Source organism: Meles meles, chromosome 3 (genome assembly GCF_922984935.1).
Source record: "Meles meles chromosome 3, mMelMel3.1 paternal haplotype, whole genome shotgun sequence".
Taxonomy (NCBI): domain Eukaryota; kingdom Metazoa; phylum Chordata; class Mammalia; order Carnivora; family Mustelidae; genus Meles; species Meles meles.
The window spans coordinates 45,865,962-46,010,140 of record NC_060068.1 but is presented as its reverse complement, the minus strand read 5'-3'; positions in this window follow the sequence as shown (position 1 = coordinate 46,010,140).

Below are 144,179 nucleotides of genomic sequence, written 5' to 3'. Positions count from 1 at the left end.
ATGGATTGTCACCAAAGAATGCTGCAGGAGAGGTATCTAAACTTATTCCTTCAGGGGGGTACAGATTTGTCTCTCGGGAGGCAGGTGAACCCAGATGGATTAGGATTTGGGGGAGGAAGATTCAAAGTGCATGTACTTACTAGCTTTGGCCCTGGAATCATCTCAGCATATCCCAGTGAGAATAGATGGCACCTTCCCGCCCCTCACCCCTCAGAGACTGTGTATCTCATTTAAAACCAGTATGGACCCTGGAGAGTGATGATGGAAGGGACGTCTTTTTGCTGGTAAGATGCTCTTGGAAGTTCCTCCGGTAACATCCTCTTGGAGAGAAAAGATAAAGCAGAGAGAGAGGAGTGACTGGGAGAAATTCTTGGATTTTTCTATTTGCCTCCCTCCCAACCCCCCGCCAAAAAAAAAAAAAAAAAAAAAAAAACAAACCAAAAAACCCAGACACTAACCAAGATTACCTTCAATTGGTAATAATGTCCTTTGCTGTTTGGCTGAGTAAAAGAGAAGGAGTAAGAGAAGTTGAATTGTAGATAATCAATAAAGTCAACACTTTTGCCCATTAGAGTTTATGGTAACGAAATTTGTTTCTGCTGCATTGATAATGAACTGAATGTTCTTCAGCAACCTCATTGTTCCAAAGTATTTCATTTGTGCCTTGTTTGTGGTCATTGGACTACAAAGTTAATTTTTGTTAAATTACTTGCCTGTTCCTAGGCAAGATTCACCAGTAGAAGACAATCCATCTAAAGTAGTTGACTTCCCTTGCCCTACCGAGAAAGGAAAGCTTGAGGTACACCAACCGACAGAAGTCTTGGGGGATGGATCCTCCTTGTCTGCCACAGTCATCTTGTAACTATCCCATTCTGTTGCCTCTGTACACTTGGCCTTCCAACGATCCCTCCACTCATGTTGTGTATTCAGATGTATATAGCATTTCATGAATATAGGCTATCCTCTCTTGTCATGTCTCTTAGGTTGGTTTAAACACCTTGGCACTGTTCCATCATTATTATTTCTCATGGGTCCCTGGTTTTTAAAGTATTTACTTTTGATTACTCAATTTTATGTGGTCAGAGAGTACCCTTGATCTTCTATAAGTCAAAGAATACCCATGACCTGGGAACTCTATAATTTACCTTGAATTTTTGTTAGGGGCACATTACACTCTGATCAGTTTCTCTTCAACTTCTTCCTTAGTACCTTTTCTGGTAAAACAAAGTGCTTTTATTATTGTATGCATTTATTCACAGTAATTGTGTTTCTTTGTTTTGGGGTTGAATGACTGCAGTCACTGAATTTTTCTTTCTAGGTTGCTTCTGATGATTTTCTTGGTCAAACTCTCTTTTTGCTGCCCCACAGGATTTTCCTTTTGAGATGCACAAAACTCGGTCTATGGGCAAATTAGTTCTGGTAGCCAAAAAGCAAAGCTGGGAGATGTTTGGGACATGTTTGGGAGATGTTTGTCCCCCAGTGAAAATTTAAGTTACAGATTTAGTACCACGCACACATTTGGTTTCTCATAGTAGTATCTTAAAACTCACCTGCTTTGGGAGAGAGGTTTCGACTACAACGGTCAAAATTACTCTTTTAACAGCATAAAATATGTATCTAATAAATATCAACAGGTTCTAAAATAATCATAGAGTTTCTTTTTTTTCCACTCGCACTGAAACCAATGATCTGTTTTAGTCATGGAATTTTATTCCATCTGGATTAGTTAATGGTATTTATGAGGTACTTACCATGCATTGGGTAATTGTCTAGGTGCTTTACTTGTGTTAGTTTAATCTGCCCAGCCCTAGGAGGGAAGAGAAGTGATTGGCCCCATTCTACCAATAAGGCTAAGAGAGAGTAGACCAGTTATCCAGATTCTTGGTGTAGGAGAGAGAGAGAGACAGGATTTGAACCCACGCAGTCTGAATCCAGTATAGAGCTGTAAGCTCTGCCGCAAACACTAAACTGTGTGTCTGCTCTTAAGAGCTATGCATTGATTCTGAGGCATTTCATCAGATTTTCTCCCTTTCAAGCTTAGTTACTTTCTAAAGGCACATTTTGCTTAGCATTGATTTCAGATACATTCCATTTAGCTCCATGAAACTTTCCAATTGAATTGATTTAGAATTAAGTACTGCATCTTTCAGCAAAGTTTAGGTAATGAACTTTCTTTGGGCGTGCTTCTCAGCATTTGGTCTAAGTTTTTGCCATAGACTTGCATTCCAACGCCACCTAATATCAATTATTATTTTTTCTATCTAAAAGTTGGCTCTGTTTTTTGACAGACAGTGGATGGGCTGCTCCACTTTTTTTTTTTTTTTTTTTTGAGTAGATTCCGTGTGGAGCCCAATGCAGGGCTTGGATTCATGACCCTGAGATCAAGACCTGAGCTGAGATTAAGTGTCAGTTACTTGGTCACTCAGTCAGACACATTTTATCTTTCTTCACTGTCAGTATTAAGTGTAGTAGCAAACAGAAGTGCATCAGGTTTCTTGGTAATTGAGATGGGACAGGACAAAAGAAACCTCCTCATGGCCAAAAATGAGTTCTATACTAGCAAAATACTAAATTTCAACAAAGATATATCTACAGAAAAGTTTGTTGCCCAAAATGGTGACCCGTTTTCTAGCATTTTTCAGTGCTAAAAATGGTATGTTACCAGTGCAGAAAAGATGGAGGCATGTCTTTTTCGGTTTCTCCCGTAATTTTAGTTCAAAGAGGACCCAGCTTTAAGTTACAAGATTAAGAGGTAGAGAACAAGTAGCTACAGAAAGAAGAGTCATAAATCTGTACGCTCTTACAGTTATGTCTAACCAGTAACCCTTTATGAAAAATATACAACGAAGTAAGTGGTACAGGGGGAAAAGAAAAAGACAATTAACTAAAGAATAGTGATCTGATGTCCTACCAAATTCAGAGTCATTCGTTTCCATTGCTCGGTCTGGAGCTGACGTGAAGAGAGTTCTGTGCCATTAGATCCAAGAAAAAGTTATGTAAATGGCAGCATATCCTTGAGACCAAGTCGGGTCTCACCCTTCCAAGATCTGTTTGGAGGTCATGAGTGAATCTCTAAAAAGTTAAAGTAAATGGGCTGAAAACAGAGTGAGCTTTCACTGCCTGGAGGTGACCAACAGAAACCAAAAGTCAGGATTGGATTCTGTGGTTTTATCTTACAGGCTAAAGGCATAGCTCTAATTCCTGCAAAGGAATTCACAGCCAGGTAGCCACATGTGTACAACAAAAGGTAGAAAGCAAACCAATACAGTTCACATAGTTCAGCATTATCTTGAAAAATTATTTTTCTATCTGTCCTTTTCATCTTTGGCATCTACACAGACAGAGAACACATGCGTCCACAGGCACACACACACGCACACACTACCGAATCAGACAAAAATGCTCTTGAAAATTTATTAAGCAATTCCTACAGAATCAAAGGATAATGAAGATTTTCAGTTTAACCCAGCGTGACTATGCATACAAGTGTGTATGTTTGTCTAGTGGTGGAGCTAGTCATATACAGACTGAATTGTCTACAAAATCCAAGAGAAATCTGGTGTTTTAAGAAGGGTGCTATCGACCAGAATGCTGCTTCTCAAAAATTCTTAGTGCCTTACTGAACCACAGCAGCAAGTCACTTGAGAGTGCACTGGGGCAAATCACACTCTGTCATCGTGTCACGGATCATAATGAAGCACAGAGGCTGACTGAACCAACAGCCCTCACCGCTAATCTCCATGCCAGACTGGAGGCTTGAGAAGTTTTCTGATGGGGATAGAGGGGAAGAGATTGAAAGCTGAAGTGAATGATTAAAGCCAAATGAACCCCATAGGTGAAATTATTTCAATAGCCACATGTCTTATAGCCAGAGTTTTGATGATTAAGAAAATGAATAGAACAAGTCAGAAATTCCCTCGCTGCCTCAGGTCAGTGAATAGTAGGGTCAGTCATTGCGCAGCGGATTGACTTCTGCCTGGGAGCCAGGCCAGAGCCCACCATCCAGAGCCATATGGTGAAGAGGGAAATACGGGTCATTGCGAGGGAAATGGACCCTTTTGAGCCCTTACCACTGGAAAAAGTAGAAATGTGTACCTCTTTTGTTCATGTACTATTTCTTTTTACAAATTTAAGGACTCCCTCAAAGAGCAGGTTATTTATTTATTTATTTATTTATTTATTTATTTAAATTCAGAGAAGGGTTTTTTTTTTTTTTTTTAGTTTATTGATTTATTTGACAGAGAGCATGCACACTAGTAGGGGCAGGAGCAGTGGGAGAGGGAGAAGCAGGCTTCCTCCCCAAGGAGCAGAGAGCCTGACTTGGGGCTCAATCCCAGGACTCTGGGACCATGACCTGAGCTGTAAGAAGACACTTGAGGACTGAATCCCCCAGGCACCCCCTTGGTGATTTTTTAAAAAATTTTCTTATTTATTTATTTTTTAAAGATTTTATTTATTTATTTGACAGACAGAGATCACAAGTAGGCAGAGAAGCAGTCAGAGAAAGAGGAGGAAGCAGGCTCCCTGCTGAGCAGAGAGCCTGATGTGGGGCTTGATCCCAGAACCCTGGGATCATGACCTAAGCCAAAGGCAGAGGCTTTAACCCCCTGAGCCACCCAGGCGCCCCGTTGGCGATTTTTTAAAAGAAGGGTAAATAACAACGTGCAAGTTTATTTATAAGAATCCACCAACCAATCATAATAGATCACTGTAAATGATTTTATTTTAGTTCTGTTCATTCTTTTCCCCCTGAATATAGACGTAACTAATTTCCATTGGAGAAAAAAATGGGGAAAAAATTTTATGGAGGAAAAGAAGGAAGGACTGATCTTTCTGCTACCAGTAATAACTGTACATCATACTTAGATGTATTTTGTGTCCACTGTTTTTCCACACATACACATTTCTTCCATAGTTAGAGCTCTAATGTACATAGAATTTTACATCCTGACTTACTTAATTTAGTGATAGGCGTTTTTGTCAGTAAAATCAAAATCACTTCTAATGACACCATTATATTTCACCATACTCCTAGATCTATAATGTACTTTTTCATTCCAGTGTTATGGGACAATTATTTTGTTTTTGTCATTAATCTGTGATGGAGATCTTTGAACTAAGAACATTGTTCACATTCCTGACTATTTTTTAATGATTATCCAGAAGTCCTTTTTTTAAAAAAAATATGTCGCTCTTTGGGGTAAAACAAGACCATCAAATATATACAGTATATTCTAAACGTGGGGCCCTTCGTGGACCAATTCTTGACATTATTTCTCGCTTTAGCTGTATAATTCACCAGCGAATGTATTAAATGCATATTACATAATTTACAAAACTCATCCTTCCTTCGACTTCATCAACCACACGTGCGAGGTGCAGAGCCAATCTTTGGGGCCACGTGAAGCGTTGTGAGTTGTGGTTACCGTGATTAGAGATTCATTGCTTTAGGCATTGTAGAAATGCAACGCTTTAAGGGTGAGTAAATCTTTCCATGGATATCACCACAGCTAGATAAATGATACCTTGGGAAAGTTATAAATTTCTATCACTTGATTTCAACTGGAGAATGTAATACCACAATGCTGACTCCTCCGTCCTCATCAGATCACAAACAATGATAGACTTTCCATCTGATTCGACATGGCAGCTGAGTCTGCCGTATCCATTTCTGACTCCGCAAGACTGTCAATCTCACCACTGAATAATCTAAAACCTGCATTTGCCAAGTCCCTTGCTTCAATGCCAGATGGAGGAAGACTGCCACCATATCCAATTTGTAAGCTTGAGTATCTGATCAGAGGGAGAAAAAAAAAAATCATGCTTCTTGTGACCAAGAATGGAAAGAACCACATGACTATCCACGAATGATGAACTGATGGGAGGAAAAAAAAAAATGCAGGACGTGGAAGCTGACAACACAATCCACCTCTTGCCAGACAGGGTTAATGTGTATTCATATAAACATATAAAAGCTGTATTTTAACAAAACTGGGTGTGCTCTAGAAAGTACTTCTCAACTGTGCAAAATGGCTCCCCTAAACCATTGGAAAAATGAGCTTTTCAATGCTCTGCTGAAAGAGTGGGTCAGAGGAAGGTGAAATAGACTACGGGTGAGGTAATTACTGGGATCAAAGCGTAAATATTTTAGAATGGAAATCTGCACAGGGTAAGACTCTGCTCATTTCTATCTGTTTAGATCTGGCATAGAATCATACATATTTAGGCACTGTTTTTACTGTGTGATGATAATATGATTGGGGTAGCAATAATAACATTTTGAATTTTTATAGTACCTTATAGCCAATGGAGCTGAAGTGTAGCACAATATGCCAACCCAAAATATGCCATTTTAGCATGATTATTTTGAGCTGAAGTCAATCGAGGAGAAACAGATGAAAGTAAAGCTCTCTGCCTTCCCTCTGTTTGGCTAACAACAGAATATGCATTTGTAAAGGGTTCCTTTCTACTGGGAAGGACAGAAGTTAATCACAGGGACAGCTCTAGACCCTTGTCAGCCCAGAACAGAATCCCAGTTGCCTACTTAATAACACTTGCTAAAACCAGCCTGCACCTACCATCAGTGTTCCCCTATACATTTGCCTTCCCAACGATCTGCTCACTCCAAAAGCTCAAAGCCTTTTTCCTTTGTCTTGCTCATTCACTAAAAATATATTGTTCTTTTGTTACGAGGCTGTATCAACCCACGTTCTGGCTCCCACTTTGATCTACATGTCTCTGGGGAGTCCCATGCGTGTGCCCAGTGCATCGGTCAATACGCTTGTGTTCGTCTCTTTATTGTTCATCAGTCTTTCCTCAGTTTAACTTAGGAGGGCCCCAGCCAGTGAACCTCACATGGGTACAGGAAAACTCCCCCCACCCCCTTACAAAGTGCTCATGCCTATTATTATTATTATTTTGATGAATGTATACACACATTGCATGACTCAAAGATGGGGAGACATGGTATTATTTATAGAGGTGGGAACACAGATAAGATTCATGCACAGTATTTCCCAGCCAGAGACAAATGGGTCTGGGTTTGCTACCAAGTCTTCTCATTTCATGTCTTTCTACCCGACTTTTTACACAGACACAATCCTAAACTTAGCATCAAGGAACTCATACAAGGGCTTTGAAGGTGGAGCTTCCCTGCCACTGACTTACAGAGGTAGCTGGCAGAGAGTGTCCATTCACCAAAGATGGCTTGAGCGGGCCTTTCAGTGGCTACTTACCAGGAAAGTACATGTGCCTAAAATGGTTCCAAGAGGCGTTTTGTGGTTTGGGCTTTGGACCATTGTGGTACTTTTTGTTCTAGAGTCACTTTGCCTATCCCTTAACTTTTATTTCCTACTTAATTTGCTTTTTGGTTCAGGTTAGCGAGGGAGTGTTACCAATATCAGAGCAGACTTTAGGGTCAGAAAGCCCACATGGACTTTGGGGCTGGAGGCAGCATGTTAGCTCTGTCACTAATACTGAGGACATCAACCAAGAGGGAAGTTGGTAAAGATTATTGGCAAAAATGTGTGTGAAACCGTATTGAAATTCAAGGAGATCATATATTTTTTTTAATGTTATGACCCTGATATTATTTTTAAATGGTATTCTATGTAGGTATATTTGTGTTTGCTTCTTCATGTATTTCCACATGTCTCTGAGTATAATGTCTCTGTGTACCTGTCTGTGTGTTTGACATGCATACCTTGTGCAGGTGTATATAGTGTACATATGAGTATGTGTGCATAGTGTCTGTTCTATGAGAGAATGTTCTCAGAATTGGTTAGAGCTGGGAACTGATGGTCTGAACTGTTCTCCCGATATTTTTATTTTCTGCATATGAAACATCTAATATTGGACTTTGTGAGCAATATTATCATTTGCACATGACTGTAAGTAAATAATTAATAACTTCCTGAGGTTTATGGTCTCCAATGAAGTCCTTACCAAAGAGGAGTGGTGGGATCTTTGGTAAGTTGCTTGCATTAGAGGATACCTAGCTCCGGCCTGATAACTGACTTGAGGAGTGTCGGCTGGCAGAGCTCGAGTCAAGGGTTTAGCCCTGTGTCTTCAGTTCTTCTGAGTTGGTGCATCACTACTCCTGTAATGTTGAGTCTCTGGGGTTTTTTTGTTTGTTCATTTTTATTGGTTGGTTTGGTGTTCACCTGTTTTAAGTAGACCGCCAGAGAAATTGGATTGGAGATGCTCTGGATTTTCCCACCTCCCTTGATTTACCCAAGTTGCATGGTAAAAAGACTTTTGCTCCAGTATCTTGCTTCCAGTCTGACAGTCCCAGGGTACTCGCCAAATACCTCTTTTCTCCTGTTCGCCACAATTAGTTTGACTGTTGTAATGGTTTTCCTACTAGACTTTGGGTCCCGTAAGAACTGAGGCTGTCGTATTTGTACTTGGTGCGTGGTACATGGCTACCCACTAAATACTGGCCTGAAGGCACAAATGAATCAACAGCAGGTAACTGGCGAAAGCTCCCAGGCTCTCATGCAAATGCCAAGTATAAAGAATTAGTCCTGGACATGGAATCCTTCTCCTCTGCTGGTTAGGCAAACAAAGCCAATGTTTTAAATAAGTACATTGTAAAGAACGTTAGTGGCAGAATTTAGTGGAGAAGCAAGACCACCCATGTGAAAAATAACCTCTTTTTTTTTTGTTTTTCTATGTGAAGTTTCAGCTTATTTTGCTGAGTGTAAAATTCTTTTATATACTTTAATGTGAAGGAAGGAGCCTGGCTTTATTATATAGGCATAAATGTGGAATGAGGAACTTTGAAAAAGAAAAGCAGTTGAAATTCTGTATAGGAATCTTTTAAAAGGCTAATGTCTGCACACTGTTGTATATTTGGGAATCAAGTGACCGTGAAAAGGAAAGAAAACAGACAGAGAAACTCCTTCCTATTTGTACCAATAAAATGTAAATGTATGTTATTTCCCTATGAATATAATCATATTGGATTTGTAGAGCACTGTGTCCTAGAATTTAAAATGCAACAATCCATAGAAAGAAACTGGTCCTCTGGCAGCCAAACCTTGAAGAAAAAAAAAATTGGGATTAAAAGCAAATACATGTGCCGAAAAAAATTTCTTCCTCAACTCACATACTAGAAGTCAAACCAATTTTATTTCAAACTATTAGCAAGCAATGCCCTGCCTATTTACCACCTGCATTTTCCCAATAATTTATAATTAGAACTCAGCAGTAAGTATTGATTTCCAATTGATGGATATCATCTGTGCGCTAATAAACTGACAGACCTTCAGAAATCTCTCCAGGGAGACCTTTAGAATCCATGACATGAGTTAAACATATTTTATTTAACACCAGAGGAAATTTGCATTTCATCTCTCAGGCTTTTACCAAGCTGCTGTAAATGATTTAGCTTAGCTTTTAGATTTCAGAGTCATTTCATTTCAATTTGGGCACACTCTTGTATAATTCTTAGCCTTTGTTCAACCAAATGGAGACGACCGACATTTAGCATGTGGAATAACATGTCAAAAATATGGGATGCTTCAATTCACGGCTTGTGGATTTAGTAAAGATGTGGAATAAAGCCTTTGATGCGTGTAGAAATCACAGTAAAATGTAAGTGAAACCTAATTGTAAAATGGAAATGAGGTCTAATTGTTTACCATGCACCCCCTAGGAAGTGGCTTAACGCCATGTTCGCTGAGGTCCGCGGAGGTTTAGCTCCGACAAATGCTCTCATTGTTGATGAGCAGATGGGTGGGGCACCTCTTTGAGGAGTGAGATCTTGGGTTTGATGGGGCTGGCAGCTCTGATTCAAGGCGTGGGCACCATGGGCAGATGACACATACACGCAGAAAAGACTAGGTTTTCACATTGCAAGAGAGGGGAGGGAGGGCAGATTCGTGTCCTTAAAAGGTAGCTCTGAACCAATTGAGGTTCCTAGGTGAATGCGTTGTTCTCTTATTTTTCTAATCTTAGGAAAGAAAAATAAGGTCGAGGAGTCCTCATCGTTAAATACTTGGCATTACTAATGTGTCAATGTACCGTAACTTCATTTAGATTTTTCTAGCAGAACCAGGTTTTTTGGGTTTTCTTTCTTTCCTTTTTTTTTTTTTTTTTTGGTCTTGTTTTGTTTTCAAGGAAAGATGGCAACAAACAGGTTTAATATAAAGTGGGTGCCCTTGAGCATTTCTGTGCGGATTTTGTTTGTTTTCTGGAAAAAAGGATCCTATTAGCAGGTTCATTTGTATAATAATCATTCATTAAAATAGGCTCCGTGGCAATGAAATACTGCACTTGAATTCCAGCACAAAGCCTTTAAAAAGCTAAAATGTCAAAACAATAAAACTAATTAAGGCAACAAAATAGCTTTTTCCAGCTTAATGACAAGCTGGTCCAAAAACACACTTCAGTGATTTTTCTTTCCTCCAGAGACACTTTAAGTAAAGCAAGGATAGAATTTTCCACCATCATTATCGAGTCCAGTATCAGCTAGGAACCTAGCCCAACTGAACTGTCTGGCAGAGAAGGTAACATGTCTACTTTTGGCTTCCCTCCCTTGCTCTCCCTCCCCGTCTGTCTTCCACCAACAGTGATGAAATTTTCCCATGCTCCAGGCACTGTGGAAGGCTCGCAGACTGAGCCAGCTGTGGACCTTGACGTCCTGCAGCTGATGAACCGACCAGAAGACAACACATAAATGAACTCTAATCCGGGAGAGAAATGGAACACTTTTTCAAATGACAGGAAAATTGCAAGAACGGTAGATAGAACTTCTGCAGACCCTGTGCCCAGAGATCAGATTCAAATTCCGCCATCTTGCTCCAGCAATGTCTTAGTAGTGGCAAAGGCTCCACTTCGGGATCATGGATTGGTCCTATTCGTCAACCGCCCCCCGGAATCTCTTTGATGTAGAAGAGTTCTTCATGATGTCTTTGAATTTTTTTTTTTTTTTTTTTTTGAGGTTAATCCTTTTTGAAGATTCTAGGTCGTTCGTTTTATAGGCTCTCTCTTGCTTGGGGATTGTTCTGTGTTTCCTGTTGATGATATCGTGGTAATATATCCTTAGTTGAGGTTTTACAGAGACTGTGCTCTTTTTATTACATTTTACTGGGTGGCCCACGATGTCCCTTCTTCCCACTGGTGGTGATGGTGGTGATGTTGGCATTTGATTTATGTATCATCCGCCAGGATTTTCCGCTCTGAGTTACTTTTTTAAAGAAAAGGTGGGGTACTTGGAGACCGGGGAAAATTCTCTTTCTCACTCCGCATTTCCTCACTAGTTTTTAACGTCCTTGGATGTTTCTTGCCTCTGTTAATTTTTACCCTCTTGGTTGCCCAAAGATGGTTTTCCCTTTATATTTAGAACGTATTCTTATTAGGTGGCTTTGTGTTATAAGGAAGAGTTCTGTCTTCTTATTTAAGTATCTTTTCATTTACTTATTTATATCATTGTTGACACATAGTTTCTTACATTTCTTATTTCTACTATTCAGTGGATTTGAATCCATTCCTGTTATTATTTATCTGGATGCCTCTCTTTGGCCAGTGGAAGCTCCTTCAAGCTTGCTTCTGTGTCTTCTTGGTATGACTTCATTATTCTTGGAGCGTTTCCTTATGTTTCAGTAACGTGATATTCCAGGCTCCTTTGTAGGACAAGCATCTGTGCTACAGCCATCATCTTTTTTTCCAGCGGGCTCTGGCACATTTAGGGTGGTCTTTGGAAACCAAGGTTTGGGCCACTGGACGGTCAGAGCTCCCTTTCTCTTTCAGTGGAAAGTGTTGGTGTCTTCATACAGGTATGCAGACATATATACGTATATGTGTATGTTTGCAAGTCTGTTTTATATTTATCCATCTTTTTACATAGAAAATCTTGAATCGAAATTCCAAGCCGACACCACAAGATTCACTGTAGCCTCCTTGTTTCCATGCTTGTATCTTTCCTTCCCAACAGGGAGAATCCTGGCCCTCGTTGTTTTAATATTCCAATGTTTAGTTGGTCAGTCTGCCCTTCTCTGAGGCCATTTCCTGCTCTTCCCTCCTCCTCTCCACCCAAGTCCAGGTTCAGGCCTGCTCACCCTGGTGACCTCGTTGTTCAAGCTTGCCTAATGCCTTCTTGAGGAAGGAAGGGAGAGAAGGAGGGACGAAGACAGGAAAGGGGGAAGGGGGGAAAGAAGGGAGGCAATACTTTTTTAAAGAAACAAAGAGAATAGGAAGATGAATGGTGGGTATTTGTGGTTGATACTTGATTTCTTGGTGTGTTGGCATGCTTTCCTTTTCAATACAGTTGACTTTGATCTAAGGGCTGTTGTGGTTGCTGTGTGTGCAACATCAGTCAGTATTGATGCATGGAGCAGTCCCTAGACTCGACTGTGTCGTTCTCACTGTATATTCTAGTAACCACCAGACACTCATTCAAGGGCTCATGGAACACTCAGACCTTTCTGATTGTTCTCTTCATGTTCTGGTCTAGAGTATCCATAATCCTTTATTAGGCAGCAAGAAAAGTACTTTGTTTTCCTAATATTAGTCAAGACTTAAATTTGAAATAAAAACTACAGCTGCCCCTGGGAAGACATCCCTGTGACTCATTGGTCTGTCTCACATCCCCTGCCTCATAAGGCAATGAAGGAACACCCCACTGGGGAGGTACCTGAGCTGGGTCTCGATGGAAAGGTTGGAGTAGAACTGTTTCTTCAGAGATTTCTTAGAGCATTAGTCCTAGGATACTGGCGTCAAAAAGTGCTTCGTGATCAAATTAATGTGGTGAATGTGTTATACTATAAACTTACCTTTAAAAAATACCAAAAGGCCCTGAGAAGTCCTTTAGTAAAGAAATTTGCTAGAAATCACTTTACTTGGCTTTGCCCATACTTGTTTAATGACAACTCTTTGGTGATAATTGACATAAAAAATGGCTTACACACGAGGAAGAGGTCATTTAAAATGAAAATTGCAGGGAGGGAGGACTTGAGTGTTCCAGGTTGGCAGAAAAATCTGTTGGGTGGTAGCAGAGGCAAGGTAAAAGTCTTGAATTCAAGATCAACATTTTGATATTTATCCAGACTAATATATAATAGTCGGCAATTTTTAAGTTGTCTGCTCTGACTGTTGACAGATTTGGGGAGAAGAGAAAACATTTGTTGAGTGTCCCCTGCATCTCAGCTACACAAACACACACACACACACACACACACACACACACACACACACAGAGAGACGCGTGCGTGCGACTCAAACTACCTAACCCCACAGAGCTTATATTAACAGGACTTTATTCTCTATTGTCTTTAGTAGCATAACTACTTTTCCAGGAGAATCTTGCACAGGCAGATAACTTGATTGTTCATTGTAGGAACTTTCCAGAAAGACTCATTAACTCTTCACTGGAGAGGATCAACAGTTTACAAAGCCCCCAGATTCTTTGAATTCCTTGCCTTTCTGTTTCCACTTGAAGGAGATCAAAATATGCCACCCAAACATGCCGTTTTGGCATAAGAATGATTCTGAGCGAAAATAATTGAGACTCAGCAGAAGCAGAGAGAAGCCATCTTAGAGCTTCCCTTATCTAACTAAAAGCAGCAACTTCTGAAAAATAAGGAGGCCATAAATTCCTTCTTTTGAGCAGATTTACTCCCAGAAAGGAGAATGTGAATAAAACTAATCCGAATTCCTTCTGTGGGGGAATTTTATGGCCCTGCAGGAGAAAGACAGACCTCTCCTACCATATAGATAACCATTATCACAAACTTTCTTATCTCCCTATTGTTTTCCCGAAACCCCCTGAGTCTTTCTTAAAGAAACAAATCTGTTGTTCCCACAAGAAGACTTTTCTCCCTTTTCCCTTTCCCCTACGAAGTTAGGTACAGAAGCTTTTAACTAATTATTTAGTGACTCAGTTATTCTGCCACCAGCTTCCGTGTGCAAACAAATGAACATTTTTCTCCTGTTGCTCTGTCTTTTGTTAGTTTAATTCACAGGCCCTGTCACTCCGCTTAAGAGAATAGAAGAAAAATATTTCCTTCTTACACCCTAGTCCTAAACTGTTACATGGCGATTCTCACTCAGTCCTACTGAGGCTGCCTACTGCCTGGCTGTGGTAAGCAAGAACCTCAGCTTTGTTTTCCCAGCAGGGGTTCTGGGTGGTAACTGGAGAGCCAATGCTCACCATTGTCTATATCCATCTGTCATCTGTCTGTGTATCCATCTATTGTTCTGTCTATCCATCTATCATATTATCAGTTAAGCCATTTTTTTAAAAAACTGAAAACTCCCAACACATTTATTTATTTACTTATTTTAAGATTTTATTTATTTATTTGTTAGAGAGAGAGAGCGTGCGTGGGAGCACAGGCAGACAGAATGGCAGGCAGAGGCAGAGGGAGAAGCAGGCTCCCTGCCGAGCAAGGAGCCCGATGCGGGGCTCGATCCCAGGACCCTGGGATCATGACCTGAGCTGAAGGCAGCTGTTTAACCAACTGAGCTACCCAGGTGTCCCATTCTCCCAACATATTTAAAGTGTTAAATAAGGAGATGGTTATTGGAGAGGATCCTTTCGCCATGCTACTCAGCAATGCTTCCTGACCTCTTTGTCAGTATCTCGAGGTAGAATACTGGTCTCAGTTTGCCTAGTGTCATTTTGTAGTTAGGAGAAAAATATATAGTATGAATTGATGAGACTGGATAGGTCTGAAAGACTCAGAAGGGGTTTCTCCTCTACACCATAGAAATCTAAGGCCTGGAATGGACCTGGAAGGAGTGTGAGGTCGGTAAGCTTCATGGAGAAGGCTGGCTTGCCTTGCCAGCTATCTAAGAAAGCCTGTTGAGTAGAAAAATCCATGGCAGGGGGCACCTGGGTGGCTCAGTGGGTTAAAGCCTCTGCCTTCAGCTCAGGTCATGATCCCAGGGTCCTGGGATCGAGCCCCACATCGAGCTCTCTGCTCAGAGGGAAGTCTGCTTCCCTTCTTCTCTCTCTGCCTGCCTCTCTGCCTATTTGTGATCTCTGTCTGTCAAATAAATAAATAAAAATCTTAAAAAAAAAAAATCCATGGCAGGCAAGTCTAAAACTTTTTAAGGAAAAAGAAATATAAGCAAATTGCTTATATATCCAACAAAACAGAGCAACAGTTAAACAAACAACAATTAGAAACCAAAGTTATCAACTTTATTTAAACTTAATTCAGTGGATGCATTTTTTTCCCCTTGTAGCTTCAGTGAGATGTTTGCAAAGATATTTTCTTTTTTGCAGGCACATGTATTATGTGAGGACTTCTTCCTCCCCCTTTCCCCCACCCAGATGCGTTTTTCATGAACATGTTCAGTACCGTTCTAATTTTATGATTTATAAATCTTGATTCTTGTCTTCTGGGAGCCGTGAGGCCCTCCTAGTCCAGAAAGATTTGCAGATGAAGACAGCATTGATGATTGTTATGTACCTCATAGGGATTTTTCAGGCAGACCATCCCCTGCCGTCACTGTTCCTTGCCCCTAAGTCCATGTGTTTGATCTCTTTCCCTGCAGATGTGTCATTTTGAGATCTGACTTCACTTCCCTCCGCCTGCTCTGTCTCTTCATGCAGAAAGCTTCAACCTTCAATACTTTATTTTCCTAAATATTTGGAAAAACCAGATTACATGGTTAATGGCCACATGGAACAAGTGTTTGAGGTTCTTAAAGACATGTAAGAAGCTAGCATGCACATGCTGTGTATTTGCAATCATTGGGGAGTGATTATTTTAGCAAGAATGTTGTCCTGATTATATAAAACCAAGACTGGAGCCCTTGGCAGTTGGTATGTTGTTTGATTATTTCTTGGAACATAAAAAAAATTTGGTCCCTCATATTTGTTAGATAACAATCCTGTCTTATTAATACGCATTACATTCTTTGGAAAAGGCTCTCTAAGAAAATAGAATTACTACCAAGCTTCAACTATTTAGTGTTTATCCACTCTTCACTTTTTCTTTCTTATGTGATTTTTTCATATCCTGCTTTTATTTGCCTCTTAGGTTATTTATTTTATGTATTAGCTTGTGAGAACATTTTATGTAGTAAGGAAAACAGCCCTTATATCTTGTGCAGGTCCACACATCTTTTGCCAGTGTCGAAGTGCAGAATTTCTATATTTTTAATATTTTTATATTTTTTTATATTCAGGTCTCTGATCATTTATTCTAGATTCTTCTTATGGCTTATTGATTCATTTTTTTACAGTGACACTTGCATACCCCCAAATTAGAAAGTGATAAACATTTTGTTTTGGCCGGGTTAGGTTTGGTTTCAGTTCTGTTGAAACTCTGATATTTTAGGGAAAACTGAAAAGCTATTTAAGCTCAGAGAGGTTGTATAGCAAAATGGGAGTCACTAGAAAAGATAATAAGAATGGAAAATGTTATTGTGAGAAACTTTGAGCTCACTGAGTTTGGTTTGACCAACATTAATTTACTGTTGGCTACACAGATGTTCTTCTGATGGCTCTTCGAAGCCAGTGGTTCTCAGCTTTGGCTAGACATTTGAGTCTCTTGGGGAGCAGTCCATTTTTCTGTTGGCTGGGCCCTCCTTCCAAGGATTTTGATTTAATTGGTCTGGGTGAAATGTATGCATCAGTGTTTTTAAAAAATATATTCTCAGGTCCTTTTATTATGCAACCACGGTTGAAACCCAGTATAACCCAATTTTTTTTTCTTCCAATTCTAGAAGTAGAAGCTAAGGCTGGGCGAGGACCCAGGACGTAAGAGCTTGGGTAAATGCTCCGGCATCCTGATAGTTGGTCCAGCTTTCTTTCTCCAACACTACAGTTTTTCTTAACATTGTTAGGTTGTGGACAGGAACACCCGATGACAGTTTGCCTAGGTTTGAAGGCTTTTCTTTTCCTCTCACATTGATGGGCAGTTGGTTTCATGATGACATTCATTCTTTTCCTAGTTCCTTTTCCTGCTGTAACTGTCCTGTCCCTGCTTTGCGTTGATATTCCCCTCCCCTTCCTCCTCCCAACACACAAAGATAAGAAGACAGACCTAGAAAGCTAAATATTTATTGTGCATTTTCATTGATTCCTGAAGCTTTGGGCTCCCTTTCCTTCTCAGAGATTGGCAGTGGGTTGAAACGAGACGTGGGATGGGAAACAGATGGGTAAGGGAAGAAATGGAACAAGACATGGGGATAAGGCAGCAGCAGAGCCAAAACACATACCAGAAGGATCCACTTCCTTCTGCCTTAGAGTTTCTTGCTCATTGCCAACATGGAAAAGGCCACTTAAACCAGGAGATGTGGGAGAAGGGCGATGTGGGTCAGGAGCACAGGGAGGCAGGGGCATGGGTTTATGAAGCTCAGGTGTCCGGGAAAGCTGATAGCTCTGCATTTTCCGAGGCCCCGTGACCGCTGATAACGGTGTCTTGAATCATCTACGTTCTGTACATTAGAAAATGAAGGTAGCCCTAGAAGAGTTGTATCTGATGACTTGGGACTTCCAAGTAAGAGGAGTGTTCCAAGTAGATGATCCAACTAGATGTCGCTGCCACAGCAATTTTTTCTATTTCATTTACTGTCCTCATCCCAGGTACTTAGAACAGCACTTGATACACACAGGCGGAGCTCAGCATCCTATCCAAGTCCTAAAGTCAGGTTCCCCTAGCAGGGGGTCAAGCAGGATGGAGGACTGCAGAGTAGCAAGGCACCATGGACATTAAGAAGGCTATGCCTAGGTGTTTTTTTATTTCTTGTCTTTTCTTTTTAACTAAAATGCTGTCTTAGGCAAAGTGCTGAACACCAGACGGGTGGTCTTCCCAGCGGCCCATCTGTGATCTCGGTACCCGGTCACTGTTGTGTTTTTTGTAAGCCGGGAGTTGAGATGAAAATGAAGCCAAGCTCCTTGGAGACTTGTTTCTCCACGTTGCGAGGATTTCGATGGGTTGTTTGGATCCCAGAGTTCAGCGTTTCAAAGCTGGATGAGGCCTGAGAGATGACAGGCACAACCATTTCGTGTTTTAATGATGAAGCTGCCGCCCAGAGAGGTTGAGTGAGGTATCCGAAATTAAACAACCTGGTGAAAGCGAAACCGTTCTGGATCTGGGGGCCTGGGGTCCCAGCTTGGCATTATGGCTCCCACGCCGTGCTGACTAGGCACTTTACGGGAAAAGCTTTATTGCATTAATTCTCTAAATGATCATTGCTTAACTGGAACCATGCCTGTTTTTATTTTAATTGAGATTTTATTTTCGCCTGCCTGGAGCAAGGAGAGCATTATGGTGTTTTAAATGAGAACCAAGGAATTACCTGCACTTCAAATATTAGCAGTTACATTCTGCGAAAGACGCATGTGTACTATCTATTAGAAACACGTCGTGGGTAAACTAGAAACATTTCATACTAATTGTTGTAAGCGTATTATCCATCAAAATGTAAATTTCCCAAAGAGGGCTTTATGTGGCTCATAATTTCCTTTATTACCAAATGGACTTGAAAACTCTGACTGGCTCCTTGTCCTTATGTAAAACCTTCATTTCCTGTGGTGCCTCCAATTTATTTTTCCACGGCTCTAACAGCTTTCACACTGTGATTTTCTATATCTGTTGCAAATGTTCAACAATTTACGGAGAAAATTTTAGTCCGTGGCTTTCTCCTTTTAGCTTTTCATGTATAAAGATTAAAGAATGAATGTGCAATCAGCAGATATATAGAAAACATCTCCTGCTAGAATAAAATAGATGGTTCAACTTCTGAAACCCCAATGGAATTTATAATATCTACCTACAGCACTTCCTCTCTTTTGTATTGTGCCTTCTGATAAATAGGCTCCCAGAAGAGACAATTTGGGAAGCTGGAAAGTACTTTATTTTCCTTGATAGCATGACACAGCATTGTCCAGACCTTGCAGGTGGGGGAAACCTTGCAAGCGGAAAGGCAGGAGGAGACCTAGGGGTGAGAGTGACTGACAAATCAAAAGAAACTTGACGCCGCCTAACGCATACCTTCAAGGCTGACTCTGTTTTGGAGAAGAGCACAGAATTTGAGATGACTCCAGAATGTTGATTACCAGCGTTTGATATCTCAGGACTTAAAAACATGGTAATGCAGTCAGGCGCCTGCTGGTACGCTCCTTAGAGGCAAAGGGCTGTTGGTTCCTGATAGTGTATGCAGTTGCGGTGTGTGTGTGTGTGTGTGTGTGTGCCTGAGAGACGGAGAGGCAGGAAGGTGGTTGGGGGGGTGGGCGGGGAGTAAGAGAGAGAGAGAGAGTTTTTGCATTTCTTCAGTAAAAATACCAGCATGCGTAAGAATGGCTTCCGTTGAGGTTGTATCTATAAAAACCCAGTGAAGACAGAGGGAAGGAAGTCTTCAGCCTGTCCCTTTGGCTCTGCCATATCTGCATGGGGGTCCTGCTACCTCTCGGGCTGCAGGGGAGCCCCGAGTGGTTAGATCTCAAGTTTAGCCCGCATGCGCCTACTCTGCCTGACCCAAGGCTCTCTTGGAGAGACAAGAGCTGTTCTTCCAGAAATGTGTGAACATGAAAGCTTTTCTTCACATCTTGATGTTGCCCCTGTTTTGTTTGGGGGACCTAAGGGAATCCATGTGCTGCTCCAGGGGTTCTAACCCAGCTGCTCCAAGCCAGCATATGCCTTTTGAAAGCACAGTTCCATGGTGTGTTGAGTGTGGAACCAGTGGGGACTAAACAGTCGTTTTACAGGCTCGGTTGTGTTCCCTCAAAATTCATGTGTTGAAGTGCTAACTCCCAGTGCTTCAGAATGGGACCATATTTGGAGATAAGGCCTTTACAAAGTGATTAAGATAGAATGAGGTCGTAGGGGGTGGGCCTTAGTCCAAACTGACTGAGGTCCTTATAAGAGAGGAAATGAGGATACAGATAGGCCTAGGGGAGGGGCCCCCTGGAGAAGACAGTCACCTACAAGCCAAGGAGAGAAGTCTCAGAAGAAACCAGTGTTGCTGAGACCATGATGGTTGACTTCTGGCTTCCAGAACTCTGAGAAAATACATTTCTTTTGTGTGGTCCACCTAGTCTGTGGTACATTATCACGGCAGCCCTTGCCAACTGTTACAATGAGTTTCAAGAACATTATTAGCTTAATTTAAAATTATTTTATGATGTTTGACCTGTTGTGCTTCTTGTGTCCAGGCCTTCCCTTATGGGTCTACTGCTTTTACACTTGTAAAGACCACCTTCATTTTTTTGGTGGGGGCCCAGAATACAATTGGGCAACAGTGAGAAGGTATTAGTTTGGGGTTGGGGGGGAGCCTTATGCTCAGTGTGATACCAGTGATTGCTAGGAAAGGGAAAGGTCTGGGAGAAAATTCTCACTGTCTTAGGAGCCACATCTCTCTCTACCCTTCCCATCTACCACCTGGTGGTTAGGAGTCTGGATTATGGGAGAAACTCGTGGATTATTGATATTATAACCATATCACAATGTACAATTATAACCATATCACATATCATCATAATTACTTATGTGAGAGAAGAAGATATATTCACTCTTCTAAACCCATTAAGAAGATGGAGGGATCACTTAGCTAGCACTGATCTGAGACTGAGGTTTAAGTTGGACGTTGACATGGTGCCTGTAAGGCAGTGATGTGTGCATACTCTCGACAGTCATCTGATGGCCCATAGGTGAGCAGCATCAGCATCCCTTTGAAATTCTTTTGAAATGCAGAATCTTGGGCCCCACCTCAGAACTACTGAACCAGAATTTGCATCTTAATGGCCCCTCCAAATAATACAGATTAAAATGTGATCATTATTAATGTATGGTATCAAGGAAGAAACATCTGTCAAGGGAAGGATCCCATTTGTATGGAGACGATGGGTATGATGGTCTCACGAGGCAGCTGGCACTGCTAAACCCCCTCGAAGGTACTGGGTTCGAGAGCTGGTGCCCATAGTGTAGGCTTCTTTTTGCCACTACCAGGTTTCTCCAAGGTGGAGCAGGTCAACAGAAGCTTTCTTCCAGGAGTTTCTGGAGTGTTCTAGTGATCCACCCATCTCCGCATGAGCTCAGAGCCACAAGGATTAAAATTTGCCTGTTCTCATCTATTCATTATACACACGGTTGACCCTTGAACGACATAGCTATGAATGGCATGGGTCCACTTACAAGTGATTGTTTTTTCAATAAATACAGTACTGTATGTGTATTTTCCTTACATTTTTTCTTCACAACATCCTCTTTTCCCTAGCTTACTTTACTGTACGAGTACAATATGTAATAATACAACATACAAAATAGGTGTTCATCGACTCTTTGTTGTTGGTAAGGCTTCTGGGCAACAGTAGGCTATTACTAGTTAAGCTTTTGGGGTGTGTCAAAAGTGATACATGGATTTTTCACTGTGTCAGAGGGTGTAACCCTAGCCCTTGCATCGTTCAAGGGTCTCCGGTCTATATCTCGTCCTCCAGCTCTGCTCTCTGGATCTAATAGTGGTGTGTGAGAGTGTGATGGGTGATGGAAGAGAAGCTTGGAGCCTCAGGGGATGCTTTTCTTACGATATTTTATTCTTGACTGACCTCATTGTAAAAATAAATTCCTCAAAGGGAAATGAAGAACATATGATTCATGAAGTTTTTGGTTTTGTTGTTGTTTTTCAAAACTCCAAATGCTGAGGCCTGGAAAACATGGTGGCAGGCACCGTCCTTGGGAGTCACCATTTTCCGGTACACTGTCTTTAAATCCTAATCTCTTTGGTGTCCAGGGCTTGGCTTGTATGACTTTGTGCTCTTACAACAACCCTGTAGTTGTTGCCATTTTTGCATGTCCAGTGAGGGAAATTGAAGTTCAAGGGCTGCTGTGTCCAGGGCCAGAGTTGGGATTCTAATAGAGCGTGAATTGCAGAGACTGTAGTGCAGTTTCTCATCCTTACCTGTTGGAAAGGCTCTTTGAGGATCCTTGGGGCAACCCTTGGGGTGCCTGGGTGACTCGTTCAGCTAAGTGTCCAATTCTTGGATTTGGCTCAGGGTCGTGAGTTCAAGCTCAGCATGGAGCCTGCTGTAAAATTTTTTTCTCTCTCTCTCCTTCTGTCCCTCCACCTTGTTCTCTCTCTGCTTCTCTTAAATAAATAAATAAATAAATAAATAATAAAGGACAGCCCCACACAAGCCACATTCAGCCATTTAAGTCTTACCACTGGTTCGAACAGCACATCTTTAAATGGAAAGAAAGAAAATAACCATGATGGGTACCTAGGTACACACAGAACAGAGACTGATAGGATCCCCCATGTGCCGTGTCTCCCTTTTCTTGTCCTCCTTTGTCCCTGCTGGATGGGCTAAGACTTGAATGATGACAGGAGAAGGGCTTTCGGGCATGAGTGAATGTGGGAAGGGAGGAGGTGGCAAAGGAGAAGGAGCTTTAGAGAGGAAGGTGCAGAGCGAAAACAGAGGAGCTGAGTACCTTTCTTAGTCCTCTAGTGACTTCCAAAGTTGAACACAAGATTATATCAAAAAAGTTATCAGTATAGTGTCTTTTGAAAATGGAAGACAAAGGAACAGTTGATGAGAGCAGGATGTGGGAAGTGGAGGTGTGTCCTAACTGGACCTTTCCTGTAGGACAGTTTCATTTCCCAACCAGGAGGAAGGGCATTTCTCCTTCCGTGGCATCGCGTGAAAAAAAATCCAGCACAACTCTTGCAGGAGATTGACACTCTTCTGGAGCAAAGACTGTGCCTCACACTGGAAAGAGCAAGCAACTTTGAATACCCTGCTTTACAGTACTTTAACACTTAACGCCTTGAATTGAGAAAGGAGACATCAGTGTTGTCCAAGCAGAGATAAGGCTGAATTTGGATATTGTAAGTAACAAGAAACAGATAATGCTAAGAATATATAATGGTGTCTATCACCACCTTGGAATAAGGCATTGTCCCTAGGAGACTTTGATCCTCCCTACCAAACACTGGGAATTCCTTGGCCCAATAGATCATGTTAGTAGAAATGCAAAATGAAGCCTAGATTGGATCAGATAAGAGTTGTTGCCTCCCTTTCTAATGAGAAGCCAGAGCACAATTAATGAAAGCTATGTAAATGTGCTCCCTGGCTGTTAAGATTACAAAGAGAGTTCAGGGCTGAGTATAGAGAATCCCGAGAAGAGGATCCACAATCAATTACAGAGAAGGTCCTCCTATCTCGGACAGGCACACACATTGTGATAGCCCATCAGGGAACCAATTGCATCCAGGCGCCTTTTGGAAGAAAGATGTAGGAACATGCTCCCTCCTATTTGGGGAGTGCTACAAGGGGGCTATTTTTGAATGATTAATTAAAGGGAATCAATCTTCATTGCTTTGCTACTGACGTGAAAAGCGCCAGGCCTGTACAGTAATCGCTTGCAATTATTCAACTACCCCTTTGGCAAGGACAACGTAATTAGTCTTGGTGGTGTCGAGAGATTCTTTTTATTCCCAACAAATTGGCAGTTTTAATCAAGTGTTGCTGGAAATTTATCATAACACAGGGAAAACAATAGGTGAAGGTATAGGGCCCTAAGCTGTGTGACTCCTATCTACAATGGGACAAATTTACAATGCTAACAACATGATAAATACTACCAATCCGTGAATGCGTTGATTATAATTTCATATCAGCACCAAGCCCTGGCAGTTCTTATTTGTTCAGAAACGCCGGCTGTAACCCTTTCGCTGCCGCTTTGCCTTGGGTCGCTGGGGAAGTGGAGGGGTACAGCCCTGGGTGCCCATGACCAGCAGCTTAGAAAGTTTCAAAGCACAGTAACCAGGGCAGGCTTCCAGAAATGCCAACCTTCTCCCGCCGCAGGAGCCCAGGAGCTGCTGCTGAGAAGGGCTCGGGTAAGATGACAAGCAGATCACCCCGTCCCCTTTTGTGTTTTATTCTGAAGAGCCTCCTGCAGATGCCCCCTCCGGGCATCCAAAGACACGCCTTCTTCCCTGCTCTCTCTTTTCCCTCCTTCCAGGTGTTTTCATGACTCGTAAGACCTTGGCTTAAAAATAATAGCTATTCTTGGAGCACGGAAAGCCTGTAGCGATTTATCCGTGTCTGTGTAACACTTTGTACAGGGGACTACTCTCATTTTTACCATCTCTGATTTTTCATGGGTGAGGAACTCGAGGCTTGGAACATGGAGGGCGTTAGAGCCAGGATCCCAGACCAGGTGGCTCACTTCCAGGGCCTTGTCTAACCACCGTCCTGTATCACCTCCTACGCTCACAGGTGATGGCCTCCTTATCCTTAGAGGTCTGGCACTATATGCCTCGCCCTTTTTTTTTTTCTTTTTAAAGATTATTTATTTATTTGACAAAGAGAGACACAGAGAAAGGGAGCACACGCAGGGGGAGTGGGAGAGGGAGAAGCAGGCTCCCCCCCTGAGCAGGGAGCCTGATGCGGGGCTCCATCCCAGGACCCTGGGATCATGACCTGAGCCAAGCGCAGATGCTTAACAACTGAGCCACCCAGGCATCCCTATAGGCCTCAACTGGAGCTGCAATGACACTTCCTACATTATCTTGCCTTTGTATTCTGCCTACTCAGATCCCTGAGGAAGGGCGAGGAAAACTTGTTAAGAAAGTCCACCAAGTATGTCTTATGATCATGCTCCAAAACAGAGTATCTCGGAGTGGGTTCCCCTGAGAGTTAGCCTCACAAGATAGTCATCATTATAGGAGAGATCAATTTAGGGATATATGGATTAAAAGACACTGAGCACATTTCTTCTAAGAGACTTCCAATTTGATACCCAGAGAGAATTTCAAGGAGAAACTGGTAGTCACCTGCTTGCCTCAGTCCTTTGACTATGGAGCTCTCTTCCGGGAGCAGCATCTCCCGGGACTAGGGATTTGGTGAGTGTTCTCTGGGAGATCCAGGTCCCAAGGATGCTTAATGAAATAAAGGAATCACCAAGAAAACTTCAGCTGCCAGCTTGAACAGTTACAGAATCATTCAGAGCTGTAATCACCAGCATCTCTCCCCTCAAGGTATTTTAAGGCAGTTTCTGGAAAACATTTATAAGGAAACAGTGATACATATATCCAGAAATTAGAGAGTGTGCTGAATTTGCTCATTTCAGGTGAGCTTGAGAAATGTATTAAATATTTATCCGACGTAGGATTTTAACAACGTGTCCTTAGAGTCATGCTGGAATGGTCCTCAAGAAATAAACGGTGATCCAATTTTTCTTTTTCTATTTCAGCTGTCATAGTAGCAGCACAGGCTGAGGGAATACAAGTGGTTATTTAAAGGCTGTTTTGGCATTCAGAAGGAGTCTGGAATCCTAGGTTGAAAGGGTTTGAAACATATCTCATAAATCAAAGGATGTTAGCCCAAATCCCATTGCTTAAAGGTGAGCCCTCTTCCAAACAAAATCTAACAGCTCTGAGAAGTCACGATCAGCACAGTTAACACCAGAGTCGCTGATTTCTGGCCTTTGTAAAATGCAGCGTACTTAAAGGGGGGTTTCAGGAAGGAGCACATCAAGAACTAACTCCCAAACCCAGCAGAGCTCATTTGTGGGCAAGGCCTTGTCAGTTGCTGCCTGATCTCACTTTCACTTCTTTGTTCTACTTGCTGCAAGAAGGAACATCTGGCTCAGAGCCTGGAAAGCAGACTGGATCCTGTCATTGCACCTGCCCCAGGAGGAGAAGGAGAAATACTTTACTGACAAAAGATAGGATTTTCAGAGCCGCATTCCCACCCATTAAAGCAGCTTGTTTGATCCCTTCAAAGCTCAAGATCAAAGGGAGGCTTTTCCGGAGCTGCCAACCCATAAAGCTCCAGGCAAAGAGAAGGACCTCTTTGTTTTCACACGGCCAGGTGGACTCGCCATTCCACTTTCCAGCCGCAGGAGAGGCTGTAGACAGGTTGAAGGGTTGTCTCTGTCTGACTCGTGCCATTTGCATCTCGGACCTTCTCGGGGAAAGCGGGAGTTACTCTAAGAAGAACTAGGCAGGTCACAGCTGCTATTCGACAAAGGACCTCCTAAAGCTCCCCCTTTCCCTTCCTCCACCTGGCAGACAGGTTACCAGCATTCATCTTACTCCCTAATCGCAAAGGCTTGACCACATCTCTGTGTGCAAGGAAAGCTCCCAGGACCCGGCCTCCCCAGTCGTTTACTGAACCCAGTTGTGAGAACACATGCCTATAGCTTTCATGTCTTTACAAATCTCCATTTTATCTGGCATTTGCTGGCATGGACTGTAATGGAATGTATGAACCAGGGAAATGAACTTGGACCAGGTTCCCTGAAAAAGTGTGATGAGAGGATTCTGAGCGCCCTCAGCCTGTCGCCGCCTCCCTGCCAGTAGCAGAGCCCTCCTGGCCTTAGGCCACTGCCACATGCTGACTCTGGCCACGGCTCAAGGAATGGCGGCGGTGTAGAGCCTTTTTCTAGAAGGGAGGCAGCCAGACTGTGACTTCCTCTGGCAAGGGTTACACAGTGCGTGGAAGAGTGTTGCTTTTTAAAGTAATAACAACCTCCTCCCACACACAAACAAACATTTCTAAGCATTTCCAGAAAAACCCTCCCAGCCCCTGGAAGAAACAAAGGACCATGTAGGAAGTAACCATGAGTCTCCCTCTAACATCTTCCCCCTTTTCAGCACAGAACCTGCAGGAAGACGTAGCCGTGGAGGTTCAAAGCAGTTGTGAGGGGAGAGGAAAGAACAAAAATTACGGCTGGATACCTAATAGGAACCGAAGCCAGATGAGAAAAAAGGTCAAAGGAATGAAATAAAACACCACCTTCTGGAACTCCGGTAGATGGGGGTGCAACGGAGACCACGCCTGCTCATGGTCCAGGGATGCGTTGTACCCTGGGGGCAAATTTTTCCCATAGAAAAGAACCTTCCTGGAAACAAAGTTGGGTGACATTATAGGATTCTGTATACAGACATTGACAGACATGTGATTCATTCATTCATTTATTTATTTATTAAAATTATATATATGTGTGTGTATGTGTGTGTGTGTATATATATGTATGTATATATATATATATATATAGGTTTGTTTTTTGTTTGTTTTTTTTGTTTTTTTTAGCTCAGACTCTTTTCTAGGTCCTGAGTCTGAGGAGCAGCTGGAGAGCAGATGAGCAGAGAAAAGCTATACTGGTTGAGAGACAGTTAGCTGGGGGTGAGCTCCCGCCTTAGGGGAAATCATTTGTGACTCTGGAGGGGAAGGTAGGGGCCTGAGTGACAGAGAGGTCACAGCTGTGAGAAGGAGAGCAGTGAGAGACATGGACAGCGGGGAGTGAAGCTGGAGGTGGAGAAAGCCATTCTGTTCCCATGCATCTCCTTGGGTAGAGTCCTCATCTGGGAGGGGAGGTCGCTCTGGTTTTGGAAGTCACTGAGTCACTGTCTTCCCCTGGGCTCCCCTGTGCCATCATTCTGCTCAGGTTTCCCCAGCTGGACAGCTGTGGTAGTGAAGGGGAATGAGTGTCTAGACAGTGCTACGTATCACCCCAAGTCTGTATAGCTTGATGCCCTGGGCAAAAAGAAGGAGAAGTGCTAAATGTCAAGACTTTGAGGTAGAAACAGGACCTTTCACCAGCCTGGAGAGAGCAAGCTGGGACACGGAGAGGTTGAATTCAGAGTTGGGCCATATCGCTGGTTCTCCAAGCATCATTAGGAGAACAGCAGAGCTAGGCGTCCTTTCTCGTTGCTCTCCTTGGCCCTGGAAGGAGGCAGGCGGGGGTTTCTCCAAAGCTAGATCTCTCTTGGATCTCGTTTTTCTGTCTGTTGGAGGTAGCGTGTTAGCAGGAGCCTGATCACAGTTCAGGGTCTGTGACACGTGTGTTGGCAGTCTCATGCTTTGAGAGAAGGACCCCAATGTCGGGGAGCTTTACTCATAGCTCCTGGTCCCAATATTTCAAGTTTTGGGAGAGAGCCGGTGTTCTCCCCTTCAAAATGCAATCCTTTCTCGTAGACGAAAATGGAAGAGACCCCTCTCCTCTTTTTTTTTGATGCACCCACTCTGAGCGTACTGAGGCTAAAGCACTGTTTAGTTGTTTACTTGATTAATCCCCTATGAGGAAATTGAGCCCCAGTGAATACTTGACATGCTCAGACCCAGCGTGAATGTGGTCAGAGGGAAACGATGAGACTCGGGAGGCCATTTGGATTGGTATGGCGACTTATAAGCATCTTATAAGCCACTTATAAGCACCATTGTGAGGAGGTGGCTCCTCGAGAAGATGAGAGCCCTGTCTGTCTACAGACGTGTGTCATCGCGTCCCCATCACTTAACCAAGGTCTTGGCACATAGTGGGGACGCAACAAAAATATTCGTCTCACGACCTACATTTTTTATTAACATAGAATGTATTTGTTTCGGGGGTACAGGTCTGTGATTCATCAGTCTTACACAATTCACAGCACTCCCCATAGCACATACCCTCCCCAGTGTCCATCACCCAGCTATCCTATCCCTCCCATCCCCCTCTCCCAGCAATCCTCAGTTTGTTTCTTGAGACTAAGAGTCTCTTATGGTTTATCTCCCTCTATGGTTTCGTCTTGTTTCATGTTTTCCCTCCCTTCCCCTACGATCCTCTGTCTTGATTCTCAAATTCCTCATATCAGTGAGATCATATGATAATTGTCTTTTTTGGGTTGGCTTATTTCACTTAGCATAATGCCTACTAGTCCATCCACGTTGTAGCAAATGGCAAGATTTCAGTTTTTTGATGGCTGCATACTATTCTATTGTGTATATATACCACATCTTTATCCATTCATCTGTTGGACATCTGGGCTCTTTCCATGGTTTGGCTATTACTGGACATTGCTGCTATAAACATTTTGGTGCACATGCCCCTTCGGATCCCTACATTTGTATCTCTAGGGTAAATTTGTATCTTTAGTGCGATTGCTGGATCGTAGGGTAGCTCTATTTTCAACTTTTTGAGGAACTGCCGTACTGTTTTCCAGAGTGGCTGCATCATCTTGCATCCCCACCAACAGTGTCGGAGGGTTCCCCTTTCTCTCCACATCCTCGCCAACATCTGTTATCTCCTGACTGGTTAATTTTAGCCATTCTGACTGGTGTGAGGTGGTATCTCACTGTGGTTTTGATTTGTGTTTCCCTGATGCCAAGTGATGTTAAACACTTTTTCATGTGTCTATCGGCCATTTGGGTGTCTTCTTTGCAGAAATGTCTGTTCATGTCTTCTGGCCATTTCGTGATTGGATTCTTTGTTCTTTGGGTGTTGAGTTGATGAGTTCTTTGTAGATGTTGGATACTAGCCCTTTACTGATATGTCATTTGCAAATATCTCACAACTTATATTTAATCCTTTGGCAAGTTCTTCTGGCCCCACTTTCAAAATATGTTCTCAATACAACCACTTCTCACGTCCTCTGCTACCACCGCGGACTTAGCTGATGTCGTCTCTTGCCTGGATTTTTGCAACCATCTCCTTATGAGTCATGCTATGTCTGTCATTACCACCTTTTCCACATCATCTGTTTTTTCCCTAGCAGACAGAATAGTCTTTTTAACAGGTAAAACAGATGATGTTATTCTTCTGCTCCAAAAGCCTCCAGTGGCTTCCTTAGCCCCAACACACACATCACTGACACCCCCTGCATCTTCGTGCAGTCTTCCCTCCCCCCTGCCCCAGCCATGCAGAACCTCTTGTGATTCTCCACTAAGCCAGACATTATACCACATCAGGGCTTTGGCAGTTGCTGTCTACCTGCCCGGAATTGCCCTCCAAGAGAGCCCCGGCTCCCTGCATTACCTTCCATAGACCTTTGCTCAAATTCCGTTGTCTTGGCAATCCCTTTCACGATCGTTGTTAAAAACTCACCCTTCCTTCCATCTTCCTTCCTTGCTTTATTAGTCCCCATGATACTTGTTATCATCTGACAGTCTGTGTAGTTTACTCGATTATTATCTTTCTCCTGCTAGAAGGTAAACAACATGAAGTCAGGGATTTTTGTTTTGGTTACGGCCCCAGTGACTAGAAAATAGCTGGTATGTAGTAGGCTCTGGGTTCATATTTGTTCGGAAAAGGGATGAAAGAACAAACGCAGATCTTTTACACAAGAAATTAGCTGACGGCAAACTGATTGCCCCTTTTCTATCTGAATAATAAAATTATAATACATTTTTACATTGTTGGAAAGCACACGGTGACAAAAATATGAGCCTCGAAGTCTTCATTTCTAACCTAGTCTGTTAGCTGTATGACCTCTCCAGGCCTCACTTTTCATAAAAGTTACGTAAAAATGATAATGCCAATCTCACCTAACTCAGAGAGCCACTGTGAGAGTAAAGCATTATATATATAAAAACATTTTGAAAATGATAATGCTCTTAGATGTGCATTATTATTATTTCCTATGAACACTTCTTCCCTAAGGAAGTGCTTTGCACTTCAGGTGAGGTAATAAAGCGTCACTCAAGCAAGACAAGTCTTCTTAACAAATTGGATGCCTTGTTAATTTCATAGGCCAGAAATACGGGAGGCGATGGGCCCCTTTGAACATTGTTTCACCACAAATTCTAAACAGCAATTATCAGCGCCTACAAGTATTCTTGATCTCCCTGACTTGGTGAAAACCCTGGTCATATATTTGGCAGCAAGGAGCAGAAACTGTCAGGAAGGTTTACTTAATGGTCCTCAAGCCACAAGTATTTATTGAATATCTAGATGCTGAGAGGGAAAGCAAGTTGCTTAAGATTGTCAGCCCTCGGCCGCAAGCATAGTCCAATAAAATACAGAATCTTAGCGCACATAATGCAAAGTGCTTTCTAGATCTCGGTAGTCATGATTGTAACACCAGCATTTCTGGCACTTGCCCCTTTTCCTGGTCTCAGATATTTCCTCTCCTCCCTCTCATTTTAGGCTCCAGCAACTCCCAACCCCTTATGGCTTCCCCCCAAACACCACGAAAATTGCATGTCTTTATGCATGTTTCTTCCATCTCAACTGTCTTTTCTCTCTTTGCTATTTTTCTTTGTCTTTGCAATCTTTTCCCCTCCTCTTCTTTTTCCTGCCAGAACTTGTTAATTCAGCGTTTAAGACTCAGCTTAGCCATAAACTTTGCAGTGTGTTCGAGTTGCTTCGCCCCACCAGTCTTGTTAAGATGCTGTTCTTCTTAGCTTTCCAGCAGCACATACCATAAGCTCTCCATTGCACTCAGAATGAAATCTGGTCTTTCCCTGGTCTTAGTCTGATCCTGGTCTCCTGTGGTCCTCACCTCCCACTGTCTTTCCAACAAATATTGGCCCACTTTATGGTCTTCGTATTCCTGCAACATGCCTAACTTGTCTTAAAAACTTAAAAAACTTAATGGCAAGTCTTTAGTAACCTTACCACATCCCTGACAATTGGGGATAATGTCATAGAAGTAAACAGGAGACACCTACTTAATGTGGGTTGTGGGTTTTGAATTCAGAGAGCCTCAGAGCCGTTGGTACCAGGTCAGTCAGTATCCATGGCGACTCCATTGTGGTGATGCTCTCTGTGGAAATAAAACCAGCAGGGGGCTTCTCTGTGTTAGAAGGATTCGGTGATTGTCGATGGGCTTGGACTTCAGACACCAGGCACATACTCAGATTCCTTCTGTGGTTACCTTGGGCTGTGGAAGTGTGGAGGTGTTCAGGTATAGCTGGGGATGTTCTAACTAGGGATTCAGAGCTCTACCAAGAATCTTGTTATGGTCCATTGTATGCAGTGATCTACAACTAACAACTACAGTGGGCTTGATAAAAATTTAATCAGATTCCAATAATCAAAGAATCGTGGTTTCTCACAGTCTTCTGGTTTAACACCATGTCCACAGGAACGAGTCCAAAAGTATGACAGAGGCACAATCTGCCCTATTTGCCAAATGCAAACTGGATTCAACCCAAAAACTAGTTTCCATATTTTTCAAATTCTAATGAGCACACTTACATAGAAGGAGAAAGCTCTGAACAACTGAGTAGGAACATTGAAGTTCTTGGTTTTCTTTTGAGTCTTGCTTACCAAATGATACCATAATTAGGTGGCTACATTTTTCTACCTCTGTTCGCCCTAAATATGGCTTTCAGAAGCATAGTCATTTGCTTAAAAATATTTGAAAACCCTAAAAATCACCAGTCGATAAGTGTTACTGATATTGAGGCTTATTTCTATCCTGCATTTTAGATCTTATTATAACCCCTTGAATTCGTGCGTTGCAAAAGTTGTGTTTCATAGTTAGGGTTACTGTAATTACATTGTGCCATTGCGCCCATATTCTGGATTCATGATCAGGTAGGATATCAAGAAGGACAGAGACAGAGGTACAGTGGAAAGGACTAGGTTCTAGGTCTGGCTCTGGTATTGGCTCTTGATTTTTGATAAATCTTGATAAACCTTCTCTGAACCTTGGAGCTCTTCTCAGAAAAATTACTGGACTAGGCTCAAGCAGAGATAATCAAACAGTTTGCAGTCTGGATCGAATGTTTCTGTAAACTGATGTACTAGATCTAACGGGGCTTTAATAACTTGACTTCAAATGGTACTCCTAGCCTAGATATTCAAAGAGAGCCAGACATAGATATTCATATATAAAGTCCTCGCCGTTTCTAGTTCACAAGGAATACATACTAAAAAATTGTGTTTTATGAGCTTGATAGAATATGTGTGAGGTTATGTTGGACTTGGGACCTGACTTTTTGTGACCTTCGGATAAATAGCGTCTATTTATTTTTAAGATTTCATTTATTTATCTGAGAGAGAGAGCATGAGAGAGTGAGCACATAAGCAGGAGGAAAGGCAGAGGGAGAGGAAGAAGCAGACTCCCTGCTGAGCAGGGAAGCCAATAAGGGGCTCAGTCCTTGGACCCTGAGGCCTGTGACCTGAGCCGAAGGCAGATGCTTACTCATCTGAGCCACCTAGGTGCCCCAGATAAAGAGCATTTAAAATGCTCCCAAGGTGTAAAATGTCACAAAAGAAAAGCAGTTATGCCATCTTTCAGGTGCTGTAAGGCCTCCTCTCCTTGGGGAAAATGGCCACATGAACTAACCAGAAGAGCCTTTAACCATGCACGAGGAACACCCTGACTTTTGCCTGGATGGGTCCTTTGCTTCCTCCTCCTGGTCACGGTTGGCCCCCTGCCCAGATCTGTAACATTCGTCCTCAGCATAAGGTCACCTCAGCAGGTGTTCTTACTGACACAGGAACAGCATGTCCTCCAGGAAAACTTCCCTTAGCTTCCCGCATCCTGAATCTTTTTCTTCGTAGGAGAATGAAGACAGTTTTTGACACGTTTGTGTGCTCAAGAGACTGTACCATAAAATGGATGAGTCATGAACAAAGGAGGTATTTTCTCAAACCTGGATTACTTTTCCAGTCTAACAAACAAAATTGAGAGTGCAAAGTTGTGCAGTCAGCATTGGCAGGATCATCAACACCAGGTTTAATGCAAATTGCCTCTAATTATGTGTGGAGTTGAATTAATAAATTATATATGGAGAAGCAGCTCTGAACAGCTGGGCAGAAACTTGGAAGCTTCTGGCTCCCCTTTGTGTTCTCCTTCCTCAATAATAGCATAATTTGGCTGATGCACTTTTCTCCTGACTCAGATGGCTCCTTAAACTTCACTGCCCAGAAACCCCACGTGATAAACTATGTTGATGATTCTGCGTTCACGCTGACAGTGGGTTTTGAGGTCATCAACTGGTAAACTGAAGTCTGAACATATGTCTTTGGCTAGCATGAAAATTCTGTAGCCACGAAATATTGTCTAAATAAGCACATATGTGCTTTTAGAGGATGTCATTCATGTGTTCATCTTGGGCAAACACATACCGTACCCAGTCTTAACCCTTCCATTACTGCTGTCCTCCGAACGTCCAGAAAGACGTGCTCTGTGATAGGCTCTGTCTCTACCATCACAACTGAACTTCGAATGAGTTTTTCTCCTCAGATTACCTTTCCACGTTCAGTGTTCTATAATACTGCAAGTGAAACAGATTTGCACACCACCAGAAACCTACAAACCTACGTTACTTGTGGCAAAGTGGTGATTTGTTACACTGAATGACATTTAGTTAAAGATACCTATATCTATATCTATACCTATATCTACATCTATACGTATCTGTCTTGTCAAAGCTTTTTAAAAGCTTTTGCCGGGGTCCCTGGGTGGCTCAGTGGGTTAAAGCCTCTGCCTTCGGCTCAGGTCATGATCCTGGGATGCTGGGATCGAGCCCCACATGGGGCTCTCTGTTCAGCAGGGAGCCTGCTTCTCCCCAGCCCCCCGCCTGCCTCTCTGCCTGCTTATGATCTCTGTCTGTCAAATAAATAAATGAGGTCTTTAAAAAAAAAAAAAAAAAAAAGCTTTTGCCTTACAGGAATAACTTACCAATAGAAGTGATTTGGATCTGATGAGATATAAGAAAAGTCTGTGATAAGGAGGGAGCCGAAGGAGTTGAATGTAAGAATAGAAAATTTCATAGGATCCTGGGAAAAATCCTCAAAAAGTCATCACATGTATTATTCTGATCTAAAGGAGGGCTCCCGTTAAGATTTCTATTCAGAGGAAGAGCCCAATGAAAAAGATAAAAACTCAAGGAAGGGAACCCATAATTGTTCCCATAGTGATTTAGTCTGTTACCTTTTTTCTCCCCATCCATCTGGGAAATGATGCCTATATTTTCATATGGCGTTAAGGAGTAATACTGACATTGTCCGTGTATATCCTATGATCCTCTGACTCCACTGACCACTGGGCTGTCCCCCTGGTATAAAGTATATCATCTTCACTGATCAGTGACCTCATTTTGGGGGGTCATATCATTATCCTCAAAAAATAATTCTCAGAATTTACGTGAATCTTGGAATGAGAAGAATCCTTGCCAGCCTCTTCTCAGGGACTCCCCATTCTTAAACCCATTTGAACCTCAGCTTATACTCATTTGAAACCTGAATATGGTTCCACCAGGGACCACTTACCAGGAAGGAAACAAAAACTTGGCAGGTATTTAGAAAGTTCTCCCCTTAAAAATCTGAGAATACAGGGAGAAGGAGGAAATGTAGCATTCAGGAAACCCAAGGAAGGAATGGGCACTGTTACTCTTAGAATGGCCTCACCATCCTGTGTTTGGAGGCACCCAAGTAGGTAGATATGAAACATAGGTCACCTCTGGGATTTTCATGGACTTGCATACTTTAAGAGTTAAGTCCCAAAAGCCTCATCGATACTTATCTTGACGTACGAAATCTCCATGCAGAGATCACTTTAAGTAAATAATGGGCAAGGAAAGGTTTCTGTTGGTTTTTTCAAGGTTTCAACTCAAATCTCAGATCTCGTCCAAAACAAACATTGCATGGAACGCATTAAGCTCCAGGATTAGGATCTCACTGGATCTCAGAGGCTTAGGGGTAACTAGGAAATGTGACAAGTGACAACATGGCAGGGCACACAGAGGAGGAGGGTCAGCCTGGGGAAGGTAGAGGAGGCAATGGCGTGCGTGTCAGATTGGGGCAGGTCCGACCCCCAGCAGAGCCCTGGCCCTCCAGCTGGAGGTGGGCTATCTCTTGGGGGTGCTTCATGTAAGGAGTTTCCCATGTGCAAGGTAGACAGCGATGTGAACAAACCCAATCGCAGTGTAGGGCGGGAGACCAGGGCCAGAGTGCAGGCAAGAGCAGAATGGGACATCGGGCTCTGTGGAGAGCTGGACCATCAAAGGCTGACCGTGTCCTCTTCAGCTGACACTCTGTGACTGCAGCATCCAGCCTTCCGCAGGCGCATGCGCCCGAGCACGGCTGACTCCATAGGCTGTGGGTATGTTTTGGTGTCAGTTTCCAAACCCCCGCCCGCTCGAGTCCCTTTGGTTCAAGTTCAGGTTGCAGGTCTCCAGTAGGCTGGAACTTGGAAAGTTGGAGTCAAATATTATCTTCCTATCTGTTGGAACTTCTCATAATTGAGAATCCTTTGGAATGCCAATAAATGTTTATTTGATGATATTGATCAAACGCTTTTATAGGTACTATGGGAAGAGGGCAAGGTACTATTTCCACCGACAGGGACTGTAATAGCCTACTGTTTTTATTGGCATATGAAAGTGAATTTTGTATTTTGTTTATGTCCCTTGGAATTTCTCTTTATTATTTTTTATTACTTCCAACCTTACTTATCAGCAAATCATCCCAGTGAGGGTTGTCAGATTTAGGAAATAAAAATTTGAATAATAATATTCAATATTGAATAATAAATAAAAAATAAAAATAACAGCTAGTTATACTTCAATTTCAGATAAACAATGTTTTTTAGTATTAATGTGTTCCAAATGTTGCATATCTCAAATGTATAGAAGTCTTGTTGTATTAGGAATTTTGCCTTTTTTTTTTTTTACAAAAATACCTGAGTTGCCAAATTTAGCAAATAAAAACATAGAATCCCAAGTTAAATTTGAATTTCATATAATAACAAATAAATAAATTTCATATTATTAGATATTCTTATATTAAAATTTGTTTATTTGAAATTCAAATTCAATGAGGTGTCCTGTCCTTAATGTGGCAACCTAAATCCCAATACTGAGTATATCTTCCATCTTACATTTTTTCTAATCCCCTACAAGGCATTATATACAAGGTGTTATGGACTGAATGTGTAGCCCCCAAAATTTGTAAAGTGAAGCCCTAATACCCAATGGGATGGTACTTGCAGATGGAGCTTTTGGGAGGTGCTTAGGGATAGATGAAATTATGAGAACGGGACGCCACCATGGGATGAGTACTTTTACAAGAAGAGACACCAGAGAGCCTGTGCCTTTCCTCTCTCTCCCTGCCTCCCTTCCTCTCAGCCTCCCTCCCTGCACCACAAAGGAAAGGTCACATGAGCACATAGCAACATGGTGGCCACCTATAAGCCAACAGAAGAGTCCTATAGAATAGAAACCAGCCATGCTGGCACCCAGATCTTAGACTCCCAGTTTCCAGAACTGGAACTATGAGAGTCTGACTTTCTGTCTTTTAAGCCCACAGTCTATGGCAACCCAAGCTGACCAAAACAGAAGATGTGGTTGGGAGGTCATGAAAGGGTTCAAAGTGAGTAACATGGGCTCTGCCCTCAAGGACCTCTCTAGAAAAAAGAGAAGAATGCATAATGGCACTTGGTCTGCTCTGCTGCCTGAATCTCTCCCATCTCCACTCCGTCCTGTTCCAGCCTGGGTTCTGCTCTAGGAGGGACCCTGCATGCTTGTTATCTTCATGTCATACCGAATGGTGTCATACCTACCCGCGATCTCCTTCTTCCTGAGTTCCCCGTGGTCCAGTCCATCCTCACCACTGCCAACTAAGGTAATTTCTAAAACATGGATCCAATCCAACTGCTCACCCAGAAAATCCATGCTTCTTTTTGCCCTGTGAAATGAAGTACAAACTCCACAATATCAAAGTTTGGCTCCTCCAGCCTTGTTGACCCCTCTGCCTGCTTGCTACCCATTCCTCTTTCTCTGTGAATCCTATCCTCAAGTAGTACCACCTGTTATGGATAATTGCTGGTGTCCCAACCCAACACCTCTGAATGTGACCCTATTTGAAAGCAGATCCTTTACAAGTAAAATCAGGTCTGTTAGAACGGGCCTCTGGGATGACTGATGCTCTGAGAACAAGGGAAAATTTGGACATAGAGACAGGCATGCTGTAGAAGGAAGATGGTGTGGAGAGACACAGGGAGAAAATCATCAGGTGTGGATTTGCAGTGAATAGCCTAAAAGCAAAGGAAAGGCAAAGCTTGCCACAAACCACCAGCAGCTAGGAAAAGGCCAGGAGTGGTTCCCCCATAGGTGTGAAAGGGAGTGTGGCCCTCCTTGCTGATGTCTCATTTTTGGACTTGCAGTTTCCAGTGTTGTAGGGCACTGAACCTCAGCTGCTTTAAGTCACTCAGATCGTGGTACTTTATTTCAGGCGCCTTAGGAAATAATGTACTACCACCTGACTTATTTTTTCCTTGAATGTGTCCTGCCACTTTGTGTCCTCTGATCTGCAGTGTCCTGCCACGCCCATCCCTCCAGCCCTACAACCTCCCCCCCCCCCCCACCTCCCTGTGTTGACTCTATGGCCTAGCAAAGACTCTGGGACACTTTCCCTGAGTGCCTACGCTTAGGCAGAATAAATAGGGCTTTTAGCCGCACTCACAGAGAAATTTGTTCACACCTCTCCTCTCCCGCTCTTATATGCTATTGTTTCCAGTTGTTTAACACCTAAGGAACTTCGCAAGTATTTGTTGGCCATGCGAAATGCGTAACACAGTGAAGATACCGTACACTGCCATTGGCTTTCCCATAAACTCTGTGCAAAGCAGGTTTTATTAGTGGTTCTGTTTACAGATGGGAAGCTTAATGTTCGAAGTTTAGTAAACTGCAAGATCACGTATCTCTAAGTAGCAAAGCCAGAACTCAGGTTCAGACAATCTGATTCTGCTGTCAACCACATTGGCATGTGGCCTTCTACATATGTGTCTTTCTCTCCTTTTTCAGAGATTGGATACTGTCCTTTCAGCGTCTTGCCATGCCCTCCCACCTAGAGTAGTCCTCAGTACAGGTTTGTGAAATTTCAGGGTATTCCATTGCGTTCAGTTGCAGTGATTATAATACGTAGTATGTCTTACGTGAAAAGAATAAAACAAATTGCAAAGGAGAGAGATCATATTTGCTAGAGAACTGACAAAGGTTTTAGTAAATATGTGTTGCGATATTTATCACGTAATTGTTCTTCGTGTATTGAAGAATACGGTTAAATTACCACCAAGATAATATAATGTAGCCCTTCAATATTACCATACTTTTTGCAAACTTGATTGATTCTTGCTTCATTTCAGATACTTTTTTCCAGTATCTCCACTGACTTACATTGATGTAAGGCTGGAAAAATTTGTATTTGTATGTGAGATCTAAAATTGAAAAAAAAAATTCAATATCCTTAGAATTTCAGAAGTATTTTCCACTAAGTAAGTTTTTATTGCAAGTTTATTAGGTGTGTGGAGGTGTTCTAGAAGTAGTGGCTAAGAATATGGTTGATGTAATAAATGAACACCACAAGGAACATTATATCACCTTTCTTTAAGTGTGTTAAGATTTACAAATATTTATTTGTCTCTGTTCAAGGCAATAAGGATGATCATTTTTTCTTATGTCTTCATAAAACATGCCATTTTGTTGCTAAAATTCCTGGATGTCTCATGGAAAAAAAGGATGTTCTCAACAGAGTATTTCCTAGGTGTTGAAATATTAACAAGGATTGCCAGAAAGAAGTATTCAAACATAGGAAATAAAAATGAAATCAACCACTATTATTTATTTTGTAGGATTTCTCAGAGGCTTTATTCGCTAGTGTCTTTTTTTTAATGTTTCTAATTTTTATTTAAATTGTAGTTTTTAACATATAGTGTAATATTAGTTTAAGGAATAGAATTTAGTTATTCATCACTTACATACAACACTTGGTGCTTATCACAACAAATGTCCTTACTACCCATCATCCATTTAATAAAAAAATCTCCCAATAAGCAGAAGTCTAAGGCCAGATGGCTTCCCGGAGGAATTCTACCAGACATTTCAAGAAGAGTCAATGCCTTCTTTCTCAGATTGTTCCAAAAAATAGAGAAGGAAAACTCCCAAACTCATTCTATGAGGCCAGCATAACCTTGATCCTAAAACCAGACAAAGACACCAGTAAAAAGGAAAATTACAGGCCAACATCCCTGATGAACATGCATACAAAAATTCTCACCAAGATACTAGCAAATCAAATCCAATAGCACATTAAAAGAATTTTTCACCACGATCAAGTAGACTTCTGGGTTACAAGAGTGGTTTAGTTCTTGCAAATCAATCAATGTGACACATCGCATAAGTAAAAAAAAGGGTAAGAACCATATGATCTTCTCAATCGATGCAGAAAAGAAGCATTTGACAAAGTACATCATCCATTCTTGACTTAAAAAAAAAAAAACCCTCAACAAAGTAGGGATAGAGGGGACCTACCCCAGCATAATGAAGCCCCACATGAAGTTCCCCACATCCTCAGTGGGGAACAAATGAAAGCCCTTCTCCTACGGTTAGGAACAGGACAGGGATGTCCACGATCACATTGCTATTTACCACACTCCTAGAAGTCCTAGGGTCAGCAATCAGACAATAAAATAAAAACTAAAAGGCATTCAAATTGGCAAAGAAGAGCTCAAACTTTCACTCTTTGCAGATGACATATACCCTATGTAGAACCTGAAAATCAAAAGATTGCTAAAACTGATACAATAATTCAGTAATGTTGCAGGATACAAACTCTGTTGAACTTCTGTATACTAATAATGAAGTTGCAGAAAGAGAAATGAAGGAATCGATCCCATTTGCAATTGCCCCCAAACCCATAAATGCCCAGGAATAAACCTAACAAAAGAAGTAAAAGATCTGTACCCTGAAAATTATAGAACACTTATGAAAGAGATGGAAGAGGGCACAAAGAAATGGAAAAACATTCCATACTCTAGGGTCAGAAGAACAAATATTGTTCAAATGTCTATACTACCCAAATCCATCTATACATTGAATGCAATACCTATCGAAATAGCACCAGTATTTTTCACAAAGCTAGGACTAACCATCCTAGTGTTTGTATGGAACCACAGAAGACCCCAAAGAGCCAAAGCAATCTTGAAAAAGAAAAGCAAAGCTGGTGGCATCACAATCCCAGACTTCAAGCTCTATTACAAAGCTGTGGTCCTCAAGACAGTGTGGTACTGGCACCAAAATAGACACATAGATCAGTGGAACAGAATAGAAAACCTAGAAATGGGCCCACAGCTATATGTTCAACTAATCTTCCACAAGGCAGGAAAGAATGTCCAATGGAAAAGACAGTCTCCTCCACAAGAGGTTTTGGGAAAACTGGAGAGTGACATGCAGAAGAATGAAACTGAGCCATTTTCTTACACCATACACAAAAATAAACTCAAAATGAACAAAAGACCTAAATGTGAGACAGGAAACCATCAAAATCCTGGAGGAGAACACAGACAGCAATCTCTTTGACCTTGCACACAGCCACTTCTCATAAGACATGTCTCCAAAGGCAAGGAAAACAGAAGCAAAAATGAACTACTGGGAATTCATCAAGATAGAAAGTTTCTGCACAGCAAAAGAAACACTCAACAAAACTAAAAGGCAATCTACTTGTATCTCTCTCTGTCAAATAAATAAATAAAATCTTTAAAAAAAAAAAAACAAAACTAAAAGGCAATCAATGGAATGGGAAAGATACTTGCAAATGACCTGATAGTGGTCATTTTACAGAATAAGAAATCAAAGCATATTTATTTTTCTCTTTCACCGTCTCGATGAGGTGATCCAAGAAAAAACATTTTACCAATTTTTGGTTCATTATTCATTTGCTAGAGATTAGACGGAAACTTTTTTTTGGCCATTGAAAAAATTAATTTATGTTTTGAGTAATTATTTGTCTGAATAACTTTCACTGAGTCACCAAGTTTATTAATAATTTAAGACTTAGGGGGCACCTGGGTGTCTCAGTGGGTTAAGCCTCTGCCTTCAGCTCGGGTCATGATCTCAGGGTCCAGGGATCGAGTCCCGCATCGGGCTCCCTGCTCAGCGGGGAGCCTGCTTCCCCCTTTCTCTCTACCTGCCTCTCTGCCTACTTGTGATCGCTCTCTCTCTGTCAAATGAATAAATAAAATATTTTAAAAATAATAATAATAATTTAAGACTTATATATTATGCTATCTTATTCATAAATCCTGTATCAGAGAGAGAGGTTCTAGTGTTTCTTTTCCTCAGTGAGAAAATTGCAACTGAACACAGGACTTTCTCTCTACTACTACATTTTCTTCTTGAATTTAGATCTAGAAGCGTATTTATCCGTCATATCTTTATAAATGGATCAACGAATAAGTGAACTGAACAAATAGCATACTGGCTATATCTTAGAAATTCAGGAAGGTCTTCGTGTTGAGATCTACTAGAGAGGAACGGTATGTGGATTGAATTGTTTACAGTTTTAGCATATTCATCACCACAATTATAGGTGAATGTCATCTAATCCTAGTATGTAAATCTCTTGGTGAAATACACAAAAAATAGTCCTGCTCTTGCTTTTTTTTTTCTCTCTTCTCAAACTTCAGGTTTTTCATCATTTAAATCCCAGCAAAATGAACCAACCTGAACAAGACCCATGCACCTCACTATTCTCACTATTCTCACTATTTACACCTTCTCAGCTAGTCAGTTTTTGTGATTTCATTTATTGAGGCTGAATTCAGTTACCTTGTAATGGTATGTTAGTAATATACAAAAAGCTACATGAAGGCCTTCCTAAATTTCTAAAGCAGTAGTGGTTTAAGCCAGGCAACAGCTGTTTAGAAATATTGAATAAATATTTGTTGCAGGAAGCGAAGGTTTGGAGGACAGCACATTTGACAACAGTTTGTCATGAGAATTCATAGACATTCTTCTGCCATTGTGAGCTACCATCCCCAGTATAGACTTACATCCTTTCTGCTATGAATAACCTAGAGACCGGGTATAAGAACTGGGTAGAAGTTTCTATTTTCAGCCTCTCCTCCCTTCCTTCCCTCTCTGACTTTGTACATTTTGTAGAATTTTCTGGATACCGCATCAGTATCCATTTTCTATTTTCAACTTCTAGATATTTCCCTATTGGTTGTTACGTTTTAGTTGATGCCACCTCTTGGTCCAGACATGGATCTTGATTGGCTTAGGCCCTTTTCCCAGCCGTGGCTCATAAATAGGAGGCAGTCCCTCACTCACCCCCTGGATGGTGAGATTATGCAAATAGAATGTCCGCCCCCGAGGAAGTCATTTTCCTACCAAGGAGAAAACCAACCCAAAGATAAATCTACTAGAGAGGAGGACAGACCCAAAAGAATACCACAGAAATGAGGGTGGAACTAATCAGACCCTTTGAAGTTCTTACCTTGTGAATTTTTCATTTGTATGGTCCAATACATTAATATGCAAGCCAATTTGTTATGGATTTTCAGTTACTTGCTATGAAAAGTATTCTCCATGGTATATCCTTCTTCCTCTCAGTAAGAACGTATTGAATACCTACTATATTTCAAAGCTGTATATTATTTGTATCAAGGAATACAAAGAAGTAAAATCTCTCCTAGAAAGAAGCTGTACCTTCATTTTTTGTTCTACAAAGTCCATTTATCCCACTTGTGCACCTCTTCTACTGAGGACATTTTGTTCTCTATTTGTCCTATTGCTGCTCTGGGTGATGAGATCATCAGGTTACCCTGACCTTCTCTGTTAGAACCCATACATTTGAGGAGAAGAATTATATACCATTTGGATTAAAAGATGTCTAGGACCAAATACCAGGCCACTCCTAAGGTCTCCTTTGATTTACTGATCTCTAGGAGAGCAAAAGCCTTTTATCTTGTCAGAGTAGAGAGATTTGATGTGGATTATCCTTCTTCTCTTAATAATGTCTCTTTGCATCAGTGAGGCCCAGCTGTCACAGTAGAAAGTAGAGGAAAGATGGAATAAAAAATGAAACTTGTGGGAAGTGCTGGAGTCAGAGGCCACCTTCATCCAGTAACGATAATGGTGGTGGACCCAGGAGAGCCGGGTCCGTGCTATTCCAGCCAGCAGTGTTGTCATGGTGACAGTAGAAGCCCGGGACATTAAGAACTAGATCGAACACCACGCATCCTGAATTGATTGTCCACTCATTATTTCAAGGCGTCCTTTGAGCACCTAATACATAGCGCAGACTGGGAACCCAACTGTGCATAGGACCTTCACTGTGCAAAGCTCACACTTCAGTAGAGGGAATAGATACCTAAGCAAGCAGGTGTAAATGCAGCGTGAAAGGCATTAAAACAGAAGCAAGGGAAAGCAATCCCTCTACCCAAGGGTGGAGAAAGTTTTGATGTAGGAGTTGCTGCACAGACCGAGGGACAAAAACATGGTCTTGTCCATGGTCCTGGCAGAACTGGGACCAAATCTGATCCCTTGATTGCTGGTCTGACATGCATCTTAAAAGACAAATCATGCCACCCTGTTGTGAAGAGCCCTCATGAACTGATGGGAAAGAAATATCCAGAAGAATGGAGCTGGAAATGAGGAATAGTTTTGAGAAAAAAGAAACCTGTACATCAAGACCAACAAATACCAGTACAGAGGTAATCACCCAGAAGCTTGATGAAACAGAAAACTGAGTTAAAGCTGAAAGGAAGTTGCCTCTGTGGAGAAATCACATGTTCAGTTGTCCTCCAAAAGTAATCTGTATGAGAAAACTGCCATAGACCCAGGGCAAGATTGGGAGTGGACAAATTGCTCTAAATTGATGTGCTATCAAGCTAGAGAATTGCTCTAAAGACACACTAACAGATTCTTCTGGTCTCCATCTTTTCTGTATCTTTGGTGGTTCAGGGCTCCTGAATGAACAGTCTATAAAAACACACACCCCTGATCCTTTGTAGAAATTCCTTAAGAGAAAACAGGAGATTTTAGTGACCATTCAACAAATTGATATTAAGGGCCTACTTTGTGGAAGGTACTGTACTATGTACATTATTTTTTAATCTTTCACCAATTATTTATTTCTACACCTTGTCCCTCATAAAGAAGTAGGACTGCTAGCAAATGTAAGTAAAATACAGGATGGCATAAGTTTACAACTGTTTCTCCTGCTCCTGCTTTTAACTCTGTGCAATTCTTTTTTTTTTTTTTTTTTTTTTTTTGTATTGAATGGACTCTACAATTTCCCCATCCTTTTGGTTATAAAGGCCAGTCTGGTTACAACTGCAGTCTGTAAACTCAAACTCAGACTGGCAGGTTTAATTCTCTAGTCTGCAATTTAAATATCTGCTGGACAGTTTAGATGTCAAGGTGGAAGGGGTCAGCATGAAGAAGGGAGGAGGTGAAATGGATCTGGCTCGTGGTTTCATGCTTCTCTCTTGGTTGTCCTCCAATCTCCTCCTGTGGCAGGAATGAAGAGATTAGAAGACGGAGGAGAAAAATGGCCTTCTGTTACTGGGCAGTTAAGATATCCGTGGCAAGAAGTGCTCCAGGCTTGTGCATCTCTGGTTTTATCTTGTTCCAGATGCTGCTGATGACCTCTGTTAACGTAATAGGCTTGAGTAGGTGAATATAGTTACCTTAGGGTAATGCTCAGATCCAGCCGCTCTAGTCACCAAAGACACTGAGCCATAAGGACCATTGAGCCTTCCAGAGGCTGTCTCCTCTTTTTGAAATCACCCCATTATTTCTGTTATTTCTGTAGGATTGAACAATGTGCTTCTACCTCTTGCCCTTCGGGAGGAACAAAAGGAAAATCATCACCTAATGCTATAGACTATCCCCTCTTCCAAATTGCTATATTGAAGCCTCAATCCCTAATGTGACCATATTTGGTAATAGGACCTATAAGTAGGTAATTAAGGCTCAGTGAGGTCATAAGGGCAGGGACCTGATATGATAGGATTAGTGTTCTTCTAAGAAGAGACATTGGCCAGCTCTCCCTCTTCTTTCCTCCTTACCATACAGAGAGAGGCCATGTGAAGACACAACAAGATGGAGGCCACCTGTAAGCCAAGAGAAGATACCTCACAATGAGCCGAACTTGTTGGCCTCTTAATCTTGAACTTCCAAGCCTCCCAAACTGTGAGAGAGAAATTTCTGTTGGCTAAGCCACCCAGAGTGTAGTGTTTGGCTTTGGCAGCTCAAACAGACCCATATACCTAGGAACACCTCATTCCCACAGGTTGATGATGACTATTTGAAATATCATTTCTCCATTCTCTTGCCTCCTATGCTTCTACAGACTCGGGTAATGGCAGCTATGGTGGTGTAGTCATGCCAGTGCTGGAGTGGTATGTCTTCATAAACCCCCCGGGAAATTGCTCCAAGAGGCAGTGGTTAACTGGGGGCTCTGCCTTGGACCCTTACTGTACTTTTTGGATAGATCCCACTTGGCATCCTTTGGGTTTCCTATCTGTCCACATAGAAATGGAAACAACATAACTTGCTTCATGTGGGTTATTTCTTCCTTGGTGTTTGAGTCTTACCTCTCTGTTCTCATTCTCAGTTCCTTGAAGCTGTGCCCCAAAGAGCCTGGTAGAGTGCTTGCTGCTGGGGGCAAAGAGCTTTGCTATTTGACTCATCTGGGAGATGGTATCTCATGTGCATTCCTCTGCCTTCCACGGTATTTGTTGCCTGCTGGTATCACCATCACAAATCCTGCTTCGCCCCCAGGAATATTTAAAACATAATGACACCCTGGGACAGGGAGGGAATCATTAGTCACATGGAATTTGCTTACCAGTGACTTCTAGCTTGCCCCATAAACCTGGCTGTTGGTCACATAGAAACCACGTGACGAGACGGCAGCTCATTTGAACCTGGAACTTTGCTTGTTCTTGTTTTAATCCCACAGTCTGGTCGCTCTGTTTCTTTTCCAGGCACACACTGCCTGGAAACCACAGTTGCCACAGAGAGTGGCAAGGGGTCCTCCATAGGCCACAGATTCCCGAATCAGGAACAGGTGCAGTCACACCCCCTCCACAAACAAAGATATTTTGTCTGAATGGGCACAACGCGGAAGAATGGGATGTATTAATAGCTAAATAGCGTCTTTATTAACAGTAGAACAGCTGGCAGTTCTATATGACAGCGCTCATTCCAATCCATTTTGTCCAATTGCAGAACGATAAGCACGCTCCACCAGGGAACTAAGGGGACCACACGCAAGCAATCAGCCATTCAGCAGCTCTCTAATTGCTTCACAGTTGGAAGTGTGTTCTCCTCAGCCACTGTTACTCTTTTAGGAGGAATTGTTGGTGCACTTGCCTATCTCGAATCAAGGACTGCTAAGGCAGATAAGCTGCTTGAAGAAACTCCCTTTGTTTTATAGGGCCTCATGAGCCATCCTCCATGGGGGCGCTCCCTGGTCCCGGCTGATCAGAAATCCCTGGTGCTGGGTGCCGGGAGGGAGGCTGGCACGGGGTCTCCGCACCTTTGTTATCTCCCAGCAAAGCGATTCCCCTAAAGAGGGAAAAATAAACTCCCAACTCATAAAGATCCTGTTAGCCCCTGCTTGAGAACCTTTTTTCAGGGCGTCCTACTGAGCGGAAGAATAGATTCAGGGCATCAGGTTAGATGTCTGAATGCCGTCCACGGTCCTCCCAGTCTCTGAGCGGCGGGAAGCGGCCCTGGGAGGTATCCCTGTCGGGGTATAATCAGGTCACACAGGTAAGACGGAGGAAAGACAGGAAGGAACCGCACGGGGGCCGAAATCGCAACCCACGAAGCAACTTTCAAACAAGACCCGGGCCATCGAGGCAAGCATTAAAATACCCATAATTCGTTTCCTCGGGGGTGGGGGGTGGCATGATTTAAATCATCCGCGATGTCAAAGAAAGGAGCCTGGGTTACTTTCTTGTTCTTTCCAACGACTGTTTAATTTTCTCTGTGTGTTTGTTTTACTGGCAGTTTACCCAGCCTAAGAAAATATTGTTTGCCGAGCATTGTATTTCTGCCTTTTTACAGGGTAATTCCTGTTTGGTGAGTTTTCAAAGTATCCTTTGGGGAGAATATTAAAAAGCTCTTGGCTGTATTTAGCCCAGACAAATACAGGCAGATATGAAATTATAAAATCTTCCTGATTTGCAGAGCTTTCTTTGTTCTCTCTTTTCATTTGGGGATTAAATGGCTCAGAGGAATAAGAGTTATTATTGAGCGTTTGCCAATCAGGCTACGGATCCGCCTCGGGCTCACCCAAGTTATTGTTGGGACTTCTTGTTTTGTGCTCGTTAGCATGTGGCTCCAGATAATGAAATGATAGGTGACTCCATTTGATCTACCCCCGTTTTTTTTTTTTTTTTTTAATTACCCCCGCATGGCTCTCAAGCAATTCTTCTTTTCATCCCTACCGATGGTACTTTCTGAATAAAGAGACACATCTTTGGCCGTGACAATAGATTCCGATGAGATGGAAATCATTGTCAGAAACAAAACAGACCCTCGAGAGCTCAAGCCAGTGGAAATCACCCATTCACAAAGAAAGTCGCCAGAGCTTCCATGAAAGGCAACCAAGACACGGGGGACCCAGCAACAGACTCCCAAAAGGAGGCAAAAAGGTCGTGTTCTTTATAGGAGCTCTTTCATGTAGCTTCCACGATGGGTTAAGGTTTCAGAGCAGTCTCAATTCCCCCCAAGAAGTCTTAAATTCTCGGCCCCCCTGCCAAGAAAGTGAAGACGCATATGCATCTGTTTGGAAATCTCCCAAATGCATGTGCGAAATGGGCCAAGCTGCCTTCCCTGCCAAACACAGCGAGCCAGTCCCAGCCTCATGCAGAGGACTTCATTTTCAGGGCGAAGGCACCTGCAGACAATGCCAGGAAGGCAGGAGGGGGAGGCGAGGGTATTTTTGGCAACAGGATGCCAGGGTCTGCTTGGAGTGGAATAAACAAATCAGATTCCTGTCTAGTTAGTGTGGATATTTAAAGGGACACACTGAAACACGTGCATTTTAAAAAAATAACATTATCTCCCTGCAAGACTGAATTTCTCCCCGCCCCCCCCCCCCCCCCCGCTTTACTTAACGTTACTACTTTCTTGCTGTCCAGTTGAGTTCATAGTCAGGGAAAGATGCTATCCCTGGCCCTTAGAATTCAGGTTCTTGACTCTTTAAATCAGCATCAGTAAAAGAGTTCAAAGAAATCTCCCTATTTACCTTTGCTTAGATCGGCATTTTCAAGGGAGTCTGCTGCGTAGACCTTTTTGAATTGCATACCTACACATGATCCTGGGCAAGACACCTTTTATAGACAGTCATGGCCGCCATCTTTGCCCTCCTGACTTACCTGAGTAGTATTTTCATCTCAAAGTATATCATATAGGGGCAGGAACAAACCTGCATTTTTATATCTTTTTAACCCTTTCCAAGTTGGACTTTCTCAGTGGTCTTCTGAGATAAGGTAGTTATTCTCATGTCAGACTACATATAAAGGTGCTAAGGGTTCAAAGGACATACCCATAATCAGTGGTTCCAGAAGCTTCCCCACTAAGCTGGCCTTTGCCTTCATCAGAGCGCTCATTAATTTTTAGTAGAAGTGAGAGGTGAAAGAGGCGTTGAGTAAAATTGTATTGCTCCTGGAGTGTCAAAAGCCATGTGTCTCATCAGGATTTTCTGAGAGTATAATGATCGCTGTCATCTTGGCAATTTCTTTCTTTTCTCTCAGTCCACCTGTGTACCCAGTCAGAGTCTTGCCAAATTTTAGATCTTTTCTTCACAGGCTTCTGGGGTTCTTCTCCAGCATTACTTCTAAGGCACATTCTGTGAGACTCTGTGTCCCCGTTTGCTCACCTCTGTTCCCAGTTTCTTTGTCTAAGTGACACTGATTACATGAAAACCATAAGTCCTCTGACTCTGATGCCATTCTCATTTCCATTGCCAACCACAGGATGTTCTCGCCCATGCCGGCAGAGCCGTTTCCTCCTTTGGCCATGAGAAGGGCTAGAAAGCGTCATCTGGGAAGAGCGACTGCCCTTCCCCGTGTGTCAGACTTGCCAGGGAGCAGCTGACCCTGTGTGCCTGAGGACTGGCTCCCCTGTCCTTGTGGCACCAAGTGTGGCCACCAGCCCACAGCCTGCTTGTTTAGTCCGAGCTCCTGTTCCCACCAGGGGAAGGAGGATGGGACAGGTGTTCTGACAGCAGTGAGTCTAAAGGGGGAGCTTATTCCTTGATTAATGCCTTTGTGATTCTTTTAAACTCTCCATGTGCATTTGGTTTGGTCTTTAATATGTGACTGTGGTGCCTGAAAGTTTGACTGAGTAATTTGCGGCTGCTTTTATGAAGTGACTCTAAGGCTGATGTTGACGTTGTTGGGGGTGAAGCCTGTCAGGATTACCTCAGAGACTGATGAGGCAGTGTCACACGTACCACTAGATTTATTCAGTGTGTGTGTGTGTGTGTGTGTGTGTGTTTAATATTTTATTTATTTATTTATTTATTTATTTGACAGAGAGAGAGAGAGATCACAAGCAGGCAGAGAGGCAGGCAGAGAGAGGGAGAAACAGGTTCCCTGTTGAGCAGAGAGCCTGATGCGGGACTCGATCCCAGGACTCTGAGACCAGGACCTGAGCTGAAGGCAGAGGCTTAACCCATTGAGCCACTCAGGTGCCCCTATTCAGTGTGTATTTTTAAACTGAGGTACAATTGACGTATTAGCTTGATGTTAGTTTCAGGTATACAACATGAGCCAATATTTGTATCTCCTACGAAATGGTTACCACAGTAAGTCAGTAAGTCAAGTTAACATCCATCACCATACATAGTTACAGAAAAAATTTTTTCTTGTGATGAGGACTTTTAACCTCTACTCTCTTAAGCGATTTCCAAATAGGCAGTGCAGTGTTGGTTACTGTAGTCGTATGCTGTGCGTTTTGTTCCCATGACATTGATTTTATAGCCGGACGTTTGTACCTTTTGACCCCCTTCACCCATTACACCTACCCCTCCTCTGGCTACCACCAATTTGTTCTCTGTCTCCATGAGCTTAGGTTTTTCTGAAAGTGTATTTTTAGTAACAAGAGATGAATTGGCTAAGTAAATCATAGTACTTTTATTCAGCGGAATACCAAGAGCCTGTTGGAAAGGGTGGTGCCGCACTGTATTTATTGACCTGGAAAGATACTCGTGACACAGTAACGTGTATAAAATTATTCCACTTACGTAAAATTATAGCTATTTATGTCCATATCTATTTATATGTGGAGATGGATATCCAGAAGGCTATTCATCAATTAAGCCTGGTCATCTCTGGGTGGTAGATTTTGATATGACTAAAAATTTTTTCCCTGTTGTAACTGTGTAAAGTGGCAGATATATTAGCTCACCGTTCTGTGGTAAAAATTTTGCAATATGTCCATATATCAAATATTATACTGTAAACCTTAAAATTACACATTGGTTTATGTCAATCATATTGCAATACAGCTGGAAAACCTTTTTTCCCTAATAAGGTATATGTGTGTGTGTGTGTGTGTGTGTGTGATTTTGAAATTTCTCAGAGTGAGAAAATCTCCTATTTAGTAGCAGGAGAAGGTAAAGCTCGCTTGATTTTGATAAAAGACGTCTTCTCTTGTTATTTTTCATTGAGCAGCTTTGCAATTCCCCCCGCTTTAGTAGTATCGGAAAGCGTTTACAGTGTGTGTTGGTGACTGAGGCATTTTTAGATGCCAGATGAAGAGTCATTCAGATGGACCTTAACCCCACCCTTCCACAGGAAAATAAAGCAGGACTGAGGAAGACACTGGCAAGCAAACAAGAATGAAACTCCCGCATTCAACAAACATGATCGTCAGTGTTGCTGTAATCTCTGCCGCCTATTTCATTGGAAAGTCTGTGACGGTAGCAGTCAGAATCAATTTGCATGTACAGGATCTGGGTATGAAATTTTGAGTTGCTCAGATACAATTGTCACAGGGATCTTAAAATTCCAAAAGTAGGCAAGACCTGTAAGGTCATTTAATTCGATTGCCCACCTAGTACATGGTTACCTTCCTGCACGTAGCGGTTATATTTAATGAGAAGGGAGCAAGGTTCTGATAATTTACAGTCTGCCAGAGCTCTCAAGAGGAAAGAACAGGCTTTTGAATCTCTCTGAGAATATGTTCTGAAAGCACTTAATGGCGCTTGCTGCTGGTTCTCAGGTGAATTCTCACAGTGGTGGTGTCAGGAGCACCGGGGCGGGGATGGTGGAGGGAAGCAGGGAGAAGGGGGTCTTCAGAAACTCTTAGAGCGTCGTTGGAGTCACACTGCGGTGTGACTCTTAGATAACTAATGGGGATCAATGTATCTGTTGGTGGTTAATAAAATGTGAAGGATCTGTGCACGGTTAGGGAGGAAGGAAAATCCAGGCAGGAGAGGAATTGAAGTATTTATGGAAGGAGGAAGGACACACAGAGGTCAACATTGCCTCTAGAAGTTAGAATGACAAGGGGCAGAAGAAGATGGGGTAAAGGTAACATTAGGCAGAGAAGAGAAACTCAAATGACTTTCGAAAGGCCCAGCACTGGGATGTTTAAACTGCAGCACACTGATTTTCTTTGACAGAAAAGTCTCAGGATCCATGAATCTAAAAGCACCTTACCTTCCATAGTCATACAACACATTCACCTACCACGCAGGCTGCTAGATCTTTTGCAGCTTGTCCAGCGATTTAATTTTCTAAAAGGAAAAACAGAACAAAATTAGGGATCTTGACCTGGGGGTCCTAAATAATCTGTGGAGAGAAATCAGAGGCCCATGAACTTAGATGGGGAGGGGGAAAAAAAAAGAAAAAGGCCAAACATCTTTATTTTGATTAATCTGTAACTAAAGTTGATGTTTCTTTTAATTTTGAGCGTAGGAAAACCTCACACTAACCAGTAAGACAGGCACCTGTGACTTGGTCACCAGTGGGACTCACTGATGCTTTTGTATCATACTACAATTTCTGCAGGAATATTGTTTATGCTGATTACTTACCTCGGAATCACAATAGACGTTCGACCTTCTGTCCCAGAGGGAAAGATTCCCTCTAAGTGCCAAATGGGGGGGGGGGGCTTTTACATTAGTTTTATTAATAAGCCTTGGTGGTAATACACATTGATGAGAGTCCTCTGGAAAATTAAAACATATTAATATAAAATATTATTACATCAATAATTATGTTCCCAGTGGAAACAGATGTATAGAAATGACCCTCAGGACACCTGCTCTGGGTCAGGGATGACCTAACTGTTTTCCAAGTTGATCATCACTCACGTCCTGCCTTGCGCTCTGAGTGTTGTCTCCTTTTCAGCAGGTGTGATGATCCCGGGCCCAGTGGAAATCAGGCAGACTTCAGCAGGAGAGTCCCAACCTCCGTTTGCTTTAAGCAATTGTATTTTCCCCACATCATCTGTGCCATCTTGTGCGAAGAACACTCCAGTGACAATTCGGTCCAAATGGACAGACGGCAATGAAGAGGCTGAGGTAGGGAAAGGGAAAGCTCCCATCGCTCTGGTGTTTGTGTGTTTCCAACAAAGGACGTACCTCCCCAGCTCTGCCTCTTTGAAGCAGCCCCAGTGTGGAGCTCGGAGCAGATGGTTTCTGCCACGTCAGGCCCACAGCTGTGTGTTTCTGGCCCGGGAACAATGTTTGAATTCCATACAGAAATTTTGTGAGATATGTTTCTTGTTGCCTTTTCATGAATTTTATTTGGTAATTTTTTTCAACCATAAAGAGTCTGGAGACCATATTGAGAAAAATGTTGGCAAGGGAAAGCTTTTCGTGAGCTAGCCAGATTTATTTAAAGAGGATCAATCACACAGAATTTCTGGAAGAGGGGCCCGCCCGTTGGCATGGTTGCGTGTCCTGCATTGCAGCCAGGGTCCTGCTCTCTTACTCTGAAATTCCTTACCAAGCGAGGGAGGGGAGAGCATTTCTGTAGGAAACAACTAGAAGGCTAGAACTCGTCTGTATTGAGAAAACTCACTCACTCTCTGAGCACGTCCAGCACTTAGCATTTCAAACTGAGGGGGAAGGAAGTAGAAGAGATTCACAGGTTTTGGAGCAAAACAAGATACCGTGTTGCCCGATTGTATGGACATGTGCCAGGTCATTCTGGGTGTACTGTGAAGGACTTCTGCCAGCCTTATTCTAGGAGTACTGACGATCAAATTATGGGATGCTTCCTATGTCCACTGTAGCAGCCCACCTCCACACAGGAAAGCTTTTCACCTTGTACACGGTGTGTGTGTGTGTGTGTGTGTGTGTGTGTGTGTATACGTGCGCGTGCACACATGTGCCCAGACTCCGCCCGGTTCCATTTTGGTTGGGAATTCCTGATTTTTCCTGAGATAACCCAGCAAGTCCGGGTAAACCCAGACATTGGACAGAGGCCTTTCTAATTCCAACCACATGTATAATTTAGCAGGACCTGCTGCTGGATATAAAGAATTCTGAACTAGCCACTTTGTTTCAAGCAAAGACGCGAATGCCGAGGGGGTTGTGAAACATTTTTTTGTTTTGTTTTGTTTTGAAAGAAAATGCCTACTTTCCCTCTGGAAACCCTGTCATTTCCTCTGGTTCCCTAATCCTAAATTTGGCATCTGAAATAAATTTTGGATGGTTTCCCCCATGTCGTTGAAAGGCAAGGCCCTGGGGACTGCTATTGTTATCAGAGAAAGGGGGTCAAGGGCCCTTGTGGGCATGACTCACTAGTGGGCCTGGCTTCAGCACTTGGCACCAGCGCTCACTCTGGGCCGTCTTAGGAGCCCTTCCTCTGACGGGCAGGACCCTGGAACTTAGGTCTCCGTCTCAGCACCTGCTTGTAAGAGTGGATTCCTCTGCCTCACATCTGATGGATAAACCAGAAAAATCCAGCAGGGAGATTCATGTTCATGGCTGTGGCCAGCTTTGCCTTTCATGACTTTTTTGCTTTTTCCTTTTGTGTGAGATTGGATTTGAAAGTGAACTCGGTTCCACACCAGAGCCTGTGGCAGCGGGCAAATGAGAGGACACCACACGGAGGTAGAGCCGCTTACACACACACACACACGCGCACACACACACACACACACACACACACACACACACCCCACCCCAGAGCAAGTGTAGGAAACCTGGAAATGACAAGGGCGGTTGGGGCTAACTTGTTTGCAACCCTGGGAGCTGAGCTTCTGTGAAAGAGTTTTTCGGGGAGGCTGCGGGGAGGAGAAGGGGCCAGGTGTTTTAGCCATCTTCACTTAGCGGGCTTTCCTGGAGAAAGATGAAAGCGTGCTCTCAGCTGGGTTTGCTGTGTTGCTTTGTTAGTAATCAAGAGGCTCTTTGGACTCAGCATGGGGAAAAAAAAAACAACCCAGAATAACTGGTGATGGCAACAGTGAGAGGATGCCGTCTCTGGAGAACAGAAGCTCCCCTCCCCCCGTCCTGCCCAGCTGACACCATCAGGCAGGCAACTTGGAGTGGAGGACATTTTACTTATTTGCTTATTTAAGATTTTATTTATTTGTCGGAGAGAGAAAGAGACAGAAAGAGAGAAAGCACAAGCAGGGGGAGAAGCAGGCAGAGAGAGAAGTAGGCTCCCTGACGAGTAGGGAGCCCGATGTGGGACTACATCCCAGGACCCTGGGATCATGACCTGAGCCGAAGGCAGATTCTTGACCCACTGAGCCACCCAGGCGCCCCGATTTTGTTATGTAACTCACAAAAAGTAGTCCCATTCTTCTGATAATTTCACATTCCTGCTACTTCTTTTTGCAGTATTTTCTTCCAGTCTGTGGCTTGTATTCTCATGCTTCTGACAGTGTCTTGCTCAGAGTGGAAGTTTTAGATTTTAATCAAATGAAGCTAAGCGATTGTTTATTTCGTGGATTGTGTCTTTGGTGTGATATCTAAAAAGTCACCTCCATACCCAGCATCATCTGGGCTTTCTCCTATGTTATGTTCTCAAAATTGCAAAATTGCACAATTTTGTTTTCCCTTTGGGTCAGTGATCCATGTTGAGTTAATGATTGTGATGTGTTTAGGGTCTGCGTCTAGGGCTGTGTTTTTGGTATGTGGATGCCCAGGTGTCCTATCACCATGTATTTGAAAAGATTATCTTTGCTCTATTATATTGCCTCTGCTCCTTTATCAAAGATCAGTTAACTATATTCACATGGGTTCTATCTCTGGGTTTTCTGTTCTCTTCTACTGATGTATTTGTCTATTCTTTTGCCATTTCCGCACTGTCTTGATTGCCGTAACTTTACAGTAAGACTTGAAATTGGGTAGTATCAATCCTCCAACTTTGTTCATTTCCTTCAATATTTTGTTGGCTCTTCTGGGTCTTTGGCCTTTGCATGTAAACTTTAGAATCATTTGTCAATAGCCACAAGTAACTTGCTAGGAATATCCCTGCTATTTCTTTAACTTGGAATTTCTCAGAGTAACTTATCTTAGATCATTTTTGATAAAGCTCAATGTCCAACCAACCCCCTTCTTCCGCCTTCAAGAATTCTGCCATTGTTAGCCTGGGGGCTGGGGTGTGAGGGAGAGGCTCACCAGAAGGATTCTAATATATCACTGGGATTGAAAACAAGTGCGTTCATTTTCATCACCATCTTAACAACTATAATGCCAATATATTTCCTTAAAATTGATTTGAAAAGTCATGGCTTTGGGAGAATGTTCTCAGGAATATGCCTTCTGCCTCTGTGTGCATCGCTGTGCACTTTCTAGGTGGTTCTCGTTTCTCGTGGCTCGCACTCTGCAGGGAGAAGCTTGACTTACCTCAGACAAAGTTGTATACCAGGAAAACTTTTCTTCAGATGCAAATTCTCCAGCCTTTAATCATGAACTTATTTTAGACTTGAATCAGTGATCAGATGTAAAATCGTGGTGATACCTGCTCTTGCTTGTGTCTGCATTTTCTCCACACGGACCCTGCCAAGCCCCCTTTTCCTTCATCCTCCTTCTCTCTCCTCTCCTTCCCTTGTCCTTCTCTCATCCATCTTTCCGCCCCGCGTCTTCAAGTTTCACTTTCCTGCTTTCATCCTGTCCCTTGCATTTCTTCATCTTCTCCCTCACTGTTTTTTTTCTTGGTCTCAGATCCTTTGTTCTCAGAGAGGGTTCAGGGAGGCAGTTGAACTTGTTAAGTAACTCTCCTTGCCGAGGTGGGGGAAGTGTGTGTCCACAGATTTGAATGAATAAAACTGAGTAATCAGAGACTGATTTAATCAAAGAAAGAGCCCGTGTATGGAGGGCGAACCCACCTGAAATGTGACTTTTCAGCCATTGTTCTACCACTCTGGGCTTCAGGTTTCTCTCCCTAGAACAGGGACTTGTTAACATCTGCCTCTTTAGGTTTGTTGCATGTCTCCATTCAATAAGTACATATTTAACTCTCCTGTACTTGTCTGGCAGTAACTGCTCCCGCATTGTTGCATGTGAGTATCATTGCTACTTCTAAGGTTAGAGAGTAGCCCTTCTGACAGGGGGACGGGAAAGTTTGCTTTAACAAACTTCTAATTAATGCATGTATTGTTTGGGTGGATTTGTGTAAGCCACCATTTCCTTTACGAACACTTCCTTTGCTTATAAATGCCTGTATTCACAACCCAGGTGAATTTCCATCTGAACACTGTTTTCAGAGTAAAGCTATTCTTATGGGTCCGCTGTGGAATTAAGCAGCAGAAATTTGTTATTGTGGGTGTGACTCCTCTCTGCCTTCATACACTCTGAACAATAAACACTCTGGTTCTCTCCCTCCTGTATGACAGTTCCAGGAGATTAGGTACTTGGGTGCTATTTTGGTTATTGACAAGGCAAGAAAGAGACTGGGTGGTGTTACAGCTGAATCTTTGGTTCTTTGGTCTACTTTTTTTTTTTTTTTTAAAGATTTTATTTATTTATTTGACAGACAGATATCACAAGTAGGCAGAGAGAGAGGAGGAAGCAGGCTCCCCTGCTGAGCAGAAAGCCTGATACGGGGCTCCATCCCAGGACCCTGAGATCATGACCTGAGCTGAAGGCAGAGGCTTTAGCCCACTGAGCCACCCAGGCGCCCCCTTTGGTCTACTTTTAAGTAAGACATTCTTTCATTTTTTCCAGACTTAAAAGTTTTTATTAAATACGCAAATAACACCCTCTATGGTCTCCTGAATCACAAAACAAAGCAGACAATCACTGAAGGGCAGAGGGGAAGAAAACTGATTCGGAGCATTCTCGTCTATATTCACGTAATAGTTATAGCTAAGTGCTACCGAGATTCTCCTCGAACCCTGTTTTCCCCTCCCATGGCAACTTCTCCTCTGCTAACAGCCATCAACACTGCCTACCTTCCATTTGTAGGTCCCATGACATATGAAGGGTGTGTGAACTGAGAGCCCTGATACCCTCCTTTCCCACCCATTCTTACCCGAGAGAAGGACTCAGAAGTCTCATGGTCAGAGCGAGAAGTTTGGAGTAATATGGACAGATGGGGGCTGTAGGGGTTATGTCTCCTTTCCTCTAACTACGCATATGTTCACACACAAACCTTTATGTTTTTGCCTATGGGACACCTTTGCCTATGGGACTAGCTCAGATGAGATTAGCAGTAATCATTTATTCTCTGATACAAGTGACGGACCAGTCATTTTGGCCCAGGACCGAGGGATTTCGTGGGACATGGGAATTGCACTGTGAAAACTGGGACAGTCCTGGGTCGACTGGGTGTCTGGTCATCCTAAAAATAAGAATTACACGTTGGATAGAATGATTTCACTATGAACTAAAGATCCCTATGTTAATTGATACATAGAAGTGAAATAATATATTCTGAGTTATAAAAAAAAATGTTTGCCAATTTGCGCTGTGGTCTATACCTGACCTCCTTCAAAACCCTTCCCTACTTCCTGTCTCTACCAACAGAAGTCCTCAGCTCAACATGTGAAATTTCAGCCTCTGTATTGGAGGATTTTGTGTTAGTTATCTTTCACTATGTAACAAATGCCCCCCAAACCACAATAATCATTTGTTATCTTCTGGTTTCCATTGGGTTGGGAATTCAGACAGGGCACAGCACAGAGGTCTTTTATCTGCTCCACAAGGTAGACTCCAAGCCTTGAGGACTGCTAAGAGCTAACCAGTCTTCTTCCAAGATAGCTCAGTCCCACGACCTCTCCATTAGGCTCCTCTCCAAAGGGTGACAAGTGTCCTCACAACATGGCAGCCAGCTTCTCCTCCGAGCTGGTAAGCCAAGAAAGAACATGCCAGGAATGGAAGTGGCTTTTATAAGCTGGCCTTGGGATTCATGTATCACCACTTACTGCGTTCTAATCTTTGGAAGGGAGTCATTGGTGCAGTCCACAGCCAAGGGGAGAAGTGAGTTCTACTTTTTTAAAGGTAGGAATATCACAGAATTCTTAGGCATATTTAAACACCACTTATGGTGTTGTGAACAAATTCCCCTGAGTGTAAAACACTAGGGGTGGTATGATGATGCCCAAACTTCCTTAAATGGTGGCTTTCATTCTAACAGTAATGGTAATACAATAGCTTACAATAACAGAGTACTTATCTTCCAGATACTCATGGACATTCTCTTGTGTATAATCTACGTCACACATGAGGGCTAGTCTTATCATGATCCCTGTCTAGCAGATGAAACGGAGGAACTACTCACCCTATGTACAGAGACGTTAAGTAACTTCCCCTAGGTCACACAGTAAGGGCTAGAGCCCGGGTTCAAACACAAGCAAGCCCGCTCCAGAACCACTGGGTTCTATGCAATCGCATTACAGTGATTTCTCTCTGAAATCTAGGAAAATAAGTTTGATGGTTTAATGAATTAGATTATTTTATGATTACTGTTCTCGTGGCCTATGTAAAAATCCCACCCTCCTCAGTGCGTTCACATTTTCTGTTTAATCTTACGTCAGGCGACTTTGGTCATTACAAGAGGTTCCATTTTGGAAGGGAGTGTCAAGGGGCTGCAAGCGATTGAAAGCCTTGTGGGCTGGGTGAGGAGCACCCCATCCATCCCAGGTGGCCTTCCCGAGATCAGAGGGAAGTAGTGAATGAAAGTGTTATGAAATCCATAGAAGTCTCTCAAGTTAATACATGCTTCCTCACATAAGGTGGTATATCTGCGTTCTCTCCTGTTTCTGCCTCACAACCTGAAGCAAAACAAAATGACATTAAGGCAATTTAGAGAGTCATTATTAATTTGGATTCAGCTTGTGAAGACTCTTGGGGTTTCCTCCACTGCGTGTTTTTCTAGAGTAATTTTTTTTCACCTGCTCCGCGGTGCTCTTTGAACTTCCCAGCTGAATGTCAGCGAGACTGGCACAGTCCGAATGTGCTCATTGTTTATATAAGCCGGTGAACCCCCACCGAATGGCTCACTGCTCCCCTCACCAAGACGTGTTGCACGCACTTGGCTTCAGCTGGAAGCTTCCATGGCCGATGAGGTGTGGTACAGCCATCCGAATCCTAAAGGTGGGCATGGGCTTGAGGAAGGTTAATTAGGTGCAAAAGAGAATGACAACAGAACAAACCAACCCCACAAAAGGTCTATTTTATGTAGCTTAACAAATACACGGGACTTACTACGTGCCAGCAGCTCTGCTAAGTGCTCTTAAAATATTAACTCATTTATCCCCATAACAACCTGGGCGCTTACAACCCTTGATGGGTCTCATTTGAGAGGTGAAAATTTGTTCCTCAGCCCAGCACTGTGAAGTGACTTGCCCCAGGTCACAGGGACTGGAGCTGGAGTCCAGCCTGGGGAGTTTGATTCCTGAGACTCCTGCTGTCTGTCTACTCTGAAATGTGACCTCATGCAGTTTTGCCTCCAACACAGGCTTCTCCAGAAGGACTGCATCATCCCCGATTTCAGAATAAAAGCCCATGTCTCATCTGAATGTACTGTTAGGCATTTCCCAGAGCGAGAAGCAGGGGGGAAATGCTCTTCAGCCAACCAAATGTCAGTAGCTAAAAACTCTAGCCCGAATCGATATATACAGCCGTGTGTTGTCTGATATTTCCCAGATGTGTGGATATAATATTAGAAGAGCATTTAATGTAATAGTCCTTTTGGCATTTAAATACGGGTGACAGGAACTCTTTAAGGCTGCATAAACAGAGCACACAGGTGTTAGGAAAAACAGCTGTTAATAAAGGCCAGGTCTTTTCAAACAGAGAGAGAAATGGTGCAATAAAAGGGTTATAACCTTATGTTTTTAGGCTTATGACCTTTGTTTCATTAGGTGCACCTTTAACTGTGATAAACAACCACTTAAATGAATATCATTTCCTTACAATTACAGAAGGGTCATACATAATACACTAAGTTCCCTTGGCAGCCTATGTGTTAGTCATGCATATTTCATGAGCACTTTTATTCCCCAAGTCACTTTCAAGCAATGCTCAATCCCACGGCTTTGGTGCCTAGGAGATAAAGGTCTTGTCGGGAAAGAGATCTCAGAGCAATTATTGTAGCTCTGCACTTTATCAAGGAGAGCAGCTGAATGACCCGCTCGCAACATCTGACCGGGACCATTATCAATTTTCTTAATATACGTGATTCTTCTTATTTATCACTGGATATGAGAAACATGTTCCTTGGTTTTGTTGGGCTGATTTAAATTGTTGGAATGATGCTGAACGATAGAAGGCAATCGGCCCTAAAGAGAATACTTGGAGCAATCTAATGAATGTAAAAGAAGGAAAAAAAAAAAAAAAGCAGCCATGTCCTCATGCCTACAACATGCTCAATACTTGTGGGGCAGCAAAAAATAGATCACGGTCCACGGAGCGTGGCCAGGCAATCTAAGCGAGTCGACATCTGTTTGTGCAATGTGATGTTTCTCCCAGCTGCGTCAGCTGGTGGGAAATAAAGTGTTGGAATGATAATAAGCAGAAAGGAAGTTTGCAGTAACAGTGAAATATAAGCCTCTTTATAGTCTCAATATCTTTTGTGGGCAATTTCCCTTGTTCTCTTCAAGACTATTGAGTTCATCAAGACAGCTTCATCGTTGTGAGATCTCCCTCCACACTTGGAATATGACTGAAGAGATGTGAATCCCATCTGCCAGCGTTTGCAGGTCGACTTCCTGGGTTAGATCAAACTGAAAACAATTTACTTTTTAAAAAATGACGCCTTTAGACATCTCAGCAATGCAAAAAGTAGCTTCCTTGTCTTTTTTGCTCGCGCCATCTGCCTGCCGTGGTTGCTTTACTGTAAGATCGAGGCCAGGTCGGGATCGGGGTATTGAATTCTATCTGTTGATTCAGAGTTCTACCTTCCCAACTCCATCCTGCCCCCAGACAGATGTGGGTTGGGAGCCTTTGTTCTGCATTCTCGCAGAGAGTGAGGGGAGCTTGGGGGTGAGGGGGAGAGAGAGAGAGAGAGATTTCCTTTAAACCAGCTAAATTAATATTTACGTTGTGATAATATAAGAGAACCACCAAAAATTATTAATCTCAAAAGGTTATAATTATCTTTAAAATAGTGGCAGCCATTTGAAATGTAAATCGTAATGCTCGGGGAGAGGGCTCCAGTTCCTGGTGCCTGGGGCCACTGCCTGCCTGGCTGCCACAGCTGCAATTGATCATTCCCAATCAAAGGCAGAGGGAGACATCACTGGTGGCACAGCGGCGGGCGGGGCGAGGCAAGCTAGCAGAGAAAGATGCTCTGTTCTTTGGGTCTATTATCAAAAAAAAAAAAAAAAAAAAATGAGCCCGAGCGCGTTTCAAATATCTCTTCTGTTGAATGTGCAGCCCTTCAAAGCTTCCCCACAATAAATAAAGTTTTCAAAACCCATAGACTCTCAAAGATTCATTGAAATTTCCTCTGAATTAAGTAGCCTCTCTCTTTCTTTGCTCCCCTCCCCCCAACCCCCCCTCCCTGCCATTACGGAGGCCAGCTCAGTTTGAAACAAATGTGAATTAGATGATTAAATATGAGACATATTTCAACTCTTTTAACGCCTTCATGGATGGTATGGTTACTTTTGGGCCCACACTTTGCTTAAGTGAATGTATTGGTTACATTGTTAAACATCGGCTTCTCTAAAGAAGAGAGTACAAGGGAAAAGAAGGACCCCATCCCCACCCCCTCGCCCCCCACTGCATGATAAAGCAGAGACTGGAAGTGTGAATTCCATGTGTCAGGCAGAATCCCAAGGCCAAATGCTTCAGGAGTTCGCCAGCAAATGACAGGAGACAACTGGAATCTCCCCCGGTCCCTGAATATTACTGACTGTGTAGACATTTCTCAAGGTCCATTAAATTCTATTTGACGTACATTAAAAAAGATTTAATCACAGATGCCAGTCAGCTAACCAACCCATTAATCTAGCTGTTTTTCCTAAGAAAATTGTATTTAAAAAGGTCTTTTTTCCCCAATTTAATTTAGTCATCCTTTTAAATTTCATGTATTTATCATGTAAATGTGCCTTATTTGCAAAAGAAAAGCGCAGGATTCAATGAAATAAATAGTTATTTCATTAAAATGGATACAAAAAACCCTGTGATTAGGGTAATTAATTTGCACACTAAAAGCTATCTTCCTGGTTCAGATCATTAATATTGATGGCCTTCGATTTTGTTCTCAGTAATGTTCCTTGAAATATACTCAGAACTGGCGCTGGGGTTGAAAGAGCAGCCATTGGAGCACCGGTAACAGGGAGGCATCAGTGTGCATTTGGGGCTCCCGCTCTTCCCTCTTCTCCCACCAAGAGCTAGCCCCCAGTGTGAAGACCTGTGTCTCCAAATAAACTGGCCAGGTTCTGTCTGAATGGGTTGGTGTGGTTTACCTGGAATGTCAGTTCCTGATGTGTGATGCCTGGCACTTACTGACGCCTGTCTTCTTTCGAAGGAGGAGAAAACATTTAAATTGCAAAATAACATTACAGGAGATTATGTCTGGGTACCACATACTGTTAGGCACAGCATTGCCCGATAACAAGGCAACCGCTGTCAATATACCTTTCTCATTAGATTTGCATCTGCATATTATGCAAATGGGTCCGAGCAAGTTTCCACTTTGATAGCTCTCTGCCACAAGTTGGAGTCAAGGCACATATTTTGTTTCAGTTCTGTTCGGCAGATGTATTCCACCAAAGACCTTGTAGAAAAGGTGTCATATCAACGCGGTACACTATCAAATGCAGCTGTAGGCTGCATTCACATGAAAATCAAATCCTGGAACAATTTTAGATTGCCTCACCTAGCTGTGTCAGCATGCTCAACATTCCCAGTGATGGAAAAAAAAATTAACATTCTGCACGGGGTCTGTGTGTGTGCAGACGAAATCTGAGAGCTACAACCAGAGCCCGTTGGTATCTTGACTTGCATTTTTGGGCTTGCTGAAAGGGATGTTGGTGATGCTTTTTAATTACAGACAGAAGGATGATTTGTAGGATGGGTTTTCATTTTCCCAAGTGCTTTTTTTTTTTTTTTTTTTTTTTTTGCATTTGAAGTTCCCCTTCAAGATTATCAAGTTGTCTCACGTTAGCCAGATTACCTTCTTGCTACTGGTACCTGGACACTCAAATATCAGGACTCCCGAATACAGGGCTTTTCACAAGCTCTGTTGTTATTTGGGTGTTCAGGTGCCTGTGTTAACATTTTAACACTGTTTTAAATGAAGATCATATGGCCAGGATCTGTCCCACGTCTGATCTCAATAGCACAATGTCCATTTCTGACCTTGCACAGATCAGAACTGGCGTAGTTCTGGACTTGGAACAGCAAAGAGATAATTCAGAGATGAGCAAACAAGGACATGTCTACATGTCTTCATGCATGTCTACGGTGTTTTCTATGCAAAAACATAACAGAAAGCCTAGCCAGGATGCTTTCAGACACTTCATCTCAAGAGGAAGAGGAAAAAAACAAAACAAAACAACCCCCAAAACCAAAAAAGCAAAAAACTGCCGAGGCGGAGAGAAAAAAAAGTGGACGTTTTCTAAATTGACTCCAAGGCTACTCACTGGGGTTTCTTTGCCCATCTTGTTTGGTGCATTGCTTCAAGTGGGGCTCTCTAGGAGCTCTGTAATAAGACAGGGTACTGCTGCAGAAGGCAACGTGCTAATTAAAAAGAGGAACACACCACAAATCTGCTCGTTATTATTCATGGCGAGTGTGCAGCAAATCACTTAGCTGTTTGCTTTTAAAATAAAAGCTTTTTTTTAACCCCATTTTTTCCCCTTCCCTTCCCTCCCCCCCCCCCTTTTTGTTTCTTTTCTTTTTCTTTTCTCCCCCTGGCCTGCCTTGTTTAAAAAGACACACACGGTCTCAAAGACTTTTTCTAAAGAATGACATTGAAAAGACTTTGCCCCGAGGTTTGGTAGAGCAAAAGCCTGGATCATTTGTACTGTTTAATGTCATGCCTTTTCTTCCCCCTGATTCTTTTTTTAAAAAACAGCTATTCACCCATTACAATATGCTTTCCACAGTATGCTTCCTTTAACTGACTCCAGATTAACAAGTAGGTGAGATGAGTAGGGAGTATTATTCCAGGGTTGTTGTTGGTGTGTGTGTGTGTGTGTGTGCGTGCGTGTGTGTGTGTGTGTTTTGTCTTTTTTTCCCAAGCATTAAGCAGGAACGCTAATCAGAAAAGCAGTTTTCTGTAACTCAGATCCCCCAGATGCTGACATTAGAACAGATTTGCAGCCCGATTGTTAAGCCATGCTCACGTTTATTAAGATGCCAGCCACTACACAAAGGAGAAATATCATTATTTTAGAAACAACAATCAGTCACCATCCTCCTCCCACAAAGTCTAAATTCAAACTGCATCGCCAGGGACTTCCAGATTCTTGCAGGAGCCAAACACAGCAATGGACAATGGCTTTTGTCCTCACTCACCTTCTGCGACTGCCTTTCTGAAACCTATCACCATTTAAAGGGAGCTGTTGTAACCGTTATTTCAGATTTATAGAATCCTTTTCTTCCAAGGCATCTAAGAAGTTTACAAATGAGCAGTCCACCCACACATTTCATCATGACCCTTGATGTCGGACTCCTGATCTTCCGAGTGTGGTAGCTCAAGCATATGAAGATAGTATAGCTCCTTCAAGAAGAACACAGGAAAGAGAATGTTCAAGTAACTACTTATCTCTGAAATCTGGGGGACTTGGGAAGCAATTTCAATATTGCTCTTTCTCGTTTTGTTTCGTTTCCCTTGGGCAATGCTGTTTAAATAAGATACACGAGCTCTTTCGGGTGCTAAGTCCCCTGGCTGGATGAAAGGCCCACCAGAATTTCTGATGCTCCATCTGAGAGTCACAAAATGTCTGCAACTTTTACTCAAAAGGAGACTTTTCATGTAGAAAGACAAAGCTGAACTGTTCAGTATTGGATTTGATAGCTGTTTCCGAATGGGCTGTGTTACTGCAAGTTTTAGTTCTATGTTTGCTGGGATGACTTCACTCCGGCCCCAGGGTGTCCTGCCAAACCCCTCATTTACAGCAGAGTTGTGATGTGGTGGGGAACCCTGTACTATTGGCTGACTGGTTGGATTTGTATGAATTTGCCCTGGGATCCTGTCCTGTTCCTTGAGGCTGTTGGGTAGGGTTCATAGGTTCCGCAAGGACCTGGGTATCACAGTGATACCTCCAAAGGGCTTTGCAGGTTTCCTGGCTTGTATCTGTTCATTTTGAACCCAAGTGTGCCGCTATGTTAGTGCTGTCTTGATAGGCTGAACAGCTGAGGAAATTTCTACTTGAGATGAATGGCAAATGTCTTATCTTCTCTGTGTTAGAGGTTGAACTGTGCCTCCCCTCCACCATTCATATGTTGAAGACTTAACCCCCAGGAACTCACAATGTGAGGATATTTGGAGCAGAGCCTTTAAAGAGGTAATTCAGTTAAACTGAGGCTGTTAGGGTGTCCTTATAAGACTCATCCAGTATGATGGGAGTCCTTCTAAGAAGGGGAAGTTGGGGCACACAGAAAGGTCAACGATGTGCCCACATAGAGGAAAGACCATATAAAGAGTCAACAAGAGGGTGACTACCTACAATCCTGGTGGGATATGTGTGGGGGACTCAGAGGAATCCATCTCTGTGGTCACTCTGATCTTGTACTTCTAGACTTTTGAACTGTGAGAAGATAAATTTGTATTGTTGAAGCCCCCCAGTCTGTGGTATTTTGCTGTGGCAGTCCTATCAAACGGATAGACCTCTGTTAGATGGTATTGGGCTACCTTTTGCTTGATTGTAGAAACTCTCCATTACGATCATAATCTTGATAGGATACTGATGAGTAATCCATACAGTTCACCAAGTTTTACAAATGGCTGTCAATGTTAATTTCCAGTTGACGAATGAGAAGACTGCTTCTGTGATGTTAATCTTCAAATGTATTCTTATTGGTGAGAAATCTGTTCTCATGTTCTCCTTGGCAGTCTTATATTCAAGAGGATTTATCAAGCTATTTCATTTTGAATTTTTAAAAGGAAGCATGCATGTGAATTTAATTTTTCCTTAATTGATTCTTGTTAAAAAATGTCAAAAGCACTCTTAATATGAAGATGGGGGTTATTGGATTAAAACTGAAAAGGTTATTGTCAATATTGATGTGATCATAATGCTGGTCCTATATTTATAATTTTGGTATTTTGTTTATCATGAATTTTTTGCATTAATTTTCCTTAAGTGTTTCATTAATGTATTGTTTTTCGTGGTCGCTGAGTTTTTTGTGTCCCTTTCCTTTTGTTCCTGGGTACCTTGCATGCCTCGCCCCAATCCCATTTCCAGTTGTAAAGGCAAGTCATGTTTCCAGTCGTACCTGGGTACTTTTTTTCTGCTTCCACAGCCCATGGGTTCATGCCCCCAGCATGACTTAGAGGCTGATTCTGATGGCTGGAAAGCATCACAATGGAAGTCAGTTCATTATCCAAAAAACTCCAGAAGGTCTTTAAGTCATTTTAGTTTATAGTTCCTGTAAAGAGAGAGATGATTGGCTGAGCTTCTGACAGTTTCTCAAGTTGGGGAAAAAACCTAGATCAGTGTCATAGTAAAGCTAGCATCAAGAGGAAGGGGGATGTGTGTGTGTGTCTCCAGGTATAGGGTATAGGTGGGGCAGAGAAGAGACAAAAAGAAAACCAAAAAGTACTGACAGAAAATCTGTAAATTTACAGACAGATCAGACACAGAAATCCTTTCTGTTCTATCTAAATGCTGGGAAATGCAACGTAGATTTTGAGAATAGCAATTATTTTCAAGGATGTGGAGTAACAGGAACCCTCTTATTCTGCTGGTGAGAGTGTAAATTCTCTTTGATGAGAATTTTGGCAGTATATATTAAGGTTCGAATTACTTGTCCCTGTGATTCAGAAATTCCACTCCTAGATACGTAACCCAGAGAAACTCTCACATATGTGAATGGAAAGATATTAGAAGCAACCAGAGAGGAAACATTGTAAGTATTTCCCTTAGGGGATGGATAATGAATTATTGTATATTCTAGAAGGAAATGGTAGAGAGTGGACAAAAGGAATAAATTAGTGCTATCTGTGTTGATAATGACAAATCTTAAAAACAAAACTGAAAATATTGGTGAGGATGTAGAGAAATCAGAACCCTTGAGTATTATTGGCAGAAATGTGACATGAGCCAGCTGCTGTGAAAACAGTTTGGTGCTTCTTCAAAAAAGTAAATGTGGTAGTTAATTTGATGTGTCAACTTGACTGGGCTAAGGCATGTCCAGATAGGTGGGAAAAAGTATTTCTGGGTGTATCTGGGAAGGTATTTCTGAAAGAGATGAGCATTTGAATTGGTAGACTGAGTAAAGATCACCCTCAACAATGTGGTTGGGCATTGCCCAATCTGAGGAAGGCTGAATAGAAGGAAAAAGCTTTGGAAGGGCTAATTTGCTTTCTTTGCTTGAGTTGTGGATCGCTTGTTGAATCAAAAAAATTTTATAGATATGTACAGATGTGCTCTTTTAATATGTTCTAGGTGTCTGGTGGAATTTTCCTATGGATCTGTGTGGTCATAGGAAACTTTGGACCCAGTTCTACTCCATTAGGGGTAAGTAATCAGCTTAAAAATGTTTCCATTTTTGTCCTGATTTTACTAACCGTACCATCTTTCTGTAAAGTTCTCTTGACAGGGCTTTTTTAGGCAACTAAATTATATTTCAGGGTCTAAGTTACAAACAATGTTCAAGATTTTCTAACACCAAAAACTATTGTTTAGGGGCACCTGCGTGGCTCAGTCAATTGAGTGTCTGACTCTTGGTTTCTGCTCAAGTCACAATCTCAGGGTCATGGGATCAAGCTCCACGCTGGGCATGGAGCCTGCTTAAGATTCCCTCTCTCCCTCTAATTGTGCCCTCTCTCTCTCAAAACAAACAAACAAACAAAAAACAAAACAGGCTTCCCAACCATTATTTAATAGATTTCCTTTGATTTTTCTGTAACTGACATAAAACATGAACTATGGCAGCTAGAGCATGCTGTAGCCGGCTGGTTCTCTGATTCTAGGATTATATCATTGAAAACAACGAAAGTGGCAGCAGGAGACTAGGTGTTGGGTGGTGGTAGCTGGAAGCACAGGTGAGAGAAGCAGAGACAACAGGGTTAAAGTTCAGCTTCCCCATTTGTTTTACTGCATTGATCCTCAGTTCCCTTACCTATAAAGTAAAATGCCAACTTCATAGAGCTGTAATGACATAATGCATGGATATACCTAGCATGTGGCAGTTATCCAATATTCAACATCAGTAATGTTTTTGAGGTGCCATCTCTTGCATCCTTCTCGAAAAGCTTTATTATTTTTACTTTCGGCATCCTAAAGTTGTTTGTTCTATTTCCAGTATGGGGGAAAAGCACATTGAGATGTCAAACAGAAACTTTTTTACCAGCTTAAAAATAGTGGTAGAAATGCTGTCTAAGTTCTTGAATTTAATCATTCTTTGTGACTCCAACTGTAGTGATAACCTCTTGAAAAGTCAAGTCAAACTCCACTAAGATTTTATCCTTGAATTTATGGGGCTTTTTTTTTTTTTTTTAACCCTTAGTAGAGGAAGCTGTATTTAAAAATTTATACTTGTGCATTCCAGTGAGTATGTGTGTGACCTGAAATGAGAGGCTTTTAGGGGAGAAAACAAATTATAAGAAGGGAGAAGTTCCAGATTATATTTTTGCACTATTTCTCAGATTACTGGTTGAACTTGAAAAGGCAACTCTTCCCTGGATTTCAGTTTTCCCATGAGTCAAATGGAGATGACAGTATCCATTAGCTGTTACACGTTTCTACCTTATTAAAAAAAGGGGGGGGGGGTTTGCTATCAGGATTAATGAGATGATGTTTGTAAACAGCTCTGAGCTCTTCGGGAGGCAGATGTTCTATAAATACAAATTATTAATAAAGTATTTATACTGATGATTGCTGGGCATGTTAACAGTTCTGGAGTAAAGAAGTCATCAATTATTTGGTACATTCAGTGGGAGGGAAAGTATGCCTATGGAACGGAGATGCTCAACAGGTTTCTATAGTTATTGGTAAATGTACTGTGACTTTAGGATGGCACCAACCACAATGATACCAAGAAATCATTTTAGTTAGGATCTTAACAGGTTGCATGGTTGGATATCTCAGTATTAGTGGTGTATTGCAAAGGCTATCTGGAAAGCAGGGAACATGAGACCATATTCTATAGATGAAAAGTCAGACTCCAGAAACGTGCAAGCTCATGCCACCAGAAAAGAAGAGCTCTTGTCACCTCAGAGCACATCTTTGTCATACGGTGTCTAGTCTGCTGTACTCATTACTGCATCTCTCTCTTTCTCTCCTGCTTTAACGGTCTTACAGTTTTCTTCTGTCTTTTCTGTTCTTTTTACTTAACTCCTTACTTCATGGTTTCTTGCGATTTATGACTTCTCTAACCTCATGGTTTCTGCTTGCCAGTTTCTCCATACTTGGTTCTTGTCTTTTGCTTTTCTCTGGTATTGGTGCTCGTGTCTCGCATCTGATTTTTAACCCCCTGAGAGAAAGGAATTGAGTTGACTACTCAGATCTAGTAGTCACTAATGGGTATAAGAAGCATCTACTGGGAAATGTCCTGGTGAGGAGTTACTTCGCTGGCCTATTCTTGCTCTCTCTCTCTCTCTCTCTTTTTTTTTCTTGGGTGCGGGGGCTTCTTTTGCATTATACACTCATTACACTGAGTTGTGAGGAGATTTGCAGGAGATATTAGACAAGTAATGGAGACCATTGGAAGGAAATAACCTTTGACCACTGAGCCCAGAAGTGGCTTAAGAGCAAGGTAGTCTTGGTGCTATATATAGACTGTCTACTCATAAATGAGGATGAAAGAGATGAGGAGGAAAGCTTAGGGTGCTGATACTTATTTCTCTAAATATTTTAGTTTCTTTATATGTTACTCCTTCTAAATATTCAGAAGAAGAAGAGAGTCTCTTTCAACCTGGGAATATTGCTTTATTTCATACTCTCTGTCTCTCTCTCTCTCAAATAAATAAATCTTTTTTAAAAAGGCTTTATTGACTTGAGAGAGTGATAGAGCATGAGCAAGGGGGGTAAGGCCGGAGGGAGAGAGAGAAGCAGACTCCCTGCTGAGCAGGGACCCCCCCCCCGCCCCTCCCCCCCTGCCCCTCCCCCCCCGCCTCCCCCCCCCCCCCCGCCTCCCGCCCCCCCCCCCCCCCACCTCCCCAACTCGGGGCCCAGAACCCTGGGATCATGACCTGAGTGGAAGTCAGATGCTTAACTGGCTAAACGACCGAGGCACCCATAAATAAAATCTTTTTAAAAATTACTCAAAACTATTAGTTCAATTTAAAAAGAACTTAAAAAATGTTGGCAATGTATAGCCTAGAAAGAGTGTTGATATTCTTCATATATAACAAGTTCCCACAAATTAAGAAAATGATACCGTTCTATAGGAAAACTAGACTAAAAAAATCTTTTTAAGACGGAAGTCCAGAGAAGCTATTCAGTTGGCCTATGAAACAAATGATCAACCTTGCTGCTAATCAAGGAATGAAAGGAAAAAATATTCATATTTTATATCTCTCAATTGGTAAAGATGAAAAAATGGGAAAATTGAACTCCTGTACCATGTTGATAATCATTATTGTAAGACTACAGATTTTTTGAGAAGCAACATGGTAAAATTTCTTGAGACAGTTCTGTAAAACATAGATGAGAACTGCTCAGGTGGATTTTTTTCAATAAACGGAGTGTGGTGTTTAAATATATTTTCCTTATGACTTTCTTAACATTTTCCCCTCTAGCTTAATTTATTATAAGAACACAACATAGCATACAAATAACACAAAATATGCATTAGTCAACTGTTACTGGTAGGGCTTCCGGTTGATAGCAGGCTATTAGTAGCTAACTTTTAGGGGACTCAAATGTTATATTCAGATGTTCGAATCCACAGGAAGTCAGCATTTCTAACCCCATGGTTCAAGGATCAGCTATAATTAATACTTGAAGTATTTTTAAGAAAACAGTATTAAAATAGCAAAAATATAGATTATCATATTTATTGTTCCCTGCAAGCTTTTTGTGATAATAAAAAACAGGTGACAGACTGAATGTTCTAAAATAAAGTATTGATTAAACAAATTATAATTTATCCTTATAATGAATTTCTACAGAGCCATCAAAATTATGTAGATGAGTGCTTTTTTTTTTTTTTAAAGATTTTATTTATTTATTTGACAGAGAGAGATCACAAGTGGATAGAGAGGCAGGCACAGAGAGAGAGAGGGAAGCAGGCTCCCCGCTGAGCAGAGAGCCCGATGCGGGACTCGATCCCAGGACCCCGAGATCATGACCTGAGCCGAAGACAGCGGCTTAACCCACTGAGCCACCCAGGCGCCCTAGATGAGTGCTTTTTTAATGGAATATTTTCCTAATATATTAAATAACAGAAAACAAAAGCCTGTAAGGCTAATATCTCACTTTAGTTAAACTGCAACTACTTGGAAAAAATCTGGATTGTTAGAACCAAAATACTGACAAAGAGTCCATTTGGATTAAATTATATTTGTGATAATTGATTATTTTCTAGTAACTTATTTTCTTTTCTGTCATAGTTTTATGATAAATATGCCATGTATTTGCAGTGAAATAGTGAAATGTTAACCAGGAAAAATGTTGATTCCTTATTATTTTCAACTATAGTGACATCCACAAATATTTTTCCAAATTTTTTCCCACAAAAACATTCAAACCTGTGGAGAAGTTGAACAAGGCGTACATTGACAAATCATAAACTCTGTAGATAGCTTTAGCAATCATGTTGCTATATTCTTTTCCTCTTGTCTCACATCTGTACATACGACATACACACAACACTATGTATATGTACATACAACATATACACACAATACCATATGTGTGTGTGTGTGTATAATTGCAATGAACTGTTTGTACATTACAGACATCATGACACTTAATCCCCAGATACCTCCCCCCCAGCGGCCCCCTCCCTGTACTTCCTAAGCAAAAGGAAGTTGCCCCACCTAAGCACAACGCCACGACCAGGCCCAAGGAAGTCACTGAGACTCCTCATCCTGGCTCTTAAACCACAGTTGCCTACTTTCTCCTAATTATGGCTAGTACTGCTAAAGTCCTGGGCCCAGAGAGTGATATGGTCCCTTGGAATTCCATTTTATTTAGAAATCCAACATAGATGTGATTTTTCTAAATGTCTTTCCTGATAGTTCACCGTTGAGACTGGCCCTTTCCAGCTGCTCTTTCAGATTCAGCTTTCAAAGGACATTCAGGAGTCCCTTGCAGAATGTCTCCTGGCTTATTTCCCATTACCACGTCTTGTTTTTAATACCCAAACTTCACAGAACGTATGTGTTTTTTAACAAACTATATTTTGGTCCATGTTTGTTTAAAAAAATCATATTTATGAGCCTAAAACTTAGTACAAGTTTTTAAACTAAATGCTGGAATGGTCTCTTAAATTCCGAATTCAGCCGTGAGGACATCGCCGTGTGGTGTCGGGCATTTGGAGAGCGTGCTGAATAACCAGCAATTCTTGGTTAATAGAAGTCATTGTTTGGTAACCAGGAAGCAATATTTTAATCATGTTATATCCTAACCGGGTAATTTGTTACTTACGTATGTAGGCAATTTGCTGTATTTTAGTTACCTTTTAGGAAATCACTAGGGGACTTTGTATTAAACTATGATGGATTATAATTCTTTTCCACTTAAAATAAAAGAAAATAGGCTCCTGATCAGCATTCTTAGGAAAAATGTCCTTTTGTTTCATAGGCATGAAGTACTTGCCTTAAGCAAGAGACTCTTACATTTACTTAATTTTAGTTTTCCCGCGGGCTGAATGCAGAGCCTTTAATACTCAGGGCATGTTAATTCTCTTTGCTTCATTTGTAAAATGACGATAATATCACCTTCCCAGGAAAGATCACATCAGAGTTATAAGTAAACGCCTCAGTGGAAAGATGCGGAAATGTTTTCTGGTTTTATTTTAATGGATACTGGTAGACTCCATTCATGCAGATTAGAATATCCTAGGTACAGGAATCATACAAAAAAAAAAAAAAAAGGAATAAACAGCCATAAAAATAATACCAAAGCACCACTTATTCATCAACTATCAAATGTCAAGAATATCCTTAATGAGGGTTATTATTCACTATTATGAAGTGGTTAGGGTATGAAAATCTTGACTGAGCCCATTCCTGTTCCAGAGAAGATCTGTATGGAAAAGATATGTTCTAGGAGGAATCCTGCATGTTTTTAGGATGGTGAAAACTTTTCTGTATGATGCTGATAGTCTGCACATGTCATTATACATTTGTTAAAACCCATAGAGCATACAGTAACAAGAGAGAACCCTAATGTAAACTATGAGCTCTGGGTGATAATGATGCGTCAATGTCGGCTCTTGGGTGGTAGCAAACATAGCTTGGTGTGGGACGCTCATGGTGGTGTGTTCTGCATATGAAAGGGTGGGTATATGGGAACTCTCTGCCCTTTCCATCCAATTTTGCAGTGAAGCCACAGTTGCTCTAAAAAGTAAAGTTTATATTTAACAAATGAGTCCCATTGAAGAGGCTAATTTCGGTGAGCCCTATAATAGGAAACAATTTTCTTCATTTGTTGTTTTCAACTACTTTGTCACATCTCTAGGTCATATTCCATCACTTAACAGGAAGTCTGGACCAGCCTGAAACTTTCCTTAAATCTCTTCTCTCTTCCCTTTGAATAGGCATAGGCTGGGACCCTGAGAGCTTGATGGGGTGGGATGGTGTAGGGAAAGTGGGTGATCTTGCTTGGAGATACCTTTCTGCCACTTCAAGGCATAGCCCCTTCTGTAGGTTGGGGCAGAGAGCAGAGAAAGGGGAAAGAGAAAGGGGACTGTTGTCCCCGTACTCAGGGGCTGATGGTACAGCTGTCTGTCTGCCGTGTGTGCATCTCTCCATGTTAGGCTTCCAAGAGCGGGCTCTCTCATGGGACGCATGTATGTATGAACTCCATGGAGGGCCCTATAGTGCCTATCCATTGCCTTGTTCCTTAACCTTGGAGATTCAGCTTTAGGCAACATCTTCCTTTGTCTCTAGCTCTACCCTGTAGACTACTGCTGGTGCGGAGCCTTGCTCCATGGGCACATCTTTTATGGGATACTGGCCAGAAGACAAAATGTGAGCCCCCTTTGGCAGAGTCTAGTTCATCTCCAGAAAACACATGAATTGTTGCATTTTAGCAAAAAGCAGATGTATAGGACAGTTCTTTGCCATTCTCTGTCTTTTCTTTCCAGGAGTTATCTTTTGTGGTCACACAGAACCAGGGCTGGATCAATAAGTACACTGACTAAGTAGATGTCAATCAAGAGTAGAATGCCACTTCTTCTTCTCCTCACTGTTGTCTTCATAACTCTTGGAGTCTCCCCCTCAGTGTCTTGGCTGCCAAGTGCAGTGGAAGTGGCGTATCACAATGAACATGGTACTCCACATGTGGTCCATGACTTAATGGGAGTCATGACTCATGACCCTAGAATGGTGGTATCTTCCCTCAGTTTCTTCTTAGACACACAGTAGCGTGTTCTCTATTCAAGCTTTGCTCAGAGATCTCTGGCAAACTTCTGCCTTTGAGAAATTTTCAAGTGAGAAGCAAGTGTGTATATGTCTTTAGAGGTCCTCCTTCCTCTCCATCCCCCAATGCCATAGGTATGTGTTACATATATCCATGAACCTTACCATTTGTTACTCAGGACATGGGTGAGTCTGCAAATTTTTGCCTTTCTTCAAGCATCCACCTAAGAATAAGATGCTAGTTCCCCTATCTCCCTGGCATCCCTGGTCTCTCTGAGTTTCTTGGAGGCTATCCTCCTCCCCCCAACTGTCCACCCCTCTCCCTGACATACACACAGTTCACTTTGGGAGGAAAGAGGGAAGTAAGATATAACTGCCAATCCCTCTCTCTGAAGACTCCAGTGAATCTCTTGTCATCTCATACCTCAGTTTTGAGGAAGAGGAAGGATGAGTTGAGGGGTTGCGTAGTAGCTGTTAGGACTCACAGTAGTTTCACTGCCTTCTTTGTAAGCCTCAGAAGAATCGACCTGTTGCATTTTGGGCATCCTCTCTTTAAAACATGGGGTTCTTAAAGTTCCCCTGACCTCAGCTCTGGTCTCTGCAACCTGGTACTGAGGCAACAGGAAAAAGTCTTCCCACCATCCTCTTGCTTACATTTGGGGTTAGAAACATATGATGTCTTTGATGAAGTTCTGTTTTCTTTCACCTTTTTTTTTTTTCTCATGGTTTGGTATTCAATCCTGTGAAGAATCATTTTGATGCAAAGAGGGAGGGTGGGTAAAGGTATCGTCACGCTGTCACCAACCTCCCCACCATTGCTGCAGAGTATTTCATACTCCACAGATCTTCCAAATCCCACAGGGAAGCATGTTCTAAATAGGTGAAAGAAAGTAGAGACATCATGAATGATTAAGGGAGATGTATCTGTCAACACTATGAAAATAAAACAAGTGGTATCATGACGCTTTTTGTAATTAATCTCACATAATCCTCTCAAGTGCTAGTAAGCCAAGCATCAGAAAAACTTACCTAATCCTCTTGTGGAGTCACCATTTCACTTGCTCACCCATTAATCGTCGGAATTTTGCTTGACCTCACTTAATATCCTTGTCTGAGCGTGAATTGTCCCTGAGAAGCTGCTTTGACAGCTTCCCATCTCTTTCAGTATTATGGAAGTAAAATGGTTGTAGTGTTTGACTCTGTGCCAGAGATGAACTGGAATGGCCCCATGGAAGGACCTTGCCTGGTCGAGGAAATGAAAGTCCTGACTTCCATACTAGTATCTAGCTGGGCAGCTGTGGGGACATTCAGGCCTTGTTTCTTCTTCTGTAAAATTAGGTAATAGATGACATTAAAAAGCCTTAGAGGGCGCCTGGGTGGCTCAGTGGGTTAAGCCGCTGCCTTCAGCTCAGGTCATGATCTCAGGGTCCTGGGATCGAGTCCCGCATCGAGCGCTCTGCTCAGCAGGGAGCCTGCTTCCCTCTCTCTCTCTCTCTCTCTCTCTGCCTGCCTCTCTGCCAACTTGTGATCTCTCTCTGCCAAATAAATAAATAAAATCTTTAAAAAAAAAAAAAACCTTTAAAAAAAAAGCCTTAGAAGTTCTTCCCTGCTAAACAGTGCTGTGGACATTACATCTGAAAAAAATCTAATTCTTAATAGTGTAAGACATCTAACCAGAGAATCTCCTCATAAATAAGAAAATTAATTAATTATAATATTATATAACTATGTAGTCAGCTGGAAAATATCTACTCCCATGGACTGAGTAAGGATATAAGTCAGTCACAGCACAAATTACCCTGAAATAATAGGAGAATATTCAATTCCAAATTATTCACCTTCTCAATTTTGTCCTGCTTAACATTGTATGAAATGAATTATTCTATGAAGGAACTAGAAATTAATTTTTATGACAGTCTAAACTATTGATAACGTATGTGATGATAATTGGCAGATTATTGATACTTCCTTGAAGCTTATTACATATTAGATGTTATGCTAAGTGATTTTTGTATCTTATCTATCTTAATTTGAATGGTTCAGGAATTTGCCCAAGGTCACGTGGTTATTGAAGCCCTGAAACTCCAGCTCAGGTCTGCTTTCCACAGGCTGAGTTTTAACCACCGTCTTGCATTTTCTGTCCCTTCCCTCGTGGGCTTGATGCTGGATGAGACTCTGTAGTAAGTCTGTGTATTCAAATCTGGGCAGCCTGCATGCAAATGTTAATCTCTTGGAGCAATGCTTACCAGTGCTTCTGAATCTTCAAGATGTTTAATCCTTGATTTAGTGTATTTATTAAATGTTTACTAATTTTCAAGCATTTTTTTTTAATCTGATAGAAAAAAAGTGTGGTCAGTTAAAACATACAAAACCAGAACAGTTAAAAAAATATGTCTAATCAACATTCTCACTACCTGGAAATATTTGCAGTTAGAAATTCGGTTCCTTTACCCTCCAGTCCTAACTTAGGTCTATCTAATCTGGGTTTTAAACTTTTTAAAAGTGGTACTGAAATGAATACACTATTTTAACTCATTTTTCCCCCTTTAACTTAACATTATACACACAGTTCCACAGTTTCCTAAGTGAAGTGTTTCTGGAAAATGCATGTGAAACCCAAATGTTAGGTCCAATCGTAGACTCATATCAAAGTCGGGGTGCAAGAAGGAGGTTCTTACCAGAGAACAAAGAGGTACTGCAACATTTGTGGTTAGGATTTCTGCAAGTGTGGCTTTTCATAGGTACTAGCAAGTGGAGAGAGCTTTCCCTGGCCCCCATGGGGACTGGAGGTAGTTGCTAATTTGGGTATCAACTTTGGGGCACCAGCCATTGCACAGCGACCTGAAGACCTGGCAGAGCCAGTTGAGGAATCTTCCCTTCATTGTACTCAATTTTCGACTTCTACACCTCTGTAAGGTGAGGGAAGGTAGAACTACTTCAGTATTTAAGAACTGCAGGGACAGCCAATGATCTTGTGGTTAAGAGGTTAGATTTTTCCAGGGTGCCTAGGTGGCTCACTGGGTTAAGCATCCGACTCTTCATTTCAGCTCAGGTTGTGATCTCAGGGTCATGAGATCAACCCCTGCATCAGGCTCCATGCCCAACATGGATCCTGCTTAATATTCTCTTGCTCTCCTTCTGCCCCTTCCCCCACTTGCACACTTGTTCTCCATCACTCTCTCAAAAAGCAAAAAAGACATTAGGTTTTGCCATCTTATTTTTCAGGAGCTGACTTCTTCCTCTCTTGGCTTGCAGTCACTGGACTGGGGATCATCCTAGCCCTAAATCAGTTATTAATCAAATGATTAACTATTTAAGAGAGTATGCATTGAATACCACCTTCTGTTAGTTTCCTAGGGCTGCCAGAACAAATTGCTACAAACTGGGTGTTTTATGACAACAGAAATTTATTCTCTCGCAGCTCTGGAGGCCAGAGTTGAGAAATGAGAACGCTGGCAGAGCCATGCTCTTTCCCAAGGCTGTAGGGGAGAATCTCTCTTTGCCTCTTCCAGCATCATAGCTGTTAGCACTCCAGTTTCTGCTTGTCTTTACATGGTCTTCCCTTTGTGTCTTCTCTTCCTTTGTCTCTTAAAAGGACACTTTAAGCCTCTGCCTTCGGCTCAGGTAGTGATCTCAGGGTCCTGGGATCGAGCCCTGCATTGGGCTCTCTGCTCAACAGGGAGCCTGCTTCCTCCTCTCTCTCTCTGCCTACCTCTCTGCCTACTTGTGATCTCTGCCTGTCAAATAAATAAATAAAACCTTAAAAAAAAAAAAAGGATGCATCATTTGATTTAGGGCCCACTCAAATAATGCAAGATGGTGTCATCTGGAGATCCTTACCTTAATTATATCTTCTAAGTTCCTTTTTCCAAACAAGATCACCTTCAAATATTCTGGGCGGACAGATCTTTTATGGGGAGAAGGGAAGTCATCATTCAGTCTGCTACCCTCCTATGTTCCAGACACTTTGAACATGGGCTGGTATAAGAAACATGTAAGTAAGTGGAACACAATATAATAAATACTAGAAAACGGGTATAGCAGAACTGCTTTTAGAATCCAGAAGAGGAGTGGAAAATTGGGTGGAGGGGATGTGGTTACGTAGGAAGCCTCATAGAGAATGCCATTTCTGGCCAAAATATTTCTGGGCCCCGACAAAAGACTTTTAAAAAATTATTTTAAAAATCATATTTAAAAATAAATCTGGGTTTTTTTTTTACTTTGTTTTTTCTTTAAGTATTTATTTATTCATTCATTTATTTCAGAGAGAGCGAGAGAGAATATGAGAGAGCACACAGAGGGAGAGGAAGAAGCAGACTCCCTGCTGGACAGGGAACCTGACTTGGGGCTCAATCCCAGGACCCTGGGATCATGACCTGAGCTGAGGGCAGATGCTTAATCAACTGAGCCACCCAGGTGCCCCAAATCTGGTTATTTTAAATGTGGATGACAAGAGACATGCATTGGTGTTGGACATTGGAGATTGGTGGGGTCTTTGGTGAATGAGAGAGCAAGGGTAGTATCTGGGGGTTTGATCAGGTCTAAAGGGGTCTAATGAGTCACAATTTCTCTGCCACCATTCACACTTTTTCCCCCACCATTCAAATCTGACCAGAGCTTCCCTGTGGGAATGGGAGTGAACTGACTTTTCTTTTGAACAGTGAGCTCCTGAGTGCCTGTTATTAAATGGACGAAGCCTTCTGCCCATTCATAATTCCTTATTCTAGTCTAGTTCAGACTCTTTGAACTACTTTTCTGGAGTGTTCTCCTAAATTTACCCCATCCCCCACTTCCTGCATCCAGACTCCAGCATCCATCCTGTCTTCTCTCCCCCGTCATATGACTCCAAGTTAGTTGTATGATGTCCGTCTGCCCCAAATTATATTCAGTTGTCTTCATGTCAATTTCCCCCACTAATCTGAAAGTTCTACGAGGGCATAAGCCACGTCTTACTTATCTTTCTATTCCTCCTTTCTCCCCAGTACCTCTTACCAAAGGGAGCTCAGTAAATAAATGAGCTGGGAAGAAAAGGCTCATTCACTCTTCAGTGCCATCAGAGTCCAGTTTTATGGAAGGAAGCACATAAAACCTAAGTCCAAGATTTATCTTCCACTGTCAGTGGTGAAATGTTTTAGCTAATGATCATCCACATTGCTGTTAGGTAAACATGTGGGGGACTCTAGGAAAAACCAATTCATTTGTCAATACTTCCCTAACCTGCCTTGCTACTGCTGCATAGATAGCACTCCTTATTTCCTGGGCTGTCAGTCTTGCAAGCTTTGGACACTAAATCACCTCCACAGAACACCACCTAAACTGCTGGGTATGACAGGCCAGTGCATGAGGCAGTATTAGGCCGAGAGATGAACCAAATCCCAACATTCGAAGAGCATAGCTGCTTTTGTCATCCTTTTCTGTTTCCTGTCAGGGTCCACAGACTCAAAGGCAGGCAGCGTCAATGAGAAAGTGAGCTGGTGTTAGGCATAAGAGCATAGTGGGGACTGTGGCACATATTAGAGGGCGTGTGTAACCATAAGGTCACACCAGTTACCACCACTTGACAAAGGGTCTACTGTTGCCATATTGGTGGACGTTCAAATATTTCAAGGCAAGATACAAATATGGAGTTTTCTGTGCCATTTCCAGATTTTAAAAACACCATGGGGAGGGAAAATAAAGTAGGTGACTCTTTTGCAACTTCCCAATACAAACCAATGTCCTAGAGCTGCCAATAAGGTACATCAATGTTATTTGGTATTCATAGAACTCTGACAAAGCGTGGAAGGATTTTTCATTCCTGACTTGGAACTTCTCCCAGAACATTTTTCCCCTTTCAAAATGGGAGTTTTGTAAAATGGCTATTTGGGAAGGACCAGAAGCTTAACGGGCATCTGGAATCTTACCAGTTGAGCCTCTGTATCATATCCAGGAAACAGGAAGTATCAATTCTGAAGCTGATTTTTTCTTTCATTTTTAACTCAAGTAGACTTTAAGTGAAGTAGATTTTCACTGGGGGAAATTGACAACTGGTTGCTCTGTGAAGGTTTTTCTTGGCATTAACAAGAGTTTTAAAGTGATCTAAGGATCTCTTTAACTGTCCTGGGCTCCTTGAAGGGTATATGGCTTCTCTTCTTGGTGACATCTTGGCACACATTTCGCTCATTGGGGTGGAATCTCTTAGTCAGCCCCCATCCTTCATGGCCCAGCTCTTTGGGCCATGTACTATATATATGTATATATAGTACTCTTGTACTATAAATGTGCATGTTTGTGCATCTACACCCCTTAACCATTTCAACCTCAGGGGTTTGTCTGCCACCCTAAAGGTCATGCATGGATCTAGGTCAGGAACCCCTGGTCTGGCATGAAACCACACTTGGGCAAACAAGACGTAGCATCACTCCAGTGTGCCGGGCAGCCAGCTAAATATTTTACGTGCATTTCCTCATTTAATTCTTAAAATAAAAATCCCATGTAGTAGGGATTACAGTTACCATCTCCTAGGTGAGGAAACAGATGTGTGAAAGGAATAAATAACTCATCGAAAGTTACATGGCTCATGGGTGCCAGCCCTGGGATTGCCATGTTACAGTGTAGACATTAGGATGGAGCCTTTGGCTTTCACCAGACCTGGAGTTGAAACCTGGATCTGCCAAGTTACTTAACTTCTCAAAGTCTCAGTTTTTTTCCTCATGGGATCTACCTACTGCTTGGCACATAATAACATAGGTATAATAGATATGAATTAGCGGCGCTTAGTGCCCAAACTACCCAACTATTTATTTTTTCCCCAAAATCAATCAGATTCTAGCCCCTATTTTGATGACTTGGCAGAAAATTCATTACCTGTCTTCCTTGGGATTTCTTTCTCCTTTGCCCTGGGTTTGTAAAGATATATCAAGGTTCACATAGAAATTTGAGCAAATATGTGTTAAGGTCAGTTTTAGGAAAAGCGACAATGTGTGCTCAGACTGGAGTGTACCATCAATGAAAAAATCACTCGGTGGACTTACCAAGAAAATACCTGGCTAAAAGCGCCTTTCAGAGTAGCTGCAGGTTCTCGAGGAGTTTATAGTTGCGGGTGTGAGTGGAGGAAGTCCTGTGTCTGCACGTTGCTTGTCTTAGCGTTAGCTGCCGCTTCTCAGTGAGCAATGGTTATGATCTAGCATTTCCATGACTATTTATTCCTTGGCAACTCAGATGTTTTATACTTTCCCATTTCCCAAGCAAATGCTATGATTTGTCATCATGAAATAGTCCCTCACGGACAGTTAACATTTTTCCTCTGTTTCTATCAGCATTCAACTCCTTATTGGTTCTCAGGAACCCATCTGGCTTTCACGTCGCTGTTCCGCTGTTGTTTCTGAAACATCTAAAGGTATATGATCTTTTTCTGACTTTTCCATTTGAAGGGCTAGTATTATCAGCTCTCTCAAAACTAGTATAGCATCAGATACTCGTTTAAATCTAACGGCTTGGTGTTAGATCAAGACGCTTGCCCCAACACTTCTCAGAGAGTTCCAGAAGCTTGGTTATGCCTGCGGTGTGTTGTAGTCATTCTGTGGTTGTCCCCAGGGTCACAAATGATCACACACCTAGGAACCATGTACCAGGATATTTCCCCTCCAGGATCAGTCACTCATCTGTGGCCACCATGGATTGGATGTCTACAGTGAACGGGCATAGGAAGCTTAGCTGCGGATGCAGATCCTGGTCTCCTAGACTTGTCTGTGCCTCAACAGGGGTAAGGCCCACTGTAATATTGGTCTAGACGTGAGGTGACGTGCCATGTTGTGTTTTGTAAAGATATGAGTCATCAGTATCCTATAAGTTTGCAGTACTTGTTTTGATAGTAAGCAGAGAATATTCAGTCCATAAAGAAATTGTCAAGCTGTAGTCTTATAATACCCTAATATAGCCTATATATATCCTAATACAGCCTTTGAGTGTATATGTGTTCTCCGTTTTGGTGAATAATACAATGGAAGGAAGCTGACTCATTGATTCCCAGTACCTTTCTTTGAATATTGTAACTTTAAAAGAACATGATAAGGAATATATCATAGATAAGAAAATTCTACTTACCTTACATTACCTTGATTTTGGACAGGAAAAGAGGTAAAAAATGAGATTACATATTATAGTCTTCTGTGTCAGTGTAAACAAATCAAACACTTGTTTCATAAATATGGATCCGGCCTTGTTAAATAATGACACTCTTAAAAATAGGCTGTCCCTTCTGAAAAACAACCTGAGGGTTTTGAAGGGTCAGGGGTGGGAGGTTGGGGGAACAGGTAGTGGGTAATGGGGAGGGCACGTTTTGCATGGAGCACTGGGTGTTGTGCAAAAAGAATGAATACTGTTACGCTGAAAAAATAAAATGGGGGAAAAAAAAAGAAAAAAAAATAGGCTGTCCTTAATTTGTAGATATAAAATATGTAATAAGAGACATGATTTCTAAAGCTTTTAGCAATTTATTCTTAATAAAGAAAATCTAGTTTTGGCTCTGAAATATAATTAAATGGCATAAGCAAAGAATGAAGAACAGAGATGATTTGACTCACTGCTGTCATGATCTTAGGCAGACACCACAAATTGAGCCCGAAAAAGACATTGCAATTTTTTTTTTTAAGATTTTATTTATTTGTCAGAGAGAGAGAGTACACACAAGCAGGCAGAGAGGCAGGCAGATAGAGAGGAGGAAGCGGGCTCCCTGCCGAGCAAGGAGCCTGATGCGGGACCCGATCCCAGGACCCCAGGATCATGACCTGAGCTGAAGGTAGCGGCTTAACCAACTGAGCCACCCAGGTGTCCCTGACATTGCAATTTTTTTAAAAAGATTTTATTTATTTATTTGAGAGAGGGAGGGAGAGCACAAAGGGAGAAGCAGACTCCTCCCTGAGCAGGGAGCTCGATGCGGGGCTCGATCCCAGGACCCTGAGATCATGACCTGAGCCGAAGGCAGACACTGAACTGACTGAGCCACCCAGGTTCCTCCAAAACATTCCAAATTTGTGGGAGTGAATTATAAAACCACACAAAAAGATTCAAGCTATAGCCCTCCAAATTATTATTTCTTTGTGTACTCCAAAATACATTCTTTGTATTAAGAAACAGTCACTACTAAAAATTTTTTGGTTTCATAGCCATACTACTTACTTTTGCTTTTGCCACATCTACATTAACACACACACATACACACAGACAAGCACGCACACGCACACACACACGTATGCACACACACATGCAGAAAACTCTCACAGTGCACTGAATAAGCAGGTCACTGGTACATATCTCCCAACTTTGAAACTTTCTATGACAGCAGACCACTGGTTTTGGAATAAATTGAATCCGTTTTTATAGAAGCTGCATGTTTACATATCCCCTCCTCTCCTCAAAAAGAAGCACTGTGGATATTGGGACAATTGTCAGCAAAATATCCCCGAAGCTAAACAATTTCAGTTAAAACTCATGCCTTCCACCTTGTTCTGATTTCTTGTCTTCTGTAGTTAAACCAAGGGGGAAGAGTGTTCTGTGAAATGTCTACTCAGTGATTGTATCAATTTAGGAGCAAGATTAAACAAGCGAATGAATCATGCAATAAGCCTCATACGCTGGAAAAATGGGTCATCGTTCTGAGAGTAGTAAGACATCTGGAGCCAAACCAGGTTTACGTGGTTGAAAATGCCATTTAAGTAGATTCTTTTAACTTGTTCCTGCAAAATAAATCAGTAAGTCACTGACAACTATTTGTCTTCTCAAAGACACTACTTTCAAATATCTTATCCCGCAAGCAGAAGAATATATTTAATTCCAGAGAAAAAGCCTTTCAGCGCCTTGAGAAATCCTTTTTGTTCAAAACTAATCAATTTTTGCTTTGTGCACAAAAGTAAAATACTTTGTCAAACTCCGTGCAGAAATCCTTTTAGCTATCTTAAAAAATACATTTGGTGCAGCCCTGGCTGATTTCTGTTATGTGGGCAAAAATTTACTTTGTCAAATTATATTCTTCACAAAGCCTTTCAGCTGACTTAAAAATCCATTTTGTGCAAAACAATGACCACGCATCAGCTCGGAGTGATTGCACAGTACTTACTTAGCCTGGCAAATGGCAGCAAAATGTCAGCTGAAATGAAAGACACACAACCCAGGGCTTATCAGGGAAAGTGCAGATGATTCATGTAGCATCATAAATAAATAACTCTGACTTTGTGTTGAGGTAGGTTTCACAGTGGAGGTTCCTCTAGCGACCATCGTTTGTTTCAAAGCAGTAGTCAGGGGGAGGCCTTACCTGGTGAAAGCGACATGTGTAAGATAAGGTGTGGTGAATTTAATACTTATTTTTCGAGCTCTCTAAACCTGATATTTGTGGGTGAACAGGGAAAGAAGATCCTCTGCCCAATGACAGGCCGGGACGTAAAAGTTGCTATTGAAGTAATGATAGTCATGCGGAGAGAGGGTCATTTCTCAGCCCACTGCTCAGGGCAGCTGGAATCTTCTTCAGCACTCTGGGCCTGGGTCCTTGCTACCTCTGGTTGAAGGAGTTGCATCAAGGAAGGGGTTTGGAAACATGGAAAGACAGGGTAAAACAGTTAAGACCCATGAAGACATGGGTCTTAACTCATGAAACACAAACTCCTGGCCCTACAATGGTGCCCTCTGCCAGCCCATAAGGGCCGTTGCCACCACCTTGAAATACACAAGGGGCCCTTGCCATTCTTCACTTTGAAGAAGGACCCTGCGAATTTTGTAGCGCGCCTCGATCAGGGAAAACCAGGTCTGCCATGTGACCTTCGCAGGTCCTAGGTACTTGTGCCTTTATGAGCCCTTTCTCCTCTAAAAGTGTTTAAAAAAAATATTTTTACAACTGTGCTGGTATAAAGCCGAATATATTAACATCGTCTTTGGCTGAATTTTTGTTTTCTGACTTTAAAAGACACTAAAGCTTTTTCATGGGTCCTGAAACTCCTGTTGACCCTAAACCGTGCCTGCTGTGCCTTAGTGGGGACATTGTCCCCGGGGTGAGAGCCACCGGGGACCCCACATCAGCGGCCCGTTGCAGACACTGCCGTGAGCTCGACACATGCTGGTGGGGAACAAATGCGCCTAGACCTCAGTTCTGTCTGCAAGATGGGGTCACGGTCTCTGAGCGCACGCGTTACGTAATGCGGAACACGCGTGGCCCCTCGCTGCAGGTACCACCCAAACAGCATAGTCGCTGCCAAGGAGCAGTCCCTGGGCTTCTTCCATAAGACCTGGAAGCATTCTTCAAGGGTCTCATCGGAATCCTTATTTCCTCCGAGCTGACTTGATTTAGAGCCACCATATCACACCCGTTAAGCTCACTCCACTATGGTTTCCGTGTTCCCTAAGCAAAACAGGCACTACACACAGTGGCTGAGCGGCCAGAATTAATTGGCAGGAGGCTCTTCCTGCCTCTAGGCCCTTTCATTTCCATGCGTCTTTTAACTCCATCCACGGCAGCTTTGACTTCCTTTTACCCCTCTGAAAACCCAGGGAACTCGGCTGCTGAGTCCCAAGGGGACCCCAGCTGCTTTGGGGTCAAACTGCATGTTTTGTGTGTTTCACTTTGCTTCTTCACTGCCCTCCATCAAAGCTGTGTCGCCTATGTGGCTCTGCTCCCCGCCCACACGCAGCGTGGGGCCAGGGACGATGAGTTCTAATGGGATTTAAGAATTCTCAGCCTGTGTTCCTCAGCCCTGGCTGTGCCTCAGTGTTATTAGAGAATAGGGTGGGGGGTGGGGATCAGGTATCCCTGCCTTGTCCTGAAACCTCCTGAGTCCAGATCTCCAGAGACAGTGTTTGGGCTTTTGTGCTTTCACAAAGTTGCCCAGGTAATGCTCATATTTGGGTGGATACTCTATCTGTTCTTCCAACCAGTCAGGCAGTGCAGGAATCACTGTGAAAGCACTCCCGACCTCACTTTGTTCTGCATTTGGAAGAAAGACATACCAGCAAAGAGACATGAACTATGATGACCCTTATGGGAGATACTGCTATAGTGAAATATCATCTGCTGTCTCTTTGTTGCATGCTCTTTCACACTTGGGACCGTGGCATGGATTTTTTACTCAGTTTGACAGGTATATTGAGAATGGTCAATTAAAGTATGGGCTGTGCGGCCTGTGCTCAGTTTATTTCGGGAACCTCTGGGAGCACTTCACATAGATCGGCATCTTCTCAGAAGGGCCGAACTGAGGCGCACGGGGGGAAGACCTGTGTGCCTGCCTCCGAGAGCTCAGAGAGTGCGCATGAAGGTCCTGTGGACAGAGAAGACGGAACATGAATTCAAACATGAGCCTCAAATGCAAAGCCAGGAGGGAGAAACTCTTGAACATGCAATCATCGATCGGTGCTGGAGCTGCTTTTCACAAGAGCCGAGCTCGGTAGCTTTGCTTCAGTTGTAATGTAAGAAGCTGGATAAACATTTGTTGTAGGCGCTTCGTAAATGCTTTCAGTCGAAAGGAATCGTGGTAGATGAGCTTTGGGAGATGAGTGTCTCCACTTCCATCATCTTTGTTAAATAACCACCTTTTTGGATTTTGCTCCCCAAATTAAGAGATACTATACCACTTCTTTTGTCAATTTCATCTTCATCATTTTCAAAATGGAAAAGGAAAATGTAAGTTTTCCCTTTTCATAGTTCTTTTGAACACTCTATGTTAGAATGTAAGACCTTTCAAGAAGCCTCTCACGTGACCTAGAATTTGCTGCACAGTCTGTTTCACTCTTGCCCTGTTCTTCAGAATGCTCTTTTAGGTTCAAACCATGGAATAATTTTTAAGGCAAAAATGTCTTAAACATCCTTAAAATGCTGAGATCAGTTGCTGTACCCTGGCCATCTCTGGTTTGAATTGTGGATACGGGCGTCGTGGAGAAAGTCTCCAGATGGAAGTTTGCACCCAGGTGCTCGGGGCCCCCGTTGCTGTTGTCTGGTTGGCAACAACGAGACAGTAGGAATTCAGAACCTAATTTATATGGTTAATATTCCAAGAGAAGCTCCCTTCACAGACCTCTGTGTCTTAGGTCAAGGTCTTAAATTCTGAAGCCTGTTGTCTAGGCTACCCTTGTAAGTGGGACCATCGTTCCTGATGTGGTTATTCTTAGTAATGACCAATTTCTCAAGGGTTTCCAGTGACCTCAATACTGCCCTGAATGTTTCTCTCCCCTCTCCTCTGCTGTTCCCTAACTCTCGTATCTCAGTAGGGGTGTCCTATTGTATTTTTCACTTCGCTCTTCAACAATGGCTCTGATTTTGCAGATCCCTCAAAATAATAACAAAAGTGGCTATAGTCACAAAGCACCCCAGATTCTCACAGTTGTCAGCTTAAACATACAAGGTACTAAAACAACTCATCATGCAGTGTTTACGTATGTCCATTTCACATTCAAGTTTAAAGACTTTTCTGCCTAACTCCAGATCTCTATTTGCAGCATATTCTATAAAGTCAGGTAGTTAAGAGAAGATCACGTATTTATGATACACGACCTTTTATGTAAATTCTGTGCTCACTCCTCAAACAGTTCAAAAGGAGATACTAGGGAGTCTTGTTTTCAGCCTGTATGCTTTATGCCTCTCCATTAGCAGATAACGGAGAAGAACGTATTGTGTGGAAGCAAGACAAAGATTTCTGAACATGGGTGCTTGCTAAAGGTGGTTTGGGATATGGTTTAGGTATTTCAATTTTACTGGGCTTTGTCAGAAATAAATCAGTTTTAGTCATGGTCTGTGTCTCTACAGTAATTTTATATATTTAAGTGTGAGTGAATTTGATTTATTTTTCCTGTGTCCACTCAGATTATTCCATCCTATTAGTATTTATGTCAGCTAGGTTGGAGAGTGTTTTATACCTGGGCCCTGCACTCTTTTCAGACTCCAGTTTTATTGTGGGTCTGTTAAAAGGTCACTTTAACCTCTCAGCAAAGTGACGAGCATAAAGACATGCAGCTTTTCTGTCACTTCAGTAGGCGTCAGTAAACATTCAGCTGGGCTTGCGCTGTCGTAAGTCTGCGAAAGAAAAGCTGTCTAGATCCAAAGGGTGACATGATGAATAATCAAAATAATTCTGAGCTCCAAACCCAAGCCTGTAGGAGGTGTTATGATGGAGAGTCCCCGGCAAAAATCACATGATAATTTCCATGTAGGAAACAATTGAGCTGACTTTGCCTCCTTCCCCATGATACCTTGCTGAGTAATGTCCTCTAGCTTTGGAGGCCCTCAGGTTACAGCCAAACATTGATTATTTGTCAGATAATGCTATCAGACTTACAAAGACATCCACAGTGCTCCTGCAAGGAAATAAATGACTCCACCATTCATTTTGGTGAAAAGGAAGGAAGGAGGGATGGGAGGAAGGGAGGGAGGGAAGGGAGGAGGGAAGGGAATAGTTACACAGTGAGACTTGCTGCAGTAAGCACTCTGAGAGTCTGCAGTGGGTTGAAAGTAGACTATATTTTGACAAAATCCCAAGTCCATTGCCAATTAATAAAATGCATTTTCTCTGTATAGCAAGACATGGTTTTTGCATTTCAGAGTGGGTATAGTGGGGGCATGAAATTTGTGAAGTGGGGACACCATACCAAGTGCTGTGGCTACATTTGCTCACCCGGTTTTCTCAGCAACCAATCCAAGAATAGACATTGTCCCATAATCCAGAGGAAGAAAGTGAGATCCTGAGAGGTTCAGTGAGCTGCTCGAGGTCACCTGTAAATAAGAAGTTTCTTGTCTGCAAAATCTCTGGTTCATTATTAAAAATTGTGTTTGTGTGCCCATAGAAAATGATTACTTACACTTTTTCCAGAATATTTTCTGCCAACTGGAATTGCAATTCGACCAAGTGAATCTTTTTCCTTTGGGAAGATCTGGTGGCACGTATGACTTTGAGAGCTTGGTTCTCTGCTACCATCAAAAAATTCCTTTTGTCTCAGACATTTGGTCCTTGGTTTCTTGGGGGTACCCACACCCTTGAAGCTTTCTCTCTCTCTTTTTTTTTTTTTGCTTACTCTTGATGGCAAAGCGCTTGGGAGTGGTCTTCCGCCCTTTTGAGCCTCCCCCTTCGTTTTGAGGGATTTAGTGATACATGACAAGTCGAAGCTGTGAGGTTTTTCTCTGTAATGGGTCACAGGTGGAGAAGATCATACTCCACATTTAGACAGGATGGAAGAACTCTTGTAAAAAGTTCCCATGAAAATAAATAAAGAAACAGGAAGCACGAGTGTCTGTTTATGGGGGAGTCTCTTCTCTCTTTAAAAGGTGGAGAATTTTCGGCAGCAGGAAGTGAGGTAAAGTTCACATTCTGGGTCCGCCACTGATGCTCATGTAAGAACAGAATAAGGACTCTTATTTCCCTCCGAGCATTAACAGGCCGTCTCTCCGGCTGTGCACTTCATGTTCACTTGCTTTAACAAGATTTACACAGTCCTAACTCACTTATTAAAGGCTTCAGAAAGTGTTTTAAAGCAAAGGTCTTTAAAAGCAAAACGAATGTCTCAGCCCTCAGTCTGAAGCCTACTGCATGGGGCTCACTGATTTCAATATGTGTGTTGGAGCCGAAAGGTGGCTGCAAGGTTTCTCTAATTGTTCAAGTGCTGATTTCTGTTCTGTTGATTTCTTTAACTCCTTGTATTGGACAAACCCCCCCCCACACACACACACCACACCCCAGGTATTATATTATAATAATGCTTTTTGAAAGTTTTGCAAAAGATAATTTGAGAATTAATGGATGTTCAAAGTTTCAGTGCCTGGTGTCGGGCGAGAGGAAGAAAGAGAGGGAAATGTGTGTGTAGATGTAGAAGAATCTAGAAGCAGATGCCTGGAATGTGGTGCAGACTACAGCAGAGGGTTAAATCTTACTCGCAGCCTTGTGAAATGTGTTTAGAGGTGGCACGAATTAATTCCTGTGATCAGCAATCTGTAAATAAGAAACTCTGAAGTGTAAGGGTAATGAAGCAAGGGAAAAAAAACATTCCTCTAAAGAAAAGCTCTCACTAAGCTCCTTTGACCACTTCTCTTGCAGTCAGCACTTTAGAAAACCCTACACCAAGCTCTGTTTGTTTTTCCAGCAGTGAAACAGACGAGACAACTAAATGCACTAAAAGATTTTTAAAATACTGATTTGAAAAAATAGAGGCTAATAAAAAAGAATGAGCTCAAGAAAAGGGACATCATCTTTTTCTGTGATCTGCATTGCTGTTATGAGAAATGTTTTCTAGAGATGACATCTTAGGTAGACAGTGGAAAGAGAAAGACCTAGGACACGGACAGTTTGCGTACACTTACCCCTATTCATATCATTAAGCAGGACAACCTGTGACACCACAGCTAAAAGCTAGAGATGAACTAACCAGTGCTTTATCTCCCGTTGCCAAGGACTACATGATGAACTCTGCAGTGACCCAAATTTATTATAGAATAGTGCTCATTGCTGCTGTACTGAGCGCTCTGTGGCAATTACAGCACATTACGCAGAGGGACCAATCTCAAGGGGAGATGTCTAGTCTTTTAATCAAGTACTGGAAAAGTCAGGGTGTATAAAAATCACCCTGCAAGATGTGTGTGTGTGCGCGCGCGCACGTGTGTGTCTGTGTATCCTATCTGTGCCTGTGCATCTGTGTCTGATAATAGTCCTAATTTTGCCCAGAAACTGCTTTTATTATATCTTTGCTCTACTGAAGTCCAACTTTTTCTTACATTCTCAGATTTTGGGAACTTAGGAGGTCAGGAAGTTACACAAAATGAAAGAAGCACTTGAAAGAGTATTTAATTTTATATGTTTTGTTCTTTTTATTTTCCTAACCTACCTGCCTACCTACCTACCCACCCATCTATCCATCCCCTCCTCCATCCATCCATCTATACCTATCTATCTGAACAGTAAGGGCTTTTCTAGTTTTCAGCAATTTGATGAGCTGCACAGAGCCAGTGACATCATTCCAAAGGACATATTTTAGTATTTAGTGGAAACAGGAAAGCTCATGCTACAAGCATGCTGAATCTGATAAGCTATTGATTGGTTGTAATGGATGGGAGGAAAGCTTGTATAAACAGAGCTAGAAGACACTATTAACATGCTTTATAGGAGAAACAAGCAATTGTTTTACACAGTTCCCTGAAATATCTTCCGAGAAAAGATTCAGAATTAGAAATTTGGGTCACAAATACATCGAGCCAGTGCAGTTAAGGTTTATCAAGAAGCTTGGCGCAAAACAGTGGAAAGGAGAAATAAAAAAGAGGCAAGAGGGACAGCAGAAAAGCCTGGAAGAAAGGCACAGGGTAGGTCTGCGCTCACAAGCCATCATTAGTAATCCATCTTTTGTTGGCATGGGATAGGTTATTAATAACCTTTAGTTTCCAAAGTCATTGTCCTTGGTAAAACCAGTTTGTATGGGTCGTCAAAGCCTAAAAAAAAGAACATTCGGCTATTTTAAAATTATAGCTATAGTGATTATCGTGATCATAACATTTCAGAGCTCCTCACTGATACCTTTTAATGGTAAAGGCATTCACTATCTGAAAAAACTAGGTAAAAGATGTCATATTTGAAAGACCCACATTTGCCTCTTGAGAAGACTATGGGGCATCCAGCAAACCCATAGCACCCGTCTTCTCAGCAACTGCTGGGGAGAACACCTACGTCTTTGTGACATTTTTGGTCAGAAGTACTGGAGCCTGTGACGTCATGATACTTCCGGTTTATATAGTCCTTGTGAGTGTCTGGATCTCTCCCACGCTTGTGTGATACTCAGTAGACGCTCATGAAGACAAGGATATATGGAGTATTTGAAGGCTTCGTGTCTCTTTCCAGTCACACTGCTGGCTCCTCTGAAGTACAGCTGGGGAGCTGGGACCCAACACTTTCATGAAATGTCAGTAATATGATTTTAAGCCCCTGAGCTAATGCAGCACCATCAATACTTCTTTACTCCAGCGTATGGATTTCCACTTCTTGGACCTGCAATCAGAGGGAATTTACGTCTCCCACCATGGTCAATTTTTACTACCAATTGTGCATGTCTGATTTTGTGAGGTACTAAACAATGTATTGACAAATTAAATCAGTAGAACACCATTTTAGTAGTAGAGAGATTGGTTCTTGCTGTAATTTATAAGCTCACTCTTTCCCACTTCACCCTTTCTGGAGTGTTAAATAAAAGCGAAGGACATACATTGTAGAGCAGTGGAAGAAATGAGATGTCAGAGCGGTGGTCGGGCAAGGGTAGAGGAGAGAACCTAAAAAACACCATAGATGCTTCTAAGTAAGATCTATGACAGAAGAAGGGAAGGTCTGTAGAGAGCTTGAAATTAAATAAGAGGGACTAACAGAGATGGAAAAACCTACAGGAAGGGAACTGCAGGCCCAGCATGGGGAGACATTTTTCTGATAGCAGTAGAAGTGGGAACTGGAGACAGGCCTATTACAGGAGAAAGGGAGAGACAAATGAAGCCATGGAAAAAGACACATATACCCAAATGTCTGTGAATAGTCCCCCAAGAAAAACAGCGAAGTCAGAAAGCACTCGCCACTATATACAAGCTGGAGAGCACTTTGCCGTTATGGAGTCTTTACAGAGTCCTTCTTGCTCAGGAGAGAGCTTTTTATTTTGTTTTTCTCAAATGTAAACTCCAGGGGGAGCAATCATTATTATTGTCTGGCTAGGTGCCCTGACCTTTTGGGGGTCCCCTGGAGCTCAACTCCATACCACATTCCTGTGAATGGCTTCCCCCAGAATCAGTCCAAACTTGGAGTCTCACTGGTCTTCCTGATCCTTCCTAATTGTTCTCCTTACTTTTCGGGGTCCATCCAGACCTGTGCTGCGGCAGGCTCTCCATTCAGCCTGACCTCATCCCACTTGGGAAAAGGGAATAGAGCCATCAAATCACAAAGTTCAATCATGGCTCCTCTCTGAAATTTTCCCACATTCTCTTCATGCCCTTTCTTCCAGAAGGGGGTCAATCTTTCTTCCTCCCTTATCCAGCACAAGATCCAGCACAAGATCCGACGGAGGGTCTAGGATTTCTGCAGGAAGAGCCCTAAATTTAGCAAACTGGGAGAGAGGACAAACTATACTTGTGCAGCAAACATGTGACTCTTACTGATGTCGAAGGTTTTAGGATTAGTGAAGATTATGTAGAGGGTAAATGTGCCTCCATGATACCCTTTGGCAGCACCAAGTGTGAACTGTAGGGTTTACAACCTATAAAGCATACATAAAGGGCCTTTCTAGAACTGAAATGAGTTTTATCTTTTTATCCTTTATGGAATGTAACAGAATGCAATGCTTTTTGCTTAGGGTTGCTGAAAGTAGAAAATAAGTTTTGAGCACATTTTGAAAATATTAATATTCAAAAACATTAATTCTTCATGTAAAGCATTAAGCTCAGTCAAGTTTCTTTTGGGCGAGTGGATTTCAAATCTGTTTCTATTTTTTTTCTATAATTCAGCCCAAAATAGCTTTTCTCCCTGTCCCTCTCCCCCATCTCTCACCTCTCTCTCTCTCTCTCCCTCTCTCTTTTATTTTAGGACATTGATAAAAACTGACCCTAAAAACAATTTCTAAGGCAAGATGCCCAAAGTTTTCAGAACCACATTTTGTTACATGGGCAGACAGAGAAACAAAGGGACTGTGAAGAATTTTTTTTTTTTTAAAGGAAACCTTTATATGTGGAAAATTTATTTTTGACCTTCTGTTTTTCATAAAAGATGCAAAGTCTAGAGCTTATATGCAAATATTACTAGTGACTGCTAACTTAACCAGATTGAAAGATAAGGGATTTGCATCAAAAGAAAATGCATATCCTGCCAAACATAGGCCCAGCCAACTTGTCATATATAGTGCTCTCTGAGGCTGATGTGGGGGATTGCTATTTCTTATACAAGGTGTATTAGGATTCTCCAGAGAAACACAACCCATAGGATATATAAGAATATATATAAAGAGATTTACAATTAAGGAGTGGCTCATATGGGTACATAGGCCAAGAAGTCTCACAATTTGTTCTCAAGCTGGAGGACCAGGAAAGGTCGTGTGGTTCTAGTTCAAGCCTGAAGGCCTAAGAGTCAGGGGAGCCAATGGTGTTAAGTCTCAATCTGAGTCCAGAGGTCTAGGAAGCAGGAGCAACAGTGTCTGAGGGTGGGGAAAGATGGCTGTCCCAACACAAGCAAACTTACCCTTCTGCCACCTCTTTGTTTTTTTTAGGGCTTTAGTGGATTGGATGATCCCAGCCTATGCTGGTGAGGGCAGATCTTTGTTCAGTCTCCAATTTAAATGTCAATTATCCTCAGAGACCCATTCAGAAAAAATGTTTTACCAGCTCTCTGAGTATCCCTTAGCCCCACTGAGTTGACACATCAAATTGACCATCACACTGGCCCAGGAAATGACTCAAATGTGTGGAGCCAGGATTGAATTTGCAGTTGGAAAACCCAGCGCAGTTCTGACTGCTATGACTATATGCAAACAAGATCTGGGTCTTTCGCTTGTTTTGATAACTACAAAATGCAAGGTGCTAGCTCCTGCTCTTCTCACATCTCCCCAAGCAGTAGAGAGATTTAAAAAAAAAAATTTTTTTTTTAAAGATTTTATTTGTTTGAAAAAGAGAATGAGAGAGAGAGAGAGAGAATGAGAGGGGAGAGGTCAGAGGGAGAAGCAGACTCCCTACTGAACAGGGAGCCCGATGCAGGACTCCAGGATCATGACCTGAGCTGAAGGCAGTTGCTTAACCCAACTGAGCCACTGAGGCACCCCAGTAGAGAGATTTTTACTCTTGGTCTAAGATCTGTAGTATTTGGGACAGAAAATCAAACAGCAACCCCAGAGGGGTTTTTTACTCGCAATTAGAACAATCACGTGCTCAGTGATGATCAGAGAGTGGTGGCCATGTTGCACCCGTACACACCCCCATTCTGTGAGGTATTCTTGTACCTGACTTCCCGAATCCCTCACCCACTTGTGGTCATGTATCTGAGATCCTGCCTGTATGTCTACCTTTGTCCCGAAGTCTCAGCTGCCTTCTCAGATCTTGCCTTACATCTCTCACTCTACCTCTGGATACCTGGGTCCTCTCTCTGAACATTGGTCCAATAGTCCCATCACTATATATTTTTAAAAATACTTTATTTATTTGACACACACCAGAGAGATCATAAGTAGGCAGAGAGGCAGACGGGGTGGGGGGGGGCAGGCTCCCTGCTGAGCAGAGAGCCCGATGCGGGGCTCGATCCCAGGACCCTGAGATCATGACCTGAGCTGAAGGCAGAGGCTTAACCCACTGAGCCACCCAGGTGTCTCGAGTCCCATCACTATATTTTATGTCACTTAGTTATATTTTCTTTGTTGCACTTAAACATTGCTTTGTATTTCCTTATTTGTTTGTTTCTTGTCTCTTCCCCACCCAAACCCCCAACTAAAATGCAAGGGCCATGATTCTGGGGCCTTATTTTTCTTGTTCTTTATTCTATCCAGTATGTAGAAGAACATTGCTCAGTAACAGTTTAGTGAAAGAAGCAGCCCCGTACTGGGAAATGAGTCAAGATACTCACTGCTTTTCTGCCTGAAGTTTTGATTATTGACTTTCTGGGCACCTTGAGGAACTGTTACTTCATGGAGCCGGGGTGCTAACAGCTTGTGTGAACACTGTGTGGGGAGTGGACTACATTTGGATACCAAGACGAACCTCAGATCATCCACCATCGGTTAAGCCTTAGCCAGCTTAGGTGGGCCAGCTTCCTTTCTAGTAGAAATATCTAGTCCAGGGCCAGAGATTCAGTGTCATTGAGGCCATCACATCATGGTGACTCTGTTATCAGGTGACTCATGGAATGAATTGCTCAGATACAGATGCTTGAGAAACAAGTGCTTGGGATTTCCAAGCTGTTGGTAGATTGTGCTGTGTTACTGTCAGGTATGACTGTCTGTGGCATATGGTCTTGAGACGCCTGTAAGTACCTTCATTTGTTTTTTCATTTTGTTTTACTTTTTAAATTTTATTTTTTTTCAGTGTTCCAAAATTCATTGTTTATGCACCACACCCAGTGCTCATGCAATACGTGCCCTCCTTAATACCCACCATCAGGCTCACCCAACCCCCCACTCTCCTCCCCTCAGAAGACATGAACAGAAACTTCTCCAAAGAAGACATACAAAGGGCTAATAGACACATGAAAAATTGTTCATCATCATTAGCCATCAGGGAGAGTCAAATCAAAACTACATTGAGATACCACCTTACACCAGTTAGAATGGCAAAAATTGACAAGACAGCAAACAACAAGTATTGGAGAGGATGTGGAGAAAGGGAACTCTCTTCCACTGTTGGTGGGAATGCAAGTTGGTGCAGCCACTGTGGAAAACAGTGTGGAGATGCTTTAAGTACCTTCATGTGTTTTCCAAGCATTGCTTTTACTCACTTGCCTAAAATATCTGAGTAAATGTTATGTTCTTTCACATCAAAGTTTCCATTTTTTTAAAAAGATTTTGTTTATTTATTTGACAGACAGAGATCACAAGTAGGCAGAGAGGCAGAGGCTCCCCGCTGAGCAGGGAGCCCGATGCGGGGCTCGATCCCAGGACCCTGAGATCCTGACCTGAGCTGAAGGCAGAGGCTTAAACCACTGAGCCACCCAGGCGCCCCAAAGTTTCCATTCTTTTGCATGCAAATATTTGTGAGAGAAAATAGCCAGGCTCTTATCAAGCATTTTTACCTTCCTTTAGGAAGAGTCAGATCACCATTAGATAGAAAAGAAGATGAAGGGGTTAAGTTCTTACATAGGAAGACAGGCTCCCTGTTATGGAAAAAAAAAAAAAAAAATAGGGCTGGGTGGGACTTAGAGTCAGAATGAACCAACCACCCAGCTATCTTCACCTTTGGACCTAGAACCATGTACAGAATTATATATTAGTTATCTTAGATTTGGGTTCCCCCAACTGTTTTCCAGAAGAACACTCTTCCTGCAAGATTTGTCTCAGAAAAAGGAACTCTGAAGTCCCATAAGTTTGAGAAACCTGGATTCTAGGAAAACAGACAATTTGGTAAACCAGATTTAAATCTGTGTTTCCTAGATGACTCACCTTGGTAGCAGAGGAGAAGGGTTAGCTAATCCTTATTAACATTCCATGAGTTTTGCGTTCCCTGGAATACACTGGGGGAAACACTGCTGACTCAACTTCACAGAAATATAAATCAGCTGGAGGGCTCTAGCTAACATTTACCACATTTCATCCATAAAAAACTCAAGAAGAAATTGAATTTCTATGGAAGGCCCTTGTTTGTGGGACTTTTTGTTTTTTTTTTTTTTGTTTTTGTTCACCATAGTTTGGTCCAATCCTTTTCTAGGGACCTTCTTCTATAAGCAGAACTATAAAGAACTGAAAGACACATCTCCTTACATTGACATCTTATTTATTTTAATATATGCCAGTTGTTGCTCTAGTTTTTATGCGTTCTGATTGTTATCCCTTTGAACTTTTGCCCCGAGGCAGTTTAATCATGACTGGTTCAATTGTGTAAATCCAATAAACAAATCTTGGCCAAGGTCCCTTGAAGGTATTATCTTGACATTTCTCTGAGTGTGTTTATAAAGCTCTTTTTCCCAGTCATAGAGCCATAGTTTTGCCATGTGTTCCTGAATTCAAAGAAACCCACTACTTTACAGAAAAAACATCTTAGATCACTTAAAGGTTCTTCATTCCTAAAAAGAACACATTTTTGATTGATCTTAAGTCTCTAATTTCCTTCGTATTTTTACCTTAAGAACACGCTTGGCAATGGCATAGCCACAAGGAGTCAATTGCTACAACCACACTTCATTTCTTATGTCTCTTTTTCCTAAGGATAATTTCCATGTCTTTGACAATGTCTAAGTGTAGCCTAGATCAGAAGGGTATTTTCTACTGCCTTTAAATAGTTACCCTTATTTAAATGTAAAAATGTTCTTTTTCCTTTCGGTTGACACTACCTCTGACCAGATGATAAATATTGCTCAAAATTGCTCTTCTGCAGTAAAGACGCAAAAGGGATGCCCGGGGGGTTCTTACTTATCATCCCAGGGTAATACACAAGCATAATTTGGGAGCTGTCTTGAAGACGTGCTTCTCTCCCAATCTTTCCTTACAATTTTAAATATAGGTGGGACGTTTTCGATTATTAATTAAGAAACTTGAGAAAATTATAATTTTAATAACGCCTGTCTTCCTTTAGAAAGGAAGAAAGATGGGCCACTTATGTGAACATAATCTCATTTCTCCAATCTGTTTAAATAGTTATTTTCCTGCGGAATATTCATATCAGCTTGTAAACTGATATATAAGAACTTAAGTTAAAATGTTTCTGCTCCATATACTAATGTGTAGCTCTGGTATTCATCCAAGAATTGGGGCCCTCACAATTATAGCATCTGTTTTTGTTTGGTTAATTTTATAATCTCAGATGTTTCCATAAATCCAGAATTAAAGAGAAAACTGCTGGGACCAGTTTGTGTGGGTAGGCTACATGTAATAGTATGCCATCACTGTGTGAGGGTGTCTTGCTTTTTTTTTTTTTTTTTTTTCCTTGTGGCTTGTTATTACAGAGATCACATTTCAGCAAATGCTTCCATGCTTTAGAAAAAGAAAAGAAACAGTGGTACTGCACAGAAAAATAGTCCATTTCATCTTGTTTCAGTTAGATTATGATATTTGGAATTTAGGCCATTTGTGCTGTTGGGAAGATGATAAAAAATGGGTTGGTCCCTTTTAGCTCTATCCTGAAATTTCTACACAGTTCCTAGATATTTCTGGTTCCTTAAATTAGTTCAGTGTACACTGACAAATGCTTTCTTAGTATTGAAAAAAAAAATAACAATAAACAGGATGGTCAGGGACACAGAAATACCTTGTTTTCTTCCTCTTATGTACTTCATTCATTCGTTCACTCATCCACTCATTCAGAGACAGAGCGAGCACAAGTGAGCACCGGAGCAAGAAGCGGGAGGGGCAGAGGAAGAGGGAGAGAGAATCTCAAGTAGACCTCCCTGCTGAGCACATGACCTCGCACAACCCTGAGATCATGACCTGAGCTGAAATCAAGAGTCAGACACTTAACCAACTGAGCCACCAAGGCGCCCCTTCCTTAAATGTACTTCAGAGAAGAAGGGAGACAATGAAAATGTGCAACGCTGTCCAAAGGCCGAAAATTTGTGTTTCTACGTGTCGCTGGTCAGATATGTTCATTGTGTTAAGGTCCCTTCCGAATATACGATACAACTTAGAAGATAGTACCTGGAGCTTTTAACAAGTTAAGTATTTATTCAACCAGTGGAAGGGTATTTAAAAGAAATCTCTTTATCACTGATGAAAATGGAATCACAAATAAAAAGAAGCATCTCGGTTGGCTTCTGCTCCTTTGCTCTCTAGATGAAATCCTCCTTTGAGTTGTGCTCATTTGTGGATGAATAATTTGGGGGACTCCACTGGAGGATTGATATTTTTAATTGAAGGCTAAAACCCCGCTAGTTCTATCTCTCAGATCATAATAATTTTTCTCAATAGAATGAAGTTATTTATCTAATTTTCATTTAGAAGACAATTGAACTTTTAAAAAATGGCTCCAGTTCTTTTATAAAAATTAATTGATGGCATTCATTTAAGTCTAACTTCTGAATTTTTAATTTTGGAACTAATTTTATGTGCTTTGGAGAACATGGTTTCCTCTTTACTGAGAAATGTAATATAATTTCATTTATCATTATAACTCTGAGGGATGCCCTTAAAATAATACAGTATCCTCCAGTAAGCTTTCCACTACAAGTTACTTGAATTTTGGTTATTTTAGATAAGAACTTGCCATTTTATTTAGGAAAAACTTTGTAGTCGTCGGTTTTAGTTATTAGACATTAGGAAAGTTCTACAAGATTCTGTAGGAGAAGGTAGCAGATCTGTAAGGTAAGGAAGAGGTGGGACAGGGTTATGGCTTTGGAGTGTGACAGATAGGGAACATTCAGGCATGAGATCTTCCATGAGGTATCTAACATCCCTGAGCTCAATTGTGAATGATAAAAATATTGAAGGCGTACTAAGAGGATGAAGGCATAGTGTCTGGGAGAAGTACAGCATATATAAAACTGAAGAAAATATATGTGTAATATTAAAAACTAATGATTTTCCAGGATGACAGACAGTACCAAAAACTCCCACAGATTTTCAGTCCTTTCTTTGCCAAGACTTGTGTGATTTAGATAGGACTAAAAATGCCAAGAAAAATGAAATCCTTCTACCTTTATATCCCAATATGCCCTTTCAAGTCAGTCTACAAGGGAATGCATGCTATTTAAGCAATTATAGGAAGGGAGGTGAAAAGGATCAATAATATTCCAATTAATATTTATATTACTGGAACCCTATTTAGTTGACAAGCAATTAATTCAGGCCTACGACAAGGGTATGTGGCAATATTTTAGATATGCGCCAGAGTTTCTCAGATTCTGGACTTCTACCTAAAACTTGCATGGGAAATTTCCAAGAAACATTGAAGAACCAGAGAGTAGAAGTATTGTTAGTATTCCTCCCAAAGGGTATTAGACTGTGTCCAATTAGGTTTCACTTCTCTACCACAGATATGCAGGAGAGAGAGACAGATTCTAGCAGATATTTATTTCTCTTTTCTTCTTCTGACGTACTTCTGGAAGTCAGTGATAGCACGTAGTTCCACTTCTGGCCTCTGGATAAAACCTTACATTCCTTTCCTTTCCAGGACTGAGGAAGAGAGCAGATTTAAGAGACCTTAAAACATGATTGCATTCCGTAGGTCACAAGAAATATTTCTTTGCAGCTTAATTGCAGTAGAAGACAGCTTAATTTAGTACATAAATTATATAGATTATTCATGTATTCATTATATAATTACACTGATGAGTTTATACAAATGACTTAAGCATTGCCACACACACAGTTGAATATGTTTACACAAATGGAAAGGTTAGACACTGCCTCTTGAACTTTTAATAAGTCCTGGTCAGCCATTGGCAAGCACAATGCATTGTTAAGAGACCCCAAATGGTACCCTAATTGGGAAATGGTGGCTATTTCTTTATTTGTGCTGAGAGCAAGTCATGACTCAAGGGGCAGAGCCAAGAGCCCAGTATAAGAGAATGCTGAATCAAGAAGTTATTTCCAGAGGGCAGAGCTGGTCCTTAATCAACATTCCCTATTCCCGGAGTAGGGGACCCTAAAAATATGTCCTTTACCAGATTTCACAATTGCTTTTAGAGCATTGGCTCTACATGTCTTACGGTGTCCCCCTCCTTGAGCATGAGTGTCTATTACAGTGATCCTACCCCACCTCTCACTATTGCATTCTGCGTGTGTGTGTGTGTGTGTGTGTATGTGTGTGGTGCGGGGGTGGGATTGGGGGACAGGTGTTGAGGGTGGGGAAAGCAGGATAGCCGGTCATTTTTGTTCATAAGTGAAGAAGAGTTGCACTCGAGCAGGTGCATCTGAGTAATGGAATCTGTGGGGACTTGCCCTCATCTGGAACAGATTTAATGATGACATCGTGACTTGTACTGTACTGTAATTGAATGAGACCAGGGGGTCGAGGGAGGAGGATAGTGTATTTCGCAGGTGCCAGGCGCATGCGCTGTTGTGGCCAGAGACTGAACTGTAGCTGTCTCTAAAGATGAGTCGGCAGCAATCCTATCCTCTCTCTATTTGCATGTCTTTTCCATCAAGAAGTATAATCCCTTTCTCCTTGAACTTGGTCTGGCTTTATGACTTACTGTATGACTTACTTTGACCAACAGAATGCTATGGAAATGGTGCTGAGCCTTGGAGAATCTGGGCTTTAAGAGACAGCTGGCAGCTTCTGTCTTTATTTGGTCTGCACTTGCTACTATGACCGGGATCCCAGCCCAGGCTCCTGAACAATGAGAGACCACGTGGAAAGAAGGGCAGAGCCTTCCCAGCGTTTTAGCAGAACCCACCCCCGGTCCACTGTCACTGAATTCCATTCCCTGAGCAAGTTCTGGAAGACCAACAAAAGAACCACCCAGCGAACCTACAGAATTGTGAACAACAAACCCTCTCTCTTGCTGGAGGCCACCGAATTTTGGCGTAGTATGTGACACAGCAATGAGTAACTGGAATGCTAAGTGTTCCCAACCAGATTGCAGACATCTCTAGCCAAGTCTGGGAAACTGGTGAAATATGCCTGACAGGATGTGATTTAAAAAATTATTTTTGGTTAGAGGAAAATGAGACAAGGGGTTTTCATATAGAGGGAGAAAGGGAAGGAAGAGGCTAGAAGGAATGGGAAAAGCAACACTGTCTGCCCACTACTTTATTTTATTATTATTTTTTAAAGATTTTATTTATTTATTTGGCAGAGAGAGATCACAAGTAGGCAGAGAGGCAGGCAGAGAGAGAGAGAGAGAGAAGCAGGCTCGCTGCTGAGCAGAGAGCCCGATGCGGGACTCGATCCCAGGACCCTGAGATCATGACCTGAGCCGAAGGCAGCGGTTTAACCCACTGAGCCACCCAGGCACCCTGCCCACTACTTTAGACTGTGAGCCTGGATCCTGCTAGGGTCCTATGGGCAGAGAGGGTGGCAGGAGGAAAGAGAGGGTCCTTGGAAATACAGCTTGTTGTCCCTGTGACAGAGAGTGCCTTGGACATGGTGTCAGTGTGATGGGCTTCTACTCAGTTTGCGTACAGAGCAGGAGCACGGCAGCACTCTGGCTCTTTGGACATCCACCACTTTGTGGGTGTGGAAGGACGGCACCTGGATGTGGATGTCGCTCAAGGCAGGTAGGCTGGGAAGAGGTGGGATGGGCCCTTGCAGGTGGCTTCAGGGAAGTATTAATGAGCAGAACCTGGAACATGAGAAGATCTTCCGTAAGCTCCCCAAACTCTGCTCCGCCGTCTCCTGAACAAGCTGGGTCGGATTCTGAAGTGGCTTCGTTAGCGTGTGAGCAATAGATTGGTGAAATCGGATTGTTATTGTTAACAATCATTTGGCCTAATTTGAACTCTTCTGTTCGTGACTCCCAGGAAACCCAGGCTATATCACAATATTTGTATTTGTATTCATAATTGTATCTAATATATATTATATATAACAGTACACAAGTATATACCTAATTGTAGTATCTTTTTGCACTTTCAAGTTCGTTTCATGCACATTATATCTTTGAAACGCCTCCTGACCACCTTGTGAAGTATACAGAGCAATATTATTTACTCCTTCTTGAGAAGTAAAATCATCTTAAGTAAGCAATTAGGGGACTTTCCCAAGACGACAAACTATAAGTGATAGAACCAGGACTTGACCTTGGTTCTCCTAATTCCAGTAATGGGTAGAGGATTGGTGCTTACAAGCCAGATTGAATGTATGTCTGTAGGTATTGACTTTGGAATTTGATCTATGTGCCTATCAGTATATACACACATGCATTTGTGCATGTACAAACATAGACACATTTATTCAGAAGATATAGGCTTACATCTTATCACAGGCTTCAATGAAAAATATAACAACAATATAATTGGGATATAAATTACTATCTTATCAGAAAAAATATACCCCACATAAAATTTCCTCTAATATATATGCTGACACCATACATTAAACATATTTTTGCTCACTCTTAGGTACTCATTTCTCAAAAAATATTTTCTCCCACATTTTTAGCATGTAGTATAGTTTTTTGGTTTTTTTTTTAGATTTAGTCCCTACTGATCTAATGTTGTCTAGCAAAAAGGTTATGCATCACCAGTTTCCACTGAAATAAGCTGTCATCAGCACATTTCCTTATGAAATAATATTCATTAAAAATAGGATATTCTCTCAGCTGAAGTGACAGCTCATCACCTTGTCAATTTTCTATAATAATATACACTTTACAATACGGTGTTAACAAGACACAAGGTAGCATTTCAGTCATCTACTATAGTGTCAAAATGGAGACTCGATAGACTGTATTCAAAGAAAAGGTGCCAATTAAATGTACTTTCTCTACAGTCAGTGCTCCAATACCATAGAGTAATGTGATCTGTATCCTTATTATCCAATATTAGATACTGGTGTTGAACTACATTCAGTTTCTCTTTCTCTCTTTCCTTTTTCAAGATTAACCCCAAGCATCCTGTCATAATTACTATAAGACTTGACAGGGGGATGGCCAAATCAGGGAATGTCAAGACCTAGAGCCCAGGCAGATGCACAGGAATGGAGAAAGAAAAGCAGAACATTTATTATACAGGAGGAAGCATAATGCATACGATGAACATGTTTAGATGTTGTCAGAGCTAACTTGAAATCTTTACCCCTTTGTTGGCTGTAGGCATTCAGGTTCATCATTCACTTTTTCAAGCCTCAGTTTCATTTTATGAAAATGGGGATATGAATTCAACCCATTTCGGAGGTTTGTGGGGTGGGGGGAGGCAGATATGAGTATTAAATGGGATAATGTTTATAAAGGGTTTGGCCTAAGAAATGCTAGCTCTATTCATGTGCCTCACTTAAAAGATGTCATTGAGAAATGACTTCTGGGTCCTATAGCTGCTCCTCTGAATGCTTGCAAAGGTTTCTGTCTTTGTTTTTCAAAGATCTGTGCTTTTCTTTGTATTCAAAGGAAATGCTTGTATCTCACTGCATTAACTGAATATGCGGCTTGAAGTCTTTCATCAGCTTGGAACAATTCTGAATTATTAAAAAAAAAAAAAAAGTTTCTGGCCCCTTCTCTTTCTCCTTCCCTTCTAAAATTCCAGTTATACTAATGCTAGCCTTTAGCACTGATTTTAGTATCACTTATGTATCTTTCTCTATTTTCAGTTCTTAATTCTTCAGCATGACTAAACCTCTCTTTAGCTATGTCTAATTTGCTGGTAAGTGCCAAATTCCATTCTTTTTTCTCTAACATTTTTTATGAAAACACTGAAACACAAAAAAGAATGAAAATAATTTTATACTGAACACTCATATATCCATCAACTATATTCTGGCATTAATATTAAATTATCCTTGCATTATCACATATCTACCTACCCTCTCTGTCTCCCTTCTTCAATCCATCTTACTCTTTAATGCATTTCAAATTAAATTTCAGACATCAGTACACTTCCTTCTAAATACCTCAGCACATACACCCTTAGAGTTCAGCATTTGTTTCCAGTGTGTATTTTGTTGGATGTACACTTTACATATAATGAAACACATAAATTATTAATATTCATTGCTATACTTGGTAAATGCAAACACTTGTATTAACAATGTCCTATCAAGATACAGAACATTATCATCACCCCAGGAATTTCTTCATACCCTTTCCCAGTCAATCCCAACTTCCACATCCATAAACAAGCACTGTTGATTTTTTTCTACCATAAAATTCCATGTTCAAGAGCTTTCTATTAAGTGATTCTACATTATGTGTCCTCCATGTAAGGCATTTTTACTCAATATGATGTTTTTGAGATTCAATTATCTATTTATAGGTATTGTCTTTTTAGTTTCCATTGTATTAGCAGTTGTATTAATTTCCTATGGTGGGTGCAAAAAAATACCACAGACTGAGCTGCTTGAAACAATGGACGTTTGTGGTGTCTGGAGACCAGAAGTCTGAAATCAAGTCATGGGCAGGGCCATGCTCTCCCTCTGGTAGCTCTAGGGTAGACTCCTTCTTGCATCCTGTAGCATTTGGAGTTTGCCAGTCATCCACTGTTAGAATACCTTGGCTTGTAGATGCATAACTATAGTTACATGACTGTCTTCTCCCTTTGAATCCGCATACCATCTTCCCCCTGTATTTCTGTCTTTGATCCAAAATTTTCCCCCTTCACAAAGACACCAGTCATATTGGTCAATAACTTCGTTTTTAACTTGATCATCTCCATAAAGATCACATTTCCAAATATGGTGAAATTCTAAGGTATGAAGGACTTCAAGGTATCTTTTTTGAAGGATACAATTTAACCCATAACAGTAGGTCATTCCCTCTTCTCATTGAAAAGTATTCCATTGTATGAATATTTTATAGTTTATTTTTAGTTTGTTCTATTGATGGACAACTAAATTCATTGCAGTTTTGAGATATGGAAAAGCTGCTATAAATACCCTTTTCAAGTCTTTTTGTGATCGAATGTTTATTCGTCTTAGTTAAATACTTAGTTAAATACTTAGGTGTAACCCTTGGGGGTTCCCCCAGTCTGCTTGGCAAAATACCCCAGTGGCAGCACGGGGTGCACAAGCAGGTTGAAGGGGGTGGGGAAAGTTCATGGCAGCCATGTTGCTGGGGCCAGCACCAGACATGCACATCTAGTCTTGGGTCTGCAAGTTCATGAGTTCATGGTCCAGGGCCAGCTCTGGCTCTTCTGCTCAGGGACTGATCCTGGGACTGTAGCCTCCTAGGGTGATACATGACTGCCACATAGAGCGTGGTGACTAGCTACCTGGGCTTGCTGAACCACGTGAGGCTGTGGGAGGCACTCCCACATTGTTCAGGGGCCCTTCCACCAGCACTTTCTGTTCTTTGTAGTAGTCCTACTACAGTAGTCTGGTTCCAGAGCACCTGGGAGGACAGGGCCTTTGAGTTGCCTATGAGAATGACCTCACCTCATGCTTTGGTTAGGGCCATGTGAAGCTGCCTGGGGTTGTTTAAAAATCCAATGCTCATTAGTGCACGTGCAGGAGAGTAAGATAAAGTCCTTGTCCCACCCCTGGAATGTGTCCATGTGGGCGAATTCTACCTCCTGGTAGAGTTTGCTGTGCAGGGAGCCACTGAAATGCATGAGTTCTGTGAGGTCGGAGGGTTGGCCTTGCTTAAGGGCATGATGATGCTGAGCGGTCTGGCTTGACACCTTCCTTCAGCAGCCTTGTGATGATCTGCTCTGTGTGTCCCACTTCCTTCCTGTTCAGGGACGAGGTGCTTGAGCTGGCAATCTCTTCTGGGCTCTGGGTCATCTAGAACATCAGCTGATCAGGTTGGGGTCACTGGAAGTCCAATCCCTTCTTCCTAAGATCTGCTGCAGTGATGACTTTCTGAAGACAGAATTCTTAGAAGTTGGATGAGAAATGCTGCGGGTAGGATGCATCGTGGTGGACCTGGAGGTGGATGAGATGGATGGAATGGATACCAGCACCACGAGCTGCTTGAAGAGTGACTGGGATAGCCCAACCTCGTCTTCTGTTTTGCACATCACCGTGGAGCCCAGCTGGCAGTGATCATTCATGAAGATGAGCTGGTTGACTCCAAGGACTTTGGGGACCATGCACTCTAGCTTAGTGGCTGGTGTGCTCGCCTCAATTAAAATGGGCCTCAGTTGCCCACACCTCCACACCCATCGCGTTCATGAGGAACTCCCTTTCCATTCTGAGCTTCGGCATCAAGTAAGGTTTCTCTTCTGCCAACAAGAACTCCCCAGTCTCCTCGTTCATTTGATGCAGCTTCTGGAGCTCCCCATGCTCTCCATGTTCCTGATCTGGTTGTGCAGAGACAGAAATGATACTGAGTCCTGATGCAGAACAGCATGATTCTCAGCCTGGTCTGGTAGATCTTCTCGCTCAGCCAATCTATGATTATATTACTTGGGGCACAGAGAAGCTGGGGAGCATTGCTTTGCCCAGCCACGTAGTAGCTGACGGTGGCCAAGGTAACCATCCAAGGCCTGGTAGGTCTTGGATCAGGTTCATTGGTCTTTTTTTGCAGTCTGAAGAGTGGTTCCAGTTGGGGAATACTTGTGCCTTAAAGTTCTTGGGCAGCTGTGATCTGATGATAATGTCCTCCAGCTGCCGGCTGTTGTAACCCCATGTGGAGGTCTCCTCCAATGAGGTTGACTCCCACCTGAAATCCATCTGCAAGTTATGATCTCCACGGACACGCCCAAACTGCTCTGCAGCTCGGTGGTGAGGTCATCACCAATTAACAGGGACCTCGATGACATGGCTGATCGCTTGCCATAGGGGATACCAAACCACGTTTCCTTTGCAAGCAAGCATATCTTGTTCCCTTGCTTAAGCCACATATCTCAACCAAATTATGACTACATTCTCATCACCAGAGGACTGATATTCAGTGTTGGGCCAAGTAAGGTGGCATTTGTCTTCTTGGTCCAACCTGATGGTGATGTTATGCTGAGACTGGGGCTCTTTTTGGTTTCTCATCATTGTTGGCTGGCACCTGGACAAGGGTGTTTGTAAGTGCACGTGCAGGAGAGTAAGATAAAGTCCTTGTCCCACCCCTGGAATGTGTCCATGTGGGTGAGGCCAGGATGTCCAAAACTATTCTTCTGGCATCCCACATGCCCTAACCAAAGTATGATATGAGGTCATTCTCACAGGCAACTCAAAGGCCCTGCCCTCCCAGTTGCTCTGGGACAAGGTGGGACCCTTGTCCCACCCCTGGAATGTGTCCCATGCTTTGCCCTGGTGCTGGTAAGTCTCCAATCGCAGGGGGACGCTCCAGGGCTCTTCTCCACTTCCTGCTTCTCTAGGTCCTTCACGCTGGCGGAAGGATTTTCCTCGCGGCCGCAGCACCTCCGTGTTGCTGACTGATCTGTGGAATGGTGACGTGCCCAGCCCATAGCTGCTCTTGCTCAGAAGGGATCTCCGTTAGTCCCGGAAGCAGCCGTCCTTGATCACGCGCTGCGGCTCTGCGCTGTCCCCACTGATGTACTTGAAGCTTTTCTGACTGGCGCAGAGCGGTCCACACAGCCACACCACAACCCAGTTGGCCTTGGCAGTAATGAAGCCATGGAGGAAGACATTGTGGGAGCCACGGGAACCCTCCAGAACCGGTTCCCGGAGAAGCCCATCTTTGTGGCAAGTCGCCTCTTTGCGCCCCGGGAGGTGACTTACAGTGTGGCTGTCAGGAGGTCAACGGGGCGGAAATTTTTTGTTGTTGTTGAATTCTGGAAATTACATATAAAAATTACAGAGGTTCTGGAAGAAAAAAAGTTATCTTTCTCTAAAGAGGATTTCTTTAGCTTCTGGCAGGCAATTAGAGTAGGCATGGATTACTTTAATCCTAACAGATTGAGCTGATTCACAGCTGGGTTTCATTTTTTGTAAGGTTGGTCGATTTCTTTCTTTCCTTTTTTTTTAGTAGTTTTCCCCCAGTTTTGATTGAGAAATAATTGACCTACATCACTGCATAAATATAAGGCACGCAGCTGATGGCTTGATTTACATATATTGTGATTAGCGCAATAGTTCAGTTAACATTTATCTTCTCGTATAAATAGAATACAAGGAGAAGAAAGAAAATAAGAAATTAAAAATCCTTGTAATAGGAACTCTTAAGATTTCCTCTTAACAACTCTCCTATATACGTGTAGCAGGATTAGCTACAGTCATATTAAATGCTACACCCGTGGAGTTTGTTTATCTTAAACTGAAAATCTGTTCGTTTCCATCACCTTCCCACCTTCTTCCAGTCCGCCCCAGCCACTTCCCCCACCCTCCATCTTTGGTAATCACAAGTCTGATCTGTTCTTCTGTGTTTCTTTCTTCTTTTTTTAAAGATTTTGTGTAAGTGAGAGCATACAGTATTTCCCTTTTTCGTCTGACTTATTTCACTCTGCATAATGACTTCAAGGTCTATCCATGTTGTCACAAATGGTAGGATTTCCTTGTTTTTTGTTGTTGTTGTTTACCCATAAATAGTATTTCGTGTGTGTGTGTGTGTGTGTGTGTGTGTGTGTGTGTGTGTATCACAATTTAATTATCCGTCCTTTGATGGGTACTGAGTTTGCTTCCATGTCTTGGTGATTGATTGTAAATAATGCTGCTGTGAACATGGGGGTGAAGAACTCTTTTCAAGTTAGTTCATTTCCTTTGGATATATTCCCATGGAATTTTTAGACAATATTGTAGTTCTTTTTAATCTTCAGATTATCCTCCATTTTCCCCCTGTAGTGGCTGTACAGATTTACATTTCCATAACAGTGTAAACAGTGTATCAGGGCTCCCTTTTCCCCATATCCATGCCAGTCTCTAGTCTTGTCTCTAGTCTTCTTAGTGATGGCCATTCTAATAAGGTGCAAGATAGTATCTCATTGTGGTTTTAATTTGGGTTTCCCTAATGAGTAGTGGTGTCGAAGATCAGGATAATCTATGTCTAGTTTAACTTCACTCTTAGACTATAACCCTTCTGGTGTTCAGCTGAAAATTTGTTTTTGTTTTTTTTGTTGTTTTTTTATCAGAACCTTATAAGTGTCCAAACTATTGGATAGACAGGATGGAGAGGCTTCGAGTATAAACAGTACAGTGTTTGGGCTTTGAGTAGTGTATCATAGAATAAGGAAGTCATCGATTCAGGTTAAAATGATACATATTCACAATTGTTTTATAATTTGGAGTGAAAGAAAATTTAGAGCCTTCTCGCCAAAATGAAATTAGGGAAATACTGTAAATATTTTTAAAAATGTGAAGATATAATCTGTGAACACAGAGAGGTTCAGAGTAGACAAACGGGAACTACAGAAGAGTCAAATGAAAATTTGAGAAATGAGATGAGAAATTCACTGGAGGTCACAACAACAGATTGGGCGAGGAGAAAAGATCCGTGAACCTGCAGACAAGTCAGTAGAAATAAGCCAAAACAAAGCCCAGAGTGAAAAAAAGGAAAAGAGCCGTTGACCTCTTTATCATAGGACAATATTAAGACAACAAACATACCAGAAATTGGAATCATAAGATGGCAGGGGTAGATTGCATAGAGAAAAGTATATTGAGGAAAAAAGGGTGAAATTTCAGAAATTAAAAGAATTTATGAATGCTTAATTATTTTTTTTTTAACATAACAGCTCCATATGATTTGCAGGGTGAACTTTTCTTATCTAGCAAACTGATTTGCCATTTGAAAGTGGGCGTTAAAGTTTATTCAGATATAACGGACCAAAAGAAGTGCACACATTCGAAGTACAGAATTCAGTAAGTTTTGATATATGAAGATTTCCCCCCCTCCAAATTTACTTCTGCCCATTTGTAATTCCTTTTGCTGATCCCTCTCCCGGGTTCCAGGCAACCGGTGGTCTGTCCTGTCACTAAGGGTGAATTTACATTTTCTAGAATTTCACATACATGGAATAATCATGGTATATGCTTCTTTTTTGATTTTTTTCTTTTAACTCATAATTTTTTGGAGGTTGATCCTTGTATCTATCGGTAGTTGGTTTTTATTTATTGCTAAGTAATACAAATCCCTTGAACGAACTATTAGAAACTGGTAGAATTAAGGTGTGGTGTTAGAAGGGTGTTTACCTCTAGCGGATGGGTGAGGACAGGAATTGGGAAGGGCCTGGAGGGAAGTTTCTGCTGTGTGGTTGCTGTTTATAGGGTGTGCACATTTGTCAGAATTCATTCGACTGTGTTCTTAAGATAGACGTGTTTCACTGTGTGTGATTTGTACATCAGGAGGAGGAAAAAAAGGCAGTGAAGGAAAAATAACCAGGGACACTGCCCAGTTGTCATCGTTGTTGATACTCTTGTGTGCCTGAGTCAGAGATTTATTTTTCACGTGTTCTGGTTAGCCAGAAGTACTTCTTTGGACATATTTTTAAAGCATTTCCCTATGATTTTACTCTTTTGTGAAGGCAAATTTAAGAGAAGTGTATTTTATGACAGCTTTTATCAAAACACTCTACAGCAGTCATTACTGCTCCCAGGCTGTTCCTATGGAAATGAAATCTCCGCCCCAAACTGAGAATATCTATGATAATGCCCAATATGTTATATACTAGATTGGAGTTGCTAATGTTGAGGCATCATTTTAATGATTTCTTTCTTTCTTAGAAAAATGGGATAAAATACCATGCATTCCTTCCATCAGAGAGACTTAAATTTTGTCATAGAAATGAAGAGACAGGGCACCTATGTAGCTCAGTCCGGTAAGCGTCTGCCTTCGGCTCAGGTCATGATCTCAGGTACTGGGATCAAGCCCCGCATTGGACTCTCCATTCATTGGCCAGTCTGCTTCTCCCTCTCTCTCTGTGTTCTCTCTCACTTTTGCCCTCTCTCAATACATAAATAAAATCTTTAAAAAGAGAGAGAGAGAGAGAGAGAGAGAGACATTCAAACTATTCCAACTAACTAGCATATTTTTATTGAATAGCAATTAATGGAAGCTTGGCTGTTCATTTATTCACTCAAAGTGTTATTATCAACTTTCTTTTAGAGTAGGCATAAAATTTTTTGTGCTTTATCTACTCCCAGATACTTGTGGCCTTTCTAATCATAAATACTAATTTGTATAGAAGTGATTACATTTTGTATATGACTTGGTACACATAATAAACATATTCTATCAGGCTGTATATAATTAAGCTGGGATTATTGCTGACTATACCCGGTATTCAGTATCACACTCAGTATTAGACTCAATATTAAGCTAAATATAAGTGAAGTTAACCGTGTTGGCTTTATCAGAACCTACTGGTGCCTGGACCAGCTCTGTACCAGACACTTTTCCGAGAATGTTCAGTCTGCTGTTTGATTTAAATACCATTCATTGCAACAGAGAAAAAAATGTACAGCTGAGCATCCAAGTGTATTCGAAAAATAATTAATCAGCCAGACAAATCTATAGTGCCCCTGGCTTGAGTTTTGCTTCTGTAGGGTTTGGATCGTTATGACATTACAATTAAAACTGCAGAATAATAATCCCCATTTAGTGATAATTTATCTCCATGCCTGCTCTTCTTACCTCAAAATTCCATCATCTGATGCTCTGAATCATTCAGGGTGGGGCCAAGACCCTCATTGCGTGATCCTTTCATGCTACTGAGAAATCCAGCATCACTGTCTTGAATGGAGGGAACACTGAAGATACCACTTCCCTTGCTCCTAGAAAATTTCAAACTGTTTGGCTTATCAGCTCCCCTGAAGAATAGCCTCTTTTCTTTTCTTTTCTTTTTGGGTGGGGAGGGGCAGAGGGAGAGAGAATCTTAAGCAGGTTCCACGTCCAGCCTGGAGTCAGACACCAGGCTCAGTCTCACAACCCTGAGATCATGACCTGAGCTGAAAATAGAGTTGGACACTTCACCAACAGAACCATCCAGGTGCTCCAAGAGTGGCCCCTTTCTGCACCCTGCTCTTGCTTCTGCCTCTCCCCCCTTGCTCACCCCTCCAGTTGCTCAGACACTCTCTTTGACCCCAGGGACCAACAAACTCATTCTTGGGTGTTGGTAATTAGAACATTCTTCATTGGATAATCCATCCACAAGGCTGGATTTTTCTTATCCTGGAATCTCAGTTTAAATGCGATTCTTTTTATTTTTTCTCCACTTTATTGAAGTATAACTAACAAACACACACCAATATTTGAAGGTATACAATGTGATCTTTTGAGATACATATACATTGTGGCAATGGGTACCTCAGTCAAGGTGATTTAAGATATCCAACACCTTACGTGATTATCACTGTGTGTGTGTGTGTGTGTGTGTGTATGTGTGTGTGATGAGAACTCTGAAGATCAACTCTCTTGGCAAATTTCAGGTATACAACAGAGTATTGTTAACTACAGTCACTGTGCCGTAGATCCCCAGCAGTTACTCATCCCTGCGTAACTGAAAGTTTGTACTCTGACCGACATCTCATTTCCACCACCTCTTAGTCCTCGACAACCACCATTCCACTCTGTGCTTTTATGAGTTTGACTTTTTTAGCTTTTGCATAGAAGTGAGATCATGCAGTACTTGCCTTTCTGTGTCTGGCTTATTTCACTTAGCATACTGTCTTCCAGGTTCGTCCATGTTGCTATAAATGGCAGGATTGTGTGTGTGTGTGTTCGTGAGAGAGAGAAGCCTCCAAAAGCCTCTTATGTTATGGTCCTTCTTTCTACTTCCTGTCATTTTTTTATAAATATACCTGTATGATTACATGTATTGTTATGTTTGTGAAACTCATAAGTCTTCCTTAATTTGTCTGTTGACTTGTTTGCACCTTTTCTGTCTCCTTCTCTTGAACTAGAAGCAGGGTTGTGCACCGGCCAACTCCAGGGGGTCCTGTTGCGTTGTGGTTTTATGTCATCTGTGCCTCCCCAGAGCAGGGCTGGATAAATCTATACAGCCTCCCACAGTGGGCCTCAGTAACAGCCAGAGCTCATAGTAAAGGCTGTTATTCTTAGTCCCTAAAACAGTGCCTGGCACACAGCAGTTGCTCCAAAAATATTTGTTGAAAAATGAGCTCCTGAATTTATGCTTTCAAGGGACTAAGGGAGTTAGTGATTTTTTTTTAAAAAAGATTTTATTTATTTATTTGACAGACAGGGATCACAAGTAGGCAGAGAGGCAGGCAGAGAGAGAGGAGGAAGCAGGCTCCCCGCTGAGCAGAGAGCCCGATGCGGGGCTCCATCCCAGGACCCTGGAATCATGACCTGAGTCGAAGGCAGAGGCTTTAACCCACTGAGCCACCCAGGCACCCCGAGTTAGTGATTTTTTTCAGCTATAATCTTTTCCATTTGTGTTCATATGCTGATTTCTTTCAAAAAACAAAACAAAAACAAAAAAACCCACCACCACCAATAATAAAAAAAAAACCCAAACCCTACATTGACTACCCAGTGAAAAAAACCAAACTTCTAATAAAAATCAGAAAGAATCAGTGACCTAACTGAATGGCTTAAGAATGATGTGCTCATGGGGCACCTGGGTAGCTCAGTGGGTTAAGCTTCTGCCTTCCGCTCAGGTCATGATCTCAGGGTCCTGGGATCAAGCCCTGTGTCCGGCTCTCTGCTCAGCAGGGAGCCTGCTTCCTCCTCTCTCTCTCTCTGTCTGCCTCTCTGCCTATTCGTGATCTCCATCTCTCAAATAAATAAAAAAAAATTAAAAAAAAAAAGAATGATGTGCTCATGTTACTGATACTGGAGTTTAATATTAATGATTATGGACAGAATGTATTTCTTTATCTTTGTAATTAACATTTGGATATGTATTTGTGTTTAACCATTAGTAACTAATGTGCTGCCAGTAAGGGATATTACCCATCTTTGTAAATCTTTTGGGATAAGACCACTTTGCTAGGTAGATTGGATTTCTAAGTAATCTGTATGAGTCTTTGAAATGAGAAATATTCCTCATTCTCAAACACTACATATGTTAAAAATAATACCACATTTTATTTAAAAGGAAGTAGAACATTTTCTTCCAAAATTCTAAACACACACAACCATATAGATGCATCAGGCACGTCTGGATCGGCGAACTTGATGTTAACGGGACCAGGATTATAAAATTTAAAGTAGATTCTCTGTCACGTAGTGTCTTTTGAGCCACTTTTAGTGTAAAGATCCGGCACGAAATCTTTTCCACAGTTTTCCGAACAGCTTTTAAACACTGTAGGGTTGGATTTTTTTCATCCTCTCTTGTCTTTGGACCTGGCGCTTGAAGGCATGTAAGCCCTTGGGGCCAAGGAGGGAAGGCTGCCCCATCTGATGGGTCATTGAGCCTGGGGACATGTATTTCCTTCACTGGAATTGACAACCACCAGGAAAAGCCCACCCCTTCGCCTTCCAAGCCCATCTACAAAATGCAAATGGTGCAGCTCCTGTATTTTAAAAAAAAAAAAAAAAAAAAGGAGAAAAGAAAAGAAATCGACATTTTATTACACTTCGGCATTTCCTTCTTTTTCTCTGTGGTATCATTTGAAGTCTGCTTTTTAAAACAGAAGTTGAACAAATGAATCCTTCTGTCCTCACTTCCAGTTGTCAGCAGTGTTCAGTGTGAGATGAAATAAATTGCCCAGCCCTTTCATCTTCTATAATCAGCTCGGCACAGCTGAGTACACCCCCAGCCCTGCGCAGCCCCTGCCGGCGCTCACTCCGCCCAACAGGAAGTCGAGTGGACTTACTTGGCTTCCCTCCCTGCTGGCTTCCTTGCCTCTTCACCTCCTTTCTCCCTGCCTGCACGACGATTGTGCCCTGCGTTTTGTGGAGGAAAGAAGGGGTAGGGAGTAGCATCATTTTTTTCAAGGCATATCTGACCTAGGGATCGTTCGTTGATTTTTTTTTTTTTTCCCCACCCTTCAGTAGTCCTATGCCTATCCACCCTATGTACAGATGGGAAGATGTGGGGGGTGAGGGAGGAACTTTGAACTGTACCTCGACCACGCCAGAGTGCTTTGTTATTAAAAGCAGAGAAGCTCCACATTTATATGGATGTCAGCCAGGCAGGACGTCCACGAAGAGGAACTCGCTGCAGGTGCTCTCTTTCTACCCTGCCAGACTAGCTGGGAGTCTATTAGGGAACAAAGCAGAGGGTAGAGCTTGACGGGGCCAGCGACAAGTACCTGCTGGTCTGGGGAGCTGTTTTGTTGGTTTCTGTGTTTTGCCAGGAACTGACTCCTTTGTCAGACTCTCCCTTGTCTCCTCCATGCACTTCCGGTGAGGCTGGCAGTCCCTTGATTCCTACTCCTCCCCCTTGTCCTCCTCCTGCTCCTAGGAGAGGCAATGCGGATGGAATGAGCCAGTCTTTACCAGGCATCTGGCTCTGTTGCCAGTGCCTTCCGTGTATTAGATCAGTTACTTGTGCAACAAAATGACGAGATATGTACAACTGATTGTCTCCATTCTTCAGATGAGGATACTCAGGCACGTTCGGCTGAACAATTCACCTTATGGGCAGGCAGATGACCTGTATGGCAGCCTCCTGGGCCAACAGGTTAGTTCAGGGTCGGGCCCGTGGCCCCGTGGGAGAGCAGTGGTGCAGGTGGAGAGGTGCTCATGCTGGCTTCCTACATGGATTACCCAGCTGTGCTGGCGGGGAGGCTGGACTCTTGGGTTGCTAGGGAGCAGCATGCCCATCACATGTGAAGATGAAGCTGTAATGATATTTATTGAATTGTGGTCTAGTTGTCCCTAAATTCAATTTACATCAGATGTTTTTGTTTTTTGCTTTAATGTGAGACAGTAGGTTCCTTTTGTTTGCTTAAGCCCATTACACTGGGATTTCTCTTACCAAGGAAAGAAATGTTATTGAGCGACAACGGTATTTCTAAAGATTCTCAAGTAATGCGGAATGCTCCCTCTCTATCGGTGCCTGCTGCACACTCCCCGCCCCATGGTCCTCTTGAAATCCACATTATCCCTCTGAAAATGATAGGGTCCACTCACCTAAGCTGTCGGCTTCTTAAAACTAAAAGCCTTTTTGAAATGAGAGGGTATGCTGGCCTGGAATTGTGTATTGATCTTTTAAATTTCAACTTAGAAATTTAAATTTTATCTCAAAGGGAAAGGAACTAGAAATGAATTCATGTTTTCCAGCCACTTTCTGGTGAGGGATCAGCAACACTTGGAAACCAATTATAACAACAGACCAGAAAAGACAATGCCCAGGGAATGTCTCTGTCTGGAGAGCTGGTGGGCTCCAACAGAAGGGAAATAGTTCTCCTTGGGCTTTCATTCAAATTAGCTCTTTTCTCAAGACCAGACTCTCTCTCTTTTTAAAGAACTCGGGCACTGCACAGATGAGCTGTGTGGGAACTATACAGTGAACATCTCTCACTGAGACCTCTTCCTTGGCCACGACGAAATGCTCCCAGCTGGGATTACGGAAGAGGGCAAAATGATGGTTGTTCATCCACGGTCTGCAGAGCTGTCTTGTTTCCTGGGAGGGAGTTGTGTTGTGATCACTCTGAATGATAGCCCCCAACACAGTGCCTTGCACACAGCCCCTGACTTTCCTGTGATGGTTAATTTTGCGTATCAACTTGACTAGCCACGGGGTGCCCAGATTAAACGTGATTTCTGGATGTGTCTGTGAAGATGTTTCTGGATGAGATTAGCATTTGAATGATGGGCTCTGCAAAATAGATTAGCCTCCTCTGTGTGTGCCTCACTGAGTCTCTTGAGAGTCTCCATAGAACAAAAAGCAGGAGAAGAGGAATTTGCCCCCCTTTTTCCTCCCTGCCTCCTGGATATCTTATCTTCTCTTACCTTCAGACTGGGATTTATACCATTGGCTCCCTTGGTTCTCAGGCCTTCGGACTTGGACTGAATTATGCTACTGGCTTTATTGGGTTTCCGGCTTGCTGGTGGCACATCATGGGACTTAGCCTCCATAACACTATGAGCCAATTCTTCATAATAAATCACCCTTTGTAGAAAATACATATTATATATGAAATATGTACATATATATTAATGTGTATAATGGATATATGTAATATATACACATCTACCTAGATGTATATGTAATAGGTATATCTTATGTATAATATGTAATAGGGATATGTATGAACATTTTATATATAATTCATGTATCCTCTTGGTTCTGTTTTTGTGAAGAATCCTGACGAGTACAATTAATTAAGCACTTCCAGCATCAAGACTTTTTAAAGAACTTCATGCCCGTGATTTTGTTTAAACTTAGTTTGTTCTATGAAATAGTATTACTATCATGCCCATTGTACAGATGTGGAAACCAAGGCACAGAAGTATAAAGTAACGTTAGCACTTAGCAGTCCCCCAGGTATGAAGTGGTAAAACAAGGATTTGGCCCCTCATTTAGCTCCTGAGACCCCTGTTAACCACTGTGTGATGCGGACTCCTTTTGCGTAAGGTACCTCATGAATATTTGATGAACTGAGCTGAAATTTTTGAATTTACATGTGGCTTGACTAGCAAGGAAACAGGCCGTTTGTGTTACAAAAAATAAGTTCGCCCCCAGGTTATGAGAAGTAGCCACAGTCAAAATTCCTCCATTCTCCTGAGGCTTTGATGACCTTAAGATAGCTCCAGTCCCCAGAATTACTTTACTGTCATTAGCATACATAATTAAATATTTGTTAGGAAAATTAATATATTTAAATTTGTTTAAAATTAAGCTGACCACTAATAGCTCTGCTCATCAGTAGAGACTTCGTTATTTTACAGCTTAACAACATTTTAATGGCCAATAAAATTGCTCCCTAGATCCTAGCAGTGTTCAGATTTTGAAATTATAGCCGAAGATACTGTTAATCATTCCTAAATTACTAACTTCTCACTATTAACCTCTAAATTGTCTAGCTGATCTGTACGTTTGAGTAAAGTAATAAATATGACTTCCCCAGAGGTAGATTAATAGGCAGGACAGGTATGGTTTATATAGTCATATATACATTTAATGCAGAGATGGCCAGAGCATGGAGACCAACTGTGATGTCTCTATATGGGTATCTTCAAATATAAGTCTCTGTATTTAGCTAACTTGGAGGGAGGGCATCAAAATTTTGACCATTATCGAGTCAACTTCAGTAATGGTATTATTGAAATGTTTCACTGTATAAATAGAGTTTTATCAAGTTTCCAAAATATATCTATTTCTATTTCCCTTACTTAGCATGTCTGTTTATGGACAGATGTTTAGTGATGCGTTTCCACTATAAAATATGGCAGAACAGTAGGCCTTTGAATAGATCTCTGATCATTTGGAGATTAAACATCAATTAAGACTGTTCATCTAAGCTTAAATTATTCTATCAAACACTTTCTAGCTATAAGTCAAAATGGGAGAAGGGTAAAAAAAGACTGTGATTGTAAGATGTTATGGCCTCTGTAGATGAATATAAAGTAATGTATTCTGAGCTCTGGGGATGGAGAGGATGATACCGTTGAATCATGCTTTCTTTGCAAACACATTTAAATACACCAGCAGCACTGTGTCGTCAGTTCCAATCTAGCTAGATCCCTGTTGAGATTGGGGTAACTCTCCTATCCACTTGTGGGGAAATTTTCTTTTCTTTTTTTTTTTAAGATTTTATTTATTTGATATATATAGAGAGATCACAAGTAGATAGAGAGGCAGGCAGAGAGAGAGGGGGAAGCAGGCTCCCTGCTGAGCAGAGAGCCCGATGCGGGGCTCGATCCCAGGACCCTGAGATCATGACCTGAGCCGAAGGCAGAGGCTTAACCCACTGAGCCAACCAGGCGCCCCGTGGGGATATTTTCTATGATGGTAAAAAATCAGACTAAAGGTCCATTGTTTTCTCTGGCTAACTGTATTGACTCTGAAAATTCCATGATCGTTTTAGAACTCCTTTAAATTCAGCTGACTCAACATTATAAAATGCCGGTCCCATGCAAGATACCATGCTTGATGCTACAGACAGTACAAAGGTCATCAAACAGATATGTTATCTTTAGGAGTTTATTGAAGGGGGTAGACAGGCACAAATTAATCACAAAATGCACGTGTGCCACAAAAGCGGTGCCCAATCTATGAGGAACCAAGCAGAGGCAGAGAGTGAGCTTTCCGTTGCAGTGAAGGCAGAATGGCTACAAGGAAATAACAGCAATCGACGTAGACAAACATTTTGACGTGGGAGGGGGTGGTGGCGAGGAGGTCCCATGAATCTGGGATCTTTTCACACCAGCTCCACAAACGTTTTGGCGTGGAGGAAGGGGCACCGAGTGTCAAGGCCAGGAAGAGGGTGGACTCATGTGGGAGGCTCACATGCCAGCAATTTCTATCCATGTGACTCTAATCCTCACATCTCCTCTTTGGCTTCTCTCTGTGACTTCTTTAAATCCCAGGAAACACACTCTGTTTCACTTGGCTTCCTAATGTCTCTAAGCCTCCTGTTCTCGTTTACGAAATAGCGGTGAAGCCCTTAAGAAGTGTCGCACGGAAACAGCCTACCCTGAGCAACTCCCAGCCTAGGCCTTCCTCTCTTCATCTCAGGAGGCGGCTGGCTGCTCCTGGCAGGCATGACTCAGTACGGCCGGCCGGGGCAACTTGTAGTTCAGACGTTAGCACCACCAGCGTGACTGGAACCGGAAGCTCACATCTTGAGATCCTCCCACGTTGAGACGGGGGCTGGATCCAGTCTAGGCTTCCAAAATCCAGGGTTATGCCTTTCAAACTGGCCAGCTCCTCTCCCCTCACTGGTTGTGGGATGCTAGTGAGTCAGTAGTTGAAGGTGTGTTGGAGGCAGAACCCAGGTGGAACCATCACTTTCTCCTGGTACTGCGGATGTGCTCCATTGATAACCATTGTGTAATTCAGCTGTTGTGTATATGTGCCCTTCGTGTAGTTGTACTAACCACATCATCTCTTATTTATCCCAAGGAATACAACATTTGTAGTTAACCTACAACTATAAATACCCAGCAGGTTATTACTGTGCTAATTGAATTGAATTTGTTATGAATGAGAAACTCTAGCTATCCAAATTGAAGTAATTTCTAGAAAGCTGGCCAGCTGCAGCCAGATTCTTTATCTGGCTCTATATCTCTCCTGGCCCTATATCTCTCATCATTTGAAGTCCTTAAAGGCTCAGGAATCTTTGAGAACCATCTCTCTTTCTTTTTTTATTTTTATTTTTTTCAGTGTTCCAAGGTTCATATTTTATGCGCTGCACCCAGTGCTCCATGCAATACGGGCCCTCCTTAATACCCACCACCAGGCTCACCCATTTTTCCATACAATCTGTTCTGTTAGAGTTGTGTTATTAACGTTCTCAGAATAAACATTACATTACAAAAACGATTGTTTCCGCGACAAAATAGGGGGTTTCAGGCTTATAATCATTACTCCCCCCACCTGACTATAATGCCTTCATAATTCCTTTTCACCACCAGAAGCAATTTGTTATTGCTATCTAAAAATAATACTTAGGTTCATCGAAGCTGACAAAAACACAAACTTGAATGCTTCCTCATTCATCCTTCATACCACTTGTCAGAAGCTTCTTAGTCATCTTTAAGTTTGATCTTCCAATTGTACTTGTAGTTCATCTCACCAATGACAAAGGTAAACAGAAGGATAAAATAAGTTTTTAAGAAAACATTCCATAGTCAAACAGTGCAGTAGCACGTTCTTAGTTACATGGAATGTTTTGTGACTCAGGCGGGGCTGGATCCAGACGCCGAGAACTTATGGACACCATAAGAATCATTAGGACGTTAGTGAAACATAGAGATTCCTGGCCTCATCCCAAACATATCCAATATGGTAGATTTGTGTGGGAAGCAGGAATTTGTGTTTTAAGTTTTTACTTCATCAGATGGTTTTGGTACAGTTTGTTTGCAGAATATTTTGAAGAAAAAAATGCCAAAGTGGCTACTCATTATTAATCAGCCCCTTTATGTCCAATTTGAGTTTTTTTTTTTTTTAAATTATTATTAAACTAAGTCTATAGAAGAAGAGGATGTTTACTTTTTGTGACTCATGATGCAGATCTAAATCTGCAATTGAGAAAAACACATACGTGCCCACAGTTTCCTGCGATTTGTCCTTTCATTGACTTTAGGAACCCAACCAGAAGCCCTTTGAAGATTTCCAATAGGCTGTGGACCACACTTTAAAAATCACTTTTCTCAGCTGTCTCAAAAGTATGGCAGAATGCCCAGAAACTGATATTTAACAACCATGGAAATCTATCTGCTTGAAATCTTACAAGTAAAAACAACTTTGGGAAGCCAGTTTCCACTTCATTATTTGGCACTGGATGAAAGTTTCACATCCACATTGGAGATCCACATTCAAAGACAGAGACACTTCAATATTCACGTCAATTTTATTTACTTAAAAATAACAGCCAAAGAATGTGCAGCTGACATTGATCCCTGGCGGCATTTGGTTTGTTTATGCCCTATCTTGGCTGTGCCCATTATCATGTCTGCATCCTTGGGACATACTTACAGGAGCCACGCAGACTACAGTCTAATTATAGAGAAGTAGAAAAGCATAAAATTTTGCCTGCAAATGCTGAAGTCTTTTAAAGTGAACAAAGTTACACTTGCTCAAATTTAAAAGCAATAAGTGAATAAGCAAATACATATGAGAAGATCAAATGATGTAACCTCAGGTGATTTCTACATTTTTATATTCTTAAAAATTTTATCGGAGTGTAACTGACATGCAATAAACTACACAAAATTAAAGCATATAATCGTGTGAGTTTCGACATAGGTGTACACTTGTGCGTTACCACTGCAGTGAAAGTAATGAACCTACCCATCAATTTCATAGGTTTCTTTGCGCCCTTTTGTTATCTCTCCTCTGCCTCTGTTCATTATCACATAACCACTGATTTATCTTCTGTCTCTATACAATAGTTTGTTTCCTAAAATATTACATAAATGGAGTCATGTACTTTTTTTTTTGGTCTGACTTGTTTTATTCTGCAGAGTTATTTCCAAATTCATCCATGCTGATGGCTATATCATCTGTATGCAGTAGTATACTTGGATTTCTTTCATCCCAACCCTCATGTTGTTCTTGTCATGTAACTTACTTTTACATATGTCGAAAGACCCACTACGATATTTTTGTTTTCCTTTAAACAGTTGTCTGCTACAAAGATATAAATGATAAGAACAAAGTATAATTTACCTATTTCCAGGTTTTGAAACTTTCCTTTGAGTCTTCTCACTTGACCCATAGATTATATAGAAATCCATTGTTTAGCTTCCAAGTGTTGGGAGATTTTTTCTGTTGAGGGTTTCTAGTTTTGTTCCATTATGTTGGATAATGCACTTGCCATTTTCAGTTCTTTGACATTTGTGGGCCAAGATATGGTCTCTCTTCGTGTATCCATGGACACTTGAAAAACATGTGTTATCTGCTCTTCTTGGGTGCAGTGTTCTCGAATATTGATTTGATCCTGTTGGTGTTGAGTTCTTCTGTAATCTGGCTAATTTTTTATATAGCTTCTCTATCCATTGTTGAGAGTCCAGTGTTGATGCATTCATTGGGGTTTGTCTAATTTCTTAGTTTGACCAGTTTTGATACTTCTATTTTGCAGCTCTGTTGTTTGTTACATAAATCTTCTTTGTACCTTGACCCTTTTATCATTATGTAATGTTTCTCCTTGGGGCTGGTAATTTTGTTTTCCTCTGAAAGGTACTGTATTTCAGAATAAGGTAGCCACTCTTTCTTTTTATTAATTCACATGACGTATTTTTAATAACCTTTTACTTCCAGCCTGACTGTGTCATTATATTTAGAGTGAGATTTTGGAAAAGCATAGTTGGTTGGTTTTTTTTTTTTTTTTTTTTAGTCTACTTTGTCAGTCTCTGTCTTTTAAATAATGAGTTTAAAACCAGTTAAACTTAATGTAATTATTGATATGTCAGGTTTAAGTATGCTATTTTATATTGTGGTTTTTGTTCTGTTTTAGCTTCCTATCTTATCTCTGGTGATACCATGGAGGGTAGATTTGTTACTGGTTGGTCAGGATGAAAAACCTGGTTCCCTCCTTGGCCTTCTCTGATATAGCCCCCAACAAGGGTGTTGTAGCACCTCACAATGTTGGAAACCTAGGCTTTGCACTGGGCCCTTGCTAGTGTAGATTCCGCAGGGCTGTAGCTTTTGTCCATGATGTCTGGCTGAAGCAGAGAGGATGTTATCAAAAGTTTTCTGTCTTGGTATGCTGCCCCTTTTGATCTTTTGGCTAGGAAGAGGAGATTTTTGTTGAATATTTTTGTTTGTTTGTTTGCACACATTGGTACATTGGGCTTGTCGCTCTTCAGCAACAAGTCCAGGATATATGAGGCACAATTGTTCCTTGGGTTGCCAGTTCTGTAGTTGGTCTGCTTTCTTGTTTTTGCTTTTCAGAGTCTTATGTTTGTTTTATGTTTACTGTCCAGGGTTTGTAGTTGAAGGCAGCAGGAGAAATGGGGAAAAAGTCTGCATCTGTTTTGATGGAGTGCTTTTTATTATTGTCAGAGGTCATATTTTTCTGCTTCTTTGTATACCTGGTAATTTTTTATTGGATGTCAGACTTTATTTTCATCTTGTTGGTTGCTGGATATTTTGTATTCCTGTAGATATTCTTGAACTTTGTTCTGGGACTCATTTAAGCTACTTGGAAACAGCTTCAGCTATTTGGATCTTACTTTTAAGAGATTTGTAGACAGGACTAGAGCACTACTCAGTCTAGAGCTAATTATCCCCCAGGGTTGCCGAAAGACCCTTCTGTGTTCCCTGTGTCCCATAAATCTTGATTTTTTTTTCCCCCTTATGGCTCATGGGAACAGGCACCATCCCCATTCCCGTGTAAGTGCTGGGTACTAATCTCTGTTACTCTGTGGGTGTTCCTTTCCTTAGCCTTGGACAGTTTTCTTCACATGAATGTATAGAAATAGTACTCATTTGAATACTCCAGGGGACCCTCTGTTGATCTCCAAAGTTCTATCTCTACACACCTTTCTTTTGTCTGGCATTCTGACTTGCAAACTAGCCACCTTGATCTTTCTGACCGCTCAGCTCTGTATCCACAATTCAGAGATTTTGCTGGGCTCTCCTTTGGTTTTCCCTCCCTGCACTGAAGCTTGGGAAACCCTCTTTGAAGCAGTAAGCTGTAGCAATCATAGGGCTCATCTTCTATTTTTCCCCACCTCTGTGGGAATCACTGTTTTTCATTGACTAACGTCCTAGTGAAAACTTGTTTTATATATATATTTTTTTCATTATTTCAGGTGGGAGGGTAAATCTGGTCTCTGTTACTCCTTTATGGCCAGAAGCTCAATATCTGTTTATGATATCCACCAGGTGTGTAACTGGAATAAAGTATCTCTCAGCCTGCCCCCTAGCTCTTTTATCCTATAATTCTTTGGTTTGAAGTTCAAGTCTATGGTGTGGATGATGTCATTGCTCTCACTTTTTATATGTGGGACACTTAATCATAAGACAGCCTTTTAAAAACGAACTTAAATAGATTTGCCAAGTGCTGGTTACTCTTCTAAGGCCACAGTCCCTTATCTATACCTCTTGGGAGCCAGTTTTATAATTTTCTATTTTAAAAAGGTACATGTACCAAATATAACTTTATACGCCAAACTGAGTCTGAGGCAGCACTCTGTAATCAAATACATTCATATTTCTGTAGCGAAACCATGAATATTAGCACTCAGAATAAATGAGGATCATGCATAGCCTAATTTCAGTGTAGATGAAGATTTGCTGCCGACTGAGTTTGCCTTTTTTTTTTTTTTAAGGTTTTGAGCTATTTGGTTTGAGAATTTTGGATGAGGAATTATATAGATACATTAACTCATGTAATTCTCAAAATCATCCTTTGAGATAGGCAGTATACTAATGACCACTTTACAAATGAAAGGGATGAAGCATGGGGAATTAAGTAACTTGCCCAAGCTCACAGAGCCAGCAAAGGATAGACTTGGGGCTCAAATCTAGTATCCTGGCCTCAGAATCCGAGGTCTTACCTGTTATACATTACTGCCCCTCCTCAAGGAGCATCCGCCTAGGGCATTTCAGGAAGTCAAGGCTGACTTTGAATACTCTTTGCGGGGGGGGGGGGGGGGCACTTCTTGGGGACTGGGTAATCTGAACTAGGAGGCGCTCTCTGTGCCTAAGGATGTCTAAGGATCTGTTTGTACTCGGCTCAGATCCTGGGTAGACTCTGGCGTGTGCCATGGAGGTTCTTGCGTATCCTTCAGGTAGGCATCAGGATGTTGGGTGCCTCCTCTGATCTGAACCTGAGACTGCTGTACCTGGGTTCTGTGTCTGGGATGCCACATTATCCAGTAGTTGTCCAACACAGAAGGCAAATATTTTAGGATGGGTTTTCCTTGTATCCATACTTAAAAGTTGGCTTCTGATTGTCTTTGCTGAAGGCCCAGTTTGTTATAACTCATGTTCCAAGGTGTCCCAGGCCCCTCTTCAGTAACTCCTCTTCAAATCCATTTTGCCTGACTAAGTTCTGTTCGGCAAAGAACTCATACCTAAGAGGGTAATTGGGTGCCAGAATGGAGTCTGTGTCCCATATCACAAATCATGAGCTGCCCACTCGGATGTGTTGCATTAGGCCCACATCTGCGGAACGGAACAGGTGCCTTCTAGTACACGCACAGGCATCCCATGCACTACATGTGATCCTGCCCCAAGGCTTTCCTAACCGTGTGCTAGAACCTTTGTGAAGGTCATTAACTGAAGTCATAAATGTGGGGCCTTTACAACAGGAGGATGGGATATTCGACCTTGCTCTTTCTGCAGGGAAAGGCGATGTGAGGACATAGTAAGAGGGTAGCCGCCTACACACCAGAAAAAAAGTCCTCACCAGTAATGTAATTTGCTGGTACGCTGGTCATAGACTTGAAGCATCCAGAGCTTTGTGAAAATACACGTTTGTTGTTTAAGTCACCCAGTCTGTGGTATTTTGTTATTATAGTCTAAGGAGAAAAATATACCCGCCTATCATATGGAGGCAAGGTAGAAGGACCCTGGAAGGGACTCCCCTAAAATCGGTAGACTACGTAGCTACCATATATAAATCTGGCAAGCTGAGGTAGCTCTTAAAAATTGCCTTGACTTGGGGCACTTGGGTGGCCCAGTGGGTTAAAGCCTCTGCCTTTGGCTCAGATCATGATCTCAGGGTCCTGGGATCGAGCCCCGCATCAGGGAGCCTGCTTCCCCCCTCTCTCTCTCTGCCTGCCTCTCTGCCTACTTGTGATCTCTCACTCTGTCAAATAAATAAATAAAATCTTTAAAAAGAATTACCTTGACTTTACCATTTACAATACCATTAACCGGGCGCCTGGGTGGCTCAGTGGTTTAAGCCTCTGCCTTCGGCTCAGGTCATGATCTCAGGGTCCTGGGATCGAGTCCCGCATGGGGCTCTCTGCTTGGCAGGGAGCCTGCTTCCTCCTCTCTCTTTCTCTGCCTGCCTCTCTGCCTACTTGTGATCTCTCTCTGTCAAATAAATAAATAAAATCTTAAAAAAAAAAAAACAATACCATTAACCATGCAACTTACTACCAAAAAAAAAAAATAATTTTGTAGTTAAAAATGAGTAGAAGATCTAAATAGACTTTTTTTTTCCAAAGAAGACCTACTGATGGCCAACAGACACATGAAGAGAGGCTCAACATCACTCATCAGCAGGAAACTACAAATTAAATCCTCAAGGAGATAACACTTCACATGTGTCAGAATGTTTGAACCGAAAAACACAAGAAAAACAGGTATTGGTGAGGATGTGTAGAAAAAGAAGCTTTCATGTATTGTTGGTAGGAATGCAAACTGGTGTAGCTAATGTGGAAAACAGTATGGAGGTTCCTCAAAAAATTAAAAATAGAATTACTGGGGGCACCTGGGTGGCTCAGTGGGTTAAAGCCTCTGCCTTTGGCTCAGGTCATGATCCCAGGATCTTGGGATCGAGCCCCGCATTGGGCTCTCTGCTCAGTGGGGAGCCTGCTTCTCCCTCTCTCTGCCTGCCTCTCTGCCTACTTGTGATCTCTGTCTGTCAAATAAATAAATAAAATCTTTAAAAAATATAAAATTACTGAATGATCCAGTAATTCTGTTTCTGTCTGTTTACCCAAAGAAAAAGAAAACGCTAATTTGGAAAGATAAATGGAGTATGCACTTTTATGTTTATTGTAGCATTATTTACAGTAGCCAAGATACAGAAGCAGCCCAAGTGTGCATCTGTAGATGAATGGATAAAGAAGGTGTTTATGGATAAACACATACCCAGAATGGAATATTACCCAGCCACAAAAAAGAATGAAATCTTGCCATCTGCAACAATGTGGTTGGATGTGGAGGGTATAATACTAAGTGAAATGTCAGGGAAAGATAAATACCATATGATTTCACTCACATGTGGAATATAAGAAACAAAACAAAAAAGGGGACAAAAAAACCAGACTCTTATCTATAGAGAACAAACAGATGATTACCAGAGGGGAGGTGAGGTGGTTGGAAGGATGGATGAGATAGATGAAGGGGATTAAGAGTACACTTATCATGCTGAGAACTGAAAAATCTATAGAAGTGTTGAATCACTATACGGTATGCCTGAAACTAACAAAACACTGTATGTCAATTACATCGGAATAACAAAATTACCCTAACTTTTCCTTACTAATCCATTGTACTAATTATTTAAGCTCAATTTTGTACCTCTTTCTTTGCCCCAAAAGCTAGATAAACATCAAGTGGGCTGTTCCATGTCCTCTTCCTAAAGGTCTGACTTCTGCACAAAGCTCTAGTATGATGCCTAATCCACATGTAATATTACGCATAATTAGTTACTGAGGAGAGAAATAGAGCAAATGTGGACCCAGTTAAAATCAATTCACCTTTGGAGGACTGCTTGGATTTGAATTTAATATGTTAGAGGGATAAAGGGTCCATACTCTTCTTTCAACTATTTAAATAAAAAAATGGGGCATATTGTCCTTTTGTTGTCATCTCTGCCAGGAAAATATTAGGTTGGACTCGGTTTTATATTAATCCTTTTGTCTTAACTTTATTTTTACATTTCACTTTCTTTCCTTAGACTCTGGTTCTTTTAAAATTTAGTAAGCAAACATTTATTTTCTTTTGGTTCCTTCTCTGTATCTTAAGGGGAAAAAAATACCTTTTTATATAACTTAGGTTAGGAAAAGGTTAACCCTGTTATTCTGTCCCGAAAGAACACATCACCTGTCATACAAACACTGTGGTTTCCCTCCACCCGTGGGTTTGTATGGGAGGTTAGAGACCTATCAGAAGGGTTGGACAGTGATGGCCTATGGGATATGGTATTGGCATGAAGCTGTAGCCATCTTTTCCAGGTAGAACTGTGATTCCTATCAGCTGTTTATTTTAAATTCATCTGACAGGTTCTTGGAAATATACACGTTTGGGCCTTTCAGAAGCCTGCCACATCACATGAACTGAAGAAACACTGATTTAACATTCAGATTCTGGGGGCACCTGGGTGGCTCAGTCAGTTGGGTATCTGACTCTTGATTTTTGGCTCAGGCCATGATCCCAGGGTCATGAGATGGAGCCCTATATGGGGCGCCTCACTCAGTGTAGAGTTTGCTGGAGATTCTCTCTGTCCCTCTGCCCTTCCCCATCTCGTGCTCTAAATCAATCAATCAATCAATCAATCAGTCAATCAAATCTTAAACACAAAGCTCATTCTGAGAAGGCAGGTGCCATTTCTGTACTGTGCCTTATAGCACCTTCATACAGGAAGCAGTTGTATGGATGGAATAGTTGTGAACAAATATTTGTTTAAATTTCCTTTATTACATAAAGGTTAGGTAAGGTGGAACTATTTTTGTTTCGTGAACAGTTTCCTTTGGTTTCAGACCGACTTGTACAGGTCTCCTAACTTCCTCCTGCATAATTAGTGCTAGAAAATATCCTTTGCCAGCTTGCCATTACTGATTGTGACAAAGAAATTTGCTTTTGAATACTGCATTATCACGGTATATAGAGTGTGCAGAGGACAGGGAGTAGACTCTTCCTCTGCCAGAGAACCGAGCCACGCCATAACCTTGACATGAGGCACATTACTTTTGTGTAATACCCAGGAGTCTGAGGCCAGGGCGATAAGCTCCTGCTATTATCCTTCTGGCAGGATGCTCAGGCATGCCAAGACCACGCCTGTGTCATCCATCATGTAATGATCTGTTAACCAGAATGCCAATCCTTGGACTGAACATCCCTAACACATTCACCTCTCTGGCTTCCGTTTTAATGAGCATTTATTTAGCCTTTGGTTAGAAACATTTCAGCAAGTTCAGAGCTACGTAATCAGATTGTAAGCTACACTCTCTAATTTTTTTTTTTTTATACACTTCCACATATGTTTCGGTGTAATTTTGACCTAAGAGTCCTGTAGTATTGGAAGATTGAGAAATCATGACCGAATTTCTAAGACAAAGACTAAATAAATCAGCTGCCTGAAGTAGAAAAACAGAGGAAGTTCTGATTCATTGATTCACCCACCAAAATGTCCATAGTTCAAAATGGAGTAAAACGGACAATTTGGTTGTTCTAATCCAAGCCCAGATATTTGCTGAGAAATAGTAACAGATACATGGTAAGGGGAAAAATAGTTAATATTTTATAGGCACTCACCCAAAATGCTTAGCAGTTTTCCACCAGTTACTCAAATAACAAAGCTTTCTTTGAATATCCCTTAGCAGAAGTGTAGCGTGACGTGTCTGAGACTTCTGGATGGACCATGACACTTGACATGAAGAGCCTAATAATAATTTCTCAGAATAAAAAGGAAGTTAAAAAACAGAGGTATATAAAAAGACACGTTTATCTCCTCATTCCAGTGTCCAGCGTTAACATATTTTAACAGCATTCCTTTTTGTCTTGCTTTCTGGGGGCTGGATGCTTCTTTTATAAACATGTACTGAATTCTTCTGTAATCCATCCAGAGGCAAGCCATTATCAACATGGCAAAAATTCAGGCCAAGTGTGTATGCCCTTAGCCTGGGAGCAGACAGAATGGTTCCACCAAGAGAAACAGAGATAGCCATCCCCTCAATATGCGTTTTAGCTTTTGTGTAGTTCTGAGAGACACTTCTTAAAATAGAATTCTTCTTCTTGAAGTAGAGTTCTACTTTCCTTTTTTTTTTTTTTTAAACTGATGAGGTTGTTTGTGTCTCTATTGGATGTGCCAGATGGAAAGGTTTTCTCATTAGAGGCAGCTGTTTTAGCAAATTACCTCACTACGGCATAATGACAGAGTTACACCAGACTATTGAAGAAAATCCTTTCTCTTCCCAGTGAGATCATGAAAACTAGAAACAATTTCAATGAGATTTTTGATTTACTTTGGAAATGGCTCAGTTGGATGCAGGGGTGATAAGATGAGGGTTTTTTTGTTCATATTTCATTCAATATTTAGGTATAGCCGTGTAAATATAAGATATAGATTTACAGTTTGATTTCTTTTTCAGCTAATGGATTCATTATCTTTGGCAGATGATCTCATTAGTTCCTTAAGTATGAATGATTCTACTGGGGGAGATTTCTCCCTTTACAGTATGCCATTTAAAATACATGTATGCCTCACACATGATCGTAGATCTCCCTTTTGCATCGGAGCCTCATGGTTATAGTGTTACTTTTGAGATTCTTCTAAGGAAGAGCTCTCCCACTCAGGATTTTTTTTTTCCTCCTAGAAAAATGCATTCAGTTCTTCAGATAAAATTTCCACAACAGGATTTCCACAATATGACATTTAGGGGTGCCTTGGTAGCTCAGGATGTTAAGCAGCTGCCTTCAGTTCAAGTCATTATCTCAGTCCCAGGATGGAGCCCTGCATTGGGCTCCCTGCTCAGTGGGGAGTCTACTTCTTCCTTTGCCCCTCACCCTGCTCTTATGCTCACTTGCTTGCTCTCTCTCAATAAATCAAGTCTTAAAAAAAAAATATATATATATATAAAGGTGCAACATTTATATGGAATCCTCACTGTGGCACGTAGATTTTTCACGAGGAGGCAGAATTAGTATTTATATGTATATGTCGGATATAAGAAATTATAAAGTAATTGTGTATTATCATTTTAGTCTCATAATTATTCTCATTTAAGAGAGGTAGAAATTTCAAGTTCATTTAGGTTGGAGGACTTATTGCATGAAAGAAGTTGTTAGGTGGTAAACCCAGTCTTGGTAGTGTTCAACACTGGTCAACAGTTGACTCTATCTCGAGGCATCCAGTTGGGATCCTATCAGGAAACCTCTACCTGAGGTGTGAAGACACTTCATTGAAAAAAAAAAAAAAATGACAGACATGCATATGCATATGTCAATGGGCACCATGGTGTGAAGTTGGAGAGTCTTGGTATGTGTGTACATTTTCATAATTGTGGCCTATTTCGTTTTCCATAACATCACATGGGGATCCGTGACTAATATCACATAGTTGATTTTACTTTTTATTTCTTTAAACTATCACCCAGTTTAGTGGAAGAGTTGGCACCTGGCTGATAAACTGAACATCAGGCATAGCAGGGTTTTTTCCTTGAGTGCTGAACCTTGTCATTCAGGGTCCATTATTATTCCTGTAAGCTCAATTATTATTGTAATAATTTTGACTCCAACTCTAATTACTTTCTGTGATGGCATTTAAGAGAACTAAATTTTTTTTTTTAAGATTTTATTTATTTATTTGACAGATAGAGATCACAAGTAGGGAGAGAGACAGGCAGAGAGAGAGAGAGAGGAGGAAGCAGGCTCCCTGCCAAGCAGAGAGCCCGATGTGGGGCTCGATCCCAGGACCCTGGGATCATGACCTGAGCCAAAGGCAGAGGCTTTAACCCACTGAGCCACCCAGGTGCCCTGAGAACTAAATTTTTAAAGTCTTACTTTATGAGGAATTTAGTTTTCACGATCCTCTGCATATGTAGAAGTTTGCTTCTTAATATGTTTCTCAGCAGAGTGGTCTCACCTCCTGCACACATGTGCATGCACACACACACACACACACACATACACACACACACATGTTTGTAATGGCCAGAAGATTAGTACCTGAGGATATTAAAATTCTATTATCCTTTGACTCCTTCTTAATCTTTTGGGCTCATATCCAAAGAAATGAAGAGATTTCCAAAGAAATCTCTGGAAAATGTGGAAACCCTCCCTCAGCAGACTCTCTGGGGCATCAGCCCATCAGGAGGGAGCTCTGGCCCACTATATCAGAGGAAGTGAGAGAGGTGGTGCAGAATCAAATGAATCTTCCATGAAGCACAACAGTTTCCTGCATATCAGGACACATTAGCTGGGGAAATTCTCATTCACTCCTGAATGACTGTTATTGCTGTCTCTCTTCTCAAATTGTCACATTTTCTTATAAGAGAGCTATGAGAGGCCACAGTGCCATGCTCGGAGCCATCCTTGGGGCCATGGTTACCAGTGGCCACAGTTGTCAGGGACAAAGAGAGAAAGATGGCTTGCAGACCCAATGGTCACCAAGGTTAAAGGGAAGAAGGGCTCCATTCCACTAGCAAACTCTACTGCTGGAACTTTGAGCAATTAAGGAGGCTCCATATTCATCCACAACTTCAAGTTTCTAAGGAAACTTTCACAGTGCAAGGTAGATGCACTTCTCCACCAAATATTTCATGCATGCTTTCCTGTCTTGATCATTCAGAAAGAAGAGGGTCTCATCTCTTGGTTCCAAATTTCTTTGAAGTGTCTTGCATGTGAATTGCATACTTGAGGTACCCCTCTGAAGATTGTTTGGTTCTGGGTGTCATATTTGGACACAAATTAGCAAACCTGGAGGGGTAATATGTCTGATAGAGTGGTCAAGTTAAGGAAGATCTCTCAAAGAGTAGAGGCAACAGAGCCTTAAAAAAAAGAGTCACAGTATGGCTGAAGTTGACTTACTTTCATCTGCTACAGAATGAATGTCTACCAGTTTGCTTTTTGCTTATTTATTAACAGAATTATTCGCAGCAATTATCTGAGTCCTTAATCAAATTTAATCTGCTCTTGCATATTTAGAAGAGATTCTTCCTGAATAATGCATGGTTTCTCTCATCCTTTTTTTCCCCCCTGAGAAACTTTGACACATCCAAGCTTCTTCTTGGTTTTTTACCCTTTGCTTGTTTATTTTAGTTTAATACGTGCTTTCCTTACATTTTTTTTCCTACAATAGTTCACTGTCTTCCTAATCTTTCAATATAGTCATTGACAAATTCAACTACTTTTCATCTCATCCATCTTCCAGGTTGTTAATAAATATACCAGAGGATCATGGTATTAGTATTGATGGATCCCAAGGGAGCTTTTCTATTAATCACTTCAATTTTAAGGTTACCCATCTATTCTGTGTGTTCTCCCATTAACTACTGTTCATTCTGTGTACAGGTTTTCAATATTCACACCATAACCCCTGATTGTTACCATGTTGCGAGTATTTCTCATAAACAGCTGTCCAGCACTCCCACAATTTTTAAGGATCTTCGACTGTGTGACAATGCCTATACTGTATAATGCAGGGGTTGGGCTGATGACTTCATTACCGTAACATTCAATGATCTATCTTTGTCCCAAGTAGAACCCAAACAAGTGCCAGTGTCTGTCATGGAGAAGAATAATTAGCACATCCGTTAACTTGGGTCCCATTAACATCTAGAGTTAACTCTAATTACTGGTAGATTTCAGCTGAGCTCTTCTGTCTATAAATGACTGTTGGCAAATTGATAGTATTTTTGGTTTGACATACTTCACACATACAGAGGGCTAATCCACACTCAGCTTTCACATAACTCCTCACAAAAAGCTGAAGGTTGTAAGCTAATGGATTAAAAACATGTATGGGTGTTAGTGACGGAAGAACATGGACTTGAAGCATTGGTTGTTGCTGTTTCTGGTAAATCAAAATGTGGGACTTATACGTAGTAATTTTTAACAGTGTTTATTAAAGTGGTTCAATTTGTCATTGTTTAAGAAGCTGTGTCCTAGTGTTAGACTGGCCAAATGGATATATTAATAAAAAATTTTAAATCACGTTTCCCTTGTCAATTCTTGAGAGAATATGCACATTTCTGCCATCACATGAAATTATGTGGTCATCGGAAAGCATGGTTGGGTTCCTATCGTGGCAGTGTTGTGTGTTTCCCTGCAGAGAGGCTCCCGCTTGCCCAGAGTCCTTGTGTGAGAAGAGATGTAAATCACAGACTGTGATTTACCCCGTGACAGACCCTGGCCAAGAAACAAAGGGTCTCTGAGCACCACCTCCTCAAGCAGATGTCAGACACCTGCCAAATTCAAGGTCCCTCTTGTCTTCCTTTCTGAAGCACAGTGTCCCTTAAAGGAAGATCCCTGTCCTGTGTGTGTTTGCAGCTCTGACCTGTTCATAGTCTTCAGATGATTCTAGCTTATTATAGTCTTCAGATTATCGTCTTCAGATGATACTAGCATGATCAATTTTGGTAGTTATGAGGAGTAATGAAGCCCTCTCTCTTTTCTCATCTGCTCATTTGATGACACCAGTTGGCCAGGGCCTTCCAGTGACACTGCTATAAAGACAAGAGTGTTTGCTCTTATGTGAATAATGAGAAGAGGAAGCAGCCACCGCAAAGTCCTGTTAACTCCTTTTGCTTGAACCTGAGTTACAGTGAGGCCCAGCAAGGCTTCATAACTTGTCCAGAGTCTGCACATTGGCCCTCTGGGGCTGGGCCTGGAACTCCGGCTAGTCTGCTTTTAAGTCTAGTATGTGACATTCAGCCAGACCATCTGGGGCTTCTCAAAGAAAATCCCTCTGAGAATAGATGAGCTACAACTAGTAAGACTACAAGTAATAATGTCCTTCCTTTTAAAGAGTATCATTAGAAAAAGGAGTAACATGTTTGTGAAATTGTTCTCAAAGGTAGGACATACCATCACCGAACTGAGACTTCTCAGGGTCACCCCAGGGAAAGCATCTCACCCATGGTGGGGAACCTAGGCTTTGAATCAGAGTTTACTAACGTCCTAGTCATGGGACCCTGAGCAAGGCTTTACCCTCCTGGAACTACAGTTGACTTATGTGTGGAAACTGGAAATACCACCAGTCACTGGGCTGCAGTCTTCTGACAAGGTAGTGAGGTGATGAGTGTCAAGCATCCAAACGAAAATAACAATGACTCTGCATTATTTTAAGTCTGAGCCGCAGTGGTTGTTGCCATATAAATCCTTTTGTTCTTAGAAGAAAATATAAAGGATGGGTTTAGGTGTTCCGGTGGCAGATCAGGTGAGGTTGAAATACACGGCGGGTCTGCTGGGTGTCCGTCACCTGCAGAGTTGTAGAGCACCCAGCAGAAAACAGGTGGGACCCACCATAGCACCCACTGCCCCTTCAGCTGGATAGCCTGTTCTGCCTAGAGCCAGCCAAGGTATTTGTGGTGTCAGAGTCTCCCAGCTCATGTACCCCAGGACCTTCTTGTCAGAAATGATTCCGTATTGGAGGGAGGGGCGGGGGATTTGGAGGATCCGATCAGAGGCTACACAGCAATCCAGTTCAAATCTGTGATGTGCTTCCGGGTCCACAAGGTCAGTCACGACTAATCCCGCTCCCAACAGAGGGGGATGCTGGTCAATGATCACCCTAATAGCTCAGGAAGTATACCAGAGTGGGGAGGCCTGCGGTCCAGTCTCAGTATTTCTGGGATCTAGCCGTTCAACCTGGGTAAATACCAGTGCCTTAACCTTTCTTCTCTGTAAAATGAGTTCAGGGAGACCCATGTCTCTTTGTTGTGAAGAGAATGTGAAAGGCTCCATAAAGCCCAAGTTGCTGTAACAGTGAACCCTTTCCATCATTCTTGCTCCACCTGATCCCCTAAATATCTTGTGAGGTAGTAAATTGTTACTACTATGACATCATCAGCTATTTTACAGACTAAGAAATAAGAGACTAAAGGAAATTTAGTAGCTGCTTGTGGTTACATGGTACATCAATGCATGGTTGCTTCACCTGCAGCCCATTTTCTGACCCTGGAGGTGTGGCATGTGCTCATGTCATAGCAGGGAGATCCTCTTGATGCTGACCTTGCACGCTTAATCGTCTGGCATGTTCCATGTGCACTTTCCCAGAGCATTTGTTTGCTCTGTGCTGCTAATGGAAGCCGTTCCCTTGCACAGATGCCCGTGAGCACTCACCCTGGAGCCCTGTACAGTCATCTTCCCAATTGGTGTCGTAAATAGCGGTCAACCTGCAGTATTCGCCAGACCCAGATCTTCTCTTCAACCTGCAGTCTCCCCCACTGACCCTCTCATCGCCACCAGGCACATGTTGTGCCCAATTAGAATTGACCCACATTTGAGACCCTGGCTAGCTCAGTCCTTCTGCACTAAGTTCTCTTTGTGCACCCACCACAGCCACACCTTCTTGGTGTATGTGTGTGTTCATTTAATTAATAAACTTCATTTTTAGAGCAGTTAAATGTTCACAGCAAAACTGAGCAGAAAGTATAGAGAGGTCCCATATACCCTTTGTCCCCACGTATCACTTTCTTTTCTTTTTGAAGCTGATAACAATGCAACTTTGCTAACAGGCTCCTTGTCCATGAGATGCTACTTCTCAATGGAACCACCATCACAGAATGCAACAAAGAATCCATGACAAAGGCTGTCATACTGTACATGACGGTGCTAATCCTCTATTTTATTGGAAGCCATATACCTCTTGGAGCTGGCATTTCATTTGGCTCCTTTGCCTGATAGAAACTCTGCTGCTGTGACAACGGGTAGTAGTAAAGCTAATGGTCTTTTCCAAATTCCTTCGTAGATTCAGAACAAGAACGAAAGCATGCACACGAGAGGGAGAGAGAGAGAGAGAAAGAAATTACACAGTCATTTCCTACCATTTGTGTTAAAATATTTGGTTTTAGGCACATTCAAAAATGGTATGCCAGGCAGCCTCCATTAATATTTATTTTGCCATTAATATTGATAAGAAAGTACTTTGTAGCTGGGCTTTGTTGCCTCCCCCGATGTCCTCAAGCTCCCTGTTCTTCAAGCTGGTGGCCATTAGCTCGCATCTTCCTCTGTACCCCAAGCCTCCAAGAGCTTTGGCGGGCCTCCAGCTCACTTACGCTTAAATGGACACTCAAGCTCCGACGGACAAACAGCTAAATAGAGGCCAATAATTCAATACAGTATGACTGTACTGGGGCTGCTAGTAAATCCATCAAGCAGTAAATATCATCTGAAGCCAATGCAAGCTTTTATCTTTCCAATTTTTTTGTATGTCTGAGCGAAGCCCTGGCATTCAGTGAATCATGTAATTTATTCTGCAGTGCTGAGCCTGGGCTGTCTCAGACATCATATTGACTTTTTTTTCCCCCCCATCTGTCAGGGGCAGTCAGCAGCTCCGCTATTGTGAGAACGCATCACATTACATGTATTTATTTATTTATTTCTGCGGCTTCTTTGTAGCATGATTGGGCAAGAACACATTATCTCAGATCAACGAATACTAAGAAAAGCATCTGAACATCATTACGACAGCATGTTAAACATTTGTCCTACCCAGTTTGTTAAATCAGCAAATGTATTTCCAGCAAATGCTTGTAATTGTTCATAAAGGGCTCCCTACTGCAGGATTTTATTAAGCTGAAAATATGGCCTGTTATTTTCTTCAGCTCTTTAGGTCAGCAGTGATGCCGGTATATTGTAAATAACACTGAGCAGCTGTTGTATTGACTTGCTTGGTATGGGAGTGCACACACACACACACACGCACACCCAGCTTCATCTCTGAATGTTGCACACATATTTTGTGCACGTGTGCAGGTCCGTATGATGTCAAGTACTGCATATTTACTTGGCAAAATTAATCCGATGATTAGGTTATGGTTGAGGCTGCTTCGAAGATCCCTGGTCTCCTAATGAACCCGAATTTGGACCAAGAACAGACCTCTTGTGGTTACTGTGGCCGTCTTACTGAAAATTTAAAAATGTAGACCCGAAATTTGAATGTTACTTACAGCTCTTTCGCTCTGCCTTCTGTGTATCACACCTAGCTGGAAAGAGAAGCAAGAGGAAGACGGATGAGTGCAGAATGTTTGCTTCTCAACGGGATCGGAGACTGCTGAGGACACACGTTGTTAGTTGTCTACAGAATGACTGGATGAGGACATCCCCTGTAGAGCCTGCCTTCCCCCGAAGGGAGGAGGCCACTAGCCCTTTCTTGAAAGCCACTTGTTCTCCTTTTAAGTTTCAGCTTGACTTGGAGTTAATTCAGAGTCTTAGGTTTGATTAGTGTTGTATTCTGGAAGCACGCATCACAGAAGCGTCATTTAAAACTTCGTTTCATGGGCCTCTCTAAGTAAATAAATATGCATTCTACATTTAGTTCCTCTGGGGTGCCTGGGTGGCTCTGTTGGTTAAGCATCCAAATTTTAATCTGGGCTCAGTTCATGATCTCAGGGTTGTGAGATCAAGCCCATCGAAGGGCTCCCTGTTCGGAGGGGAGTCTGCTTGTGATTCTCCCTCTCCCTCCCCCGCCCGATACATGAGGGCTCTCTCTCTCTCTCTAAAATAAATAAATAAATACATATAAAAAAATAAAATTAATTTACTTCCTCCAATTACCAACACAGAATGTACAAGAGGAGCAGCCCCTTAGAATGAGCTGTGCTGTTTGCGCAACTTACGCTGAAAAATAATGTCTATTTAAAAAAATAATAATAATGTCTAAAACAGAACAGACCTTTTTATATACGGCTGTCAGTGAGGTGATTCATATGTTTAAAAGTGGCAGCATCACCACTGTTTCAAGAACCCGGCTCCTTTATACGTACGATGTGATTTTTACAAAATAACATCGCATTCCTTTGGAAGGCTTTGCATTCTTTGAAATAAATAGTCTTGCCTTGTACTTGAGAGAAAACCTCTCCCTGTGGACTGATGGTGAAAAATGACTCCGTATTTCATGCTCGTTATTGCTGTCACTACCTCAGAAAATACCAGTGGGGTTTGTCCTACCATATCGGTCGGACCTGGAGGATATGGGTGAACGTGAGTCCGGTTCCGAGACGGGATAAAGTGCTCACATCCTGAGGTGTATAGTTAAATCCACCCTTCGCCGCCGCCTGGCACACAGAATCAGTGCCTGTGTTCAGCTCCCCTTTATTAACCTCCACTTAGAAAGTCCTGCACCGTACATGAGGCTTTTAGTATTCCGAAGAGCAGCCACACTGTCTTTCTAAAGAAACACATTAAAAGGCAACGCACTGAGCCATTTTCTAACACCTGAGAGCAATTAATGTAAGCAGAGACAGGAAACATCATCAATTATTTAAAATAAAATGAATATGTAATGCTGACCTTCTCCAACTGCCATCCGTTTTCTACTTACACCTGAATCAACTCTGGGGAACACAAAACCCACAAGGCACTTCACACCGTAGTATACGGCGAGTCGGCTGCCGGTCGGTCGCAGGCAGAGCCGCCCGGTGGGGTACGCTCAGCCCTGGGAGGGTGATGGAGGAGACCTACAGCCCCACGAGGGCTGGTGGGACCTCCAGCTCCATGCATGCAGGGCCACCTGGGGCCAGCAGCTTCGTGTCTGAACTTTCCATGCCCTTTAGCTTTCCTGGCTAGTTTCTCTTGTTTCTGAGTCCTTTATTTTATGTTCCCACCATCTAAACAGCTAACGTTTCTGTGATTATGTATTTCTGAATATGTGTGTGTGTGTGTCTATACATATATTCTGTTACATCTCTTTATCTCTTCACAGAAAGCCATTAGCCTTTTCCTTTTCTGTTTCTGCATCTAGCCTTGTCCGCCCTGGGAATGGACGAAGTGGTCCCCGTGGGCCATGCTTATTTGGGAAACCCAGAGAGTTTATATAGCTGCAGTCGTGAGTTGCTGGAATTAGATGACTCATCTGCTGTCTGAATAGAGGGTCTTTCTACAAAGAGGAGAGCCCAGACATTCTCTCAGGGCAGTGTCACCGGCTGGGGGACACTGGAAGGTCCACTGAGGGGCCGTGGAGCTTATTACCTAACGTCGTGGCTGTGCGTGACATATGGCATGAGCCAGGATTTGGCAGAGTAATGGCCGGAGATTTTCAGAGCAAAGCCTATTAGACACTGAGTACAAGAAGTCCTCTGTGACCGTTCAGGCTAAACAAGGCTTGAAAGTGCTGGTCTGGTGTCTGTTTTTTCCCCTGACTGGAATTAGCGATTCTAAGAAAACACACAGAGGGCCTCCTGCAGGATGACCCGTGCTTCTGCCTCGGCCGTCAGCTTAGGATCCTCATACAGATATCCTGAGGCTTGGCCTAATAGTCTCGGTGGCACGAGTTGCACTCCTGACTCCGGAGACAAAGTTGATTACTAGTTTCTGGGACCGGATTTATCACAGAGTGACTCCTTGGGCTGTTATTAGGAATCTTCCCGACTTGCTGTTATAAAGCTTTAATTTTTTTTTTTTTAAAGGAATGGGCATTCACGTTGGCACAGAGCCTAATCACAAACCAAGTTTCAGTTGAGAAGCTTAAAAAAAGGGAAAGGGAACCATTTGCTAATGCTAATTATGGATAAACGGCAGTAAGTTTTTTAGTGCCATCTTTACAATCCTTTGGCCCAAACTGGCTTCGATTCTTCAAACATGGCGTTGTCCTTCTTAAACTTTAATGCGAGCAAATGGCTTTAGGGGGAGAGCTGCCATGAAGCATGTTTTACTGCTTGATTTCTTTATCACCACCATATCAGACGTCCCTTCTCCTGCAAAGAAAGGATGCTAGGTTTGGGCACCTGGTTGGCTCAGTCTGTTAAGCATCTGCCTTTGGCTCAGGTCATGACCTCATGGTCCTGGGTTCGAGTCCCACAGTGGGCTCTCTGCTCAGCAGGGAGTCTGCTTCTCCCTTGGCCCCTCCCCAGTGTTTGTGATCTCTCTTTCAAATTAAAAAAAAAAAAACAAAAAACAAAAAAAACACAACTTTTTTTTTTTTTTTCAAGGATGTTCAGTTTTAGAAATCCATGCTGAGGAGTTGAGCTGGGATAGGTAAACAGAATTCACAGACAGCATAAAACTACCTTTTTACCCTGAAATTCCTGACTAATTAGCCATCTGTGCAAACAAAGAGACAGGGATGCTGATGACTGCTGTGTTATGAATTGCTATGGCCACAGGTGGAAACATGGCTTTGGGCCAAGTGGTGGACTCTTGAATATCATAAATCTGATTACTGACCTAAATGTGGCAGTGTTGATATCTGGCATGAATAGTTAAAAAAAATAAATAAAAACTCAAGGTTATAAGGAGAATAAGTAGAAAAGGAAATGCTTAAATATATTAGAAACAATATGTTCACTCTTCTGGGATATTGGCGAGTTTTATTAAGGATAAACAATTGGGAAGCTAATACCCCTATCTAAAAGCCAGAATTTATATAAAATTCTCTTACAGATCTGTGTCGCTCAGAGCTCCTGGTCCCAGAAGGCCTCAAACTGCAGACAGGGATATTTCACAGGTCATGGAGTCTCAGTGAGAATTTTCAGGGGCAGAAATGAAAACTCAGCTTTTTAACT